This window comes from Oncorhynchus tshawytscha, linkage group LG01, assembly GCF_018296145.1.
Source record: "Oncorhynchus tshawytscha isolate Ot180627B linkage group LG01, Otsh_v2.0, whole genome shotgun sequence".
Classification (NCBI taxonomy): domain Eukaryota; kingdom Metazoa; phylum Chordata; class Actinopteri; order Salmoniformes; family Salmonidae; genus Oncorhynchus; species Oncorhynchus tshawytscha.
Genome location: NC_056429.1, coordinates 28,627,278 through 28,771,456, shown reverse-complemented (window position 1 = coordinate 28,771,456; position 144,179 = coordinate 28,627,278). Strand labels below are relative to the sequence as shown.

Below are 144,179 nucleotides of genomic sequence, written 5' to 3'. Positions count from 1 at the left end.
CCATCAGGAAGTCCAGGATCTAGTTGCAAAGGGAGGTGTTTAGTCCCACGGTCAACACTATGGTGTTGAACGCTGACCTGTAGTCAATGAACATCACTCTCACATAGGTGTTCCTTTTGTCCAGGTGGGAAAGGGCAGTGTGGAGTGTGATTGAGATTGCGTCATCTGTGGATCTGTTGGGGCCGTATGCGAATTGTAATGGGTATAGGGTTTCTGGCAAGATGGTGTTGATGTGAGCCATGACCAGCCTTTCAAAGCACATCATGGCTACCGACGTGAGTGCTACAGGGCGGTAGACATTTAGGCAGGTTACCTTAGTGTACTTGGGCACAGGGACTATGGTGGTCCGTTTGAAACATATTGGTATTGCAGACTCGGTCAGGGACAGGCTGAAAATGTCAGTGAAGACACTTGCAAGCTGGTCCGTGCATGCTTTGAGTACACGTGCTTTGAGTACACGTGATTTGAGTACACGTGCTTTGAGTACACGTGATTTGAGTACACGTGCTTTGAGTACACTTGCATTGAGTACACGTGATTTGAGTACACGTGCTTTGAGTACACGTGCTTTGAGTACACGTGCTTTGAGTACACGTGATTTGAGTACACGTGATTTGAGTACACGTGCTTTGAGTACACGTGCTTTGAGTACACGTGATTTGAGTACACGTGCTTTGAGTACACGTGCTTTGAGTACACGTGCTTTGAGTACACGTGATTTGAGTACACGTGATTTGAGTACACTTGCATTGAGTACACGTGATTTGAGTACACATGCTTTGAGTACACGTGCTTTGAGTACACGTGCTTTGAGTACACGTGATTTGAGTACACGTGATTTGAGTACACGTGATTTGAGTCCATTATTGATAGTCAGAAAATGTTTGCATGTCAGCAATCAAGTTTTCAATAATAATCACCAAAACAAATACAGAAATACAGGGTGGATATATGATGGCAAACGCAGCATCATATGATGCAGAATGCATCACATCGGCTGTATTTCTATATTTTGAAAGTTATATATCTTGGAAACTTGATTGCTGACATGCAAAACATTTTGGGACTATATCAACAATGGACTAATGATACTAGTCCCAAAATATTATTTTGGGGTGGAGTTTTCCTTTAAGCGTTGTGGTGACACTTTGCTAAAGCATTTAAATGAATCACCGTTGGAGCAGCACAGCAGTGTTCCTCAGCCTGACCTGGATGGCTTCTCCCTTCCTGGTCTTAATGCTGTGGTATTAGCTCAGTTGTGGCTGATTTACAGACTCTTCACAGCACAGCATATTAAAGCGGCACAGCCTGCTAATTTGCTGGGGTGTTGCAGGTGTCACTGGGAGAGTGTGAGGTGAGCCGGAGCAGTTCAATGGCCCCATTATGAACCTAACACATGAACTGGAGAAGCACAAATATCCTGCTGAAAAAGAGCCTCTCTCGCTCGCTCTCTCCAGAACGCATCTGTTCAGTTCATAACACACAAACACACACGTTGGAGACAAGTGGGAGGGGAGTTGCTGTGCAAGAGATAGAATGATGGTCAAAGATAAAAGTTTTAAAAAGTCTAAATAAAACATAATAAAAAGTCAGTTTGAATGACACTGAGGGGAAGTGTTTTTACAACTAATGCCGGTTTACCTGAGGCTGATGCCGTGCAGGTGTTTGTACACATGCATATACACACACTCTTATTCAAATAAACACAACGAGAACACACACATACATGTAATAGTGACAGACATGCACACAAACATATACAGTTGGCATTGCTGTTATGATTTTAGTTGTCCTTGATGTCCTTTGTTTTTATTTTATTTTGTGTTTGTTTATTTTTTAAATATATTTTATTTGCATTGTTGTTTGTTGTTTTCTTCTGTCTTTTTCTTTTTTCTCTTAAGTTCTTTCTCTTGGATGTTGGTGCATTGTGGGGTTCTTGGGGGTGGGGAATGGAATTCATTTTATTTATTTATTTATTATTCTTGGGGGGTTCTTGGGGGTGGGGTCTCAAATGGTTGAAGGACAGTTATTGGGAAACCGTGGGGGGGGATCTTGGAGGGTTCGGGTTCACGTTTTTTGGCCTAGTGGGAGATCTGTCAACGTGCCCTTGAGCAGGGCATTGACCCTGGATGCTTCTGTGTGTCGCTCTGAGTCTGTTGGATGACTGGTATGATGGAGTTGTTGAGCGGCTTTATTGCAAGTATATTGTATGTTTCGGATATTCAATTTAAAAAAAAGGTTTTTACAATAAATACAAATAAAAACACACACGTTCACATGGTACTCTAACCGCTGTATAGCCTCTGCCGAGACCCCGACAAACCAGATGTTCCGGTTTTCAGGGGAAATGGAAAGAGAACTTCCGCTTTTGGACGTTAACAAGACGACATTCCATCTTCACTCCATATTTACTGGATTGGTTGAACAGTGCAGAAGAGATCCTCCCCGACAGGTTTTTAAAATTCTCTTCAAGACCAGTATGTAAGGGATATAGTTTCAGGTGTTTCTTTTACACCTGCTATGTTAGGTTAACTGCTGCCTAAGAGACTGACAAATTGAAATCGGGCTCTTTTTAAATACTACAACACAAACGAACGTACTGGTAATGTACATACTGGGAGAATCTTTCCACAAATACACAATTGTCCTGCATACAGACAGGCACAGTTACGAAGCACCCACGCGCATACACACACACAGGCATGTACTCACGCACATACACAGATGGAGCAACAAAGTCACAGCTGGTGTATTAATACTGTTAAGGCAGCTGTCATTTAGGAAAGAACAGCAATCAGCCATTTTGTTTGAGGAGTCATTCTGGAAACATGTTTCAGACATCCATGCTGCTTTTACAGTATTCCCCAAATATTTACATTTAGCTTTAGATAGAAGCACCAAGGGAATTATGACAAGAAACACAGGCGGAGCTGAGCTGTGCTGCGCGGTGAGGTTTCAAGACACTTGACACACTGGAATTTGGCTAAATATAAACTGAATTCACAGAGGTTAAATAAGCATGTTTAAGTCCTTATCTTCCTCTTGGCCAATGTGTATACAGTCAAACAGAGGCAGAGATATAGTGCAAAAGAGTGCATGGTAAAGGTAAGGAGAAAAACAGAGAGGAAGGAGAGGCATGCTTTTGGACTGCTTCATTCTTATATCCACTGTCCTGTTCAAGGACTTCTGTCCTCCATAGGATGGAGAGAACTGGAGTTTCAGAGTAAAGGGAAGGGTGGATGGAGAGACCGATGGACGGAGAGACTGTCCATCACCTATACAATATGCAGCTTCTACATGGGTCTGACGTGGTAAACATGTGAGAAGAGTCATATATTACCAGCCAGTCATCAGCCACCAGACCACACCATCTGTGAATCATATCAATCGTGGATCACACAGCACCTCTACTGCTCTGGTTTGGTGTCACACTGTAGGACCATCAAGGCCACACACTGATACACTGTCACCTAGAAAAAGATCGATGCTCAACATCCCCACCATCAACTTCAACATGTCACATATTTCTTCCCTGCGTGTGAAATTCAAGGGTTTTTCTTTATTTTTACAATTTTCTACATTGTAGAATAATAGGGACGACATCAAAACTATGAAATAACGTATGGAATCATGTAGTAACCACAAAATTGTTAGACAAATCAAAATATATATTTTATTTTAGATTCTTCAGAGTAGCCACCCTTTGCCTTGATGACAGCTTTGCACACTCTTGGGCATTTTAAATTTTTTATTGAACCTTTATTTAACTAGGCAAGTCAGTTAAGAACAAATTCTTATTTACAATGACGGCCTACCAAAAGGCAAAAGGCCTCCTGCGGGGACAGGGGGCTGAGATTTAAAAACCTTTTTGTAAAATTAAAATATAGGACAAAACACATGTCACGACAAGAGAGACACCACAACACCACATAAAGAGAGACCTTAGACAACAACTTAGCATGGCAGGAAGATATGACAACACAGCATGGTAGCAACACACCATGACAACAATATGGTAGCAATAAAACATTGCAGCAGCACAACATGGTAGCAGCACAAAACATGGTACAAACATTATTGGGCACAGACAACAGCACAAAGGGGAAGAAGGTAGAGACAACAATACATCACACAAAACAGCCACAAATGTCAGTAAGAGTGTCCATGATTGAGTTTTTGAATTAAGAGATTGAGATAAAACTGTCCAGTTTGAGTGTTTGTTGTAGCTCGTTCCAGTTGCTAGCTGCAACGAACTGAATGTGACTGACAGAACGGGTGTTGTATGTGGAGGATGAGGGCTGCAGTAGATATCTCAGGTAGGGGGCAGTGAGGCCTAAGAGGGTTTTATGAATAAGCATCAACCAGTGGGTCTTGTGAAGGGTTTACAGAGATGACCAGTTTGCAGAGGAGTATAGAGTGCAGTGATGTGTCCTATAAGGAGCATTGGTGGCAAATCCGATGGCTGAATGGTAAAGAACATCTAGCCGCTCATTAGCACCCTTACCTGCCGATCTATAAATTACATTTCGGTAATCTAGCATGGGTAGGATTATCATCTGAATCAGGGTTAGTTTGGCAGCTGGGGTAAAAGAGGAGCGATTACGATAGAGGAAACCAAGTCTAGATTTATCTTTAGCCTGCAGCGTTGATATGTGCTGAGAGAAGGACAGTGTACCGTCTAGCCATACTCCCAAGTACTTGTATGAGGTGACTACCTCAAGCTCTAAACCCTCAGAGGTAGTAAACACACTGGTGGGGAGTGGGGCATTCTTCTTACCAAACCACATGACCTTAGATTTGGAGGTGTTCAGAACATGGTTAAGGGTAGATAAAGCTTGTTGGACACTAAGAAAGCTTTGTTGTAGAGCATTTAACACAAAATCCGGGGAGTGGCCAGCTGAGTATAAGACTGTATCATCTGCATATACAGTGCCTTGCGAAAGTATTCGGCCCCCTTGAACTTTGCGACCCTTTGCCATATTTCAGGCTTCAAACATAAAGATATAAAACTGTATTTTTTGTGAAGAATCAACAACAAGTGGGACACAATCATGAAGTGGAACGACATTTATTGGATATTTCAAACTTTTTTAACAAATCAAAAACTGAAAAATTGGGTGTGCAAAATTATTCAGCCCCATTAAGTTAATACTTTGTAGCGCCACCTTTTGCTGCGATTACAGCTGTAAGTCGCTTGGGGAATGTCTCTATCATGTCTCTGCCAAAAAGTTCAATTTTGGTTTCATCTGACCAGAGCACCTTCTTCCACATGTTTGGTGTGTCTCCCAGGTGGCTTGTGGCAAACTTTAAACAACACTTTTTATGGATATCTTTAAGAAATGGCTTTCTTCTTGCCACTCTTCCATAAAGGCCAGATTTGTGCAATATACGACTGATTGTTGTCCTATGGACAGAGTCTCCCACCTAAGCTGTAGATCTCTGCAGTTCATCCAGAGTGATCATGGGCCTCTTGGCTGCATCTCTGATCAGTCTTCTCCTTGTATGAGCTGAAAGTTTAGAGGGACGGCCAGGTCTTGGTAGATTTACAGTGGTCTGATACTCCTTCCATTTCAATATTATCGCTTGCACAGTGCTCCTTGGGATGTTTAAAGCTTGGGAAATCTTTTTGTATCCAAATCCGGCTTTAAACTTCTTCACAACAGTATCTCGGACCTGCCTGGTGTGTTCCTTGTTCTTCATGATGCTCTCTGCGCTTTTAACGGACCTCTGAGACTATCACAGTGCAGGTGCATTTATACGGAGACTTGATTACATACAGGTGGATTGTATTTATCATCATTAGTCATTTAGGTCAACATTGGATCATTCAGAGATCCTCACTGAACTTCTGGAGAGAGTTTGCTGCACTGAAAGTAAAGGGGCTGAATAATTTTGCACGCCCAATTTTTCAGTTTTTGATTTGTTAAAAAATGTTGAAATATCCAATAAATGTCGTTCCACTTCATGATTGTGTCCCACTTGTTGTTGATTCTTCACAAAAAAAATACAGTTTTATATCTTTATGTTTGAAGCCTGAAATGTGGCAAAAGGTCGCAAAGTTCAAGGGGGCCGAATACTTTCGCAAGGCACTGTAAATGGATAAGAGAGCTTCCTATTGCCTGAGATATGTTGTTGATGTAAATTGAGAAGAGTGTGGGGCCTAGGATCGAACCTTGGGGTACTCGCTTGGGGACAGACAGTGGCTGGGACAGCAGATGTTCTGACTTTATACACTGCACTCTTTGAGAGAGGTAGTTAGCAAACCAGGCCAAAGACCCCTCAGAGACACCCTTACTCTTTATCTGGCCCAAAAGAATGGAATGGTCTACCGTATCAACAGCTTTGGCCAAGTCAATAGAAATAGCAGCACAACATTGCTTAGAATCAAGGGCAATGGTGACATCATTGAGTTTAAGGAGCTTCTTTAGAACCTCGGACTCAGTGACCGCCTGCAGGGAGAAACTTTGTAGCGGGGCAGGGGAAAAATAGGGAGGCGGATCGGGGCTATTTGCTTTGGAAGGGGTGGGAGATGAGGAAACATTGGACGGGCAAGGAGGCATGGCTGACTCAAATAGGAATCCTGACTTAATGAAGTGGTGATTAAAGAGCTCAGCCATGTGCTTCTTGTCAGTAACAACCACATCATCAACATTAAGGGACATGGGAAGCTGTGAGGAGACGGTTTATTCTCTAGGTCTTTAACCATTTTCCAGAACTTCTTGGGATTAGACCCACAGAGAGAGAACTGCTCCAAAAAGTAACTAAATTTGGCCTTCCGGATAGCCTGAGTGCACTTATTTCTAATTTGCCTGAACGAGAGCGAGTCAGCCTGAGTATGCATTTGCTGAGCCTTTCGCCAAATGGAATTTCTTAGGTGGAGTAACTCTGCAAGATGACTGTCGAACCAGGGGCTGAACCTGATTTTAATTCTCATTTTCTTTATGGGGGCGTGTTTGTTAACAATACCACTGAAAATATCTAAATAAAAGGTCCAAGAGTCTTCGACAGAGGGGATCAAGCTGATTCTATACCAGTTTACAGAGGCCAGGTCATGAAGGTTGGCTTGTTAATTAAAATTTTTTAGCAAGCGTCTGTGATGATTCAGGACAGGTCGTTTCACTGAGCAGCCATTACGAACAAAGGTTGTAAAACAGTGATCACTAAGGTCATTACAGAAAACACCAGACTGATACCTATCAGGATTATTTGATAGGATAACATCAAGGAGGGTAGCCTTATCTGGGTGTTTGGAGTCATACCTTGTGGGATTGGTAATAATCTGAGATAGATTTAGGGAGTCCCATTGCTTTAGGACTTGGTCAGGTGGTTTAAGCATGTCCCACTTTAGGCCACCTAGCAAGACAAATTCAGATTTAGTGTAATGGGCCAGGAGAGAGCTTAGGGCAGGTAGGGTACAGGCCGGTGCTGATGGAGGACGATAACACCCAGCGACAGTCAACAAGAGCTATTTGAAAGTTTAATGCTTAAAACCAGAAATCTAATTGTTTGGGGACAGACTTGGTGGAGACAACCGAACACTGAAGGTGATCCTTGGTAAAGATTGCCCCTCCGCCGCCTTTGGAAGACCTGTCTTGCCGAAAAAGGTTATAACCAGAAAGGTTAACATCAGTGTTCAAAACACTCTTTCTTAACCACGTCTCAGTAATGACCAACACATCTGGATTGGAGCTGTGAACCCACACTTTCAACTGATCCATTTTAGGTAACAAGCTTCCAGTATAAACGTGCAGAAAACCCAGGCTTTTTCAAGAACAGAAATCGGTGAAGCAGATATCAGAGCACACATCAGAATTGGGGCTAGCAACAGTAGATGGGCCAGTAATACAATAAGGGCACGGCAGAGGACAGGGAGAGCTTTGCAGTAATAATGTATGACATTTGAATGTGCATTAGATGGCAGCGAGATCATGTTGTACAGACATTTCATCAGGTAACATGAATACAAAGCCAGCGATAGGTGGTTAGAATAGGATGGCCAAGAGGCCAAGCGGTCGAGAGTCCATGTAACCAGTAGAGAGTCAGAGTCCCGAGTGTGGTTACAAACATAGTCTGTCCCACAGTTAGGTAAATAAGAAAGTTTATAATCAACAAAGCATGCAGGAGTCATGAGGCAAATAACATAAAGCACAAGAAAAAAACATAACGACTTGGGGGTAGCCATTGTAAGTTCAGAGTCACTCGTCTCAACAGTGCGTGTGAGCTGGAGGCGAGCGAAAACTCGGGAAAGAGGGGGGAGTGTGGCGGTGGTACCTGTACCAGACAGGGGGAGACAGGCCAGGGCAGGAAGTGAACAAAAGCGCCAGGTGGAATCCAAGCAGCAGTGCAGCAGACAACGGGAGTAGGTGTCACACCCACTAGGGTGAAGATTTTTTCTGAAGGCAGATTTCGTATGACCACTCTGCAGATCTGCCTCCAGAACAAGAATCATGACAAAAAAACACTAACCAGCGCTGTTAATTACACTTCTCTCTCAACTTTTAGCAGAATCGAGCCAAATACTGATGTGTTTGTCACTAACTTGCAACTGCTCAGTCTTTATACAAAGGACTCTGTCATCTTGGTTAGATTGTGTTTGATTGGTTAGTATACGAGGGAATTTCTTCCTTCCACTCTCTCTGTCCCGGTAGGTAGAGCTGAAACACCTTCTGGCATCTCAGGGCCGGGGGCTAAACCCAGGTTTGATTTGCGAGTTAAAAGAGCAGAGATAATCACAGGGCTTCTGTCTTAAATGACCAAAGCACTTTGTATTTATGGGTTCATTTTGCAAGCCAGAGACCCAGACTAAACCGTTTTTTAATTTGTCCAACAAGGTTTTCGTTAAGGCTCCACAGAAGATAGGGGAGAGAGGAAAGAGAGGAGGGGGATAGACGGGGGAGAGGGGAGGGCAATTAATCAAACTGAAAAGTGTAGCCACAGGAGCCTCAAGGTGCCCAAATGGAGCCAGATATGAGTGAAAACACCCATTTCAGACCAGCCCAGTGGGGGACATTAACTGGGAAAGGTGCAGGGTGGAGTGGTTGTGTTGTCAGCCACAGGGGGGAACAAAAGAAAAGAGAGAGAGCACTTTGAATTTAAATGTAATTGAATTGAGAGAGGTGTATAGAAAGCCGAACTGTAGAGGTGAAGCTCCCACTTGTAGGCCCAGAGGGAGGGTGTGTTTATTTGGGTCTGTGTTTCCTTTCCTTCATGTATCCGTGCCAACTATCAAACGAGGGCATGATGGGTTTGTTATTTTCTTATATTTCTTGTTTACTTGGCTTGAAAGCCCATGACAGACAACATTTCCCCACTTTCTTTGTAGTCTTTTCTGCCTGCCTCCTGATGACCTCACCACAGAGCTGCAATCAGAACAAGACATAAGATAACAAAATATATTTCAGGGGGAAAAGGCATTGAGGCAAGATAAGGCAAGATAAGGCAATTAACCTGTGTTTGTTTTAGCTCTAGTGCAGATAGCTCTCCAGGTGTTTCTGAAATGATGGCTCATTGGGTTACGGTTTATACTCAATAGGGTAAGAAAATGTGGTATTACTGAATTTTACTCACTGTGACAAACTAGACAGATTCCCAAAAAGACAGCATTTATTATAATCCCCCTACAGCACAGTTCTAATGCGTGGCATTAGCACACGTGATCATTCCCTCTTTAAAACACTTTAAATTGTTCATTTGTAGGGTCAGTCAAGCACAATTGAGTTGGGATTTCCTGAAGTACACTCAGAAAAAAAGGGTTCCAAAAGTGTGTTCCCATAGGAGAACCCTTTTTGGTTCCAGGTAGAACCATTTTGGATTCCATGTAGCACCCTCTGTAGAAAGGGCACTTCATGGAACCCAAAAGGGTTCTACCTGGAACCAAAAAGGGTTCTTCAAATGGTTCTTCTATAGGGACAGCCGAATAACCCTTAGGTTCAAGATGGCACCTTTTTTTCTAAGAGTGTATTTCAGATCCACTCATTGATAAACTCAAGCCAACGTTGGTGGTAGTAATTAGAAATAATAAGTTCCATGTTTGGCAAGTGTAGTGTAGTGTAGTGTAGTGTAGTGTAGTGTAGTGTAGTGTAGTGTAGTGTAGTGTAGTGTAGTGTAGTGTAGTGTAGTGTAGTGTAGTGTAGTGGGCGTCAAGAGAAGAGGAGCCGGGACTGGAGTGGGCTCAGGTTGCACAGAACCAAACCTGACGGATCAATTCAGACTTTCCAAAACTCTGAGCTCTCGATAACCAGGAACAGGAGAGGGGGAGAGAAATAGAGCGAGAAGAGGGGGGGATTAAATGTTTTTTAAAAAATGTGATCGGAAAACTGTTGGCAAGCCTGACAGGTGTGATTCACAGAGCCTCAACTAGACATAACACTCTGACTGGAGCCGTCATGATGGTGCTGCCATCTTACTCTGCTTTTCCATCCACACAGACCCGTAGCCTGGTGGTGCTCATCAGAGAGCTACTGTAGACATACACAGATATAGACACAGACAAATGGAGGGGATGGTGGCAAAGCTACAAATTAATCAATTTGTCTCCATAAAAAAGGCAGGATGAAACACTTCATGGGAAATGGGGCTGATTGTGTTTATATCTGAAATATCTGCAGTAAGCTAAGGCTAAGGCATGGACGAAGATGGACGGTGATGGATTGATGTAAGGAGGAGAAGATGTTAAATGGAAAAAGTTGAATTCACCACTTTATTTAATTGAGTCATCCATCATGTTGAAATATATTCTGTGTACATTACAGCATACCTGAAACAGGACATTAAGGATACCAAGGATTTAGTTATAAACATGAATTTATGCCTATGAGTCATGATTAGAAGATATGGGCCCAAATCCTGTAAAATGTATCTTAAACACATAACCATGGTTGAATTTGTCCCTGTTGCCAAATATAATTACCAATCCTTCTTAAAGAAGAATTTGATGTATCACCCCTTTCCTCTCTGGGGCAAACGTCTGTTGTTTTACGCATTACTCAATGAGTTTATTCCCTATACCATGTTCTAGCATTACAATAATGACTGATATCCCTCATGTAAATAACAGGAAACAGGACATTCACCAGTTTATCTGATTTATGGATCAAAGCTGGCCATTTGAAATGTTTTCCCATGCAGTCTCTGGCCTCCTAACTGCATATTCCTGTCATATCTGAAAAACTTATCAGATATACTTGGTCAGTTGGCCTTACACTATGAAGGTTGAAGGCAGATCATTTATTTCTGTCTTAAATTACGAGTGGACATCGATCAGACAAGCTACTGCGGCTAGCCGGCTAACTGTTTCTCTCCTAGGACGCTTTGATTTACGAAGTATTTCTGAAGGTCGCCCTAATAAAGGAAAAAAATCTGAAGGTAATTTCAGCACTGCTACTTTCTGATGAAAGTCAGATGGAACTCTTGAGCAAATGTACAGTCTAATATATGGAGAATAGACAGGTAGCATGTCCCACACAGACACACACAGAGAGAGAGAGAGAGAGAGAGAGAGAGAGAGAGAGAGAGAGAGAGAGAGGCAGAAGGGAGCTATCATCAATCATAAGTCTGACAAATGTTTCCCTATTGTCTATACCTGCCTAATGTGCCTAACATTAACAGAACATGTACATTAGAAAATACACCTTTCTTATATCATATGTCTGCTCCATATATCGGTGAACAAAATATCTGACTTGGGGAATTATTATAACGCAGCGAGAAAACAAACAGAACCTTTTAGCTGTTCAGGCCAATATGGATTCGCTGTGCTTCTTTTAAAGGGGAAATGTATGGATGTGTGCTGTCCCCTCTAGAGAACACTGTTAATTCCCCTGAGGAAAATATACTGTCTGGGAGAGGTGTAAAGAGGTGGCTCCAGATTCACCGGGAGCCCGATAAGGTTGTTACACGATTGTTTCTCTTGTATTGTACTTGGTCAATGACAGTAAAGTACTCGGTATCTACAGTATATGCCAGTTACAGTGTATATATCCCTGTTACCAACCTCTGGTAAACTGTGTAAACATTTTGACAAGAGTTTGTCCCCCTCACATTAACCTCTCTCTGCTATGACCTGTCCCCCTAAATCCCTTTTTCCATTCTCCTTTGCCCTGTCAGCCTTTTCTGTTTGTAACTCCAGTACAGTACAGTACAGGTTAGAGCCAGGTGAGCATCTGGGGAACAGGAGGTTCTTCCCAGCTAATGTTGGCAACATGACACGATAAGTGCTCCACAGGCTGCCTGGGCTGGTCACAGTGTCTGGGGTTGAGCCTGGCAGTGACAAACAGACAGGACTATAAGAGCTCACTGCTGTGGGTCAGAGCTACACATTACTGACAGACTGCCACCATGCTGGAGAGACTGGTATTCCTGCTGCTGCTGGCAGCCTATGGTGAGTAACACACTTGCCTCTGAGCACTAAGGACGGCATAATGCTAACAACCACATCATCATCACTTCTGACATGGCCATTTATGCCCATTTACGTTTGTTTCACTGTAGGATAAAAGTCACAAAAACATCTGTGTGCAAATATATCATGCTGCTAACCATGGACTGCATGTTTCTCAGCATATGGTTGTGGTACTCCCACCTTCGAGCCCAACACCAACAGGATTGTGAATGGTGAGGATGCCCGCGCCCATAGCTGGCCATGGCAGGTGAAAACAGTGAATTACTTCCCTGTATAAGTCCATTGAACCATACATTCATCATGTTTGTCTTTAACTGTTTTACTGTCTGTGCATCTTTATCCTTAGATTTCAATGCAGGTGAAGCATGGCAGCCGTTGGCATCACACCTGTGGGGGCACTCTGATTGGCTCTCGCTGGGTCCTGACTGCTGGACACTGCGTATGGTGAGTGCCAGAATGGAAGAGTGAGGTATTACTAGAGAATGTGAGTAAAAAGAGGTCGTTGAGGTCACGAATGTGAAGCAGAATATTGGGAAAGTATAGATGTCATTAAAGAGAACTTAATGTTTCTCTGTGATGTATGGCGTGTTCTCCCCAGGCCTGGAGATGTGTACCGCGTGGTGATGGGAGAGCATGACCAGAGTGTGCAGGAGGGAACTGAGCAGATCAGAGACGTGCTGCGTATCCTGGTTCATCCCGACTGGGACATCAACATGGTCGCCGCTGGGTGAGTATGCATCTGATAGACCAAAACAATGCTGATGACACAGCAACAGCTAGCTCTTACTATTACCATCACTACCACAACTAAAACTAATGCCACTATTACCACAACCACCAATAGCAACATTATGTCTTCAAGAACAACATAGGATATCGCAACTGCAACCATAATATGCAAACTAGCATGAATGTGGATGACTACAACAACTTGTTTTGTTTTCTCTCAGAAATGATCTTGCCCTGCTGAAACTGGACAAGGCTCCCATCATGAATGAGAACGTTGGTCTGGCTTGCCTTCCTGAGGCAGGAGAGATCCCTGCTCATGGAGACGCATGCTTCATCTCTGGCTGGGGAAACCTCTACAGTAAGATATCACATACATCATTCTTCTCTGTGTTACACATGATGAGAGAGAGAGCGAGAGAGAGAGTCCTGTGTGGTAGAGCATGGTGCTCGCAACTCCAGGATCGTGGGTTTGATTGCTGCTGGGACCACCCATATGAAAAATATATGAATGCACTAGTGTAAGTTGCTTTGGATAAAAGGATCTGGTAAATGGCTTTTTTTTTTAAATATGTTTGGCTGTGTGGATACTGTGGGCTTGTGGCATGTGAAGTTTAATTTAAGGCTATATTTGCCTGTTTATGTTAAGCCACACAACAGTTTTAAAAGGATAGTGCAAGATTTTTGCGATCAAGCCCCTGTTCTAATTACCCAGATTCAGATGAATTTATGGATTCCGTTTTTAGATCTCATCATACAGCATGACGATAGTTAGCAATGGCTCACGAAAATACCTACAACTTCCTTCAAACTGCACGCAGAGATATCCATGAATTCGTCTGACTGAGTAAGTAGAAAAAGCGTTTAGTTGCCAAAATCTCACACTATCCCTTTAAGATATATGGGGTGTGGATATATACAATATAAGCCTGTTAGTGAATATGATACATCGACATAATGTACTGTATACAGATATACGTAGGGTCATAATTTGGGCCAGTTTGCTACAGCCGGAAAATAATCCTGCAGCAACAGTAAATGTGAATTCTTATGTGAATTATAACGATTGGACATATTTTTGTAGGTGTTGACATTTTAAAGTGGAATTTACAAACTTTAGAAGCCTTTTTAAACCTCGAATACACTACAAGTTTGGATTTTCTGATGTGCAGGAAAATAATTCTAAGCAACAAAAGAGTGATCAAGTTAAGATCCTACATCCGAGGCCTGTGTTTATGTTCCAGTGTATAGTGTCTAACTGTACCCTCCCTGTCCTGTTCTAGCCCATGGTCCCATGCCTGATAAGCTGCAGCAAGCTCTTCTGCCAGTGGTGGGGAACAGTGTGTGTAGGCAGAGTGACTGGTGGGGAATGGTGGTGAAGGACACCATGATCTGTGCTGGAGGGGGTGAAGTGTCAGGATGCAACGTGAGTGAGACAACAACACATCTTGAGATCATATTCTTTTGATAATACAGTAATATAACTGTCACCATAACCTGTATGATATAGTAACCAATGTTTGTAAAACACTTTCTGTCTCTCGCCTTATCCCCCTCTCTCTCTTCCCCTCCCCCTCTCTCATTCTCTCACCCCCCGCCCCCCCCCATGCCCTTATCTCTGTCTGCAGGGGGACTCTGGAGGTCCTCTGAACTGTAAGGGTGCTGATGGTAAGTGGTACGTCCAGGGCGTGACCAGCTTTGTGTCCTCTCGTGTCTGCAACGAGGTGAAGAAACCAACCGTCTTTACCCGCATCTCAGCCTTTACTGACTGGCTCAGCAATGTAAGTCATGTAACAATACAGTTCCCTCTCACCTCTGACCTATAACATGCTCACCCACTGTTCTCAGATCTGGGACCGGGCCTAAACATATTAACCTGTAAAAGAAAAGGGTTCATATTGAAACAAAAAGGATTGAAATCTTTGAATTAAGTTACAAAGTTACTCATGATTTATAACACACAAAACATGTTTTTCCTGTCTCCTCCTCAGACAATGCTTTACTATTAAGGATCCGACTGTATCTCGGAGGCTGGCAGATGACCATCTTGTAATAACGCCGTGAATACATTTTGCCCAATAAATCATATGCCCATGGTTCAGATTCTGTACCGCTTCTGTGTTCTTTATAAATTGGGGCAGGAGTCTGAGCCTGGTTGGTAGAGGAATAGTAGACTTTAGTGGCTACATCTGTGGTGAGGAATATTTTGGAGGGGGAAAATAGGTCATGTGAAAATAATGATGACCTTGTGGTCGGTCACATGCTGGGGTTAGTTAATATTTTGCTACCTTAGGCTTTTAGATATAGTAGTCTAAATTGCACATTTTCTTCCTCAATATTTGAGTGTAGCCTATCACGAAATCCTTCATCAGCAGGGCCATAACCAGGGTCTAAGTTTTATTTATTGAGGTCCATCTAATAAATGTTAAGGAAGTTGAAGCCCATTCACTGCACTTCTATACAACTCTAAAAAAAAATACATTATCACATTGGTTACTCTAGCTTCATTCACCTCAGTCAATCTACAAACACAACCTATTAGCTATACAATTAGCGGCTACACATGAACTCACATTAATCAGGATTAAAAACTATAATTTAATGCGTTCAAAGGGATTCAAGTATAGATCTGTTGGGAGAAAAAATATTTTACGATCAAAAAGTTAACAAATGAGTTTGTTTTACAGTGAATTTCCTATAATTGTACACATTTGCCATGGGGTGGGGAGAGATTTTTGCAGTTTAAAATACAGATGTCCTGCAATTCTACACATTTTGCCATGTTAATATGATATCTGAGTAAGAGTGGCTAACAAAATTAGGTCAGGGCTCCTGGGTGCATGCCCTGTGTGCCCTGTTGGTAACTTGGCCATGATTTGGCTACTACAAGTTTAGATAGCTGGCTAACTATTTACCCATCAAATTATTGTTTTACTGACATGGGCTAATTGAGTGACTGTCAGTGAGCGACATATGACAAGAGGAAAACTGCTGATGCACAACCAAGTTTCGAAACTGCACCTTGTGTTTTCTACTCTTCTATCTCTCAACAGTAATTTGAGACCCCACAATTACTGAGGTCTGGCCCTCGGTGTCCTCATATGCAGGCTTAGTTATGGCACTGTTCATCAGTAGGTTTACTGGAGATTAGCACATATTCACACTCCATGAACATTTGCAATCACACTTTTAATGTGAATGTATCGCATTAAAAGTGAGTTTTATTAGTGTTTTTTTGCATTCCTGGAGAAGAAGTGACCAGAGTGGGCTCCCGAGTGGCACAGCGGTCTAAGGCACTGCGTCTCAGTGCTACAGGTGTCACTACAGACCCTGGTTTGAGTCCAGGCTGTATCACACCTGGCCGTGATTGGGTGTCCCATAGGGAGGCGCACAATTGTCCCAGCGTCATCTGTGTTAGGGTTTGGTCAGGTTAGGCCATCATTATTGTAAATAAGAATTGGTTTTTAACTACTTGCCTAGTTAAATAAAGATTAAATGAAAAAGTGGAAGTGGTGAATGACTGGCCCCCCTTCTGGGGTCACAGCTTCATTCCTCATTTTCTGCGTGATCTGAGATTAACAAGCGGCCGTCCATATAGAGCACCTTCGCATTGCTGATAAATCACCGCCGAGGCCGGAGAAGTGGCAGCGTCGGCACCCTGCCATAGAGCGGACGGGAAAAGAGCGGAGTCGGGGAATATGGGAGGGGGCCAGTGGCGGGGGGAAGTGGATAAATTGGTGGTGATGGCTAACCTTGACTTTAAATTGCTACGACTCGCCACTGGTTGGATCAAACATGGGATGATGTGGAAAATATACACCCCCCCAGGTCCACCCCTTCCCGTTTATTTTTTCCTCTGCCATTATATCACATTTTTCTAAAGCGTTGCTGTGCAGGCCTATGTGAATTGTGTGAAACGATTATCGTCAAAAGGCCTTCTGTTTTCCAGTCAGCAGTTTTCTACTCAGGCAGAACCCTGTGATCAGGACCAAGCGTTAACCGCGATGTGGTGATGTCACTTTAATTAAACCTTTGCCTCTGTGCAACCTGCAGTGCTCCCAGCACTATTATGCTACATGGCCTGATCATATAGCTCCATGCAGGATTATATTTGGGATAACAATGGCCTATTACAGTAATTTATATTCCTAGTAGCTAGCCTATATATATTTTTTCTGTGGTAACCTAACTACCTTTTAGCATTACTTTCCTGGAGATAAACTCCAAAGTATAGGCTACATACATAACTACAACAGTATACAAGTACAGTACGCCCACATCCACATGGAAAACATTTTATCATTGGATGGAAAATTGAAACATGCCCTGAGGTGTCATGTGACAGCTGGTTGGGATATAGGTCTACACACAACGGGACTGACATAGAATTAATAGGATCTCTATGGGGATTGATCTGGGGAGAATTTCTGCTGGTTGAAGCAATGCCTAGAGTTTCTCATAGCCTTTGGTATGAGAGAAAGTAAAGTCACCTCTATCTACCAGATGTACCACATCTCGGAAATGTGAATATATAGTATGTTAACATTTTGCAGTGAGTCTGATTTGTGTTTTTACCAGTCATTCATCACCCTCTGCTGGTGATCACCAGCTGCTGCTATCACCAGCTCCAGCTCTAGTCAAAAAGTACAGACTAGAACGCCATGATGGCAGAAAGTTTCTGCCCTCATATATATATATATATATATATATATATACAGTGCCTTGCGAAAGTATTCGGCCCCCTTGAACTTTGCGACCTTTTGCCACATTTCAGGCTTCAAACATAAAGATATAAAACTGTATTTTTTTGTGAAGAATCAACAACAAGTGGGACACAATCATGAAGTGGAACGACATTTATTGGATATTTCAAACTTTTTTAACAAATCAAAAACTGAAAAAATGGGCGTGCAAAATTATTCAGCCCCTTTACTTTTAGTGCAGCAAACTCTCTCCAGAAGTTCAGTGAGGATCTCTGAATGATCCAATGTTGACCTAAATGAATAATGATGATAAATAAGGAGTATCAGACCACTGCAAATCTACCAAGACCTGGCCGTCCCTCTAAACTTTCAGCTCATACAAGGAGAAGACTGATCAGAGATGCAGCCAAGAGGCCCATGATCACTCTGGATGAACTGCAGAGATCTACAGCTGAGGTGGGAGACTCTGTCCATAGGACAACAATCAGTCGTATATTGCACAAATCTGGCCTTTATGGAAGAGTGTCAAGAAGAAAGCCATTTCTTAAAGATATCCATAAAAAGTGTCGTTTAAAGTTTGCCACAAGCCACCTGGGAGACACACCAAACATGTAGAAGAAGGTGCTCTGGTCAGATGAAACCAAAATTGAACTTTTTGGCAACAATGCAAAATGTTATGTTTGGCGTAAAAGCAACACAGCTCATCACCCTGAACACACCATCCCCACTGTCAAACATGGTGGTGGCAGCATCATGGTTTGGGCCTGCTTTTCTTCAGCAGGGACAGGGAAGATGGTTAAAATTGATGGGAAGATGGATGGAGCCAAATACAGGACCATTCTGGAAGAAAACCTGATGGAGTCTGCAAAAGACCTGAGACTGGGATGGAGATTTGTCTTCCAACAAGACAATGATCCAAAACATAAAGCAAAATCTACAATGGAATGGTTCAAAACTAAACATATCCAGGTGTTAGAATGGCCAAGTCAAAGTCCAGACCTGAATCCAATCGAGAATCTGTGGAAAGAACTGAAAACTGCTGTTCACAAATGCTCTCCATCCAACCTCACTGAGCTCGAGCTGTTTTGCAAGGAGGAATGGGAAAAAATTTCAGTCTCTCGATGTGCAAAACTGATAGAGACATACCCCAAGCGACTTACAGCTGTAATTGCAGCAAAAGGTGGCGCTACAAAGTATTAACTTAAGGGGGCTGAATAATTTTGCACGCCCAATTTTTCATTTTTTGATTTGTTAAAAAAGTTTGAAATATCCAATAAATGTCGTTCCACTTCATGATTGTGTCCCACTTGTTGTTGATTCTTCACAAAAAATACAGTTTTATATCTTTATGTTTGAAGCCTGAAATGTGGCAAAAGGTCGCAAAGTTCAAGGGGGCCGAATACTTTCGCAAGGCACTGTATATACACTACCGTTCAAAAGTTTAAGAACACCTACTCATTCAAAGATTTTTCTTTTTTTTTAGTGAAGACATCAAAACTATGAAATATGGAATCATGGAGTAACCCCAAAAAATTGTTAAACAAATCAAAATATATTTTATATTTGAGATTCTTCAAATACCCACCTTTTGCCTTGATGACAGCTTTGCACATTCTTGGCATTCTATCAACCAGCTTCAACTGGAATGCTTTTGCAAGGTTCCCACATATACTGAGCACTTGTTGGCTGCTTTTCCTTCACTCTGCGGTCCAACTCATCCCAAACCATCTCAGTTTGGTTGAGGTTGGGGGGTTGTGGAGGCCAGGTCATCTGATGCAGCACTCCATCACTCTCCTTCTTGGTAAAACACAAGAAACACAAGCAATGGAAATTAGACCGGCGGAAATTTCAACATCATACTTTCAAAATCTTAGCTAGCAGTCATCATCATGAATCAAGTCGACAATCTACTGGTAAATCCTTTTTTAATCCTTGTCATATGAAGATAAATAATGAAGAGAAATGATAAATAAAACGTGTCAGTCATCAGCCATTGGACATATACATTACACAACAGGTTGGAAATCGCAAATTCAACAATGAGTGGTTTGGAAGGCTAACTGCAAGCATTGAAAAGCAATCACTAGCCTGCTATTCAGTGGAGTGGCTGTGTGATCCCGAATCTGGGATTATAGGACTCTTTTCCAAATTTAAAATGATAAACATTCAACATTGGCCATGCTGTCAATGAAGCATGTTTTGCGCGGGGCTCTAAAACACCCTTTAACTCGGAACTTGACTTGAGTGAGTTCAAGACAACTGGGAATTCCGGAAAAAAATAGCTCCGACTGGGAAATACGTTTTGAATGGTCATCCAACTCGGAATTATAAATCGGGAACTTGAGCTTCTTTCTACAACCTGAAGATCAATGACGTCATCATGATTCAACCTTGTTTTTCCCCAGAGTTCCCAGTTGTCTTGAAAGCACCATAAATCCAAAGAATCCCAGACAAAATTTGCCCACAAAGGACCGCCGTGCAACCTTCCTGTTCAAGTGAGCACAACATGAGTCCAAAAATGTATTGTATGCTGCTGCATAAATGATTTGGTATGCCAGGGAGATATGTATACTGTATCTAAGAAAGTAATACTAAGTGTATTTTGTGTAGTAAGCTGTTAGTAGCCCATGTGCCTAACCCAAATAATTTGGTCTATCTACCCCTCTTAATTTCACTTACTGTTCTGACTTGGTGGTGCACATGTAGCCTATAACCTGTTTTGGAGAAATGTAATCATAACACTTTATAAGAGCTTTCATTGTCTGTTGATATGCCCCCTTTATTTATCAAACGGTTCTGACTTGGTGTACAGGGAGAACGCTGTAAGAATGGTCCATGTTCTGAATTCTGTCGCTGTACATTTCAAAAGTGCTAAAGAAATGCTACAATCTAAGCTAGATGCCCTCAATCTCACACAAATGATCAAGGAACCCACCAGGTACAACCCTAAATCCGTAAACATGGGCACCCTCATAGATACAGTACTATCCTGACCATCTTGCCCGCCAAATACACCTCTGCTGTTTTCAATCAGCATCTCAGCGATCATTGCCTCATCAGATATGGGTCCGCGGTCAAACGACCACCCCTCATCACTGTCAAACACTCCCTAAAACAGGCCTTTCTAATCGACCTGGCACGGGTAACCTGGAAGGATATTGACCTCATGCCATCAGTAGAGGATGCCTGGTTGTTCTTTAAAAATAATTTCCCCACCATCTTAAATAAGCATGCTGCTTTCAAAAAAATCTAGAACTAAGAACAGATATAGCCCTTGGTTCACTCCAGACCTGACTGCCCTCAACATGACAAAAACATTCTGTGGCGTACTGCACTAGCATCAAATAGTCCCCATGATATGCAACTTTCAGGCAAGTCAGGAACCAAAACACACAGTCAGTGAGGAAAGCAAAGGCTAGCTATTCAAACAGAATTTTTCATCCTGCAGCTCTAACTGCAAAATGTTCTGGGACACTGTAAAGTCCATGGAGAATAAGAGCACCTCCTCCCAGCTGCCCACTGCACTGAGGCTACGAAACACTGTCACCACTGATAAATCCACGATATCGAGATTTTCAATAAGCATTTCTCTATGGCTGCCCATGATTTCCTCCTGGCTACTCCAACCCCGGCCAACAGCTCGGCATCCCCTGCAGCTACTTGCCCAAGTCTCCCCAGCTTCTCCTTCACCCAAATCCAGATAGCAGATATTCTGGAAGAGCTGCAAAACCTGGACCCGTACAAATCAGCTGGGCTAGACAATTTGCATCCTCTCTTTCTAAAATTATCTGCCGCCGTTGTTGCAACCCTTATTACTAGTCTGTTCAACCTTTCTTTCATTTCGTCCGGGATTCCTTAAGATTGGAAAGCTGCCGCGGTCATCCCCATCTTCAAAGGGGTTGACACTCTAGACCCAAACTGTTACAGACCCATATCCATCCTGCCCTGCCTTCCCAAAGTCTTCGAAAGCCAAGTTAACAAACAGATCACTGACCATTTCGAATCCCACCGTACCTTCTCCGCTATGCAATCTGGTTTCCGAGCTGGTCACGGATGCACCTCAGCCACGCTCAAGGTACTAAGCAATATCATAACCGCCATCGATAAAAGACGCAGACATCTTCATCGACCTTGCCAAGGCTTTCGACTCTGTCAATCACCGTGATTCTTATCGGCAGACTCAACAGCCTTGGTTTCTCAAATGACTGCCTCGCCTGGTTCACCAACTACTTCTCAGATAGAGTTCAGTGTGTCAAATCGGAGGGCCTGTTGTCCAGACCTCTGGCAGTCTCTATGGGGGTACCACAGGGTTCAATTCTCAGGCCGACTCTTTTCTCTGTATATATCAACGATGTCGCTCTTGCTGTGGCTGATTCCTTGATTCACCTCTACGCAGATGACACCATTCTCTATACATCTGATCCTTCTTTGGACACTGTGTTAACAAACCTCCAAATGAACTTCAATGCCATACAACACTCCTTCCGTGGCCTCCAACTGCTCTTAAATGCTAGTAAAACTAAATGCATGCTCTTCAACCAATTGCTGCCCGCAGCCGCCCGCCCAACTAGCATCACTGCTCTGGACGGATCTGACTTAGAATATGTGGACAACTACAAATACCTAGGTGTCTGGCTAGACTGTAAACTCTCCTTCCTGACTCATATTAAGCATCTCAAATCCAAACTTAAATCTAGAATCGGCTTCCTATTTCGTAACAAAGCCTCCTTCACTCACGCTGCCAAACATACCCTCGTAAAACTGACTATCCTACCTGTCCTCGACTTCGGCGATGTCATTTACAAAATAGCGTCCAACACTCTACTCAGCAAACTGGATGCAGTCTATCAAAGTGCCATCAGTTTTGTCACCAAAGCCCCATATACCACCTACCACTGCGACCTGTATGCTCTCGTCGGCTGGCCCTCGCTACATATTCGTCGCCAGACCCACTGGCTCTAGGTCATCTCTAAGTCATAGCTAGGTAAAGCTCCACCTTATCTCAGCTCACTGGTCACCATAAAAACACTCACCCGAAGCATGCGTTCCAGCAGGTATATCTCACTGGTCATCCCCAAAGCCAACACCTCCTCCTCCTTTGGCCGCCTTATCTTCCAGTTTTCTGCTGCCAATGACTGGAACGAATTGCAAAAATCACTGAAGTTAGAGACTTAAATCTCCCTCACTAACTTTAAGCATCACCTATCTGAGCCCATCCAACTACCTACCTCATTCCCATATTGTTTTTATTTACATTTTTGCTCTTTTGCACACCAGTATGTCACTCCCTGACCATAGAAAGCTGTTTATTCTCTATGTTGGTTGGGGCGTGATAGTGACTAGGGTGGGACATCTCGGTGAATTATATTTCTATGGTGGCCTGATATGGTTCCCAATCAGAGACAGCTGTTTATCGTTGTCTCTGATTGGGGATCATATTTAGGTCGCCATTTTCCCCATTGTTAGTTGTGGGATCTTGTCTACAGATAGTTGCCTCTATGCACACCAGTAGCTTCACGTTTCGTTTGGTATTTTGTTGTTTTTGTTCGGTGTTCATTTAATAAAGGAAAATGTATGCATATCACGCTGCACCTTGGTCCACTCATTATAACGATCGTGACAGAAGATCCCACCTGAAACGGACCAAGCAGCGTGGCCAGGAGGAGTGGACATGGGAGGACATCCTGGATAGAGAAGGGCCCTGGACGCAGGCCGGAGAGTATCGCCGTCCAAGGGAGCATACGGAGGCAGCGAGAGAGGAACTGCGACGATACGAGGAGTTAAGTCAACGACGGAAGCCCGAGAGGCAGCTCCAAAAAAATGTTTTGGTAGGGGCACACGGGGAGATTGGCAGAGTGAGGGTTTAGACCTGAGCCAACTCCCCGTGCTTACCATGGGGAGCGTATGACCGGTCAGGCACCATGTTATGCAGTGATGCGCACTGTGTCTCCAGTGCACATTCACAGCCCGGTGCGTTCTATGCCAGCTCCTCGCACTTGCCGTGCGAAAGGGAGCATCCAGCCAGGACGGGTTGTGCCGGCTTGGCGCTCCTGGTCTCCAGTACGTCTCCTCGGTCCAGGATTTCCTGCGCCGGCTCTACGCACTGTATCACCCGTGCGCCTTCACAGCCCAGTGAGTCCTGTGCCAGCGCCCCGCACTTGCCGTGCTAAAGTGAGCATCCAGCCAGGACACGTTGTGCCAGCTCTACACATCAGGTCTCCAGTGCACCTCCACAGTCCAGTACGTCCTGTGCCTCGTCCCCGCACTCGCCCTGAGGTGCGTGTCATCAGCCTGGTGCCACCTGTACCGGTCCCACGCATCAAGTCTCCAGTGCTCCTCCACAGTCCAGAACTTCTGGCAACAGTTCCCAATCCAAAGCTTCCGGCGACAGTTCCCAGTCCAGAGCTTCCGGCGACAGTTCCCAGTCCAGAGCTTCCGACGACTGTTCCCAGACCGGAACCTCCATCGACGGTCCACGGTCCGGAACCTCCAACGACGGTCTATGGTCCGGAACCTCCCGAGACGGTCTACGGTCCGGAACGCCTAAGACGGTCTATGGTCCGGAACCGCCTAAGACGGTCTACGGTCTGGAACCGCCTGAGACGGTCTACGGTCCGGAACCGCCTGAGACAGTCTGCGGTCCGGAGCCTCCAGCAACGGTCGACTGTCCGGAGCTTCCAGCAACGGTCTACAGTCCAGAACCTTCAGTAGGGGTTCTCAGTCCAAAGCCTCCTGCGACGATCTACGTTCCGGTTCCTCCGGCGACGATCTACGGTCCAGAGCCTCTGGGGATGATCCACGGTCCGGTGCCTCCGGCGACGACCCACGGTCCGGAGCTTCTGGCGATGATCCCCGCACCAGAGTCGCCATGGAGGATGACGTATCTGCGAGCGGAGTGGGTACTTCACCCCGCACCGGAGCTGCCCTCGATGCCCTGTGTCATCCATCGTATTTCTATGGTGAATTATATTTCTATGGTGGCCTGATATGGTTCCCAATCAGAGGCAGCTGTTTATCGTTGTCTCTGATTGGGGATCATATTTAGGTAGCCATTTTCCCCATTGTTAGTTGTGGGATCCTGTCTACAGATAGTTGCCTGTATGCATACCAGTAGCCTCACGTTTCGTTTGGTATTTTGTTGTTTTTGTTCGGCGTTCATTTAATGAAATGTACGCCTATCACGCTGCACCTTGGTCCACTCATTATAACGATTGTGACACAGTATTTCTACTTGCACATTATCATCTGCACATCTATCACTCCAGTGTTAATTTGCTAAATTGTAATTACTTTGCTACTATGGCCTATTTATTGCCTTACCTTCTTACGCCATTTGCACACACTGTATATAGATTTTTCTATTGTTATTGACTGTACTTTTGTTTATCCCATGTGTAACTCTGTGTTATTGTTTTTTTGTCGCACTGCTTTGCTTTATCTTGGCCAGGTTGCAGTTGTAAATAATAACTTGTTCTCAACTGGCCTAACTGGTAAAATAAAGGTGAAATAACAAAATTAAAAATAGTTATATTGACTACGTCCGTCCTAGTTCACTCATTAATATCTTAATCGAAATTACAGATGGCCTCTTATCCGCTTGTCGTCCCCTTATGCCATAGTTTGTACATCTAAATTGTCATTAGAAACCACATTTGCTTCAGTAAGTCAACCATATCAGCTATGTTTTTTTTAAAGGCAGTAAATGAGACTGAATTAACTGTTTCGCTTCCAGACAAGCCTCCGCCGATAGTCAGGTGTAGCAGTGGTAAGATGTTGGGACTGCTGTTGGTACAGCTTTATGTATGCCCTGACAGTTTCTGGGCACCATTTGTCACCGTTATAGTGCAATTCATGTGTTGTTTAGTGTTGTGTTGTGTAGTGGCTTTGCTGGCATCCCACTTCTTATAATATCTTTGCCCCACCAAGATTTACATGCCAAAATCACCACTGCTCTCAGAATATTTTGATTCAAAAAAGTGTTGAGGACTGTAATCCGTATGAGACTGGCAAGTACAGTTATAGTGGTGTAAATAGTTAACCTAGTAAACTACTGTCACCGTGTGGGGACTCCCTACTGTTTAGGATGATGCTGTCAGTCCACAGTTTGAAATTGTCACAGCCCATCCAATAGAGTGCATGAATGAGAGTGCATGAACAACATGAATGTTAGCTCAACTTCACATTCAGTATATTAATATAGTTTGATATTATGGTACATAAGGCTTTTCATAAACCTTGAAGGGAGGATGCACTTCCTGATTTGGACAAGTTTTTAAGATTGCTCATTAAGAAATGCTAGTGGCCATGACAGAAATCAAACAAGAGTTGTCTTGGGGGTGTGGTATAATGTGGGAGTGTTATGTTGTTTGTCCCTCCTGAGTCACCATAGTAACAAAATAGCCACTTCCTTTAAAATAGTCAGAATTAATCTAAGATAAATCAAGAAATCTGTCCTTAATTTAGACGTTTTTGTTGCACAAACGTACATCTAGCTAAGGTGTTTGGTGCAGTATTTCTCAAGTAAAAACATGTGCATTAAAAACTAGTCAGTGCACTGAATACAGTCTATCGAGCCGGGAAAGTCTGGCTGCGCGTTCAGGACTGATTTCTGAGAATAATAACATGTCTACAACTTCGTCATCTGCAAACTGTCAAACTATCGTAAATTTACACACTGTTTATCAGTGCCCAAAATCACTTGCTAGCTAGGGAAGTTCCAACTCTGTGTTTGTCAATGAAGCTAGAAAGTAGTAGCTAGCAGGCACATTGCGCAGCCAAGCCACAATCAGCTCAGGAAGTGTCTGATGAGTGGCAACGTTTGTGCTTCGGTGATGTTTTTGTGCTTCGGTGACCTTTTTTACAGGTCGAGGGGGACACAAGATGCTTGTGAATGGGTTTGGAATATTGACAAGTTGCAGTTGGTATACAAGTGTGCTCTAATCCTCTCGATCCTCAATTTTCCCCAAAAAGTGTCAGACTCGAGTGATTGACACTATCAAGCACATCAGCAAGCTTCCACTCCATAGAGGGCTTAAAGCCAAGGGTTATTTCAATATAACATTAGCGACAAGTCTGAGGCACAGCATAATGTGAAGGTCTGTCTCACTGTCTGGAGGTTCTGGCTGCTATGATTGGATAGGGCGCAAGCAGCTGATGGAATGCAATCTGCACAGCTGCTTCTCTCCTGTTAGTGGGCAATGGGCAAGGAAGTGGGCATCATCTTAATCCATACCGAAACCTCCAGTAAGTCTTGAAGAACTCACAAAACTTTGTTTTGGACAAGACTGACCAAAATTATCCTATTTACACTTCGTAGTCAAATTTTGACACAATTTCTGACTCAAATCCATGCCACATAGGCCATTTCAAACCAGAGAAGTTGGTTCTAAGAGGCAGTTGACCTTTAATACCAAACCTGAAAAGGTAAATGAAGAGGGGGGAATTCTGTCGAGTTCACCGAGTGACTGTGCATGCTGATACGGCTAAATTGTTTTCCATCATTCCAAGGCAGCGTGGTAGGCCTTCATGGTGACCTTGACTGCAGATACCGCCTTTCTCTCCACAGCCTCTCAGGGTGAACTAGTTGAGACAAGTTCTAGCAGCTGAGAGTGTTTATGGCTTTATAGACAACTAATGGGGTACTATAGGTCTTGGTGGCCCCTGGTGATAAGGAGGCAAACTCTCTCACCCTGCCTGGACTACAGTGCCAGTGCAGCAGACATAACTACGCAGTGTCAACTCAAAGGCCCTCTGGGCAATCATTAACCACCATTCCATAATAGTACATTACCGGAGAAATTAAATAAGACCATTTCAGATAGAATGCTATTTTGAGTATATAATTTCATAAGACCATTACATGCCAAAAATGTTGAGCAAGGTAACGTTTCAGCACACTTTATTGTAAATGATCATATAGTAATCTCAGTTTTAATCCTTTCAAATAAAGATTTTATTAGAGCGTGGGTGGAGGGCCAATCCATGAAGGGTAAAGGTTATGCCACAGCTCAGCTGTACCTCCCACAGAATGTGGGACTCCTTAAGTCATATGGAAAAAAACTAATTGCATCAGTATCAATGGTTAATAAATGACTGGATGAATTGTAAAACACTCACATGAAAATGTTTCTGTAGTACTTGATGTTACCTGTTCGTCATTAACCCTGTGTAAAAGTGTGTGTATTATAGGGTAGCAGACACTCAACCTCCCTTCACCCTTCACATTGTGCAATATGTAGAGTGTGTAACATTCTTTTTAAAGTGGTCCTTGAAGTGGTCCTTGAAATTCTCAGAAGAGTGCAAGGACATTTATCGTGGGACAGTCTACAAACATTTGAATACTGTACATTGCCTGGAGGATTGACACTGAGAGGGCACCTCAAAATAATCACTCCCTAGGCATACAATTTTTTTTTTTTTTTTTTTTTTTTTTTAACCTTTATTTAACCAGGCAAGTCAGTTAAGAACAAATTCTTATTTTCAATGACGGCCTAGGAACAGTGGGTCAACTGCCTGTTCAGGGGCAGAACGACAGATTTGTACCTTGTCAGCTCAGGGATTTGAACTTTCAACCTTCCGGTTACTAGTCCAACGCTCTAACCACTAGGCTACCCTGCCGCCCAACTTGCCACTTGTGTCACGCCTGCTCCCGCTCTTCCCCCCTGGCGCTTGAGGGCGCCAGGCTCCCCAGCATTGCACACTCCTGCCATCGTCATCACACACTGCAACAGCGATTATTGGACTCACCTGGACTCAATCACCTCTGTCATTACCTCCCCTATATCTGTCTGGTTCCCCGCTCTGTTCCCTGCTGCAGCATTAATTGTCATATGTCCTTGGTTACCCGTAGGCTGACACTGTTCCTGTCTTGTTCTATGTCTGTTCCCTATTAAATGTTTGACTCCCCGTACCTGCTTCTTATCCCGGCATCGGTCCTTACAGAATGCAGAAGCCATCTTACGAAGCATCAGGGAGTGCTGACGTTAGGTCCTGGGCCCGACACCGATGGAACCGGGGGCGCCTAAGCCAGCTCACGCCTCTGCCGGTTAGTTGGAGATTCAGTCCCAGCCGGCTTGTCCAGCACCCGTGCCTCGGACGGCCCATCAGGCTCGCCCAGGTGGGATGCAGAGTGGTGCCCCTAGGGGGGGTTACATTACACGCCTGCTCCCGCTCTTCCCCCCTGGTGCTTGAGGGCTCCAGGCTCCCCAGCATTGCGCACTCTTACAATCATCATTACACACACCTGCCTTTCCCCGTCACGTGCATCAGCGATTATTGGACTCACCTGGACTCAATCACCTCTGTCATTACCTGCTTCTCATCTCCGTCGTCGTCGGTCCTTACAACTTGACTTTAAAGCTTTAATTGTGTCATAATCAAACTAAGAAGTGTATCCTTGACCTTGTATGTAGTCAAAAATACATTTGCAACCAATAAAGTTCAAACACTATCGTTTTTGAGACAGGATCTGGGGTGGGATAAGTCTGATGGTGCCAGACCTTAACATAGAAGGTACATTTAAAAAAGATACTGACAAAGTGAAAGTCTTACTGATTGAGTCATTTTAACCTCATTCGAATCAAGCTCAAAGGTAACTGTCACACTTACATTAGGCATATCTGGTCATTATTCCCCACATAGGAGCATATATAGGAGGTGAACACCGCAACACTAATCACCTGTAATGGAAGATAAACTATCAAACCTAACAGGGGCAATTATCATACCGGTATCTGTTTGTATTATTTGCGTTCTGTAGTAATAGTAATAATCTGTGAGATAGTGATTAAACTATTGTGATAAGCTGTATTTATTTAAGACATTCTCATCAGTGGGCAATGGGCATCACCATGACAGCATGATAAGATCATTAGTTACTGTCCTAGCCACTGTATGATGTCATCGGACTACAGATAAGAAAGTCTGAGGCAATATTTGTTGTGCTTCGTACCCGTAAATCTAAGATTTGGAGGTAAATGTTGCAGTTGCTTATGATACTGTACAGTCAAGCATTAAAATGTTAAAGTTACTTATCAAGCCAGAGCAATATTTTGGGGCAAGAGCATCAGCAAAAGCTTCAGCAGATTACCTTGTGTTTTGCTAATTCAATTTCAGATCAAAACAGATAACGGTATGCTGTCCAACCAAAAATGTTTGTAATTAGAGTCAAAATAGTTGTTAATACCATTATTTAAGACATTTTCAATTGTCTTTACTATTTAATACTGTATATAGAAATAAACATTATCAAAAGCAACAAAAGAAATCCTAAGCACAAGAAAAACTTTTTTCTTTTCTTCCGTAACTGGGAATAACCTTGATTGAGCATTTTCAATTGATTGGGAGTTGGCTGGTTGTGTGGCTAGGAACTACAATAGCCATTAATCACAAATCAGTCACCAATGAATTGTGTGGCATGTAGCATTGAACTGAACTATACTTGTATGGACTCTACAAAGCATGGACACTACAAAGTTTAGAAAGTGTTCCACAAGGATGCTGGCCCATGTTGGCTCCAATGCTTCCCACATTTGTGTCATGCTGGCTGAATGTCTTTTGGGTGGTGGACCATTCTTGATAATCACGGGGAACTGTGTAGCGTTAAAAACCCAGCAGCGTTGCAGTTCTTGACACAAACCTCTGCGCCTGGGACCTACTACCATAGCCCATTCAAAGACACTTAAATTATATTTTGTCTTGCCCATTCACACTCTGAATGGCACACATACACAATCCATGTCCTAATTGTCTCAAGGCTTAAAAATCCTTCTTTAACCTGTCCCCTCCCCTTCATCTACACTGATTGGAGTGGATTTAACAAGTGACATCAATAAGGGATCATAGCTTTCACCTGGAATGTCATGGAAAGAGCAGGTGTTAATGTTTTGTATACTAAGTGTATGATGGCACAAACAAGGACATGGATACCTACCTTATCATAAATACATTATAGGCTTCCTCTCTGCAACATGCAGTAATAAACAAATGTTTTTCCAATTTTTACTTAGATTTCATCAAAAATCAACAATTGATGCAAGGGACCAGCTTCTACTTAATGACATGTCAATCAAATAACCAATATTGAATGTTGATTTGATATGTGTTTGTTTATTTTAATTTAAATTTTACTGTACAACAGGCAGGAAAATGTAACTACAATTCTGTTTTCATATCCCTAGTCTTAAGTCCAATGTGGGTGGTTTTCGGTGATCAAAATGTAAATTCTTAGATGATAGTTTAGTGCCCTTTCCACAAACCCAATGAACCTGTTTACATGCTGGCACACAATTTTTATGGCATCATTTTATTGTTCTCTAAGAATAACAAAGAATTATGATGATATCTGTATAATTGTACATTTACCAAGACACAAAATAATATTTGTTCCTTTACTTTCAAAAGTAATATGCTGTGTTATCTGTATCATAAAGGTACAGTAGATTGGTCGAAGTGTGCGCATGTGAGAGTGGATGAGTACATGTGTGTATATGTATATATATGTGTGTGTGTGTGTGTGTGTGTGTGTGTGTGTGTGTGTGTGTGTGTGTGTGTGTGTGTGTGTGTGTGTGTGTGTGTGTGTGTGTGTGTGTGTGTGTGTGTGTGTGTGTGTGTGTGTGTGTGTGTGTGTGTTTTAGTTTTACTATCCTTGTGGGGACCAGAAGTCCTCACAAGGATGGTAAAACAATGGACATTAGACAAGTGGGAACACTTCACCGATCCCCACAAGGACTATTATAGGCTCAGAGGTTAGGGTTACAATTATGGTTAGAATAAGAGTTAGGGTTAGATTTAGGGTTAGGGGTTAAGGTTGGTTAAGGGCTAGGGGTTAGGGAAAATAGGATTTTGAATGGGAATCAATTATTTGGTCTCCACAAGTATAGGAAAACAAACGTTTGTGTGTGTAAGTGTAAGTGTGAGTGAGTGAGTGAGTGAGTGAGTGAGTGAGTGAGTGAGAGAGAGAGAGAGAGAGAGAGAGAGAGAGAGAGAGAGAGAGATTTGATTAGCCAACTTGTATTCATAGTCTATGGCATAATATATTCAATTTGTACATAAAGAGGTATTGTAAGACTATAATGTTTTAGATGCTCCTCTCCTCAGTTGTGTTAGACTGTTATAACCATGTGATAATGACAGTTAAACCGTTCACTCCTGTATGATTCAGGTTATTCAACTGTCAGATACTGTCAGAGCCATAATACAAGTGTCACCATGATAGTAGTGTCTATCTTATAGTCATGAACAAGCCAAGCCATAACAAAAGTTAATTAGATGACAGGCCTATCTATGATATATTAAAGTGTATTGCCTATGGACCTGTGGTTGAAAACATGATAAAGTAGGCCTATGTCGATCTTAGGCACAACACATTATACTGTTGTTCTTTTCTATAATAGTCGTTAATGATTTGGCTTAACCCACAGAGACTTCTTACTGGACACTAGGTAGCCTATAGACGTTCCACAAGCTACCACCAGAGAGCAGCTTTCCTCCATTCAGAAGAGAAATAGAGAACATTACGCACAAATGTGCCAACTGACCCACTCAACTGATTTAACAAAAAAAAAACATTCTGGATAGGCTACACCTGTATAAGGTTTGAATTAAATTTGCAAAGCATTTGTGAAAACTTCTACCATTTCCGTTATTTGAATAGGCCGACTCTAGTCTATTCTCAATCAAAGTGCAAATATTCTAATAGACTGGCCTTATTTATTCTAATAGACAGGCCAAAAACATTTTGAAATCATCAAGATTATTTGGTTAGGCCTAGTTCATTTGCCATTTTTCTTTTTGGCCTGTCCTGAGATTCACGGAGGCTACTCTCAACCAGCAAAAAAACAAAAACAGTTAATGACAGTCATTAGCCTACTTTTTACCTAGTGAAAACAACATTTTAAAAACCCATGCCAGAGTAGTAATATTCCGTCATACACTGATCATTTGATGTTGCCTGGCCTACATTCACTGTGGATGCTAAGGTAAGCTCACTTACTTACTGTCAGAGAGCACTTTTTGCTACGGACTTTGAACAGTCAGGTTGAAGCGGGTTTTCCCGCCCCAGCGCTATATAAGCAGCATGCAGGACCTCTCCAGGTAGCCAGGTAGCTCAGGTGAATTCCCCTTTTCATAAGGACTGCTGCAAAAGCCTACTCCTCCACTTCAGGTGCGTATTACTACCCTCGATACTCCACATTAGAAACAAGACAAATTCAAGTAGTAGAGCAACAAAACAAAATCACAACAAACAAAGATATGTTAGGAATTGTTACCTATAGCTGTATGTGCTCATAGCCTCAATGCGTATTATTTTGGTTGACACTCAGCTTCACACACAGTTTGGTGCCAATGACTGGCCGAGCTTGTTCTCAAGGGTGCTATTTTTGACCGTTTTACCTGCTTTCAAATGTTGCCCAGATAACGATGACAATAACTTGTTTTGTTATTATTAGAATAATTGGTATTCATTGTATTAGTTAGCCTAGTAGTATGCCACTATTGTAGCCTATTGTTGTTTGAGAGAACTCAATTTGATCCTTGGAAAAGGAGGACTTAGAGAGCTTTACTGATTACACTTCTCTTGTGGTTTTCTTGAGGATAGTAGGCCCCTAGCCGACAGTCATATCTGTATGTCTCTGTGGACGTAATCGATGTGGACGTGAAAAGCAACATCACGATGAGTTATTCCCATGGAATAATTGACCATAATTGAAAGGAGAAATTCTCCTATTTTGTAACATCTTGTGACAGGCACAAGATTGCTTGGCTATGCATTGGAGGATGAACAAATAAACATTTCAGGAACTATTTAATAGAGGATTCAATATAAAAGGACTGTGTTTTTGTTTCCTCTGGGAATAATAATACTTTTTTAATAACAATAGATTAATTCAAGTTAAAACTGTTTAGCCTTATTCCGATATACTTGTGATGGTTTGCCACAGTACATGTTCTTCATGGTTTACCTCAAAGTAAAGTACATCATATTTGCCGTAGGGCAATGGCTCCTCGTCCAGAAGTCAGAGATACCTTGTCTCCCACTCTTGGTATGTACAGTTGGCTACTCCTTACTATCTATGCCATCCACACCTCATCACCAGGCAGCACCACACACAGAGGCAACATCCACTCACAATTCTCCTAATCCCACAAATGATGCAGATACGGCACCCAAAGACTCAGTCGTCCTGCCAGCATATTCTACAGAGGACAAGTATGAGGATGACCCCTGGAATCTCCCTGAACTGCAGGACAATGGACTCAAGTGGTCAGGTGAGATAGATTATGGTTGTTTCTCAAATGGCACCCTATTCCTAACAAAGTGCACTTCTTTACCCTTCACTGAGATAAACATTTAGATGTTTTAAGTGAGAACCTGTGTGACTACACCAACCAAAATCTGGTTCCTCATCCAGTCTCATATCTCTCTCTTTGGAAACAGAGTTGGATACCAAAGGGAAGGTTTTGCGGGTTCTGACTGCCATTGTCAAGTTCATTCTGCTGGTTGGATTTCTCTACATGTTCGTTTGCTCTCTAGACGTCCTGAGTTCTGCTTTCCAGCTAGTTGGAGGTAACATTAAACCCTGCTCTCTCTCTCTCGGTCCGAGTTGACAAAATGAATAATATGGTTTCATATCTTACTGAATCTTTGTTGATGCACGTAATCCAATCCAATCATATGATATAATAAAGAGTCAAAATCAAATCAAAGTATAAAAGCGTATATGTTTGTTTTCAACCAGGTCCTGATAAGGACCGACTGTATTTGTCACTTCTTAGGTTTTAACTCTACTAATTTGATGATACTCTAATTATTATTCACAATTACAATTGTCCTGTCATTCCATAACAAAATATCTAAATATGGGATATGGATATGTTTATGGATATGAAAGTGTTTATGGAACGTTTTCATGATGAATTTGGCCTTACCTTTAAGCTGTGTCTGCATAGGTAAGGCAGCTGGGGACATCTTCCAGGACAATGCGGTGCTGTCCAACCCTGTGGCTGGCCTGGTGATTGGAGTGCTGGTCACATTGTTAGTCCAGAGTTCTAGCACGTCCTCCTCTATTGTGGTCAGCATGGTGTCTTCTGGGTGTGAGTATACACACACATACAAGAACACATGGGACACACACACACACACACACACACACACACACACACACACACACACACACACACACACACACACACACACACTCACTCACTCACTCACTCTGTATCTTTATCATAGTGCTGGAGGTCCAGTCTGCAGTGCCAGTCATTATGGGAGCCAACATTGGAACCTCAGTCACCAACACCATTGTGGCCATGATGCAGGCAGGGGACAGAAATGAGTTCCGCAGGTACATCTAACTGAATCACTTTCTAAAGATTCATAACACTACAGAGCTTGAATTCAGGCATTATATTTACTGGTAGTTACTGATCATATATTTAAATTATTTATTTAATTGGATTCTTATTGAGCAGCTATAAATATATACATTTTATTGCTGTACGATAAAGAATGTGACCTACACACGTCCTTAAACCTAAAATAAGTAAAGCAATTTTGTGTGGACGTTAAACACTCTTTTACGTCAGATACAGACACCAAGCACGTCAGTAGAACCAAGAAAAAGCACCCGTTTCACAGTGGATTGGACACAGGCTGTTTAAATGGACAAAATGTTGATTTATACATTCACAAATTTGACAAATTTTGACTATCACTAATGTCATGATATTTTGGGTAAAGTAATAAAGAAGGTCAATTCACTATGATATCATCAAATTTGTATATGGACATGACTACATTATTCAAAATATTGTCTTCTTGCTCGATTGATGAATATAGCCATAGCAAAACGTCTGTCAGTCAGCTCAAGACGTTTCTAATCAGCCTCAATTGATAGAAGTATACTTCACTATTTTGCACCATAAAAAAAACATTGTAATTTGCTGGTTGGTAATGAGCAACATTTCTGGGGAATAAAATATCAAGCTTCGTAAATTGTGAGCTGTGTAACCTAGTGTTATTTCCTCCAGGGCGTTTGCTGGTGCCACAGTGCATGACTTCTTCAACTGGCTGTCTGTGCTAATCCTGCTGCCTCTGGAGGCAGCTACTGGTGTCCTGTACAAACTCACCAAGATCATCATCGACTCCTTCAACATCCAGGGGGGAAACAACGCACCTGACCTGCTCAACGTCATCACCGACCCTCTCACCGATGCCATCATAGAGGTAGGATCAGTGTTTTACCATCGCAATTCATGTGATTAATCTAATTTCACCTTATAAAGCAAAATACGCAATATGAGAAGTGAAAGTTATTTGAATGTATTTATATAGCTAGCAAGATACAGTACCTGTACAACCCTGAAAGATGTCTGAAACATTTATGAAACATTGCTTAATATTACATTTGAGTTGATGAAGAAGTTTAGTAGGTTTTAAATCATCTTTAACTAGTCTGAAACCTTTATTTTCCTCTAGCTGGACAAAAATGTAATCAGTGACATTGCCACCGGTGACCCAGCAGCCAGAAACAAGAGTTTGATCAAAATCTGGTGCAAAACAGAGAAAATCACGGTAAGATGTTTAGATTAACATGACCCTGTCGCCAGTGTTGGGGAAGGTACTCTGAAAATATACTTTACCGAGATGCCAATTACTTCACACTGGAAGAAGTTACGCTACATTAAAGCTACCCTTATGAAAAATATAGTTTGCTGAAGTAAATGTACTTTGGAAATGACCTATTGACAAATTATTATATGTAAATCTCTACAAATTGCAGGACAGATCACTTTGGGGTCATAATAACAGAATGTGTCATTTAGCCTATTGAACACAAAGATATGTTTCATGTGAGAATTAAAGAGGTTTGATACCGAAAATGAAAGGAAATTATTGCGTACTTCACTTTATTTTCTTTTAGCAAAAAAAGTAGTGTGTAGTTCCAGTAGCTAGTTACACAGTTACACGGCAATAAAGTAATTATCTACAGAAAACACTACCTAGATTTGAATATAGTTCTACTACCGCCAAGCTACTGCAAAATGTAATTCAATTATTTGTTGAACTACATGTAGTTCACTACTCCCTAACACTGCCTGTCACACCAGCAACACAGGAGGTTGGTGGCACCTTAATTGGGGAGGACGGGCTCGTGGTAATGGCTGGAGTAGAATGGTATCAAATGCATGCCATTCCATTAGCCGGTTCCAGCCATTATTATGAGTCGTCCTCCCCTCAGCAGCCTCCAATGACCAGCAATTACTAATCAGACAAGTCAAACAATGGGCTATTTTTATAAGTTTGTGATGATTGATGATTTACGAGTTTTCCGACAGTAAAAACAAGATAATGTTGTAGTATACGTGAGAGTGCTATCTCTTAAGCTCTCTTCTCAGGGTTAATGTTTGATAGATCTTGTAGTTTGGCCAGAGTGATTCTACTTATAAGTTCCAGTGCCTTACTGATACTAAATCATGTCATCATGAAGGTGGTCTTTCCTTAATACAATTCTGCTTCTTTACTAGTCATAATGTCATTAAGGTCATTGTTTCCATAGGTTTTAATTACTTAGTGATAGCCATAATTACTGTGCCTTTTATCTGTATTGGCTTGTGTTTTATCAGAGAGGGAGAGGCGAAGCCTTACTCTGTCCAAAATTTGTCCATGAATATAAGGAATTTTTGTATGGAGATCAATGAGAGAGGGTTGAAAAAGTCATTGCTAATTTGCTACGTGAGGCTTATTTGATCAAATACACGTTTCGTAATGGTTAGGTTGTCACGAATACACTGATATAAGTGGACACCTGCGGCATTTCAGCAACCTTGAAAAAAACGACTTTATATCGGAGTTGTGTCTGTTGTTCACATGCGTAACTGCCCTCTCATAAGCTAGAATGGTCTCACAAGATCGCACCTGCTCCTGCCTGCCTTCCATCTCTGAGGAGGTGTATTTTCATTGTTAGAGCGGTCACTGGACCGTCATCTTTGTTTTTATTCTCTTCTGTTTTAGACTCTTGTGAATATAACAGTTCCCTCAGCTGCCAATTGCACGACCGGTGCCCTCTGTTGGGTGGAAGGCAACAAGACATTGACCCAGATAAATGTCACTGAAACAATCAATCTAGAGAGATGTAAGTACAGCACAATCACTGAACAGCCCATGACCCTACAAAGGTCTCGACAGAGCAATTTGAATTGCCTGATATGCTAAACCAAAATTCTGTGAAAGCTGAGAACCCCCACTGCCAGACAAGACCACATGATACAAGGACAATGACTTCCATTCAGTCTATAAAGTGACTCGGCACATATCCTCATCTCGCCCCCTCTGCCTGCTCAAATACCCCACCCTCTCCACCTGCTCAAAAGGCCCATTCATCCTGGCCAGCTGAAGCACCTGAGTGGCCCAAGGCCAAATGACGGGCCAGCGCTCCCAAGTCTAACACAGCCAATCAAAATGAATACCTATGTGCTTGGATCTGAAATCAGCCAATCAAAACAAGGGAAAGGGTCACTGCTCTCATTATGACTTGGACCAAATCCTGTTGTAATGTAACCCCCTACATTGGGTCACCACACGTCAGAGCTAAGTGTAGAAGCTATGGGGGAAAAACATGTTGACTAATCAAATCAAATCAAACTTTATTTTTCACATGCACCGAATACAACAACTGTAGACTTTACCGTGAAATGCTTACTTACAAGCCCTTAACCAACAGTGCAGTTGAAGAAGAAGAAATATTTACCAAGTAGACTAAAATAAAAAGTAATAATAAAAAGTAACAATATCAGTATAACAATAACGAGGCTATATACAGGGGGCACCGGTAACGAGTCAGTGTGCGGGAGTACAGGATAGTTGAGGTAATCTGTACATGTAGGTGGGGGCGAAATGACTATGCATAGGTAACAACCAAACAGTGAGTAGCAGCAGTGTACAAAAGGGAGGGGCTGGGGTGCCAATGTAAATTGTCCAGTGGCGATTTTATGAATTGTTCAGCAGTCTTATGGCTTGGGCGTAGAAGCTGTTGAGGAGCCTTTTGGTCCTAGACATGGTGCTCAGGTACTACTTGCCGTGCGTTAGCAGAGAAAACAGTCTATAACAATTTTATGGGCTTTCCTCTGAGACTGCCTATTATATAGGTTATGGATGGCAGGAAGCTTGGCCCCGGTGATGTATTGGGCCTTCACACTACCTTCTGTAGATGCAGAGCAGTTGCCATACCAGGCGGTGATACAACCGGTCAGGATGCAGAGTTGCAGAGGGAGGTGTTTAGTCCCAGAGTCCTTAGCTTAGTGATGAGCTTCGTGGGCACTGTGGTGTTGAACGCTGAGCTGTAGTCAATGAACAGCATTCTCCCATAGGTGTTCCTTTTGTCCAGGTGAGAAAGGGCAGTGTGGAGTGCAATTACCATTCTTCCTATCTAATCCATAAAAACTGTGGAAGTCATGTCAGGACCGAAAATTACCTTCTCACTAATCATATGACCTTCTCTCTAAAATCACTACATTTATTACCGTCTTTCTAATCTCACTAAAGTTTAATTACCTTCTCTCTAATCTTTAATTGTTATTGCCCCTTTGTCCCATTTAAATCTTCAATAATATTTGGCATCTTCCCATGCAGGCAACCATATCTTTGTTTATGCTAACCTGCCTGACCTGGCTGTGGGCCTCATTCTGCTGGCCCTATCCCTGCTTATCCTCTGTACCTGCCTCATCCTCATTGTCAAGCTGCTCAACTCCATGCTTAAGGGACAGGTGGCTGTGGTCATCAAGAAAGTGCTCAACACAGGTGAGCAGACATTTGGCTATCTTCTCAATCTACTCAGAATGCTGGTAGAACATACATCCTGTTTGATAGTCAGCAGTGGTACATCTTGATGTTTGATGAGCAACACTGGTACAGACACGCTGCAGCTTGAAGGTCACCTCAGGTGCTCTGGACCAAGATCAGGTACAACTATGCTGTGATCCAGACAGTCACTTTTATGTTGATGTTGAAAGTAATCCTGACGTTCACTGTGGTCACCAAGCAAATGCTTAACCTGCTGTGTCTTGTCTGTTCAGACTTCCCTTTCCCCTTTGGCTGGGTCACTGGTTACATTGCCATCATGGTCGGAGCAGGAATGACCTTCATTGTCCAGAGCAGCTCTGTCTTCACCTCTGCAATCACTCCCCTTGTTGGTGAGTAGTTTTGTAGCTTCTATCTATCCGCTTACCTTTAGCTGTCTCCAATTGCATCCAGACCTACTGACTAATGTAGAGAGCATATACTCAAGTATTATTTCAGTATTGTGGAATGGTTCTCTCAATTACCCAACAGGTATTGGTGTTATTAGCCTTGAGAGAGCTTATCCTCTGACATTGGGCTCAAATATCGGCACAACTACCACTGCTATTCTTGCTGCTATGGCTGCTCCTGGAGAAACACTGGCCAACTCACTGCAGGTTTGTTGTAGTAATTGTTTATTTTCATGTCAGTTTCATATTGCTCTCTGTCCACTCTCTCTATGCATCAGTGTTATTGAAGTCTTGCTCACCCTGTTTGCATCTCCTCCTCTCCAGGTTGCACTGTGCCATTTCTTCTTCAACATAGCGGGGATTCTGCTGTGGTACCCCATCCCCTTCACTCGGATCCCCATCCGCTTGGCCAGAGCCCTGGGGAACCGCACAGCCAAGTACCGTTGGTTCGCAGCGCTCTACCTCTTACTCTGCTTCCTCCTCATGCCCCTGACCATCCTGGGGCTCTCCCTGGCCGGCTGGCAAGTCCTGGTTGGGGTGGCCGTACCCATCGTTGTCCTCGCCATCTTCATCATCGTTGTTAACCTGATGCAGGCACGTTGTCCTCAGTACCTGCCCAGCGGGCTGCGTGACTGGGACTTCCTGCCCCGCCCCCTGCACTCCATGGCCCCCTGGGACCGTGTGGTGACGTCAGGCATGGCCTTCTGCGGCGCTCGCTGCTGCTGCAAGTGCTGCCAGAGTACTGACGATGAAGAGAAGGGTTTGCAGGAGAGGAAGAAGAGTCTGGAGATATATGATAACCCAGTCCTAACCAGAGACGATGAGCCGCAAGAGACCTCCAAGGAAACTATGAAAGCCACACAGCTCTAACACAGTTAACATATCTATCTGTAAGACATATATAACCTATTTGTAACATGTTTGTAATTCTCCAAGTTTGCTTTGGCTTTATGGAGTTAACCAGCCTCTGTTTCGGTGAAACTGTATCATGTGGTGTAAGCCTGCACATCTTGTAGGAAAACATCACCAAAACGTGACTGTCCACTATATATACACTGAGTATACTAAACAATAGGAACACCTCCCTAATATTGAATTGTACCCCCTACCCCCCTGATCTTTATGACATAGACTGACCAGGTGAATCCAGGTGTAAGTTATGATATCACTTGTTAAGTCCACTACAATCAGTGTAGATGAAGGGGAGGTCGACAGGTTAAAGAAGGATTTGAAGCCTTGAGACAATTGAGACATGGGTGAATGGGAAAGACAAAATATTCAAATGCCTTTGAATGGGGTATGCTAGTAGGTGCCAGGCACAATGGTTTGTGTCAAGAACTGCAACGCTACTATGTTAGTCACACTCAACAGTTTGCCGTGGGTAGCAAGAATGGTCCACCACCCAAAGGACACCCAGCGAACTTGGCACAACTGTGGGAAGCATTGGAGTCAACATGGGCCAGCATCCCTATGGAACGCTTTTGACACCTTGTAGAGTCCATGCCCCGACAAATTGAGGTTGCTCCGAGGGCAAAAGGGGTGGGGGGGATACAACTCAATACCTGGTCATTACGTTTAGCAGCTGCTCTTATCCAGAGCGACTTACAAGAGCAATTACTGTTAGGTACCTTACTCAAGGGCGCATCAACAGATGTTTCTATAGTTGGCTCGGGGATTCAAACCAGAGAACTTTCAGCGTCTGGCCCAACGCTCATAAGCACTAGGTTACCTGCCGCCCTGTGATTGATAACGCATAAATGTAAGCTAAAGGGTACAGTAGATTGGTCTCCCCTGGAGGGTTGTGCTCTTTTGCTGTAGCTAGTTTATGGGAGGTTGTATAAATATATACAGTACCAGTCAAATGTTTGGACACACCTACTCAATCAAAGGTTTTTCTTTATTTTTACTATTTTCCACATTGTAGAATCATAATGAAGACATCAAAACTATTAAATAACACATATGGAATCACATAGTAACCAAAAAAGTGTTAAACAAATCAAAATATAGTTAATATTTGAGATTCTTCAAAGTAGCCACCCTTTACCTTGACAACAGCTTTGCACACTTCTCTCAACCAGCTTCATGAGGTAGTCACCTGGAATGAATTTCAATTAACAGGTGTGCCTTGTTAAAAGTTATTTTGTGGAATTTATTTCCTTCTTAATGTGTTTGAGCCAATCGGTTGTGTTGTGACAAGGTGGGGTGGTGTACAGGAGATGGCCCTAATACTTTAAGACATGATTACTTTGAGACATGAAGGTCAATCAATAAGGATCATTTCAAGAACTTTTAACATTTCTTCAAGTGCGGTTGCATAAACCATCAAGCACTGTGATGAAACTGGCTCTCATGAGGACCGCCACAGGAAAAGAAAGACCCAGAGTTACCTCTGATGCAGAGGATAAGTTCATTAGTTACCAGCCTCTGAAATTGCAGCCCAAATAAATGCTTAATGGAGTTCAAGCAACAGACACATCTCAACATCAATTGTTCAGAGGAGACTGCATGAATCAGGGATTCATGGTCGAATTGCTGCAAAGAAACCACTACTAAAGGACACCAATAAGAAGAAGAGACTTGCTTGGGCCAAAAAACACAAGCAATGGACTTAGACCAGTGGAAATCTGTCCTTTGGTCTGATGAGTCCAAATTTGAGATTTTTGGTTCTTTGTGAGATGGATGATCTCCGCATGTGAGGTTCCCGCCGTGAAGCATGGAGGAGGAGGTGTGATGGTGTGGGGGGTGCTTTGCTGGTTACACTGTCTGTGATTTATTTAGAATTCAAGGCACACTCAACCAGCATGGCTACCACAACATTCTGCAGCAATACACCATCCCATCTGGTTTGGGCTTAATGGGACTATCATTTGTTTTTCAACAGGACAATGACCCAACACACCTACAGGCTGTGTAAGGGCTATTTGACCAAGAAGGAGTTACAGAGTGCTGCATCAGATGACCTGTCCTCCACAATCACCTGACAGCAGCCCAATTGAGAGGATTTGGGATGAGTTGGACTACAAAGTGAAAGAAAAGCAGCCAACAAGTGCTCATCATATGTGGGAACTCCTTCAAGACTGTTGGAACAGTATTCCAGGTGAAGCTGGTTGAGAGACTGCCAAGAGTGTGCAAAGCTGTCATCAAGGCAAAGGGTGGCTACTTTGAAGAAGGCTACTTTTAAGACTTGTTTTAGTTACTACATGATTCCATATGTGTTATTTCATAGTTTTGAGGTCTTCATTATTATTCTACAATGTAGAAAATAGTCATAATAAAGAAGAACCACTGAATGATTAGGTGTGTCCAAACTTTTGACTGGTGCTGTACTACTGATAGTAATATGTGAAATGAATCTGATGTGCTTTTGGACAGTAGCCACCTGGGCAGGACTTTGCCCTGCATCCTTTGACCCATAGATATTTCACCTGGGAGACCAGTCCTGATTATGGTGCTCAAGCCAAGGTGCACTTCATGAGTAACTCATGGCGATAGCACTTTATAGTTAACTACTAAATCAATTGCTACAAATGACAGCAGATCAGAAAACCAAATACAAGGTTATCATTGTTATGTTTTCTCAAATAGGCCATTTGCACGTTACCAATTCAATCTATAATTTCAGACTATGTGTTTATCGTTAAAAACAGGTCAGGTGGGCTTTTGCCTTCTAGTTTGGGGTAGATAATTCATACATAATAATCCATACTGGTCTCATAGACCAAAAAATGTATACGTACCATACGAAACATAACATATCATACTAAATGGAGTGTCTCGGATTTACTTACAGAATAATATAAAATGCTCTGAGACCACATTGCAGAATTGGAAAATTTTTATAATGGGTAGCTGATACTGTATCTAATGAGTTGATAACAGAGTAGAGCTGAATAGAGCTCTTTGACACTTTTATTTCTGAGAGTTCTGGCACTGGTGATAACATTGGATAAAGAGTTAAATACTCAGCTGTTTCAAATAATAGCAATAATCTTGAAATAATTTGGCAATCACATTTACTATTTTTTTTAATGAAAGGACAGTTTACAGACTATGGTTTAATGCATAGCTTAGACCACGCATTAACTCAATCTCTGGTTACAATGGTTGCACGTGGGAATATTAAGTTGACTAAACAAAAATATTATTACAAAGTGTAGGGTTGAGAGCAATTCAAAATGTCACATTTATTACTCTGGTCACAGTGCTTTTTGGCAATGAAGTACAAAGATTCAACGTCATATCCATCTTTATTTTGGGGGGAGGGGAGAAATACTAGAAATTATGCTGCTGTTTAGTTCCTATAAATTACCCAACATAGTACCAGCTCTAACGTCACCATAACACAATGTCCTTATCTGAAAATCAGAGAGCAACAGTGAAGTACTGCATCTACATGTTCATCACAGTATGGTGGGGCATTAGTTTGTTTCACAGAACACAATCATATCTGCCTCATTCACACACATACACTACATGACCAAAGGTATGTGGACACCTGCTATTTGATCATCTCATTCCAAAATCATGGGCATTAATATGGAGTAGGTCACCCCTTTGCTGCTATAACAGCCTCCACTTTTCTGGGAAGGCTTTCCACTAGATGTTGGAACATTGTTGGGTGGACTTGCTTCCATTCAGCCAGAAGAGCATTAGTGAAGTCGATCACTGATGTTGGGCGATTAGACCTGGCTCGCAGTCGGTGTTCCAATTCAATTCATCCCAAAGGTGTTCAATAGGGTTGAGGTCAGGGATCTGCGCAGACCAGTCAAGTTCTTCCACACCGATCTCAACAAACCATTTCTGTATGGACCTTGCTTTATGCACAGGGGCATAGTCATGCTGAAACAGGAAAAGGCCTTCCCCAAACTGTTGCCACAAAGTTGGAAGAACAGAATCGTCTAGTATGTCATTGTATGCTGTAGCTCTAATATTACCCATCATTGGAACAAAGGGGCCTAGTGCGAACCATGAAAAAAAGTTGCAGACCAATATTCATCATCCACCAAACTTTACAGTTGAAGTACTACTTATGTAGATTTTTGGGGTATCTGCACTTTACTTGACTATTTATATTTTTGACAACTTTTACTCCACTACATTCCTAAAGAAAATGTGTACTTTTTACTCTCATTCATTTTCCCTGACAGCCAAAAGTACTTGTTACATTTCGAATGCTCAGGCAGGACAGCAATATGGTCCTATTCACACACCTATTAATGTAACACATTGTCATCTCTACTGTCTCTGATCTGGTCGACTCAATAAACAGAAATACTGCATTTGTAAATTAAGTCTTGAGTGTTGGAGTGTGCCTTCTGGTTTGCTTAATTAATTTGATGTATAGCATTTACTTTTTACTTTTACTCAAGTATGACAATTGAGTATATTTTCCACCACCATAATGATCGGCCTTGGACAGACAGACGTTTAGGAGGGGCCCCCAAAGGAGAGAACTGTTCTAGTAGTAGCTCTCCTTTGGGGGACTCCCAAGTGGCACAGCTGTCTAAGGCACTACTTCGCAGTGCTAGAAGCGTCACTACAGACCCGGGTTCGATCCTGAGCTGTAAAACAACAGGCCGTCCAGGTTAGGGGAGGGTTTGGCTTGGGGTGCTTTATTTGTCTCAGTGTACTCTAGAGACTCCTTATGGCAGGCCAGGCAGCTGTTCATCAGGTGAACAGTGTTTCCTCCGACACATTGATGCAGCTGGCAGGCAGGCCAGTGTTAAGAAGCAAGCCACTCACAGCCAAGTTAAAAATCCACGATTCCAACATGGATTGTCTACTCAGGGAAAACAGGGTGATGAAGGAGTCGCTACTAGACATACAAAGTCGTAGCATGTGTGAAAATCACATTTTTTCTGCGATTCCTGAGGACGCATCCAATAATCCAGAGGGCGCGATCAGAGAATTCATGCAATCCACCTTCAAACTTCCTATAGAGACTGTAAACAAGGTGGCTTTCCACCGAGTACACAGACTTGGAGCTTAGCGCGACAAGACCAAGGGTCCCCGACCGATTATCGCAAAATTTGAACACTACCAACAAAAGGAGCTGATCAAAAGCAGGGGAAGGGAGCTTAAAGGGACCAAATTCGGGCTCAATTACAAATTTCCAAGGGAAATAAACGAACGGCGTAAGAGACTGTATCCGGTACAAAGGCAACAAAGGGTAAGCGTGCCTTTCTCATTCTGGGCAAACTCTTTATAGATGAACAGCTATTCCGAGACAGCTCCATAACACCATGGCTGTACTAAATTCTACAGGGACTTCAGGTTACGAAAAAAAGAAAGTATGGGAACTGTAAAAACATCTGAACATTATGAAGTGGATATGAACACACACGTACTCAATTACATGCTCGCTTACACATACGGACATATACATACATACATACACACACACACACACACACACACACACACACACACACACACACACACACACACACACACACACACACACACACACACACACACACACACACACACACACACACCTGATCTCGCTCTCTTCTCTCTCTCTCTCTCTCTTTCTCTCTTTTCTCTTCTCTTCTCTCCCTCTCTCTCTATTGTCGAGAACTGTTTTATAATTTAATATGTTTATTGTTTGTCTATCTTTTTTATGTATTTGTCTACAAGTTGATATATGTTTACAACAAGCAAGAGAAAGATATCAGAATAGGGGCATTGGGGAATAATAACATATTGTATGGAATACATTTGTACTGTGGTGAAGCCGTCTCTAAGTAATGCAAGGTCTCTTTCATGATCATGTGAAACGTCAATTGCTATGGAAATGCTGGGATGTGTTTTTCAATGATGTTAAAGGTAATTATAATGCAACTATGACGGTGATACGACATGGATTACAATTATCATCATGAAAATTAAGGCTATACGTACTACATGTTACACACATAGACACTCAACCATGCAAATTGGTGGAGTTATTATTTATTTCGACATCACACATTATAGTCTTACTCTTTATACAGACATCGTACACACTCTCACTAAATCACATACAATATCATACACATCAGCCTACTCAGATTTACTACACACATAATATCTTGTCTCAATTTTGTAACATCTGTGGCATTGGCGAACAGGCGAACAGGCAAGGGAATAAAACAAATATAGCTAGAACCTATTTCTTGAATTTCATGAAGACCTTTGAAAGCTCTAATTTTGACCGTCATAATACCTCTGATGGCAGTAACTTTACAAGAACGAATTATGGTCAATTTAGACTGAGAATAGCATCTAGTTATGGTAAGGGGTGAAATAAGTATAGCCAGTTATAATTGTAACGATTTAGCAGATTATTAAAAAAGAAGATCAGTCTTTACATGGCTAAAAGAAAAGGAATATAACATATACTGTTGACAGGAAACTCACTCTACATCCTTAGATGAAGTTACGTGGGAAAAGGAATGGGGTGGTGAAATAATTTTCTGTCATGGATAAAGGAACTCAAAAGGTGTGATATTAATTAACCAATATGTTGATCTGAATGTGTAAATAGTCAGGAATGATTCGCAAGGAACGTAGATTCTTTTGAATATGAAAGTGGACGAAAAAGAGATTTGGCTCATTAATCTATATGGTCGAAATCAGGATGATACATACGTCTTCGAAAACATTTATACCAATTTATTGAACTTACAGGCAACAAGTTATCAAATCATTATGGTAGGAGACTATACCACAGTGTTAAGTACCTCAATGGACCGTAAAGGAAATCACTCTACAAACTATCATCACCGTGGCCTTAAGGAAATCACAAATATTATGAACACATTAGAAATAGTAGATATTTGGAGACTAATAAAAAACCTTGACTTAGTGAGATATACATGGGTGAGACTTAATTAAGCTAGTTTTCTTGACTAATTTCTTGTCTCTTTCTCACTTGCATCAAAGGTTAAAATAGTTTTAATAGGAGACAGAATGCGATTGGATCATCATCTAATTGACATTCACATAGCTCTTATAGATTTTCCACATGGACGGGGATATTGGAAATTTTATCAAAGTTTACTGGAGGACAACTTATTTTTAACTAAGACAAAATCATTTATAACTGCATTTTTCCAGTATAATATAGGTCCAGCAAATCGCCTCATTGTTTGGGATACCTTTAAATGTACCTTCAGAGGTCATTCAATTCAATATTCATCAATAATTTTTTAAAAAGCAGTTTCTGGCTAAAGAGACAAGACTAACAATGGAAATCCATGAACTAATAGTACAGGTAGATATCAATAAAAACAATACTACAGAGATACAAAAATGGTAACAAAAATTATTTGCAGAAACTCGTTACTGAAGATGGAGTCACCTATGATTCTCCGAATGATATTTTAAAAGAGGAAGCTAATTATTTTTCCTCTCATCCTCTCCCACTGAATGAAGATTACGGTAAGGAATTCTTTCCAAATAATATACAAAATGGAAAATTAACAAATGTACAGAAAGATCAGTACGAAGGCCAAATTACAGAGGAAGAACTTTTGAGGCTATTAAATCCTATCAGTCTGGAAGAACCCCCGGTAGAGGTATATCAAGCCTTATTTGATATACTAAAAGCTCCATTGTTAGATTGTTTTAACTACTCCTATAGAAATGGTAGTCTGTCAGGTACTCAGCAGGAAGGTTTGATTTATCTATTATTTAAACAACCCAGATGGCAAATATAAAGACCCAGTCTATCTAAAAAACTGGAGGCCCCTTACCCCTTGCAAAAATACAAGCGAAATGCATAGCACTCAGAATTAAAATGGTTTTACCAGGTATTGTTCATCCTGATCAGACAGGTTTTTTACATGGACAATACATTGGAGATAATATACGACAACTACTAGAAATAATAGAACATCATGAAACATCTAAGAAGCCAGGCCTGGTATTTATAATGGATTTTGAAAAGACATTTGATAAAGTAAGACTGCATTTTATTTATAAATGCCTGGATTTTTTTCATTTTCGGTCATTCCTTAATGAAATGGGTAAAAAAGAATGTATAGCAACCCCAGGTGTAAAATTGTAAATAATGGCTACTTCTCATAGAGTTTTGAATTGTCAAGAGGAGTTAAACAAGGGTGTCCACTGTCACCATATCTATTTCGTTATGGCCAACAAAATGCTAGCTATTAAAATCAGATCTAATAACAACATTAGAGGATTAGGAATCCAAGGCCTAAAAACAAAGGTGTCCGTGTATGCCGATGACTCAAGTTTTATATTAAGTCCATAAGCTAGATCCTTGCAATGTCTCATTGAAGATATACAGTGAGGGGAAAAAATTTGATCCCCTGCTGATTTTGTACATTTGCCCACTAACAAAGAAATTATCAGTCTATAATTTTAAATGGTAGGTTTATTTGAACAGTGAGAGACAGAATAACAACAAATAAATCCAGAAAAACGCATGTCCAAAGTGTTATAAATTGATTTGCATTTTAATGACGGAAATAAGTATTCATGTCAGTTTTTGATCACTCAGAGTATCTCTACCGCTCCTGCTGTCTCTAGAGAGTTGAAAACAGCAGGTCTGGGACAGGTAGCACATCCGGTGAACAGGTCAGGGTTCCATAGTCGCAGGCAGAACAGTTGAAACTGGAGCAGGGGACTGGGGAAAGCTAGGAGTCATCGGGCCAGGTCCTAGGGCTCAGGTCCTCCGAGAGACAGAACGAAATAAAGAACGAAAGAGAGAAATCAAATCAAATCAAAGTTTATTTGTCACGTGCGCTAAATACAACAGGTGTAGACCTTACAGTGAAATGCTTACTTACCGGCTCTAATCAATAGTGCAAAAAGATATTAGGTGAACAAAGTTAGGTAAAGAAATAAAACAACAGTAAAAAGACAGGCTATATACAGTAGCGAGGCTACATATACACACCGGTTAGTCAGGCTCATTGAGGTAGTATGTACATGTATATATGGTTAAAGTGACTATGCGTATGTGATGAACAGAGAGTAGCAGTGGCGTAAAAGAGGGGTTGGCGGGTGGTGGGTGGGACACAATGCAGATAGCCCGGTTAGCCAAACATTTTTTTTTCATCTTTATTTAACCAGGCAGGCTAGTTGAGAACAAGTTTTCATTTACAACTGGGACCTGTCCAAAATAAAGCTTATCAGTGTGAACAGACAACAACACAGAGTTACACATGGAGTAAATAACAAACAAGTCAATAACACAGTAGAAAAAAAGGAAAAAAAGAGTCTATATACATTGTGTGCAAAAGGCATGAGGAGGTAGGCGAATAATTACAATTTAGCAACCGTCCAATGTACGGGAGCACTGGTTGGTCAGCCCAATTGAAGTAGTATGTACATGAATGTATAGTTAAAGTGACTATGCATATATGATAAACAGAGAGCAGCAGCAGCATAAAAAGAGGGGTTGGGGACACACACAATGCAAATAGTCTGGGTAGCCATTTTGATTACCTGTTCAAGAGTCTTATGGCTTGGGGGTAAAAACTGTTGAGAAGCCTTTTTGTCCTAGACTTGGCACTCTGGTACCGCTTGCCATGCAATAGTAGAGAGAACAGTCTATGACTGGGGTGGCTGGGGTCTTTGACAATTTTTAGGGCCTTCCTTCTACACCGCCTGGTGTAGAGGTCCTGTCGCTTAGCACCAGTGATGTACTGGGCCGTACGCACTACCCTCTGTAGTGCCTTGAAGTCAGAGGCCGAGCAATTGCCGTACCAGGCAGTGATGCAACCAGTCAGGATGCTCTCGATGTTGCAGCTGTAGAACCTTCTGAGGATCTGAGGACCCATGCCAAATCTTTTTAGTTTCCTGAGGGGGAATAGGCTTTGTCGTGCCCTCTTCACGACTGTCTTGGTGTGTTTGGACCATTCTAGTTTGTTGTTGATGTGGACACCAAGGAACTTGAAGCTCTGACCTGCTCCACTACAGCCCCGTCGATGAGAATGGGGGCGTGCTCGGTCCTCCTTTTCCTGTAGTCCACAATAATCTCCTTAGCCTTGTTTACGTTGAAGGATAGGTTGTTATTCTGGCACCACCCGGCCAGGTCTATGACTTCCTCCCTATAGAGAAAGAAAGAGAGAAAGAGAGAGAGAATTAGAGAGAACATACTTAAATGCACACAGGACACCGGATAAGACAGGAGAAATACTCCATATATAACAGATTGACCCTAGCCCCCCGACACATAAACAACTGCAGCATAAATACTGGAGGCTGAGACAGGAGAAATACTCCAGACATAACAGACTGACCCTAGCCCCCCGACACATAGACTACTGCAGCATAAATACTGGAGGCTGAGACAGGAGAAATACTCCAGATATAACAGACTGAACCTAGCCCCCAGACACATAAACTACTGCAGCATAAATACTGGAGGCTGAGACAGGAGAAATACTCCAGATATAACAGACTGACCCTAGCCCCCCGACACATAAACTACTGCAGCATAAATAATGGAGGCTGAGACAGGAGGGGTCGGGAGACACTATGGCCCCACCCGACGATACCCCTGGACAGGGCCAAACAGGCAGGATATAACCCCACCCACTTTGCCAAAGCACAGCCCCCACACCACTAGAGGAATATCTTCAACCACCAATTTACCATCCTGAGACAAGGCCGAGTATAGCCCACAAAAGATCTCCGCCACGGCACAACCCAAGGGGGGGCACCAACCCAGACAGGAAGATCACGTCAGTGACTCAACCCACTCAAGTGACGCACCCATCCTAGGGACGGCATGGAAGAACACCAGTAAGCCAGTGACTCAGCCCCTGTAATAGGGTTAGAGGCAGAGAATCCCAGTGGAGAGAGGGGAACCGGCCAGGCAGAGACAGCAAGGGCGGTCCGTTCACCTTCACACTCCTGGGCCAGACTACACTCAATCATACGACCTACTGAAGAGATGAGTCTTCAATAAAGACTTAAAGGTTGAGACTGAGTCTGTGTCTCTGTTGATTGTATTTGATTGGATAGATTGAAATTGTACGTTAAACATCACAGCATAGTTGAAAGATATGTGTTGCTTAGAAATCCAAAGTGGGTGGCCAGCAGAGATAAATGGGATGGGCTGAGGGAAGCTAAGGGTTGGGATGTGGAATTGGAGACAAGTGGGAGTGGAGTTGCCGTGCGAGAGATAGAATGATGGTCAAAGATTTTTTTTTAAGTCTAAATAAAACATAATAAATCATATGTTTGAATGACACTGAGGGGAAGTGTTTTTACAACTAATGCCGGTTTACCTGAGGCTGATGCCGTGCAGGTGTTTGTACACATGCATATACACACACTCTCATTCAAATAAACACAACAAGAACACACACATACATGTAATAGTGACAGACATGCACACAAACATATACAGTTGGCATTGCTGTTATGATTTTAGTTGTCCTTGATGTCCTTTCTTTAAAAAAATATATATATATATTTAGCATTGTTGTTTACTGTTTTCTTCTGTCTTTTTCTTTTTTCTCTTTAGTTCTTTCTCTTGGATGTTGGTGCATTGTGGGGTTCTTGGGGGTGGGGAATGGAATTCATTGTATTTATTTATTTATTATTCTTGGGGGGGACTGTGGGAGGGGTCTCGAATGGTTGAGGGACAGCTATTGGAGAACTGTGGGGGGATCTTGGAGGGTTCGGGTTCACGTTTTTTGGCCTAGTGGGAGATCTGTCAACGTGCCCTTGAGCAGGGCATTGACCCTGGATGCTTCTGTGTGTCGCTCTGAGTCTGTTGGATGACTGGTATGATGCAGTTGTTGAGCAGCATCACTGCAAGTATATTGTATGTTTCGGATATTCAATAAAATAATTGTAAAAAATTAAATACCCGCTGTTTGGCAGGTCATGTTTCGGAGGACGCATGACCCGACTTTCGCCTCCTGAGCCCGTTGGGGAGTTGCAGCGATGAGACAGGATCGAAATTGGGGAGAAAAAGGGGGTAAATATATATATTTTTAAACAGAGCTCTCCCTTTCTTACCAACCCGCTGAGGCTTTCACTTCAGGTCCTGTGGTTGTATCCACCAAGCCAATTGGTTATCTACTGATGTTTTTAATTACAGGGTCATTACTGTTGATATTAGAGCCTTACTGGACTGTTATGGAACATTCCAACCAATAAATTAATTAATTTGAATTATCTATTTTTAAGCATCTTTTTTTGAAAAACAAGTGCATCACATTATTTTTCTGCGGTAACCTAAGCTCCACTTTCCTGTCGAGAAATATGTTGCAGAGCATCAGAAAAAGTACAAGTCTGTCGTTCTTTCCTGAGCAAGATAGTTAACCCACTGATCCCTGGGCGCCAATGACGTGGATGTCGATTAAGGCTGCCTCCCACACCTCTCTGATTCAGAGGGTTTGGGTTAAATACAGAAGACACATTTCAGTTGTATAATGTGCAGAGAGCACTGAGACAGCCAGGTCAGCTGTCCCCTGCACTCTCTGTCCAACACTCTGTGTTTATTTAACTAGGCAAGTCAGTTAAGAACAAATTCTTATTTACAGTTATGGCCTACCCTGGCACTGGGACAATTGTGCACTCGAACCAGGGACTGTAGTGACGTCTCTTGCACTAAGATGCAGTGCCTTACACTGCTGCGCCGCTCGGGAGCCATGGAGCATACGTAAAATGAATCATACATTCTTAGAAAAAAAGGTGCTATCTAGAACCTAAAACGGTTCTTCGGCTGTCCCATAGGAGAACCAGTGTTGGTTCCATGTATAATCCTTTCCACAGAGGGTTCTACATGTAACTCAAAAGAGTTCAACCTGGAACCAAAAATGGTTCCACCTGAAACTAAAAAGGATTCTCTTATTCTTCTAAGAGTGTAGACCCTGGGCCATTCTAACAGTTCTAGACATGTCTTCTCTTCTAATGGGATCATTCTGATCCTGCCGTCCACTTAACTTCTGCTTGAATGACAGGGGATGTCCCTGTCCTGTCCTTTACTGAACGGTCAGCAGTATGTCTACGTTGTCTAGGTGGGATGTCCACTTGGCGACACAGAATCAATTCACCAGTCATGAATAACAATAAATAAATATGTCAGGAGCAGAACGGCACAGTATTCCAGTGGTGGCTAGTGTCTTTTTAAATCGGAGGACAGGCTCATTTTAATGTCTGGAATGAAATAAATGGGACTTTATCAAACATATCAAACACATGGTTTCCAAGTCATTGATACGGTTCCATTGATTCCATTCCAGCCATTAATATGAGTCGTCCTCCCTTCACTAGCCTCCTCTGATGTATTCACCTTAAGGCTTTAGCTATAACACAACTAGTTTGTGACAGATAATCAAGTTAGCCAATAGTACCACCTTGTGGCATAAATATGTACATAACTCATACATACAGGGTCATAAGAACTGGAGATGTGATCATTTCACGTGGACATCAAGACGATTCACTATTACATTGATATGTAAGGGATAATCAACGAGGGACTATGCGTTCTATGGAAAATAATGAATGACGTGGAAGGTGTTTCATGACGCGCTAGTGGAGTGGAACTGTCCTTCCAGGAGTGCGTGCTTAGTCCCCTCCTGTACTCCCTGTTCACCCATGACTGCATGGCCAAACACATCTCCAACACCATCATTAAGTTTGCTGACGACACGACAGTGGTAGGCTTGATCACTGACAACGATGAGACAGCCTAAAGGGAGGAGGTCAGAGACCTGGCAGTGTGGTGCCAGGACAACAACCTCTCCCTCAATGTGAGCAAGACAAAGGAGCTGATCGTGGACTACAGGAAAGGCGGGCCGAACACACCATGACAGTCGTGAAGAGGGCACGACCAAACCTTTCCCCTTCAAGAGACTGAAAATATTTGGCATGTGTCCCCAGATCCTCAAAACGTTCTAAGCTGCACCTCCGAGAGCATCCTGACCGGTTTCATCACTGCCTGGTATGACAACCGCTCGACATTTGACTGTAAGGCGCAACAGAGGGTAATGCGTATGGCCCAGTATATCACTGGGGCCAAGCTTCCTGCCATCCAGGACCTATATACTAGGCGGTGTCAGAGGAAGGCCCAAAAAATTGCCAAAGACTCCAGTCACCCAAGTCATAGACTGTTCTCTCTACTACTGCATGGCAAATGGTACTGGAGCGCCAAGTCCAGGACCAAAAGGCTCCTTAACAGCTTCTGCCCCCAAGCCATAAGACTGCTGAACAATTCATCAAATGGCCACCCGGACTATTTACATTGACAACCCCCCGTACTGAAGAGCTCAGTGACTTTCAGCATCGCACCGTCATAGGATGCCACCTTTCCAACAAGTCAGTTCATCAAATTTCTGCCCTGCTAGAGCTTACACAGTCAACTGTAAGTGCTGTTATTGTGAAGTCTGAACGTCTAGGAGCAACAACGGCTTAGCTGCGAAATGGTAAGCGACACTAGCTCACAGAATGGGACCGCCAAGTGCTGAAGTGCGTAGCGCTTACAAATCGCCTTTTCCTTGGTTGCAACACCCACTACCGAGTTCCAAACTGCCTCTAGAAGCAACGTCAGAACAAGAACTGTTTGTCAGAGCTTTATGAAAAGGTTTTTATGGCCGAGCAGCCGCACACAAGTCTAAGATCACCATGTGCAATGCCTAGCGTCGCATAGAGTGGTGTAAAGCTCGCCGCTATTGGACTCTGGAGCAGTGGAAACGTGCTCGCTGGAGAACACTACCTGCCTGAATGCATAGCGCCAACTGTAAAGTTTGGTGGAGAAGGAATAATCGTCTGGGTTCGTTTTTCATGGTTTGAGCTAGGGAAATCTTAAAGCTACAGCATAAAATTACATTCTAGAAGATTCTGTGCTTCCAATTTTATGGCAAAGGTTTGCAGAATGCCCTTTCCTGTTTCAGCATGACAATGCCCCCATGCACAAAGCGAGGTCCATACAGATCAGTGTGGATGAACTCTCCTGGCCTGTACAAAGCCCTGACCTCAACTCCATCGAACACCTTTGGGATTAATTAGAATGTCAACTGCAAACCAGGTCTAATCCCACAACATCAGTTTTTGATCTCACTAATATTTTTGATCTTACTATATATATTTGACCTTTATTTAACTAGGCAAGTCAGTTAAGAACAAATTCTTATTTAGAAAGACGGCAGAGGAACAGTGGGTGCCTTGTTCAGGTGCAGAATGCCAGATTTCTACCTCGTCAGCTCGGGGATTTGTTCTAGCAACCTTTCGGTTACTGTCCCAACACTCTAACCATTAGGCTACCTGCCGCCCCAATGGAATGGAACCAAGTCCCGCAGCAATGTTCCAACATCTAGTGGAAAGCCTTCCCAGAAGAGTGGAGGCTGTCATAGGAGCAAAAGGGGGACCAACACCATATTTATGGTCATGATTCTGGAATGAGATGTTCGACTTTTGGCCATGTAGTGTACGTTTAATCGGTTTCTGATGATCAATGGGAAATCATATCCCTCCTCTGCCAAAACCACCTATTTATATATTCCCTGGGGATTCATGAGGAAAATAATGAGTATTGATCTGTACAACTTCTGATGGTTACTTTTACATAAGAGTAATTCTGAATTCTAGAGGCTTGATCATAGCATACAGGAAATGACAGTCACCTGGGAACTGCCTGCAAGGGCTGATCTGTTGTACACTGATATGGCCTGATCAACAGTTCCAAGCATGCTGCTAGATTAGTAGTAGTCTACCATCTTCAGGAAACCTGGAAACAGAGAGATAGCCTGAGTGCCAGTCTGTGCCAACTCCTTGTCACCCCTGGTCATGCCAATGACATCAATGGAGTTTGCAGGAGCCCAAACAGATATGGGACCAGACTAACGGAGAGACAGGTGCTTTATGTAAACTAGCTTTTCCACTAGTGGCTCGAGGCTTTGTGATGACATTGTAGTCTGTAAGACAGAAACTCACCAGAGTCATGTGGGGCATAGTTCATTGTGGAATGGTTGTAATACATCCATTGACAGTCATAGCTCTCCTTCATTTCCTGCAATTAAAAAAGAGTGGTAACTCCGGTGTAAGTGAAGGTATCATAATGGCTTATGGTCATTCACGTCCCTTTCTGTTAAGGCCTTGTATGTCTCAAATGAATGCGTCTCTACATCTGAACTAAATTATTTTAGAATAATATGAGAGATGATACTATGAGAGATGTAACTTTGCATAAGAAAATTGGATTTAAAATGCCAGACTCCTTACCTCACATAGGTAGGCAACATCATTCTGTGCCACAACCCGACCTGTTGCTGCTGCCAGAGCATGCACTAGAGCCTCAACCCTTTAGGAAGAATAATCACACACACACATGCACATACACATACTCACACACAAACACACGCACACACCGTAACATCGGTGATTTGATTTGCCAAATCAAATGAATGTGGGTCAAATTGGACAGATGTTCTAGAGTCTATTTTGCTTCTCTCACCAGGGAGCACTGGAGGTAGGCTTGGAGAGCCTCCTTGACCACGTATCCCAGGTAACCATTCTGCTCGCAGATCTGTTTTAGCGTGCTGGAGGACAGAACAGATAATAAATGATACATGAAAAACCTAATTGAACCACTAAGGAGGTTCATCACATATCGAAATCAGCTAAGTATTGTTATTACATTATCATTACATCATTATTACCATGACCTACAATAACCTCAGTGATTAAAGGTTTACTCTGGCATCAACTAACTCGTTACTCATTAGACTCTAAGAAAATGTGAGGGACACTAACTGCTTCATCTGGTGATTCATAAGACATGTGTGCCTCAACAATAAGCAGGGTCATTCTCTCTCTATGCCACACTGTGACATGGCATTTATTCTTAGATATGCAAATACCCAAGACCTGTCCTTGAATTAGCTCGGTGCAGTGGGAGGAGCTCTCTTCACTCACTGAGAGGATAAAATACTAATATCACAGCCCTCTTTGTGTCCTGGGAGACCCTGTCCAGGTTTCCTGTGGACAGGTACCAGGCTGCCTCCACCGCCCCGACCAAGTGGCCATACAGGGAGGAGTACAGGGAGTACAGGAAACACACTGATTATTAGACCTTTCATAAATCTGTCAAAGGTTTTCAAATTAAAACTCAAGTAGATTTTTAAAATGAGCTGGGGTCCTACCTCATTCTTCTCTGAGTGGTTTGGGTTCTTTCCATTTGAAGTCCCCTACTTGCATAGGACATGATGCTTACCTAAAGTAATAAGATAGAGTAGTCATAAATGGTTGAAGAATCCTCCAGCTCCATGGCACTCTTAGCGTACCACTTAACTGCATTCCTTCCCATCCTTAGAGACACCCGTTTCACCCCAGAACAGAAGCTTTGCTAGATGTTTCTGCATAAAGGAAGAGTTATGTCATTTCCAAATGTATTCCCTTGGATCTTTCCTAACTTGACGTAGAAGACATTTCTAGCTACTGTAGTCTAGAACTAAAGCTAAATTATGTATAAGTCTTTTGATATACCTGTGATTCAACGTCTCCGCTGTCAGCTTGAAGTTCGAGAAACTGAAAGGCGTCACCTGTCTCATGAGTCAGGCTGTTCAGATGGTCCTCGTTGCTTATACGAATGTGCTGAGTTATAGATTGCTAGGAATGAGAAGAAATGTGTGGTTAACGTTATACTCATCAAACACAGTATAACTAAAATCCCTAATTTCTCTCTATAAACTCACCTGTTGTTCCAATACCATCCCTTGGTCAATAGTGGTCTGTGCCCCAACATTGGAGTAGTAACCATACCCCATGTCAGTCTTTGTCAATTCCATGTGTGTGTTTGTAGCCCAAATGCATGAGGCCTTAATGGTTGTCTCCCAGTGCACCAATCAGACTGTAAATATGACCCTGAAATACACAGAGGTCATAAAAAGGTCATTCATGGGTCAGGGGTCACACATACAGCTGAGGATAGACGTGCCATTAGTAGCAATAACAGCAGGTGACTGTTGTGCAGTCCTTACCTGCCTAGTAGCCTAGTGGTTAGAGAGTTGGACTAGTAACCGTAAAGGTTGCAAGTTCAAATCCCTGAGCTGACAAATCTGTCGTTCTGCTCCTGAACAGGCAGTTAACCCGCTGTTCCTAGGCCGTCATTGAAAATAAGAATTTGTTTGTAACTGACTTGCCTAGTTAAATAAAGGTAAAAAAAGTGGTGGTGGCCAAAACAGGAGGACGTCTAGCTCAAATAACTTAATTATTTGTCTGTTGAGACAGTAGGCTATTGCAAACCTAAGCACAACACAAACAGGTGGTCTAGCAATTTCATGTCATTTGTTCAGGAGGGGAGTTACATACAGCTATTTAGGCAAGCTATACAGTATGTAGCCTACACAGCATAACAAACAAGCAAGACACGGATAGGCAAACAATAGCGATTGAATGTTCTTTTTTCAATATCATTGCAACATTGGCTTAAACAGGAGGCAGACTCTTGGCTATATGACAGCATAACTATAAAGATGACATCATCACACAAAACACACTTTTTTTTGCCCCAATGCAATGTGTAGACTTCATTTTTTTGTGTGTGCTACGTTATCCGTTACAACAGACAGAGAAGGTTGAAGCCTTCATATATATTTTTGGAAGGTTCTTTCAAATCGCATCATATCAATGAAATTGGTTGAGGGTTCAGAAGATGGTGAGTAAAGAGAGAAACGTGAATGTGTGTAAATAACACAGAACGTGATTTGGATCCTTAGATTAGAGAAAGTATCCAAAGGGGTGTGGCGGGGTGAAAACTCTGTTTTCGTAACCTCAGCCTAATTCATTATAAGTGGCAGCAGTAACTGTATGGTGTAGATACTGTACATGAAACCCCAAAAATTGGAGATGCAGTCAAACTACCTGCAGGTTATGTAGGTTTGAGTAAGGCACCTGCATGAAATGGGCAACCTATAGGGAATATACCTGTGGTGAAGTGATCTTGCTAGGTTAAATCAAATCACATTTTATTGTCACATGCGCTGAATACAACAGGGGACGACGACAATGCAAATAGTCTGGGTAGCCATTTGATTAGCTGTTCAGGTTAGAGAGTGGCTTGGGGGTACAAGCTGTTAAGAAGCCTTTTGGACCTAGACTTGGCATTCCGGCACTGCTTGCCGTGCGGTAGCAGAGAGAACAGTCTATGTCTAGGGTGGCTGGAGTCTTTGACAATTTTTAGGGCCTTCCTCTGACACCGCCTGGTATAGAGGTACTGGATGGCAGGAAATTTGGTCCCAGTGATGTACTGGGCTGTACTCACTATCCTCTGTAGTGCCTTGTGGTTGGAGGCCGAGCAGTTGCAGTACCAGGCAGTGATGCAACCAGTCAGGATGGTCTCGATGTTGCAGCTGTAGAAACTTTTGAGGATCTGAGGACCCGTGCCAAATCTCTTCAGTCTCCTGAGGGGGAATAGGCTTTGTCGTGCCCTCTTCACGACTGTCTTGGTGTGTTTGGACCATGATAGTTCATTGGTGATGTGGACACTAAGGATCTTGATGCTCTCAACCTGCTCAACTACAGCCCCGTCGATTAAAATGGGGGCGTGCTCAGTCCTCCTTTTCGTGTAGTCCACAAAAGTCTCCTTTGTCTTGATCACATTGAGGGAGAGGTTGTTATCCTGGCACCACATAACCAGGTCTCTGACCTCCTCCCTATAGGCTGTCTCATCATTGTCAGTGATCAGGCCTACCACTGTTGTGTCGTCGGCAAACTTAGTGATGGTGTTTGAGTCGTGCCTGGCCATGCAGTCATGGGTGAACAGGGAGCACAGAAGGGGAGTGAGCACGCACCCCTGAGGGGCCCTCGTGTTGAGGATCAAGCTGGCAGATGTGTTGTTACCTACCCTTACCACCTGGGGGTGGCCCGCCAGGAAGTCCAGGATCCAGTTGCAGAGGGAGATGTTTAGTCCCAGGGTCCTTAGCTTAGTGATGAGCTTTGAGGGCACTATGGTGCTGAACGCTGAGCTGTAGTCAATGAACAGCATTCTCACGTAGGTGTTCCTTTTGTCCAGGTGGGAAAGGGCAGTGTGGAGTGCAAAAGAGATTGCATCATCTGTGGATCTGTTGGGGTGGTATGCAAATTGGAGTGGGTCTAGCGTATCTGGGTGGATGTTGTTGATGTGAGCCATGGCCAGCCTTTCAAAGCACTTCATGGCTACCGACGCAGGTTACCTTCACTCCTTGGGCACAGGGACTATGGTGGTCTTCTTGAAACATTTAGGTATTACAGACTCAGTCAGGTAGAGGTTGAAAATGTCAGTGAAGACACTTGCCAGCGGCTTTGTGAACGTTGACCTGTTTAAATCAAATCAAATAAATTTGATTTGATTTGATTTAAACAGGTCAACATTCACAAAGTCGCGGGGCCAGATGGATTACCAGAACGTGTACTCAAAGCATGAGCGGACCAACTGGCAAGTGTCTTCACATCAGCTATCGAGAGAGTTATCACCCAGTCATCCAGAACAGCTGGTGCTCTCATGCATGCTTCAGTTTTGCTTACCTCGAAGCGAACATAAAAGGCATTTAGCTCGTCTGGTAGGCTCGCATCAGTGGGCAACTCGCGTTTGGGTTTCCCTTTGTAGTCTGTAATAGTTCAAGCCCTGTCACATCCGACGAGCATCAGAGCCGGTGTAGTAGGATTCAATCTTAATCCTGTATTTACGCTTTGCTTGTTTGATGGTTCGTCGGAGGGCATAGCAGGATTTCTTATAAGCATCCAGATTAGTGTCCCACGCCTTGAATGTGGAAGATCTAGCGTTTAGCTCGATGCGGATGTTGCCTGTAATCCTTGGATTCTGGTTGGGATATGTATGTATGGTCACTGTGGTGATGACGTCGTCGATGCACTTATTGAAGAAGCCGATGACTGAGGTGGTATACTCCTCAATGCCATTGGATGAATCCCAGAACATATTCCAGTCTGTGTTTGCAAAACAGTCCTGTAGCATGGCATCCGAGTCATCTGACCACTTCCGTATTGAGCGTGTCACTGGTACTTCCTGCTTCAGTTTTTGCTTGTAAGCAGGAATCAGGAGGATAAAATTATGGTGAGATTTGCCAAATGGAGGGCGGGGGAGTAAAGGTGGTCTAGAGTCTCTGAGTGTGGAGTAAAGGTGGTATCAATATTTTTTTCCCTCTGTTTGCACAAGTGACATGCTGGTAAAAATGTGGTAAAACTGATTTAAGTTTGCCTGCATTAAAGTCCCCGGCCACTAGGAGCGCCTCTTCTGGATGAGCATTTTCTTGTTTACTTATGGCCTTATAGAGTTGGTTGAGTGCGGTCTTAGTGCCAGCATCGGTCTGTGGTGGTAAATAGACGGCTACGAATAATTTAGATGAGAACTCTCTTGGTAGATAGTGTGGTCTACAGCTTATCATAAAGTACTCTACCTCATGCGAGCAATACCTCGAGACTTCTTTAATATTAGACATCACGCACCAGCTGTTATTGACAAAAAGACACACACACCCAGCCCTCATCTTACCAGACGTAGCTTCTTCTCTGTTCTGCCGGTGCATGGAAAATCCCGCCAGCGCTGTATTATCATTGTTGTCGTTCAGCCACGACTCGGTGAAACATAAGATATTACAGTTAATGTCCCGTTGGTAGGGTAATGGTAATCGTAGGTCATCAATTTTATTTTCCAATGATTGCATGTTAGCAAGTAGAACAGATGGCAGTGGGAGTTTACTCGCTCACCTACGGATTCTCAGAAGGCAGCCCAACCTGCGTCCTCTTTTCCTCCGTCTTTTCTTCACATAAATTACGGGGATCTGGGCCTGTTCCCGGGAAGCAGTATATCCTTCTCGTCAGACTTGTTAAAGGAAAAAGCTTCTTCCAGTTCGTGGTGAGTAATCGCTGTTCTGATGTCCAGAAGTATTTTCGGTCATAAGAGACAGTAGCAGCAACATTATGTACAAAATAAGTTCAAAAATAAGGTACAACAATGCAAAAAAACAAACAAAATAGCATAGTTGGTTAGGAGCACATACATCCTGTATGTTGTTGCTGTAGTGTCCCTTGTGGGATTAATAAAGTGTATTCAATTCAATTGTATGGTACCTTAGAGCCTTGTATGGAGAAGTCTAGTCAGATTCATGTCCAGAGAGTCAGAGATGTGTGGGCTCTGAATGCCTGATCTCCCCCCAGACACCACACACACCTGAATTAGGATCTCTCCTAAACAGCAGACATGATGACATGTCCTTTATTAAATCATAAGACATAATGTACATCTCCCATAATGCACGTTGATATCCAATCATACCACGACCTATCGCACAAGGACAGCTTCATCACATTCACAGCCTAGCATAGCATCACAAGTATCAGGTGAGAGCAAAACTCTGACAAATACACAGTGACATCCTATCTGGTGAATCCACAACAAGCTGTCATGCTATGCCTCGCCTGGTTAGTGAGCTGCATCAGAGGAGTGTCATATTCACTGTTCTGATCAACGTGATGGAGGATCTTCTTGTCACACCACTGCACCAGATAGACCCACATAGACACTGTTACCCTGGGGAAAAGGAGATTAATGAGATCTTTCACATTCCATTTCCTGTGTCACTGTCACTGTTCCATGGCTGCCTCAGGGAGGAGATTGAATGGATTTGTGTCATTGTAAACTGTGATTACATCTTGATTAGATCTTAGATTATGCATCCATCCTTAAGCGTCCATAAAACACACCCACCCACTGGTATCATCTTCTACATATGTTTTTTTTGCTGATCTTTCAAAGCGTTTTTTAAAGCATGTAGACAATAAAGTACATTTCAATGTGTACATTTTAGTCATTTAGCAGATGCTCTTATCCAGAGTGATTGGTAAAGAAGATGACTCTGACAGACATGACAGCTCTGCTTCTAGCAACTTTGCAGTATCCATTTTTTTGTGTGTAATTGTTTTTACACGCATTTCGCTACACCCTCAATAACATCTGCTAAATATGTGTATGCGACCAATTAATTATGATTTGATTTACAATTAGTCCATTCACCTTAAGTTAGCTAGGTGGGACAACCACATATCACAGTCATAGTAAGTAAATGTCTCCTAAAGAAAGTAGCTATCAGCAAAATAAGAGCTAGTAAGGGGAGAAAGGGTCAAATGAGTGTTAGTTTATGAAAGGCTTTTTTCTATTTTTAACTGTGTGAAAACTGATCTGTTAAGTGAAATCAAAAATGTAAGTGAAACGAGGTGTCAGCCTTGAAAAGAGACACAGATCTTAGCCTACTGTAACTGACCTAAGGAGGTTAATTGGAGTCAGAAACTTTGGATGGCAGATGCTATCATTTTCAAAGTGCTAGTTCATGGACTTTTTTAGTTGAACTTTAAATGAACCCACTGTGTAAGAGGCCACAAAACTGTATAATTAATTTGGCATTATACCGGTTATAACTATTCATGTTGTTGTGAGTCATTCTAGGTGACATTGTCATTACACAAGCAGAGAGCTTGTTGTCCACAAGATTATCCAAATGATCAGCTGCCATGACAATGTAAGGAAGTTTGTCATAAATGTAAATAAATTATACAATTTAAAGTGAAGTCAGATCCAAACCTGTGTCACGACTTTCGCCGAAGTCGGTCCCTCTCCTTGTTCGGGCGGCGTTCGGCGGTCGACATCACCGGCCTTCTAGCCATCACCGATCCACTTTTCAGTTTCCATTTGTTTTGTCTTTGTTTTCTACACACCTGGTTTCAATTCCCCCCATTACATGTTCATTATTTAACCCTCTGGTTTCCCCCATGTTTGTGTGCGTGTTTTTTTTATTGTTAGGCTGTATCTGACGGCTGGTATTATTGTTGCCGGGTTTTATTGTTACGCCCGTTTAATTTGTGGTACCGGTATTCTTCCAGCTCCATAGTATTGTGTTTGTACTGGTGTTTTCTTGAATGAAATACCTTGTCCATGCATCTCAGCTCTCCTGCGCCTGACTCCTTTCACCAGTTACCCACAGCCTTGACAACCTGGGCTGCTCCACAGTGAGGAGGCGGGTTCTCTCAAGATCTATGTTGATGAAAGGGTGGATCTTGTAAATCACTTCAAAACTCTCTCCAGTGTTAACCAGGGTACCGATGACGTGGATGTCGATTAAGACAGCCCCACGCACCTCTCTGATTCGGAGGGGTTGGGTTAAATATAGAAGACACATTTCAGTTGAATGCATTCAGTTATACAATAGACTAGGTATCCCCTTTTCCCTTTACCATTGGGAATGTAAACATATCTACAGTGTCCACAAATCAATGACAGTAAAATCAAAACATTAGTATACACTACAACTATAAGGTCTGAGGACACCATGTTTAACCAAATAATATGTCAGTGCTTTTTTCTTGTCTCAATTCATGGTGAAAGAGAGCATCTCTCTGTTTGGGTTGATCTGTGACCCACTAGAACCTTCTCCGGTAAGAGGGGAATAAGGCAACCTCAGAGTTACACACACAGATACTTTATTGACACACACACTGATAAATGAACATGGAAAGGTAGTGGCATGGTAGTGGTTCTGAAACAGGAGAAACAGGTAATGAATGCACTATATACAGTTTTTTTAACAAGGGAAGGACTGTATGAAAATGTACATACTACCGGCACATATTCCAACACAGCTATAAACAAAGGCAGCATACAACAATAGTAAGAACAAACTACGAAGAACAATATGCAAATGGCACACAAATCACTTTGTGCACGCACAAGTTCAGAGATACCAGTCCAGCTGTTGTTGTGCAGGATAGTGATGAGCTTGCTGCTCTCTCTGTGACTGCTTGAAGGAGAAAGATAACTGCCTTTGATTGGCTGATCCCACTGTGTGATAAGACCCCTGGCAACCATGACCTCCTAGCAAACAATCGGTTTGGTTAGGACCAGAGGTGTGAAGGGCCAGTTTACGACCTTTAGCCTAGCCTGCTTTGCTCCAGAGGGGGTGGGGAGCCTACTGCAGGAGTTAGAAAGTTGCAGAGTTTGTGTCCCTGAGAGTGGGCTGTGAGATGGTGTGCTGAGAGCCTCTGGTAGGAAATTCATAACACATGGGAACCTTAAACTGTTCAAAGTACAAGTGACAGCCAGGTGAGTTTAATTGAAACACACATATACAAAAACATGATTGGTTGATTTAGACATGACCGGACTCATGTGGGCAATGGCGGACTCTGCCTCTGGTCAGCTGCCACCTCAGATCAGCCATCCACGAGGGACACCCAGGGTAAGTCTGGCTGGACTCTTAGAGGGCGGTACTGCCTGGAGCACCTTGAATGACCTCACCAGGGCCCTATGGTATGTGTTGTTGGTCCCATTGCCTTTGTCTCTATTGCCTTGGTCAAGGTGGTCCAACCAGGCTCCTCAAACCATCACATTACGGATGTCCAATGTGTGCCTGATGAAGAAGTCCTCTCTGTAGGCCATGTCTGGAGGGAATGTGAGCTTCTGAATGTGTTCCATCTCCTCTTGAAGACCCGGACTCCTATCTTGGTTTGTGTGGAGACCACCACCTCCACTTCCACCTCATAGGCCCTGGAGCACTGGTACCTAACTCGGACCACTGAGCCATCTGTCATGTCTGGGGCCTAGTCAAACTGTATGGAATCATCATGTAGCACTGTACTCTCTCCAGCTGGGGGTGAGGACGTAGACGTGGTGTGGGATGAAGACTCACATAGTGACTGGGAAATATGTCCATCATATGCTCGCTTGGTGTTCAGAAGGCCTCTCCTTGAATGGTCTGTCATAACAAACTATAATACATGGGTATGATCCTTTATCAAATCAAGAGAAATAATGAGTAAAGCCTCAGGACTTTTCCTCACTTAGTATAACTTGTTTGTAAGATTCATTCTGAGATGCCTCTGGCACTGGTGACTAGCAGTGTGTGGCTGGAATATAATCTATTTTGTTAGAATTTTTAACACTGGTAAGACGTATATGCATTCAGATTTAAATTGATGAACAGTGCCAGAAGCATAGTGGGCCTAGTATGGTATCTTCATATTAAACATCATATGTTGAACAAATATCATATTTTAAATGAGTGACACTTAATAATCAGGAGCTTAATGTGACATTTGTGGATATACTGTAAGTTGTGAGGAAAATAAAGTGGTGTGTGGAGGTAGCCTGTAAGCATTATGATAGGAATAGCTGTAATACACACTAGCCAAATATTTACACATGTTTGCAACTAATTTAAATAGACTATCCAGAAATTGTTTGCATTCTTCAAGTCAATCATTTGTATTTCTTACCAGCAAGAACAAAATTACAACAGTGATAGCATATCCACAAGGGTTACAACTTTTAAAAATGTTCATTTTCAAGAGTGCACTTCATGCAATTCTTGACATTCTGTCTTCCCGAATTTGTTCCAGGACTGAATCGAATGTTATTAAATTCACAATCAATTCGGGGTTAGAATTCATTGAACTTAAAATAATGTGATATTTTTTTTGTCCAAATGCAGCTGTCTGTAGCCTTGTCTCTACTCATCAGTTCAGTGAGACAGGTGGAGTTATATGGTGCCACCTGTTCTGCAAGTCTATTGTAGTATATGCAGTGCCAGGTAGGCTACCTGACTTTTACTTTTGCAGAGAACACCTGGGCAGAGAGAAACATTTGCATATTTATAGAATTAATCATAGAAATAAAAATGAAAAGAATGGGCTTGGAAGCTCTAACCCTGGCAATTTGACTGGTACACTCATGGGCAAACTCACAATGTCTGCCTGGCATTGTGATGCAACAATACAATCAATTTTCTATCAACTAATGCTGGATTGCCATGGTAATGTAGAAAGTGAATTCAAATTATGCGAACTGATGGGGCTCATGCAATGGAATGTATTTTTTATAATGTCAGTTGACTTGACTCAAAAAAATCACAGCACAGATTGAAAGGTACACTTCCTGCTTTTACTTTTACTTTTATCTTCGTGGTCATTCTTCGTGTAAATAAATATATGTTTCGAAGTCAATCATGGTGCCAATAATTGTTTCAATTAGACCAGATGTATGTCCTTGGACTGGCTGCTTTAAAATCGCACACAGAAGAGGTTACAAGGATAATTTAGTTGCTAATGGCAGCCTGAAGAACAGTGTTGGCCTTCAACTTCAGCTACTCAATGAGAGAGGGCAGCACTGATCTAGCCTGCAACTAAATTTTCCTAATAACTTCTTCTGTGTGCCATTTTAAAATAATCAGTTCAAGGACATACATTTGCTGTAATATAAGCAATTATTTCTACCATGATTGTCTTAAAAAATATACAATTATTTACATGAAGATTGACCACAAATATTGCCATTTTCCCATTCACTATAACGGGGATCCTGTTTTCTGCAAACAATGCCTGCAGTACCGCGGTCATTCTTGAACTTCATGGCTTCAATGAGGGGGCAGTCATTCCCTGGAAGTCACCTCATTGAAGTTGAAATTTAAAATGGTTAAAGTAAGGGGGTTTGGTAAGGGTTAGGGTAAAGTTTAGGGTTTAGGCAAGGGAATTTCCCAAGGATTCCGGATAGCACTAACCCACCGATTTTAAATTCAGGATGAGTCATCAGGCAAATAGTCTGCCTCTGTACACAGGCCAATGTGCAGCCTACTTTTTAAACACAGGTGTGCATGTTTATGGCTCAACAATAGGGAGATAGACTGAACTACAGACACAATCTAATTTCATAAATCTATATCAACACAAGTACAATCAGCATACCAATATGATTTATGAGACAGGTATCATGTTCAGGCACAGTTTTTGATGACTGACGTGGTTTACTCCATATTTAATGCATCCCGGTAATGAGGTAACGTAATGCTATTGATGTCGCACTACTTGTTAAGACAGTACAACTGAGGGATCATTTATTATGTAAAAATTATACTTTTTATTACATTTATATCGGTGCATCCCCACTCTCAGAGACAAACAGACCTTGACTGACTCTCAAATACTAAAAACATTAGAATCAATAATTGACATTGGAGAGGAAATAAATCATCAATAAATAAGTTATTTTACATATTAACGGACCCATTTTTTCAATGTCATTACAGGATCTGTATCGTTTCAAGGACTCTTTTCTTGCCAGATGAACATTTTCAGCTTCACTTCGAATAGACCAGGAAAACACCTCCTTGCATTTTGGGAAGAGAACCAGAGATACAACAAGCAGTGACTTGTTGTGGAGCTACAGTTGAAGCCCACTGCATCTTTGTATTGATACCTCAGTGAAAGCCCCATACAGTTCGGCCAAATCAACCCAAACATTGCACCAAACCCCATCACGTCTGTCGACTGTGCCCTCTGGAGAAGGATTCTGACTCAGGAACTCTGGCTCTACCAGCTTCGCTATGCCAGGAGACTGTCCACAGCTGGTGCTGCCAAGCTGCTAACCCACATGATGCACCCGTTAAGGGCACTGAGCTGTGTGTGGTGGCCACTCTGTGTGGCTGTGATGGAAGAGAGGTGGATGGGTCAGGAGAAAAGATCAATGATGGGGAGTGAAACAGATGATCAGGCAAAGACAGCTGCAAGTGAACCAATCTCTCAAGCAGAGAGAGAGAATAAGAGGCAGTGCCTCTCACCAGCCATGAGTGGGCAGCACTGTTCAAGTTTCACATTGTTTATTTAAGTTAAGTGCACAAGTACAGTGAAATGTCTGCTGGAGGTAGAGGTAGGCAGGTGCTCTCTGGCCCAAGCCTGTAATATGTCTGCAGGGAAAGCTGTTCTCTGTGGGTTCTAGCTCACCCTATGCCTACTGTGTGCAGGATGGAGGGTTGCGGTGGAGGAACTCCTCTCACTGGCCAGGGAGGCTGCGTACATGGCCACACATAGAGACGTAAACTCTGGTAACTTTGTAGATGTGTACCATGTCACCTCACATGGGTGAACTTGCACGGATAGAGAGGAGCTCAGAGCGGAGTATTACAGAGAGAAGGAGAGAGAAAGAGGGAAGGTAAGGACAGAGGAGGGACAGAGAGGGGGAAAGGGGTGAGGAGATCGGTAGTTAGGGTAATGAAGAAGGCTAGTGTGAGGAGAGAGAATCTTAGCTGAAGAAAGAAAATAAGAAATGTATATGAGCCAATAATTGCAGCCTTTTAGAGTATTACTGAAATGAAATGTTAGACTACATTAATGTTCATCATTTTTATAAACATCAGAGGTCAAGATTTAATTTACTTTAAAAACCTTTTGGACCCACTTGAAAGTATAATAACAACATTATTCACCATATGTAACCTAGGAAATCACATTTTAGACTTAGATTAGCTAGAAGTACTTGATTTAGAGTACTTGATTTTATCAGTCTCAGACAACTGTGACAGAGTTAAGAAAATATTTTATTTCTGATAAGTAATTTTTCTGAGAAGTCATTGATGAATGCAAGATGTCCTTGGACTGCAGAAAGAAAGTTGGGCCACAAGCATCAACCTGGTCCTCAGATGTCCCTGGACTGCAGAAATCAAGTTGGGCCACAACCTGGTCCTCAGATGTCCCTGGACTGCAGAGCAGAAGTTGGGCCACATCCTGGTCCTAAACTTGTGTCTGCCCCCTTCCCCCTCATCAATGAGACAAACATGGGGAGTCTGTGGTAAAGCTGAAGGATTTCCCTTGGGGTCGGCTCAGGTTGCATGAGGATGAGCAGGCCTTCTCCATATCATAACACATGGTGGAGGCTTGGCACTTGTCCCTGGGCCCTGTCATAGAGGAAAACATGGGAAATCTGTGGTAAGGCTCATAGAGGTTCTCAAGGAAGCTCACCTCTGGGGTTGGCTCATCTCCCTTGTCCATATCTCTCCGCATGCTGGAGGCTCAGCGCTGGCGGTAGGGTGAAGGAGGCGCTATCTGCCAAGGGAAGTAAGTCCAGGACGTCTCTGCTGGGTACGCCGGCTCATCAAAGGACATCCATGGTTCCTTGGGGTAGTAGGGTTGAGACTTCCAAGACTCAACAGAGTCAGCAGCAGACAGGTAATCTCTGAAACTTTCCTGATATTTGTCTTTGACATCTTTGTTTGCTTTAGCAGTTCTCTGTATTTTACTGTATGTGCATGGACTCCATCTTGTCTGTGAAGTAACCACACATCAAAAAGCTGTATCACCACAAGAATGTTGCACTCACACCTTTCCTCTTCATAGTGAAAATTGGAAATGAAGTTCTTGGAATGACAAGTTTCTTGTCTTTAGAAAATTAGACCTTAGCAGCATAATTCCCATAAACCATCACTGCTTTTATGACATTATTATGACATTAGAATTGTGATGGCATTCATTGTTTAAGTATACTAAGGGAGGTGGTGGGGGGAATCCATTGAAGTGACTATGGGTAAATCTCACTGTGTCCAGACAGAGATCTTTAGTAATATAAAAACGACATGCATCTAACACTGCATCATTGTGAACCATCACATTTTTAAGGGTATTTCTTTATCATAGGTAAGCTAATGTTTACATAAGCCCATAGTGAACTTTTGTAATCGATATTGTGAAGTCGATAATGAACTATTGGAGGACCATCTCGAAGAAAACTGAACGAGGTGCAAAACTGCAAATCTGTGACGCATTTCCTTTACCGGCAAAACTGTTTTGATAACAACGGAAGTGATATTTTCATCATTCTTAGTTTAAAGATGGCTCTTGCTAATGTGTTGCAGAGTGAGTCAGTAGACTTTTCAAACTATGGTCGCAAGTGTCGTGGCTTCACCAGTAGTTTGTATGAAACAGAGTTGGGTTTGGAGTCTGTAGGGGGAGATAACCTCTCTTTCGCTGTGAGAACCGCCTGCTCTGACGGAGATGGGTCAGAAAGAAAGATACAATTCCTTCATGGCACAACCACATTAGCCTTCAAAGTAAGTGTACTCGCTACCAAATATGGTTGATAAATGAAGATGTCCCACTCGGGCCGTTTACCATTGGAAAAGAAAACATCAGTTCCGGTCTGCTTAATGGGTGGTTTTAGGCACCAAAGCATTAGCGGCTGGTCTGCTTATTTCAGTTCGTTTACTGTACATAAACCAGAAGGAATGAGGGAGTGGAAATGTCTCGCTTCGCCGTTTGCACGATATGCTAGCTAACAAACAAGTAACCATTGTTTGAGAGCAATTAATCGCGCGCTCACATAACGTTACAAATGGATTCCCCGTTGGCTAGCCATTTAGATATTTATATGGACCATTCATCCAGGCTGTATCACAACCGGCCGTGATTGGGAGTCCCATAAGGCGGCGCACAATTGGCCCAGCGGTGGCCGATGTAGGCCGTAATTGTAAATAAGAATTTGTTCTTATATGACTTGCCTAGTTAAATAAAGGTTGAATGTACATTTTTTTGCAGAATATTAAATACATAGTTCCAAAACAAAGCTTTGCCGTACCAACGTGATGTGCATTCCATAACAAGCGCATCTCACCTGTGCTAACTCTTACTGGTCAACTGTGTACGCAATCACATTACCAGTTACCTATAACCATGCGTAAGTGTCCTTAAGGCAACTGAAGATATAAACAACACATGAAACGAGCACATAAGCAGGCAAAAATGACTCCTTCATGCCAATGGTCATTTTAGCTAGTCATATAGGCTACTTCTTGTTTAAACTTAGCTAACATTTTTTTTTTAAATTTTCCTTTATTTAATAACTAGGCAAGTAAGTTAAGAACAAATTCTTATTTTCAATGATGGCCGCAGAACAGTGGGTTAACTGCCTGTTCAGGGGCAGAATGACAGATTTGTACCTTGTCAGCTCGGGGGTTTGAGCTTGCAACCTTCCGGTTACTAGTCCAACGCTCTAAACACTAGGCGACCCTGCCGCCCCAAGGGTTGCTAGTTATTCTGAAAATAACTTTAAACAATGACACCTGAAATAATCAAGTCTAGGGTTATATAGGCCTAGCTATTACCCCTTGGCTAGCCATTGTCTAACTTCTGCCTCCATGTCCTTTTCCCCACAGTTCCAGCATGGTGTGATCGTGGCGGTGGACTCCAGGGCTACAGCAGGCGCCTACATCGCCTCCCAGACAGTGAAGAAGGTGATAGAGATCAACCCCTACCTGTTGGGCACAATGGCTGGAGGGGCTGCTGACTGCAGCTTCTGGGAGCGCCTGCTGGCCCGCCAGTGCCGCGTCTACGAGCTCCGCAACAAGGAACGCATTTCTGTGGCAGCCGCCTCCAAGCTACTGGCCAACATGGTGTACCAGTACAAAGGCATGGGCCTCAGCATGGGAACCATGGTGTGTGGCTGGGACAAGACTGGACCAGGTATGGATGTGATATGATGCTGTATAACTGGTGTCAATGTGCTAGTTTAGCAGTAATGCTTCTTTCACTGTCCCTGGCCTCTTACTGGGCTCGAACTAGTGATTCTCTGCTTTGCAAACACGTGCTAGCCAGTTGCGTTGCCAAAAAGCTAGCAATTCAGCGACCCGAGTGAAGATATTTGAAGCTGTGGAGTGAGCTTATAGTACGCATATCCGCGGTAAGTAGTTTGGGGGTGGGGATGCTGGGATTTGTTGGTGGGGGGGTGTGTTGCAGAAATATTTTTTCTTTTCTTAACCTGCGCTGATGTCTTTATCATTCCGCTAATATAGGACTAGTAAAGGCCCAGTGCACTACGTTTGTGATCATTTTTATAACGGAATTGATTTGAATTTGAGTGTTAACCAGCATTTGTAACTTCAATCTGATCATTTCCTGTACAAAACAGTTAATCTGATAATACTTGTGATATATAAAAATACTTTGATATGTTTTCCAGTTTCTTGAAATACTTTGCAAATGCAACTTATTTCTATGTGTAAACTGAAATGGTCCATTCATTCCTTTTAACATTTTAGTAGATGTTCTTATCCAGAGCAACTTACAGTAGTGAGTGCATACATTCTCATACTTTTTTGCACTGGTCCCCCATGGGAATTGAACCCACAACCCTAGCGTTGCAAGCACCATGCTCTACCAACTGAGCCACATCATCACAAACCACTTAATAACTGCATTATTTCTCTTCATGGTAATGGAAAGTCTGCAGGTATCTAAACTAGATGACCAGCCTATGTACAATACAGTAATGTACATTTACATTAAGTGGTTTGTAAGGACGGTAAATGAATACTGCACAAAAAGTGTTGTTTTCCATGTTATTTGATCAATGTAGTTTTTTTTATTTGGTGTAGATGTTTTGTCTATGACCATAACTTTGCACCTTTTGATGTAAATGTTTGAGGACAAGGTTTTGTTCTTACTGTATACATTTAGAATGACAATCGCATGACAACATTTTTTCGGGGGGGTGCTGCAGCACCCCGACTTCCTGCTGCTATACTAGTACGGTGTTATCGCTGTTAAATCAGAGATTACCATAAACTATGTGATGAAATGTTTTCTTGAAGACTATGTTAATTTGTTTTGGCTCTAGTGTTCCATATTACATGTTTATTTGCAGGACAAAACAAAAATAAACCAAGCCAAGCATCACAAAGTTCTGCTCGCTAAATTCCTTTTCCACTGGCTCTCACTCAATTGCGTTCCGACCGCTCCCTCTACACATACGTGCTGTGTGCGCCTACAGAAATAAAGGCCTATAAAAAATGTATCTATCTGATGGGATACCCAAGCTACATTCCTTGCCAAAAGTTGGGGGCCCATCTCTGATCTAGGCTATTAACCCCCCCCAACATAGACAGTTTCCACACTGACAATATGCAATAACATTAGTTTGATAAAGACTGAGCATATTTTCATCAGAATCATTAAACCTAGGCCTACTCACCAAACCTATGTCATGGCCATAATTCAGTGTAGAATTGTTAATCCATTTAGAAAATTCCTACGACCAACATAATACAGTAAATCGAATGTCTGTATATCGAAAAGAAGACAGATTTTTAGTTTGCAACCCTGAAAAATGTCTTTCAATTTGCCAAATTGCGCCTCATTCCAAATTATCACTCTTTGAGAATAACTGTTCCCGACGCAATAAGCCAATCACTTCACACTCTTCTGTTCTATTCTGTTATATTACATAATATTTTCTTACCATAAAATAGGTGTTTTGACTGTGATAACGGCTCGGGAAATAAGAGCATCTTGTCTGCTAAATTAACAAGTCTATGTCATTGCACAGCCATAGGCTTCTAATCAAGTGCCACACTGCTGAGGTTACTACCTTTTTTGAAGATTGAAGATATAATATAACCCGTTGATATTACAGTTTCAATTAATTAATCTTAAATGGCACTTTTTTTTTTTTATTGACTGAAAATATATATATATATATATATATGATGCAATTACGATTTGTTATCTGTAATGGTTATAAATTAGACATTGTTGCACACTGTTGGCACATTAACTAACATATTCCTCTCAATTGTACATTTTTAGCTTGACTCATTTTGACATTATAACTACTTACATCTGCTCCCCCGTAATGTTTTGTCAGCCATCTTTGTTGAAGAAAGCCACCAGGGACGGGTGGCTCGCATCAAATTCATTATTGGAACCACTCAATATGATTGGTCATATAAAAACCTTGGGATCCAAATGCATAATGAGTGCTCTAACTCTCCCTTGTGGTGGTCTGGAGTAATGAAGCTGTGATGCTGGGTATCTCTAAGACCCGCGGTGTAAACTCGCAACTTTTAAAGGAGGAACCACTATAGATAAATGTGCCATTTTTTTTCTAGTATGGCCCTCATTCTAAAAGTAGCATTTTTTTTTCATTTGATGAGTACTCAACAAAAAAAATCATAGTACTCAAACAGTCAAAGGTCAAAAGCCCATCCTTACACACATGTGTAAGCTGGACAGGGACAACATATAATCCATTCTGTTACACACAGGGGACCAGCCCTAGTCTCTATCAGATCATGCTGTCCTAGACTGCAAAATTAGATAACTAGGGATCTGAACTTTGAATTGCACATGTGAGCCACATAAAGATTGCAGTAGCCTAAATGTCATATTTCCCATGAGTTATGAATGTATGGTACATCCTTCCCCTTAAAAAGGAGAGGTGCATTTCCTCCCTATCACGCTGCATATTAAAGTTGTTGTGACTAAGGAGTGCAGTATAGACTACAATAAGAGACGGGACACACCATAACGACCACAGAACATCAGCCGCATGTCTCTCTCGTCGCGATGTGTTTTGTCCTATATTTTTAACCCTCGCACGAGGTCTTTGGTAGGCCGTCATTGTAAATAAGAATTTGTTCTTAACTGACTTGCACAGTTAAATAAGTCTAAAAAATTGTCTTTTCATTTCCTGGTGATTCTACATGTTGAATTGCCACCGTTTATGGACGCTCAGCCGGTGATATAACACACACAGTCGTTGGAACCAAAATGCAAAGTGTGTGCAAAGCTGTCAAGGCAAAGGATGGCTATCTGAAGAATCTAAAATATATTTTGATTTGTTGAGCACTTTTTTTGGTTACTACATGATTCCAAGTAGAAACCAGGAACCAATACATCAAGTCAGTTAGGAATGCAACGGTTAGCTTTTTAAAACATAAATTTGCATCCTGTAACTCTAACTCCAAAAAGTTCTGGAACACTGTAAAGTCCATGGAGAATAAGAGCATCTCTTCCCAGCTCCCAGGCTGGCTACTATTACTAGTCTGTTCAACCTCTCTTTCGTATCGTCCGAGATTCCTAGAGATTGGAAAGCTGCCACGGTCATCCCCCTCTTCAAAGGGCGTGACACTCTAGACCGAAACTGTTACAGACCCATATCCATCCTGCCCTGCCTTTTCTAAAGTCTTCGAAAGCCAAGTTAACAAATGGATCATTTCGAATCCCACCGTACTGTCTCCACTGTGCAATCTCGTCTCTGAGCTGGTCATGGGTGCACCTCAGCCACGCTCAAGGTTCTAAACGATATCATAACCGCCATCGATAAAAGACAGTACTGTGCAGCCGTCTTCATAGACCTGGCCAAGGCTTTCGACTCTATCAATCACCGTATTCTTATCGGCAGACTCAACAGCCTTGGTTTCTCAAATGACTGCATCGCCTGGTTCACCAACTACTTCTCAGATAGAGTTCAGTGTGTCAAATCGGAGGGCCTGTTGTCTGGACCTCTGGCAGTCTTTATGGGGGTACCACAGGGTTCAATTATCGGCCGACTCTCTTCTCTGTATGTATCAATGATGTCGCTCTTGCTGTTGGTGATTCCTTGATCCACCTCTATGCAGACGACACCATTCTGTATACATCTTGCCCTTATTTGGATACTGTTAACAAACCTCCAAACAAGCTTCAATGCCATACAATTCTCCTTCCATGGCCTCCAACTCCTCTTAAACGCTAATAAAACTAAATGTATGCTCTTCAACCGATCGCTACCCGCACCCGCCCACCCGACTAGCATCACTACTGCAGTCTATCACAGTGCCATCCATTTTGTCACCCAAGCCCCATATATCACCCACCACTGCGACCTGTATGCTCTCGTCGGCTGGTCCTCGCTACATATTCGTCGCCAGACCTACTGGCTCCAGGTCATCTATAAGTCTTTGCTAGGTAAAGCCCCGCCTTTTCTCAGCTCACTGGTCACCATAACAACACCCACCCGTAGCACGCGCTCCAGCAGATATCTCACTAGTCATCCCCAAAGCCAACACCTCTTTTGGTCGCCTTTCCTTCCAGTTCTATGCTGCCAATGACTGGAACGAATTGCAAAAATCACTGAAGTTGGAGACTTATCTCCTTCACTAACTTTAAGCATCAGTTATCTGAGCAGCTAACAGATAGCCCATCCAACCAACTACCTACATCATCCCCATATTGTTTCTATTGACTTTTTTTCTCTTTAACACACCAGTATTTTTACTTGCATATCATCATCTGCACATCTATCACTCCAGTGTTAATTTGATAAATTGTAATTACTTCGCTACTATGGCCTATTTATTGCCTTACCTCCTTACTCCATTTGCACACACTGTGTATATGGATTTCTCTATTGTTATTGACTGTACTTTTGTTCATTCTATGTGTAACTCTGTGTTGTGTTTTTTTGTCGCACTGCTTTGCTTTATCTTGGCCAGGTCGCAGTTGTAAATGAGAACTTGTTCTCAATTGGCTTACCTAGTTAAAGGTGAAATATTTTTTTTTTGCTATTTCATAGTTTTGATGTCATTATTATTCTACAATATAGAAAATAGTAAAAATAAAGAAAAACCCTTGAATATGTGTTCTAAAACTTTTGACCGGTAGTGTATATAGGTTTTTAATATGTATAAAAACAAAATATGCTTCTTTAGGGGTTCATACACAATCATATTTTTTTATTGTCACGTCATACATTTAATTCTTTGCATGTATTTTACCTTGTGCTCACGTCGCTCTGCTTCCTAAAATAAGGTCGCTCCCCCAATTTATATCGTACCAACTTTTGCACCTGATTGGATTGGGTACAGACTAGAGGTCGACTGATTATGATTTTTGGACGACCAAAAAAAGCCGATGCCGATTAATCGGACGATTTTAAAATAAAACAAATGAAAATATGTATATATTTTTTGTAAATTTATTTATTTATTTGTAATAATGACAATTACAACAATACGGAATTACACTTTTATTTTACCTTAATACATCGATCAAATCAATTTAGTCTCAAATAAATAATGAAACATGTTCAATTTGTTTTATATAATGCAAAAACAAAGTGTTGGAGAAGAAAGTAAAAGTGCAATATGTGCCATGTAAAAAAGCTAACGTTTAAGTTCCTTGCTCAGAACATGATAACATTTGAAAGCTGATTTGATCCCACCGAGGGAACATCCTCCCTAAGAAGTGCAGGGGGACACGTCTGGCACTGCAGGATTTGAGTCCCTGGCGGCGTAGTGTGTTACTGATGGTAGGCTTTGTTACTTTGGTCCCAGCTCTCTGCAGGTCACTCACTAGGTCCCCCCGTGTGTGTCTGGGATTTTTGCTCACCGTTCTTGTGATCATTTTGACCCCACCAGATCTTGCGTGGAGCCCCAGATTGAGGGAGATTATCAGTGGTCTTGTATGTCTTCCATTTCCTAATAATTGCTCCCACAGTTGATTTCTTCAAACCAAGCTGCTTACCTATTGCAGATTCAGTCTTCCCAGCCTGGTGCAGGTCTACAATTGTGTTTCTGGTGTCCTTTGACAGCTCTTTGGTCTTGGCCATAGTGGAGTTTGGAGTCTGACTGTTTGAGGTTGTGGACAGGTGTCTTTTATACTGATAACAAGTTCAAACAGGTGCCATTAATACAGGTAACGAGTGGAGGACAGAGGAGCCTCTTAAGAAGTTACTGGTCTGTGAGAGCCAGAAATCTTGCTTGTTTGTAGGTGACCAAATACTTATTTTCCACCATAATTTGCAAATAAATTCATTAAAAATCCTACAATGTGATTTTCTGGATTTTTTTTCTCATTTTGTCTGTCATAGTTGAAGTGTACCTATGATGAAAATTACAGGCCTCTCTCATCTTTTTAAGTGGGAGAACTTGCACAATTGGTGGCTGACTAAATACATTTTTGCCCCACTGTACCCTGACTGCTTGCACGGAACGCAAGAGAAGTGACAATTTCCCCTAGTTATAAGAAATTCATGTTAGCAGGCAATATTAACTAATTATGCAGGTTTAAAAATAATACTTGTGTATTGATTTTTAAAAAAGGCATTGATGTTTATGGTTAGGTACATTGGTGCAACGATAGTGCTTTTTTCGCAAATGCACTTGTTAAATCATCACCCGTTTGTCGAAGAAGGCTGTGATTCAATGAGAAATTAACAGGCACTGCATCGATTATATGCAACGCAGGACACGCTAGATAAACTAGTAATATCATCAACCATGTGTAGTTAACTAGTGATTATGTTAAGATTGATTGTTTTTTTATAAGATAAGTTTAATGCTAGGTAGCAACTTACCTTGGCTTCTTGCTGCCCTCGCGTAACAGGTAGTCAGCATGCCATCCAGGCTCCTCGAGGAGTGCAATGTAAGGCAGGTGGTTAGAGCATTGGACTAGTAACCGGAAGGTTAAAAACGAAAAACGAATCCCCGAGCTGACAAGTTAAAAATCTGTCGTTCTGCCCCTGAACAAGGCAGTTAACCCACCGTTCCTAGGCCGTCATTGAAAATAAGAATGTGTTCTTAACTGACTTGCCTAGTTAAATAAAGGTGTAAAAAAAAAAATCGTCAAATGGGTGTCCAAAAATACAGATTACCGATTGTTATGAAATCTTGAAATCGGCCCTAATTAATCGGTCTACCTCTAGTACAGACATTATTGTCATGTGTAGGAATACAAACAAAAATATATGGAGGGGTGTGAGGGGCAAAATGTTTTTTTGTTGCCTGTGGGCACCGATGTAGTAGTAGAGGGTTAACATTTCACCTTCTAACGCCTTCCAGGCCTCTACTACGTGGACTCTGAGGGGAACCGTGTCTGCGGGGACCTGTTTGCTGTGGGCTCTGGCTCCATGTACGCGTATGGCATCGTGGACAGCGGTCTGAAGCAGAAGGACCTGACTGTGGAGGAGGCCTGTGATCTGGGTTGCAGGGCCATCTACCAGGCCACTTACCGTGACGCCTACAGTGGAGGACAGGTCAACCTGTACCACGTACACAGTGAGGGCTGGAACAGGGTGTCCCAGTCCGATGTCTTATTGCTGCACCAACAGTACCAGGCAGAGAAGGCATAGGAGGGGTAGGGGTAAAGAATGATAGCCAGAGGGACCATTCAGTTTTCAAAGTGTTTACACACATCCAAACTTGGCACAGTATCTGGTCTATTGAAAAATGACCTTTTATAGAATATAAGTAACCTTGCTGTCACTACACGTTCCTTACTGTGCCTGGGATAAAGAGGTGTTCCTTCTGTTAAACAGTGGCTTTGCTGACTTAACTCATATTTTTTCCCTTTTGATTGCTCTAAAGTTTTCAATAAATGTTCTCATTCATTCTCATCTTTCTAACGTGTGCTTTTTTATTGGTAGCAGAGAATTTAACAGACCAGTAATCATTTACAGATCCCATTATTGCCTTGAAGGATTAAGGCAAAGGAGATGCACTACATGACCAAAGGTATGTGGACACCTGCTCGTCGAACATCTCATTCCAATCATGGGCATTAATATGGAGTTGGTCCCCCTTTTGCTGCTATAACAGCCTCCAATCTTCTGGGAAGGCTTTCCACTAAATGCTGGAACATTGCTGCAGGGACTTGGTTCCATTCAGCCACATGCAATAGTGAGGTTGGGCACTGATGTTGGGCGATTAGGCCTGACTCGTAGTCGGTGTTCCAATTCATCCCAAAGGTCTTCGATGGAGTTGAGGTCAGGTCTCTGTGCAGGCCTGTCAAGTTCTTCCACACCGAACATCGACAAACCATTTCTGTATGGAGCTCACTTTATGCGCAGGGGCATTGTCATGCTGAAACAGGAAAGGGCCTTCCCCAAACTGTTGCCACAAGGTTGGAAGCACATAATTGTTTAGAATGTCATTGTATGCTGTAGTGTTAAGATTTCCCTTCACTGGAACTAAAAAGCCTATCACGAACCATGGAAAACAAGCCCAGACCAATATTCTTCCTCCACCAAAACTTTACAGTTGGCACTATGCATTGGGGCAGGTAGCGTTCTCCTGGCATCCGCCAAACCTAGTTTAGTCCGTCGGACTGCCAGATGGTGAAGCATCCCAGAGTCGCCTCTTCACTGTTGACGTTGAGACGGGTATTTTGCGGATACTATTTAATGAAGCTGCCAGTTGAGGACTTGTGAGGCTTCTGTTTCTCAAACTGGACACTAATGTACTTGTCCTCTTGCTCAGTTGTGCAACGGGGCCTCCCACTCTTTCTATTCTGGTTAGAACCAGTTTGCACTGTTCTGTGAAGGGAGTAGTACACAGCATTGTACGAGATCTTAAGTCTTTTGACAATTTCTCGCATGGAATAGCCTTCATTTCTGAGAACAAGAAAAGACTGATGAGTTTCAGAAGAAATTATTTGTTTCTGAACATTTTGAGCCTGTAATTGAACCCACAAATGCTGATGCTCCAGATACTCAACTAGTCTAAAGAAGGCCAGTTTTATTGCTTCTTTAATTAGAACAACAGTTTTCACCTGTGCTAACATAATTGCAAAAGGGGTTTCTAATGATCAATTAGCTAAATCAAGTTTATCATTTTAAAAGGCTAACACAACGTGCCATTGGAACACAGGAGTGATGGTTTCTGATAATGGGCCTCTGTACGCCTATGTAGGTATTCCATAGAAATCTGCTGTTTCCAGCTACAATAGTAATTTACAACGTTAATGTCTAAGCTGTATTTCTGATCCATTTTATGTTTATTTTTATTTATTTTTATTTCACCTTTATTTAACCAGGTAGGCTAGTTGAGAACAAGTTCTCATTTGCAACTGCGACCTGGCCAAGATAAAGCGTAGCAATTCGACACATACAACAACAGAGTTACACATGGAATAAACAAAACATAGTCAATAATACAGTAGAACAAAAGAAAACAAAGCCTATATACAGAGAGTGCAAATGAGGTAAGTTAAGGAAATTAAATAGGCCATGGTGGCGAAGTAATTACAATATAGCAATTAAACACTGGAATGGTAGATCGGCAGAAGATGAATGTGCAGGTAGAGAGACGGGTGCAAAGGAAAAAAAAAACAGTATGGGGATGAGGTAGGTAGATAGATGGGCTGTTTACAGATAGGCTAAGTACAGGTGCAGTGATCTGTAAACTGCTCTGACAGCTGGTGCTTAAAGCTAGTGAGGGAGATGTGAGTCTCCAGCTTCAGAGATTTTTGTAATTCGTTCCAGTCATGGGCAGCAGAGAACTGGAAGGAAAGACGACCAAAGGAGGAATTAGCTTTGGGGGTGACCATTGAGATATACCTGCTGGAGCGTGTGCTACGAGTGGGTGCTGCTATGGTGACCAGTGAGCTGAGATAAGGCGGGGCTTTACCTAACAGAGACTTGTAGATAACCTGTAGCCAGTGGGTTTGGCGACGAATATAAAGCGAGGGCCAACCAACGAGAGCTTACAGGTCGCAATGGTGGGTAGTGTATGGGGCTTTGGTGACAAAACGGATGGCACTGTAATAGACTGCATCCAGTTTGTTGAGTAGAGTGTTGGAAGCTATTTAATAGATGACATCACCGAAGTCGAGGATCGTTAGGATGGTCAGTTTTACGAGGGTATGTTTGGCAGCATGAGTGAAGGATGCTTTGTTGCGATATAGGAAGCCGATTCTAGATTTAATTTTGGATTGGAGATGCTTAATGTGAGTCTGGAAGGAGAGTTTACAGTCTAACCAGACACCCAGGTATTTATAGTTGTCCACGTATTCTAAGTCAGAGCCGTCCAGAGTAGTGATGCTGGACGGGCGAGCAGGTGCGGGCAGCGATCGATTGAAAAGCATGCATTTAGTTTTACTTGCATTTAAGAGCAATTGGAGGCCACGGAAGGAAAGTTGTATGGCATTGAAGCTCGTCTGGTTAACGCAGTGTCCAAGGAGGTGCAAGAAGTATAAAGAATGGTGTCGTCTGCGTAGAGGTGGATCAGAGAATCACCAGCAGCAAGAGCAACATCATTGATGTATACAGAAAAGAGATTCGGCCCGAGAATTGAACCCTGTGGCACACCCATAGACTGTCAGAGGTCCAGACAATAGGCCCTCCGATTTGACACACTGAACTCTATCAGATAAGTAGTTGGTAAACCAGGCGAGGCAATCATTTGAGAAACCAAGGCTGTCGAGTCTGCCAATAAGAATGTTGTGATTGACTGAGTCGAAAGCCTTGGCCAGGTCGATGAATACGGCTGCACAGTAATGTCTCTTATCGATGGCGGTTATGATGTCGTTTAGAACCTTGAGCGTGGCTGAGGTGCACCCATGACCAGCTCTGAAACCGGATTGCATAGCGGAGAAGGTATGGTGGGATTCGAAATGGTCAGTAATCTGTTTGTTAACTTGGCTTTCGAAGACCTTAGAAAGACAGGGTAGAATAGAGATAAGTCTGTAGCAGTTTGGGTCTAGAGTGTCATCCCCTTTTGAAGAGGGGGTTGACCGCAGCAGCTTTCCAATCTTTGGGAATCTCAGATGATACGAAAGAGAGGTTGAACAGGCTAGTAATAGGGGTTGCAACAATTTCAGCAGGTTATTTTAGAAAGAGAGGGTCCAAATTGTCTAGCCCGGCTGATTTGTAGGGGTCCAGATTTTGCAGCTCTTTCAGAACATCAGCCTTAGCTTTTCTAACTGCCTGTGTATATTTGTTCCTAACTTCCCTGAAATGTGCATATCACGGGGGCTATTCGATGCTAATGCAGAATGCCACAGGATGTTTTTGTGCTGGTCAAGGGCAGACGGGTCTGGCGTGAACCAAGGACTATATCTATTCCTAGTTCTACATTTTTTGAGAGGGGTATGCTTATTTAAGATGGTGAGGAAGGCACTTTTAAATAATAGCCAGGCATCATCTACTGATGGTATGAGGTCAATGTCATTCCAGGATACCCCGGCCAGGTCGATTAGAAAGGCCTGCTCGCAGAAGTGTTTCAGGGAGCGTTTGACAGTGATGAGGGGTGGTCGTTTGGTCGCAGACCCATTACGGATGCAGGCAATGAGGCAGTGATCGCAGAGATCTTGATTGAAAACAGCAGAGGTGTATTTGGAGGGCGAATTAGTTAGGATGACATCTATGAGGGTGCCCGTGTTTACTGATTTGGGATTGTACCTGGTAGGTTCATTGATAATTTGTGTGAGATTGAGGGCATCAAGCTTAGTTTGTAGGATGGCCGGGGTGTTAAGCATGTCCCAGTTTAGGTAACCTAGCAGCACGAGCTCAGAAGATAAATGGGGGGGCAATCAGTTCACATATAGTATCAAGGGCACAGCTGGGGGCAGAGGGAGGTCTATAGCAAGCGGCAACAGTGAGAGACTTGTTTCTGGAAAGGTGAATTTTTAGAAGTAGAAGCTCAAATTGTTTGGGTACAGACTTAGCCTGCAGAGTTCTGTATTACTTTCTATCTTTGCAGTAGATTGCAACACCACCCCCTTTGGCAGTTCTATCTTGGTGGAAAATGTTATAGTTAGCAAAGGAGATTTCAGGGTTTTTGGTGGTTTTCCTAAGCCAGGATTCAGACACGGCTAAGACATCTGGGTTGGCAGAGTGTGCCAAAGCAGTGAGTTAAACAAACTTGGGGAGTAGGCTTCTAATGTTAACATGCATGAAACCAAGGCTTTTACATTTACAGAAGTCAACAAATGAGAGCACCTGGGTTTGGGAGTGGAGCTTGGCACTGCAGGACCTGGATTAACCTCTACATCAACAGAGGAGAAGTAGGATAAGGGTACGGCTAAAGACTATACGAACTGGCCGTCTAGCACTTTCAGAACAGAGAGTAAAAGGACCAGGTTTCTGGGCACGATAGCATAGATTCAAGGCATAGTGTACAGACAAAGGTAAGGTAGGATGTGAGTACATTGGAGGTAAACATTGAGTAATGAAGAGAGAGATATAGTCTCTAGAGATGTTTAAACCAGGTGATGTCATCGCATATGTAGGAGGTGGAACAATATGGTTGGTTAAGGCATATTGAACAGGGCTAGAGGCTCTACAGTGAAATAAGACAGTTATCACTAACCAGGACAGTAATGGACAAGGCATATTGATATTAGAGAGAGGCATGCGTGGCCAAGTGAACACATGGGTCCAGTGAGTTGTTGGGCTGGCTGGGGACACGGCGATTCAAACAGTTAGCAGGCTAACAAGCTAACAGTTAGTAGGCCGGAGCTAAACAAGCTAGCAGCTAGTAGACCAGGGCAAGCTAGCAGTTAGCAGGCCGGGTTAGCAAGCAAGCAGTTAGCAGACCGGGCAGGCAAGCTAGCAGTTAGCAGACCGGGTTAGCAAGCAAGCAGTTAGCAGACCGGGCAGGCAAGCTAGCAGTTAGCATGTTATTTTAATGGACAAAAATGCTTCTTTTTTTTTTAAACAAGGACATTTCTAAGTGACGCCAAACTTTTGAACAGCAGTGTATATTTATTTTAATTCTGTGAAAACAGCCATAGTGCAACTCTCCCTTTTTCAAGGCTGAATTAATGTACCAGGAAAAGTAAGGTTCAGTACACAGACCAGACATAACAATTACAGCCACCAGGGGTTCCATGCACTTGGGAAATTGTGCAGTCTTGCTAAAACAGTTTTTCCCCCTGTGTACACATGTCATGGTTTACTACCACATTAGTATAGGCCTAATATATGTATTCAGTTTTACTCAACTCAGCATAATATTTTGTCCCTCTTTCAACAGCTATTGAAGAGACAATTGAAGAATAACTGATGGGGAGAGGACTACTGCTGAGCATTCTTATTTAAGAGTGCAATGCTGCAAGCTGACAGACTATTTTCCTGGCTCTAAAACTATTTAACTTTCCCATGACAAAAAAAAAGACCACATTGTTTACGTTTGGCTGATGCATGCAACCACTGGACTGCAGTGATGATATATACTGGATCACAGGCGTTAGGATGAGAAAGTACAAGAATAGGATACGCATTCACAGGATGCAAAGCAAACATGCCCACAATTACATTGTGGCATGAAGGCTGAAAAAAATAGTAGCCTACAATATCCCCAAAAACGAGAATCAAACTGTCAGCCGCGCGAGAAGGATAGGGGTCTGTGAGGATAGAGGGGGAGTGATATGACATTTACTGGAACAGTCTCACGAGCACCAGAGTGAGAGCGCGCGCTTAAAGGCACCCAGTGAAGAACACCGGCTTCCCCACTTTGGAATCTAGTTGTATTTCATTCAGCGCGTTTACTTAAATCGCCGGCAGACGAAGGAGCTACCCAATTATATCTGTATTAAAAGGTAAGATTGAAATTCGCATGAGAAAAATGCATCGGGACAAAACGTTTTCTTTTTCAATAATGGGATTCAGTTTTATTTGTAGCTTACTTTCACTGTAGCCGATGCATTTTACGGAATAAATGGGGTATCAGTTATTCAATTTATTATAGCTGCTGTTGACAGTCTTATGCATGCGAATAAATGTTTCTTCCAATGTCGATACATGTTCCATGGTGGTGAATCTGACAAAAAGCCAAAATTGTGTGGCGCGCGCGCCTATGTCAAATACAATGTGCATAAGAATGTTTGTCTTCAGATGTCAGCTGTTTTAGCAGACATAATAATGTAGACATAATACAGAGTTATCCAGGAGATCCGTTGGAAGGGACCAAACTGCGGATGTTCTGGTTGACTAAACTAAGCGCGGAGATTTGACATATGGTACCTATGGGTTTCCACAACCACAAATATCGTAAACATTAATGAAAAAAATAAAAAGCTTTTTGGTCCTAATTCAGCTTAGGGTTAGGCATAAGGTTAGCACTGTGGTTAGGTTTAAAACCAGATTTTAAGAAGACAAATTGTGGAAATAGGTGGGCTTTATGACTTTGTTGCTGTGGTAACTAGTAACGACTGTTTTAATCAGCTTCCCTTCCTACCCAGACAAGTCACTATTACGCTGAACAAAAAAATATAAACGCAACATGTTGGTCCCATTTATTTTACTACAGTTAAGAACAAATTCTTATTTTCAATGACGGCCTAGGAACAGTGGGTTAACTGCCTGTTCAGGGGCAGAACGAAAGATTTGTACATTGTCAGCTCGGGATATGAACTTGCAACCTTTCGGTTACTAGTCCAACGCTCTAACCACTAAGCTACCCTGCCGCCCCATGTTTCATGAGCTGAAATAAAAGATCCGAGAAATTTTCCATACACACAAAAAGCTTATTTCTCTCAAGTGTTGTGCACATATTTGTTTACATCCCTGTTCGTGAGCATTTTAGCCATTGTCAAGATAATCAATCCATCCATCTGACAGGTGTGGCATATCAATAAGTTGATTAAACAGCATGATCATTACACAGGTGCACCTTGTGCTGGAGACAATAAAAGGCCACTCAAATGTGCAGTTCTGTCACACAACACAATGCCACAGATGTCTCAAATTTTGTGCAATTGTCATGATGATTGCAAGAATGTCCACCAGAGCTTTTGCCAGAGAATTAAATGTTTATTTCTCTAACATAAGCCACCTCCAACAGCGTTTTAAAGAATTTGGCAGTACGTCCAACTGGCCTCACAACCGCAGACCACATATAACCAAGCCAGCCCAGGACCTCCACATCTGTCTTCTTCACCTGCGGGATTGTCTGAGGGGCGGGGTGCTGAGGAGTATTTCTGTCTGTAATGAAGCCCTTTTTATGGGGAAAACTCATTCTGATTGGATGGCCCTGGCTCCCCATTGGGTGGGCCTGGCTCCTAAGTGGTTGGGTTTATGCCCTCCCAGCCCCACCGATGGCTGCACCCCTGCCCAGTCATGTGAAATCCATAGATTAGGGCCTAATTAATTTATTTCAATTGACTGATTTCCTTATATGAACTGTAATTAGGGCTGTGGCGGTCATGACATTTTGTCATGCAAATAACTGCCGATCTCACGGTATTTGACTGTTAATTAACAAACACATTTAGCATCTCCGGCTTCCACGCATAGCCTATGGCGCACCTATGGAGTGTCTACATTATAAAAATGTCTAATAAATACTTTTAATATAGCCTACACCATCACAATACGTCAATGATTTATTTTAGGCTGGTCTAAAGAAACAATATGATATGAAGGAAATGTAGCCTATTTCAGAAGAACAGAATAGCATAATCTGAGTTGTCATTCTGTTAGGCCCTAATCTGGCAATGCCATATAGCTGTGGGCTATACTAGTTCATTTAGCAGGCAAGAATTGCTTATTCCCGTGGCATTATTTTATATTGTTTTACAGTGAGAACAATAAAATGGAACCTAGCTGAATAAAATAGAAAGGATATTTTCCCCAAAGGATTTGAAGGAGTGCACACATGCGGCTATTCTGTGTTGAGCAGTTAACAAAGAAACAGGTCCTCCTATATGCTTCATTTAGAGTTACTAATTCAACTTTAGTTGTGATACCAATGTTAGGCTATATGTTTTGATTTTCTAATACATAATAATAATTTGAAGAAAAGTTGCATAAAAGGCACGCGCTCTGCTCTGTTTCTTGCACAGGCTGCACATTCTGGGCATCATTCACAAGTGATAGTATTCTGACTCCAATCAGACTACATACACTAAATAATGTATGTGTGAAATTAGTTTGGATTTAGAATGGGCCATTATTATCTGTTGGAACAGGTGCAGGGGGAGGAAAGCATTGTAATCCGTATGCACTTGAATATCATGAATTTCCCATGGTTCATTTTCATGCCAGCCAGGCAGGCTACTCCGGTTGTAAAGAGAAACAATGTGCTTAATATTAGGAAAGACGAGAAATAAATATAATAGGCCTAGCATATAGAAATCTGATTGGATCCTCTTTTTAATAGAGGCCATCAAAACTCTGTTTTCTCATGCAATTGCATATAGCATAGCCTGTAGACATGTTGCGCAACATGGGCTTATAGGAACACTTATTTAATTCCATGCATCAACCAGCTATGAGGAGCTGTCTGTCACTGAGCAACAGGTGATCCTATTCCGCTCAAGCTCTGAATGCCAGGGCTCTCATGAAGTGTTTGATTTGATTTTTGATTGCATTTGCGTTGATATCATAGTGATTAGAGAGCGCTGAGTACAAGACCATTAGCGACTGTCCGTTAGCAAGTTTGGTAGGCTACTAATAATTACCAGTTACCGCCTAGTTACCGTGACTAAATGGTCACATGAAATTTGACTGTGGTCATGACTCGTGACTGCCAGTGTGGCAGTTATATGGTCACTGTAACATGGTTATATGGTCACTGGTCTAACTGTAACTTAGCAAAATCTTAGAAATTGTTGCATGTTGCGTTTTATATTTTTGCTTAGTATAGATGTCCATCCATGTCTGAGGACATCATCAGATGAAGTGGAAACCGGCCACTAAGGCCAACAGTGCCTTAGTGGCACTTGGAGATGGTGGATGGGCGTAAGCATCTGCCTCTGGTGCAAGATATTTTTCTTATAAGCCTATCCCAAACCTTAACCCTTACCTTAACCATTCAGAGTTAATGCCTAACCTTAAGATTTTGAAGTTAATGGCTAAACTTAACCTTAAATACTTGGAAATTTGAGGTTTGGAACAACTTCGAAATTAAACGTTTGAGAAACATGGATGAATGTCTAATTTTAACATGAGACTGTTTGAGCTTGTTGTCCTTCCTGGACTCGTGGGTTGTGGAGCGCGCGCAAAAAACGCTCACCTGCAGACCGCACTGGTTCCGCACGGATTTGCGCTCGCGTAATGAAAATGATGAGCTCGCTTCCGCGTCGCCAGTAGCTCGGAATTGTTAGCGTTGCATTCATTATTATAGTTAGACCAAGTGTGTAAATCACATTAACATGCGTCAGAGGGGTCACAGCTCCAGAATTCTCTAACAAGACAAGGTTGTGCTCCAGGCTGTTCAGTGTAGGCCTATCTACAGTATGCTAATGAACAGCTTTGAAGAGAGGGTGTGTGTGTGTATGTGTGTGTGTGTGTGTGTGGCACAAGAGGAGAGGAAGTAGGGAGAGAAATAACAGACCCTTAGAGTAAGACACCATGTACCACATTTGCACGTCAACAACACTTTCACTTTGGACATCAAAAAGGAGAAGAGAAGATCATTATCAGTCATTTCCACTCAGCACATAATACACACACACACACACACACGGCCAGTATAGCTATCCCCCAGTCCCCATTCACCAGAGTCTTTGTTGAACTCATTAATTTGTCAAGTGAATGTACAGCTGAGTCATAAACACTAACACATTGTTAGAGCAAGCACACGTCTGCCACAACACAGCACTTTGATTGGGAGGTTGTCATACCACTTAAGCTTTGACTGACTGTCTGAATGTCAGATGTTGACAATAGCAAGATGAGTGATGTGCTGAGTACAGTCACAGTGAGGCCTCATCAGTTTGGTTTGGACAGAATGGGAGGACTGTCTACACACTGAGAGAGAACGAGAGAAGGTGGTAGAGAGAGAGAGAGAGGCAGAGCAGTCTTAAAACATTAAGATGAATGGAAGGAAGAAGAGAATGTCAGGGAGACGCACGGGTGGAGCAGAATCTCTTTGCCTGTCTTCGTTGCTTAAGCCAGCCAAGCTCTCCCTTCATCAAATACCCCCTCTTCTCTTCTTCCTCTCTCCCCCTCGCTCCCTCTCTCTTTCCCCCTCCCTCCCACTCCTCCCCCTCTCTCTGTTTCTCTCTTTCTCTATCTGTATCTCTCTCTCTACCCCCCCCTCTCCTCTCTCTCTATATATGTAAAGGCTTGACATGCACAGTCTATTTTTAATAAAATGAAACAGCTTTCTTGCAGTGAAGCGAGACACAGAGTGAAGTGAGACTGAAACAGCGATTTGCAATTTAGGCCTGTGTGACACTCATCATCCCCCTCCGAGCCAGCAACAGTAAATTCGCCCTCAGTCTTTCATTGCCTATCTATCTCTATCGCTCTATATCTCTTTCCAGCGATCCCCTCACACACTTTTCTAACTAACACTTACATCTCAAATGCTGAAAAATAATATTAAATGACATGTTTTTTTCTGTAATTGTGGAGCAGTAGACATGAGAGCAATATGAACAACACTAAAGCTAACTGTTTTAAAATGGGCCAGGAAGTACTATTAATGGATTCAAAGATGCAGCATTATACAGAAGAAAGGGAATGGCTGTAAAAGCTTTAGTGGAGATACAGTATATGGGATGGTTTAAAGATGAGGGAACAGACACATCGGCTCAGAGAGACTGAGTGCACATCTGGCATTAATATTGATGAAGTGGCATTAATGTGTGCAAAATACAAAAAAAGAGCATTATTCCTTTTAAACAGTTAATTTTTCTCTTCGGCGAAAGAATTCATGTGGAAGGGAGGGGTAGAACAAAGTCGAATATATAGCTCAAATTAGTTATTTGTTATCAAGCGTTAAGAAACTAGAGCAATTGCTGAATGAGAATGAATGAGGATTCTGTTCCTGTCGTAAACATAAAAACATTTAATAAATTAAACATTCTGATAAATATTACACAGTCATTTTGGGTTAATAGTGTTTTAACTTAGGCCCTCATGTGCATCTAAATGAATGGTTTTGTAATACAATTGCAGATGTTTTAATTACACAGTAAAATGGAGCTCAGATAAGGCTATTCAATATAAACATAGGATTTGGGCATGCCAAGTCAGGGATTGTAGGTTGGCAGCCATTCTGTTCTTACAGACAGAAATAAATATGTACGGTTGTATATGAGTGTGTGTTAAATGAGAGAGAGGGAAATGTAAGAGTGACAGTGACGAATTCATACACACACACAGAGAGAGTGAGTGAGAGAGAGAGTGAGAGAGAGAGTGAGAGAGAGTGAGAGAGAGAGTGAGAGAGAGAGAGAGATATTTATTACACATTTTCAGTCTTAAGTTGGTGACAGCCTTCATTGCACAAAGCCTGCAAGATCGATGGCCGGGGTCTGACTCTAATACTAACGAAACTCAGATCGTTAAACTTTTGGGAAATGATGACAGAAATTGATTAAAATATGTATGAGTCCAATTAATCTTTGAAGGGGGACTTCTTCCAGTACTTGGCATTGAGGCATGAGGAGGCCATCTTTAGGACGACATCAATCATCTGATGGAGTGGCAATTGTGTCTGACACAGTAAAGTAGTGGAGCTGTGCCCCACCCTCTGCCCTTCAGGCCCAAACTCAGCCTCCAGAGACAAATCTCCTTTACATGCATTATAATGAGCTCATAACCTAACACAATAGTATCATGTGCCCCATTCTGTCAATGAGTATTCAGTGACGCTTTAAACCATAAGATGTAATGCTTTGTTACTAGTTACGAGAATCTATGAGCCCATGTAATGTTTTATTATGTTATAAATAGATAATAGGTATTTGTATGCTGCAATTTTACAACAGACTGAACATAGCCTCTTGTTTTCTATAAGCTGATGACTGTGGTGTCTAATCCTTCAAATTCACTAAACACTAAAAGATGGACAAATCTCCACATAGACTGTATGCAAAAACACAGTGCAGACTATTGCAATATATTCCCCACAAAGTGTAGTTGTAAAATGGCAGCCAGTTCTCCTCAGGTCTTGAGGAGTTAATGAGAATAGTGTCAACATCTCTGCATGTCTTCATGCCTCCTGCACCTCGGAGCTGTTTGCTCTCCTTTTAATTAAAACAGCTAAGATTACTCTAATTATCTCTCTACTCAGGTAATCCAGCTCCGCTCTGCTGCGGCCGTGGGAGGGAGTCCTGCATCATGTGTACAGCAGAACGGGAATGAGTTAGTGTGAGAGTGAAAAGTAAACCAGAATAAAGACTGACCCTGCAGATAGCAAAGGAAATCACAATGTGGGGAGAAGACAAACAGAATCCAAGGAGAGGATCAAAAAATCTCTGAATAGAGTTGACTAACACACCACCTGCACTATGACCACCCCAACGGTGCTTCTTCTTGTTTTGGTTTGTATGTGGGAGGAGCAGCGAGGATGTAGTTCACTAACTGTTAGGTTACCGATTACAGCTCAGAACAGCCAGGAAGACCTAATTGAACTGAGGGCTGCAGAAAACTCTCTGGTGAATCATGGTCAGAATGCTGAGGTTCTTATGACAACCCACATCCCACTGACTCCTGGATTAACAGACAAAGAAAAGAATGGCGTGGATGAAATAGTACAGATATCAACTCAAACTCCAGACTTTACCCTTCAAACAACTTTGACTCCTGGAAAGATATGGAATGTAATTACATCCAAGAGTGACCATGTGGATAATGGGGATGTTCACACTCAGTCACTTGAGGCCCAGGATTCCATGGAGGCAGAGGCCAATGGAGACCCCAAGCATCATGTGAAACTCCAGACTGTCTCGCATCCAGAGTTCAGAGTTCTCCCAGAGAGTATCTCTGGGCGGGGCTTAGTCTCTCGGGGGGAGGGGTTAACTCTAACAGGGGTGGGGTCTCGCTCTCGTCGTAAGCGGAGCTGGCAGTGGAACCAGTTCTTTGTCATTGAGGAGTACAGAGGACCAGAGCCAGTGCTCATCGGACGGGTAAGACCTATTCACAACCAATGTCATGATTTCAGTGTTATCAGAAATATCCATAAATGTATATTTGGTAAATTCCTAGAACAACAGCCTGAGGATATAGCACACCAGGGGTTCCCAAACTTTTTCACTCAAGCCCCCCTTCTAGCATTCATGGTGAACATCCGGCACCCCCACATCTATTTCTATAGGCACAAGCACTGTTTGACACACAATGTTCACACCCCTCTTGTTGGCAGAGAGACAATTTTGCAGATTTAAAGCTTATTTCCTACAATTCTACACATTTTGCCATGTCTTAAATTAATGTATGTGTGTTCATGTGATGTTTGATTGACCCAAACATTACAACATGGGCTAAAAAAACGAGCTAAAAAGTATTAGCTGACACGGGCTAGTTGATCTGGAAATGATCTCTCTAAGGCCTGCAATGACTGACATGACGAGGAAAACTGCTGATGCACTACCCAATTCCCAAATAGCACCTTGTGCATTCTACTACTACAATTTCCAGGAGTAAGTAGGGCGGGGTGGTCCTTCGCACACCCCACAGTTTGGGAACCACTTCAGTACACTACTAGTCAGTTGACATACTTTACTTCGTTAAGGTTAGCCAATAAGTATGGTAGGTTGCACCACACCAACAACACCACAGAACTGACAGGAAGTCAGTGTTCAGCCAGTGTGATGATGAGATGATTGGAGGTTTTAAATCAGGGAACACCTGAACCATCTAGATCTGTGGAAGTTACTTGTAGCACTTCACAGGCAAAGTGTTGGGCTGCTAATGCATCTGTTGGCAGCTTTAGTGTGTGTGTGGATTATATTAGCTGTGACGCTTACAGGGAACTCTGCCAACTCACAGTAGCAGGCAGCGTACTTTATTGTGACACCACAGTTTGGAGCCTCCCCAACCAACACTGTGTTCACATCGTAAATGTTTCATCTTCCTCTCTGCCTGTTATTGATACAGCCAGGGAGGGATGTCAGTGCGGTCGGTGGAGACACTCTTTCTTGTTGTTGTAGTAAGTGCGCAAGTCTGATTCAGGGCTTGAGATGGCTAGGATGTTGCTTGGATGTTATGTCAAACATGTTCCAGCTTGTTAGGGCTATGAGTTTGATAAGAACATACATACATACATCAATGCCCAGATTCACATACATGTGTAGAGTGTGTGCTATGCCGTTTGAAAGGCATTGCTAGAAACGGTGAGCTAAGAAGATACATCATGGCAATGAATGAGAATTTTACTGGGAGAGAAAAGCAGCAAGGTGAAGATGGACTGAAGATCCCTGCCACACTGTAAGAGCAAGGAGAAGAGAACATTGAGATCAAAGAGAGTGGGGGAGAGGGACAACGGCTTGGGGAAAGTAGCCGTCTGGGAATTCTATCAGAGATCATTTCAACAACAAAAAAGACATGTTTTTATGGATTGGTTAAGTTTTAACCCCACAGAGGAACATTGTTTTGCCATGGCGACTGATGCACAGCAGGACTGAGCTAGCAATTAGATTGAGACTAGGAGGGTAGGGGTTGGTGAGAGACTGTGTGGGGGCTAGGAGGGAAGGGTGTTAGGAGAGTAAGATAGGGAAGGAGACTGACAAAGATGTCTCTGGTGGTGATGTATGGGATCCGAATCAAAGCAGATTTAAGGAGGAAGAATATATAGCATTTCTTACTGTCTGTTATCGTGTGTTTCTTTAATCCCTAACTGCACGCTCAACTACACACATACACACACTGACTCGCTCTCTCTAATACACATACACACACTGACTCGCTCTTTCTAACACACATACACACACTGACTCGCTCTCTCTAACACACATATCACAGTTGCACACAGACACACTTGGCTGTATACACCCAGGGTTTATGAATTACAGTTGACATGTATACCAATGTTTTTATGCACCATTTTGGTATTCTTGTCTAGAATAAATGCACAGCTATGTGATTAAAGGCCTAGGGGCCATAATACTTTCTTATGCTTGCTCTCTCCAGGCTTATGTCACATAATAATATTAACAATTTTCCTTGCCCATGGCTTGGCTTGTGCGTAATTCTCATGTGAAAAATGTAATAACCACAGAGACCACAAAGCTGTTTCCATATGAAAGAACCTACAGTATATATAAAGACCTTAATTGATGTGAAAACCTGCAGTAATATTGCTCAGCAAATATCAAACAACCCATGCTACTTACTATAGTTAAAATAATCAGTTGTGGTTCATTAGACAGAGGTTGTGTTGGTCTAAGATGGAGGGTCTGCAGTGGAGGGGAGGAAAGGATGGGATGTGAGTAAGCCTAGTGGATTATGAGCATGTGCAGAAGTGCCTTAAGTGGAGCAAGATGTGAAGGTTCCTGGTCAGAAAGCCTTCCTTGTGTGATGAAGGCTGAGTAATCTCTTTAGCTTTCTATTTCTGTGTGTCTGGCCTTTTACCCACCAAGCTCCCTGTAATATCCCCCTACTGCTATTAAATACTGAACAAGCTAGCACTCTTCACTGCAAAGTAAAATGGGCAGACACACAGAGACAGGTAGACAGACAGAAAGAGAGAAACAGATGGGCAGATGGACTGTCAGAGCTGCGTTCTCAGAAAGAGAGACAAATTTCACCCCAATAACTACTGTGGGATATCAAATCAAATGTTATTTATCACATGCGCCGAATACAACAGGTGTAGACCTTACAGTGAAATGCTTACTTACAAGCCCTTAACCAACAATGTAGTTTTAAGAAAAATGCCCCACCCCCAAAAAAACGAAGAGATAAGAATAAGAATAATATGCGTCAACAGCAACCTTGTGTTATCATTAACAGCAGACTTGTGCATTTCCACAGTGAAAACAATGTACTGAGCAAATGTAATGGCTTTTTACCAAAATACCTTATGACAGACCACGTATTCACCCTGCACGCCCTAATTGACAAACAAACCAAAACAAAGGCAAAGTCTTCTCATGCTTTTTGATTTCAAAAAAGTTTTGACACAAAATTATGGAAAGCGGTTTTGGGGGAAAAACATACGGCATTATAAAATCCATGTACACAAGCAATAAGTGTGCGGTTAAAATGATCAAAAAACACACATTTCTTTCCACAAGGCCTTGGGGTGAGATAGGGAAGCAGCTTAAGCCCCACCTTCTTCCACATATATATCAACAAATTGGCGAGGACACCCGGCCTCGCCCATCTAGAATATGAAGTCAAAGGTCTACTATTTGCTGATGATCTGGTGCTTCTGTCCCCAACCAAGGAGGGCCTACAGCAGCACTTAGATCTTCTGCACCTAGATCTTCAGCGATGACAAAAATGATGGTGTTCCAAAAAAGGTCCAGTCGCCAGGAACACAAAAACAAACTCCATCTAGACACCGTTGCCCTAGAGCACACAAAAAACTATACATACCTTGGCCTTAACATCAGCACCATAGGTAACTTCCACAAATCTGTGAACGATCTGAGAGACAAGGCAAGAAGGGCCTTCTATGCCATCAAAAGGAACATAATATTTGATATACCAATTAGGATCTGGCAAAAAATACTTGAATCAGTTATAGAACTCATTGTCCTTTATGGTTGTGAGGTCTGGGGTCCGCTCACCAACCAAGAATTCACTAAATGGGACAAACATCAAAATGAGACCATGCAGAGCAGAATTAATCCGATACCGCTAATTATCAAAATCCAGAAAAGAGCCGTTCAATTCTACAACAACCTAAAAGGAAGTGATTCCCAAACCTTCCATAACAAAGCCGTCACCTACAGAGAGATGAACGTGGAGAAGAGTCCCCTAAGCAAGCTGGTCCTGGGGCTCTGTTCACAAACACAAATAGACACAGAGCCCCAGGATAGCAACACAATTAGACTCAAACAAATCATGAGAAAACAAAAAGATAAATACTTGACACATTGGAAAGAATTTACAAAAAAACAGAGCAAACTATAATGGTATTTGGCCCTAAACAGAGAGTACACAGTGGCAGAATACCTGACCACTGTGACTGACACAAACTTAAGGAAAGCTTTGACTATGTACAGACTCAGTGATGTCGTGACGTTGCTCATCGAATGATTAAAGGATTCTAATTGCGTGATTAGCTGAATCAACCAATTATTAACTCATTAACCTGGGGCACCATGGGAAAATGTGTTTTATTGAGTTTCTATTTCCCAAATTAACTCGATTAACTCGATCGATTTTACAACAGCCGCTAATTAATCAGTTACCTCTACAGTCTCGTTCTGAACAACGCATAATCTGGGAATCTGCACGGACCCGGGTCTCACCAATGAGTTCCTACCACACCAATTTTAGTTGAGTATTTATTTACTAGAAAGCTAAAATGATGATAAAAGATACATACACAAAAACACATTCTAGGCTATTGTTTAGAACTTAGTATAACGGGCCAACACACTATGGCGCGTGTTACCCAAAATGGGGATTTAAAAGAGAGAGAAAATTACAAAAAGTACACAAGAGAAATATACATTTGGGTGAATTTGTCAGCTATGCTTATTCTAACCCTAGCCTTGCCCCAAACTGCCGCTCTTATGGGTCAGCATATAATGATGTAATTACGTGGGGAAGGTCTCCGTGGATTCTCCGCGTGGACCATTCAGGCTGCTCAATGACGCACTTCTCCGATGCAACTCTCTGGTCGTCCTCACGATGTCAGTGTCCTTTTGGCTTAGGAGTCTCTTCCCTCGCCCTCGCTCTGGAAGGGCTCTTCTGAGGACAGACAGCTCTGTAGCTCAGAGCTCACAGCGTAGGGATAAAACATTGTAGATACCACGATTCGATGGGGAGTGGGGGCTAGGTGGTTCGACTTGAATTCACCCGCTTAGACACAGCTGCTCATCTGTAGCTTGGGTAGAAAAAGATGTCTTTGTCTTCAAACTTGGGTTGCATTTTGGGTTTGTTGACTTTTTAGACCTCGACTGCAGCTTGGGTCACTTAGTCTCATCTGTTAATTCTTCACTCACAGGTTTTATAACCTCGGGTCAGACGTGGGCGTAACCGCCTTTAGGGCAATTCTCTGGGCGTACCAAGTTAAGGGCAAGGTCTAGATTTTTCTCAAATCCAATTTTAGACAACTAACTTTCCATTTCATCTTTACCAAAACATTCTCTTTGATTTGGACATTTTCCACACAACATACAATGGCAGTATAAACATCAAACATATACTAGGAAAACTCTTAACGTTACAATGTTTTCGTAATAACATCATCTATTAACCTTTAATAACAAAACAAAAATGACATACATTTTCATATTCCATCTATCGTCATGACCACCATTGTGGCTGACGGAAACCATTGTTCCAAAGTCCCTTTATTGCATGTTCAATATTCTGTGGTTGGTTCTCCATATTGAGGGGACACAGGAATGTTGTGTGGCCTAAGATTTACCAGGGGCGTGAGGGGTCATAAAAACCCCACATCTTCAGACCCCTAGATCTCTCCTCCTCTGTTGGGGTTGAGAGATAATCTGTAGGGTTGTGGTCTCCTGTAACCTGACCTGGTCAGGATAGTCATGACAGTGAGCATAGCCTTGCTATTGAGAAAGGCCGCCATATGCAGACCTGGCTCTCAAGAGAAGACAGGCTATGTGCATACTGCCCACAAAAGTGTAAATGAGTTGCACTTCCTAACCTCCTGCCAAATGTATATTATATTGCAAATTATGGTGGAAAATAAGTATTTGGTCACCTACAAACGATCAAGATTTCTGGCTCTCACAGACCTGTAACTTCTTCTTTAAGAGGCTCCTCTGTCCTCCACTCGTTACCTGTATTAATGGCACCTGTTTGAACTTGTTATCAGTATAAAAGACACCTGTCCACAACCTCAAACAGTCACACTCCAAACTCCACTATGGCCAAGACCAAAGAGCTGTCAAAGGACACCAGAAACAAAATTGTAGACCTGCACCAGGCTGGGAAGACTGAATCTGCAATAGGTAAGCAGCTTGGTTTGAAGAAATCAACTGTGGGAGCAATTATTAGGAAATCAAATCAAATCAAATTTTATTTGTCACATACACATGGTTAGCAGATGTTAATGCGAGTGTAGCGAAATGCTTGTGCTTCTAGTTCCGACAATGCAGTAATAACCAACAAGTAATCTAACTAACAATTCCAAAACTACTGTCTTATACACAGTGTAAGGGGATAAAGAATATGTACATAAAGATATATGAATGAGTGATGGTACAGAGCAGTATAGGCAAGATACAGTAGATGGTATCGAGTACAGTATATACATATGAGATGAGTATGTAAACAAAGTGGCATAGTTAAAGTGGCTAGTGATACATGTATTACATAAGGATGCAGTAGATGATATAGAGTACAGTATATACATATGCATATGAGATGAATAATGTAGGGTATGTAACATTATATTAGGTAGCATTGTTTAAAGTGGCTAGTGATATATTTTACATCATTTCCCATCAATTCCTATTATTAAAGTGGCTGGAGTTGAGTCAGTGTCAGTGTGTTGGCAGCAACCACTCAATGTTAGTGGTGGCTGTTTAACAGTCTGATGGCCTTGAGATAGAAGCTGTTTTTCAGTCTCTCGGTCCCAGCTTTGATGCACCTGTACTGACCTCGCCTTCTGGATGATAGCGGGGTGAACAGGCAGTGGCTCGGGTGGTTGTTGTCCTTGATGATCTTTATGGCCTTCCTGTAACATCGGGTGGTGTAGGTGTCCTGGAGGGCAGGTAGTTTGCCCCGGTGATGCGTTGTGCAGACCTCACTACCCTCTGGAGAGCCTTACGGTTGTGGGCGGAGCAGTTGCCGTACCAGGCGGTGATGCAGCCCGCCAGGATGCTCTCGATTGTGCATCTGTAGAAGTTTGTGAGTGCTTTTGGTGACAAGCCGAATTTCTTCAGCCTCCTGAGGTTGAAGAGGCGCTGCTGCGCCTTCTTCACAATGCTGTCTGTGTGAGTGGACCAATTCAGTTTGTCTGTGATGTGTATGCCGAGGAACTTAAAACTTGCTACCCTCTCCACTACTGTTCCATCGATGTGGATAGGGGGTGTTCCCTCTGCTGTTTCCTGAAGTCCACAATCATCTCCTTAGTTTTGTTGACGTTGAGTGTGAGGTTATTTTCCTGACACCACACTCCGAGGGCCCTCACCTCCTCCCTGTAGGCCGTCTCGTCGTTGTTGGTAATCAAGCCTACCACTGTTGTGTCGTCCGCAAACTTGATGATTGAGTTGGAGGCGTGCGTGGCCACGCAGTCGTGGGTGAACAGGGAGTACAGGAGAGGGCTCAGAACGCACCCTTGTGGGGCCCCAGTGTTGAGGATCAGCGGGGTGGAGATGTTGTTGCCTACCCTCACCACCTGGGGCGGCCCGTCAGGAAGTCCAGTACCCAGTTGCACAGGGGGGGTCGAGACCCAGGGTCTCGAGCTTGATGACGAGCTTGGAGGGTACTATGGTGTTGAATGCCAAGCTGTAGTCGATGAACAGCATTCTCACATAGGTATTCCTCTTGTCCAGATGGGTTAGGGCAGTGTGGTTGAGATTGCATCATCTGTGGACCTATTTGGGCGGTAAGCAAATTGGAGTGGGTCTAGGGTGTCAGGTAGGGTGGAGGTGATATGGTCCTTGACTAGTCATTCAAAGCACTTCATGATGACGGAAGTGAGTGCTACGGGGCGGTAGTCGTTTAGCTCAGTTACCTTAGCTTTCTTGGGAACAGGAACAATGGTGGCCCTCTTGAAGCATGTGGGAACAGCAGACTGGGATAAGGATTGATTGAATATGTCCGTAAGCACACCAGCCAGCTGGTCTGGGCATGCTCTGAGGACGCGGCTGGGGATGCCGTCTGGGCCTGCAGCCTTGCGAGGGTTAACACGTTTAAATGTCTTACTCACCTCGGCTGCAGTGAAGGAGAGTCCGCATGTTTTCGTTGCAGGCCGTGTCAGTGGCACTGTATTGTCCTCAAAGCGGGCAAAAAAGTTATTTAGTCTGCCTGGGAGCAAGACATCCTGGTCCGTGACTGGGCTGGTTTTCTTCTTGTAGTCCGTGATTGACTGTAGACCCTGCCACATGCCTCTTGCGTCTGAGCCGTTGAATTGAGATTCTACTTTGTCTCTGTACTGACGCTTAGCTTGTTTGATAGCCTTGCGGAGGGAATAGCTGCACTGTTTGTATTCGGTCATGTTACCTATTGTGAAGCATGGGGGTGGAAACATCATGCTTTGGGGCTGTTTTTCTGCAAAGGGACCAGGACGACTGATCCGTGTAAAGGAAAGAATGAATGGGGCCATGTATCGTGAGATTTTGAGTGAAAACCTCCTTCCATCAGCAACGGCATTGAAGATGAAACGTGGCTGGGTCTTTCAGCATAACAATGATCCCAAACACACTGCCCCGGCAACGAAGGAGTGGCTTCGTAAGAAGCATTTCAAGGTCCTGGAGTGGCCTGGCCAGTCTTAGCCAACCCCATAGAAAATCTTTGGAGGGAGTTGAAAGTCCGTGTTGCCCAGCAACAGCCCCAAAACATTACTGCTCTAGAGGAGATCTGCATGGAGGAATGGGCCAAAATACCAGCAACAGTGTGTGAAAACCTTGTGAAGACTTACATAAAACGTTTGACCTCTGTCATTGCCAACAAAAGGTATATAACAAAGTATTGAGATAAACTTTTGTTTTTCACCAAATACTTATTTTCCACCATAATTTGCAAATAAATTCATTAAAAATCCTACAATGTGATTTTCTGGATTTTATTTTCGCATTTTGTCTGTCATAGTTGAAGTGTACCTATGATGAAAATTACAGGCCTGTCTCATCTTTTTAAGTGGGAGAACTTGCACAATTGGTGGCTGACTAAATACTTTTTTTGCCCCACTGTAATATGACATTTTGAAATGTTAATTTTTAATTTCACTTTTGTTTTATTTTCTATTGCCACTTGCTTTGGCAATGTAAACACGTTTCCCATGCCAATAATGCCCCTTGAATTGAATTGAGAGAGAGAGGGTGACAGAAAGACAAAGGTAGAGATACATAGACAGGCAAACAGATGGATTCAGAGAGGGAACGAAAACAGACAGATGGACAGAACAGAAGACAGACAGAGCGACATTTGGGGGCCACTGTCCACAGTCATGTGCTCTCACCCCCTAACAATCCCCCGGTGGCCTATTTGGTCCAATGAGTTAATTAGCTGTACGCATCAGTACACATTCTGGCCCCCTCTGTCCCCTTCACACCTGGTGCCATTCAATTCACACTGACTGAACACCACATCTTGGACTTGATTCAACCGCTGATTTCACAAACTATTGTTTAGGTAGATGAACATTTACGCAAATGAGGGATGCATTTTCTGAGTCAGTGGTGGCTTGGACACAATATGTCAAACAACAAAGCATAAGTTCAACTGTAAACCCTCTTTTTAGAGAAAGGATCATAGAGAACTGAAGCTACTCATTAGGCAAGGCTCAATGCAGAATCCATAGATATTTTATGACTTTATACTTCTCTCTCTATACACATATATCTCCTGCAGCTGCACACAGATATGGACCGAGGTGATGGGCGTACCAAGTACATCTTAGAAGGAGAGGGGGTGGGGTCTGTGTTTGTCATCGATGGGAACACGGGCAACATCCACGTCACCAAGTCCCTGGACCGAGAAGAGAAGGACCAGTACCGCCTCATCGCCACGGTAACCGACCGCCAGACGGGCCACGCCCTCGAACCCTCGTCCATGTTCATCATCAGAGTGCAGGACATCAATGACAACCCTCCTGTTTTCCAGAACGAGCCATACAGCACCACCGTGCCCGAGATGACCAATATAGGTATTACATGTGACAGACAGAGCTTCAGTCTTGATCTGTGATTTACATTACAGTCTAGACAAGCTGCCTCAAGGGCTTATTAGTCATTCCTGAAGTCTCACCAATCCATCTCTCTCTAACAGGTACATCCATAATCCAGGTGACAGCCACGGATGCAGACGACCCTACGTATGGTAACAGTGCCAGGCTGGTGTATGCTGTGACCCAGGGCCAGCAGTATTTCTCTGTGGATCCTGAGACAGGTCTGGTGGGCCTGCAATGCAGACTCTTATCAAGCTACATGTTAACCATATGGTAGCCATGCTGATGAACTGACACTACAGTATGCCCCTTTGATTTGTAAAAATATCACATGGTGTAACTTCTGTGGTCTGTATGTATTCTGTGTACTCTACATAAAGCAGTGGTCAGCAACAGGTAGCCTGCGGTCCAAAATTTGTTCTAATAAAAAAAGAGATATGTAATCATGTCTTAATGTAAATACAATCTCCTTTTGGGCTTAGTTGTGTTCAATTTGTAGTCTAAAAATATTATAATTATGTTCTGGCTCCCCCGAACATCCGCTCCGACAAAAACAGCCCGGGGTTGAATCTTGTCGCCTACCCCTGACATAAAGGCTTGTGACATGGCTATATGTGACATTAAAGCAGGTGACTCATCCCTCTACAGCATTTAGGTCTGCTTGTCCCTTCAGCTGTGATGTAATGTAATGCATCATGTGCTTATGTACTGTCCTCTCATCGTCCTCTCTGCCAGGTGTCCTACGTACTGCTGTAACTGACATGGACAGGGAGAGTCAGGACACCTATCTGGTCGTCCTTGAGGCCAAAGACATGGGGGGGCACCTGGGGGGGATGTCAGGGACGACCACAGTAACTGTGAGGCTGAGTGACGTCAACGACAACCCCCCTCACTTCAGAAAGAGTGAGAACATTACAGTTATGGTTTTGTTATTGGCCATTGTCATGCTATTGCGGTTATGGCTTTCAACTTCTATAACTCCAGCTGAAACATTCTTAGGACATATTTCTGTATTCTCTCTCTCTCTGTGTGCGTGTTTCTGTGTGTGTCTGCGTGTGATTTTGCGTGTGCGTGTGTGTGATCTTGTGTGTTTGATTTTGCATGTGTGCTTGTCTGATTTTGTGTGTGTGTGTATGTGTATGATTAGAGTGATGAAATGCCTTGCAATGTGGCACTTGTGATGGTGCACTGATCTCTCGCTGCTGCTAACAGCACCTTTAGGATCTTCTCTGCCAGGATTGTCACACAGCAGCGCTGTGCTTATAGTGGATTTTGAAGCCATTTTATGGAGTGTTCCTTGATGTGTGCATATGGCTCGTGTTTCCTCATTGCAAACTAAGGATTCAATTCCATGAATGAGCTGCTTATCTCTTCTTCCTCCTCCTCACCGTCATCTTCATCACCATCTGAGTTGATAACATATTATGAGATTTCTCAACACGAAGCTCTTCCTGAAAAACAGTGAGGGATCATGAAGTCTTTTCTTATCCAAGAGCTTCTGCATTCTACTCTATTCATATTTTATCTGCCAGCCAGTTGTTTCTGCTCCAACAGACAGTACAATCACTACAGAATGTAACATTCTCAGTCATACAATACAATACATTCCTCTGTAATATATGTCCTTCTCTCTCTGTCACACTCTCCCCTTCCTCTCTTTCTTGACCTCATCCCCCCCCTGCTCGCTCTCTCTCGCAAGCAATTTCATAATTCCAAATGCACAGTATTTATTAGGCACTATAGCTGTCCTACTGTAGCTCACTGTGGGCATGTTCATGATTCTCTATCTGACACTAATGCAGAGTGAGTCTAAACAAACGTATTTGTTTCATCTGTGGAGATGGAGACGTGTGTGTTGAATCCGCAAAGCTTTGAATTATTAACAAGTGTCATAAGATGAAGGCGTGTCCTTTCCATACTGTTTAGAGGGAGACCATGGTAGGAATACTACAGTTAGTCACTTACTGTGTAGAATCAAAGAGAGACAGGCAGGCTCATCACTGAGAGCCAGGCAACTGCCAAACCCTGTCACAGACTACTGCACTTTGGCTGCCGTTTCCTTGGATACAGGACACTCGGAGAGAAGTTTGGCTTTTGGTTTTCATCATTACTGTAAGGACTACTGAGGACTACTGGAATGACTACTCTCATTTTAGGATCTAAATGGTTTGTCTATGCCCTGTGACTCATCTGTGTGGTCTCTCTCTTTTGCTCTCTCTCTCGTTCTCTCTCTCTTTCTCTCTCTCGCTCTCTCTCTCTTTTGCTCTCTCTTTCTCTCGTTCTCTCTCCCTCGCTGTAGGTGCCTGGTCGTTCTCTATCTCTGAGCTGGCAGCACCAGGGGTGGAGGTGGGTCGCCTCTCGGCCACAGATGCTGATCTGGGAGAGAACGCCATGCTGGAATATACCATCCTGGACGGAGAGGAGGGGGACACATTTAACATCACCGGAAGAGACCAAGAGGCTGTCATTGTGTTAAACAAGGTGAGCAATAAGTTATATAGCTCTTAATCAGACTCAAGTCAAAAAACATCCACAATGGTGTAAAATGAGAGGCTAAACTAAGCATTGCTCCTCCAAGCTACTGTAACCAGGAAGTTAATTCAGTGAAAGACATAGAAAACAGCAGGACAGTGTTGCCTGCAGAGACTTCAGTCAGCAACAATCAGGTCTGATAATAGGATGCTTTGAATAAAGAAATATTTGGTCTGGAAACAGTATTTTAATGTTTTTTTCCTCAGTCATTCTTCATAGCAATCCTGTTGTGTGATTGCAGGCAATGTCACAAACTTAATTAACTTAAACAAAACATATCTCACCTTGGTTTGCTTGGAAATAGACAAAAAAAAGAGATCCAAATACCCTGGAATTTATGCACAGCTATTTGAAAAATGGAAGATTCCATCTAGCAGTTGAATTGGAAATCGCCAACCAGAAAATAGGTTGTGAGCCTGTGTTTTCCTCTGTGTGGTGTCGAGCACATGGGGCATCGCAAGCTCCATTTAACAAAGTGTGTGAGATGAGGGTGAGAGTATGAGATAGAATGTGGGAATGATGAATCAACATGGGAGCAAATGAATTATGGAACAAGGGTAGGGGAAGGGGCACGATGAAAAGAAGAAGAGAGTGTTCGAGCAAAGGAGAAAGAGAGAATTAGTAGACAAAACTGGTTATAGGGAAGGACATAAGCCAAATCTAATTGGTTGTACTGTATTTCTCTCCTCAGCTGCTCGACTATGAGAGGTGCGGTTCCTACTCGTTCTCAGTGGAGGTTATGAATCCCATAGTGGACGCACGGTTCCTACGGAAGGGTCCCTTTAAGGACCGGGCGAACGTACGGGTCATGGTCCTCAATGCAGATGAGCCCCCACGCTTCTCCCGGTCACGTTACCGTCTAGATGTGCCTGAGAACTGTCCTCCTGTCTGCAGCGTGGGTCGGGTATCTGCTGTGGACCCAGACACGGGACAAAGCTCCAACATCAGGTAGCCTACACTCAGCCAGTCAGTCCGTCCGTCAGTCAGTCAATCTGTCCTTCACTTACTCACATTTTCTCCCCCCACCCCCGTCACTCTCTCAGGTACTCTATTGACCCTCAGTCTGACCCTGAGGCTCTGTTCCGTATAGCATCTGACAGCGGCCTTATCACCACGGTGATGGAGTTGGACCGGGAGCGCGAGCAGTGGCATAATATCACTGTCATCGCCACACAGAGAGGTATGAGGCTCCCCCCTTCTCCTCTCAGCTTCAGCCGCCCCCAGGAAATACACACACTCTGACTTAGTACAGTCATGTTTTCCCCCCCATATCACTCATTGTAGCCCTTGGGTGAGAGCTGTGAAAAGCTGTAATGAAGTTGATGTTGAACTCACCAGGCACTCCTTCCCTGTTCCAGACAATCCTAACCTTGTGACCAGAGTTGTGGTTGCCATAGAGACACTGGACCAGAATGATAATGCACCAGAGTTGGACAGGCAGTACACAACGTCTGTGTGTGACTCCAGTACCCCTGGACAGGTCAGTGCTGCTGCTAACACTTACCTACATTACGTAACTCTGACACTGCACGTTATCAGTCTATCTATCTATAGCCCCGCATGCTGATAACCATAATGCAATTTTTTTACTCCACTCTTTAGAGGACAATTCTCTTTAGAAGTCTTTGAAGATTTCCTATTCCTTTTAATGTCTAATTCTTATTAAATTGGAACTGATGTCAGATCACTGTGTCCTGTTTCTCTAGCCTGCCATTGGATGAGTTCTTTTTCTCTAATGCCATTTGCTGACTTCTTTTTCTCCAATGCCATTGGCTCAGCTCTGTGACTGTGAGGTCCAATAGAAGTCCTTCTCTCTCTGCTCTGTCTCCCAGGTTGTTCAGGTACTGCGGGCGGTGGATAGGGACCAGGGAGGACAGGACGCCACAGTCCACTTCAGCATCCCTCCAGAGTCCAGTTCGGCTCTAAACCTCACCATCAGGGAGATTGGAGGTGCCCTCTAGCAATATTCAACCTCCGTGTCAAACTGTCACCCTACTCAGCCCTCTGCCAAATGCATGTCAAATCAGAAATTCTGCAACAGGATTCTTTTTTTGACATGCTTGATGACAGTGTGCCTACATCTCATAGTATAGCCTGTCAAACTTCTAATATTAATTGCAACTGGAGAATGGCATTCCTGTACCAGTGACCTGACGACTGGCTTGTGTTTCTGGTGTTACTGTCTCATTTAACCCCAGGTGCCACAGCGAGACTGGTGCTCCAGTCGGCCCTGCAGCCCCTCGCTGGCTTCTCCTCCTCCCTCCTCACCCTGTACGTGCCCATCGTGCTGCGGGATGGGGCGTCCGGCCTCACCAACACCGGGACGGTCACCGTGACCGTGTGTCCATGTCTGAGAGGAGGCATGCAGGCCGAGGAGAGGGGCAGGCAGAGGGACAGGGGCTGGGAGAGACAGACAGTATGTCTGCCCCTGCCCTCCGCCTCTCCATCACTCATCTTCAGTATGGTCACCTTGCTGACCCTGCTGGCCTGTGTCACCACCCTGCTGGGTAAGACTCTCTATGTAGTAGACCTACTGTCAAATCAATGTATAGTACATGCCTGTTTGTACTGTTTGCACTATACAGTATGTCTGTCTGTCTATTCGTTGTCTGTCCTTCTATCTGAAGATCTGTATCCCATGAAATGGACAGCAGTATGTGGTATTTACGATCATGTACCTCTCTCTCTCTCTCTCTCTCCTCATCTCTCCCTCTCTCCCTCCCTGCCTCCCTAGTGGTGTGTACTCTGTCTCTGTCTCTGCGGCATCAGAAGCGAGACTCCCACTCCCCATTTGAGGAGGATGATGTGAGGGAGAACATCATTACCTACGATGACGAAGGGGGAGGGGAGGCAGACACTGCTGCCTTTGACATCACCGCGCTCCAGAGCATGCACAGAGTACAGCGCATGCAGGACAGCAGGAACATGTGAGCTGTGACGTTGGTTTGTGTAGTGTGTGTGAGGGCATGTGTCTGTGTGTGTACTTGCGTGCATGTGTGTTCCTCTGCCTTATGCTCATCTCTTCGCCCAGATGGTACACCCAGCAGAATCAGGCCAGGGCTAGGACATACAGCTGGAGCCGGACCCCACACTCTGCTTTGGACCCCAGGCATCCAGGCTCAACCCCTGTGTACGGACACCTCTGCTACAGCATCCACACCCTGCCTGTCCTCAGAGACCTTCCCGAGGGGCCCACTCCATTCCAGTCGGGTCTGCAGCTGGCCAAACTGATGGAAACCTATGGGCTTCCTGGCCATCAGATGGGTAACGTTAATAATTCCCTAGTCATCCAGAACCAGGGCACATTTGATCTGCTAGAGCCTGGAACGGTTCATCTCAATCCTGCTGAGCCACGGTTCCCCAGCAGAGAAGGACCAGAGAGCATGATGGCTGACATCAGACCCACAGAGAGAGAGGGAGGCAGGGAGACCAACACTGACAACCAGCAACAGCAGCTGCATCCGGACCAGGGACCAATCAGGGTCAGATATTGACTCATATATAATGGGTGTAATAATGTTGTTATTATCTCCCTCAGAAGTATTTATAATTCCTCATAAAATCATTGTGTATTTCCTCCCCAGACACAGCCTGAGTCTGTACTGACAGATGAAGCACTGGTTCTGACCTACTCTGTCCCAAATGGCTCATGCTCTCAGAGTCACAGCAGTAGCATCTCTTCCTCAGAGCAGCAGGAGAACAAGACAGAGTCCTCTCCCTCACAGACCACCACCACCACTGGAGCTTCCAGCTCTGCAGTAGATGACACAGACACAGATTCCTCTACTCTCCCCAGCTCAGAGAAGAATGAAGACACTGTTGGTGTTGGCCAAGTAAATAGCAGTCACACCCACACTAACACACTGGGGGAGTCAACATACAGCATTGTGGGTTCACTAAACCAGGGCAATGGAGGGATACCTGTGACCGGGACTACTTTGTATCCAGGCAGTGCAGAATTCCTGAACATGTACGTGCTTGGTAGGAGCCTCTCTGGAGGCATGCTGGGATACGGCAGGGGGTGGGGCTGTGCCCGGGGACTGGTGTCTAACAGGGCAGGGGCAAAGGGTGGGGCTAACTGTAACCCCTCCCTGCCTTTGAGGATGGAGGACTTCCTGAAGCACCGTTTGGACCAGGTGACTGACCTATCCCAGCCACCCTACGACTCACTGCAAACCTATGAGTTTGAGGGGGGGGACTCCCGGGCCGGGTCACTGAGCTCACTGGAAAGCGAGGGCGAGAGGGAGGAGGAGAGAGGGAGGGAAGCGGTAGATGAGTTGGACCAGAAGTTTCATAGGCTAGTGAAGATAATCGAAGAGAGGGAACAAGAAAAGGAGTGTGAGAGAAGTTCAGTGGAGGAGACGACACGGGCAGAAGATAGAAGCCAGAGTTTCGATGTCAACGAGATGAGCAAAACAGAGAGTGTTGATGAAGAGAAAGAGGTCTCAAGGTGGGATTTTTAGAGAACCTGCTAATGAAAGAGACTGAATATGAGTTTGAGAGGAGAGGAGAGGAGAGAGAGGAGAGGGAGGAGAGAGGAGAGGAGAGGAGAGGAGAGGAGGAGAGGAGAGGGGAGAGGGAGAGAGGAGAGGAGAGGAGAGGAGAGGAGAGGAGAGGAGAGGAGAGGAGAGGAGAGAGAGGAGAGGAAACACTCCAACAGATGCAATTTAAAAGCAATACGGGGGTGTTATGCACGACTTCAGAGAGACAATTGTTCTGTTCTGTTCAATGACTAAACTTCCTGCTTGTTGGCTATGCAGCATAGCTGAGACATGTTGGAGGATCCATCAGCACATCTCATAAACTCACCCTTGTGTTTATTAAACAGTATATCAAAAATGTCACTTTTAGACTTTCCTTGTAACTGATATGAATAATGCACCTAGGCTTTCTACACTGAAGTTATGAAAAATGCACATTCTGAAATATTGATTCCCAGCCCTGAAAGCTGCATTGTTGGAAAATAGGCCTCATGAAAAATTTAAGGGAATTGTGATATTTAATGTTGATAGTTAATTAGGTGCACTCTCACTCAGAACACTGTTGTTCCCAAAGGCGACATTTAAACATGGATAACTGAATTGAACTAATTCTAAAAAGCATACCAATTCCACACTTCTACACTTGCATACACACAGACACACACTTATAGAGCTAATGTGAATATATAAGAGTGAATCTGTGCACATTACATCCAGTCAAAGGAAAGCTGTTCAGGTGATGATATTATGTCACAATCAGGAGGGAGCTCTTCAGAATTGCATAGACTTTGACACCCAGGCTATGTATTGTCCCAGTAATTATAATCACAGTAATAGGTTCTATGAAACACTATGCAATTTGCACACTGACTAGACATAATACGTCTTTGAAGAAAGAAGCCTTGTAGAAAGTTGAATATGTTTCCTACTATAGCGACATGATTATGTGCACACTGTAAATATCATCCTCTGCAATGTGGTGATTATTGGGTGGAGGATTTCACACAGACCACGAAAGTGTCCCTTTATGAGAAACACTGTCATTATTTCATCATTTGTAGTGATTAAATGGTTGGTGTTAAAGAAGATGTCTGTTGTGCCACGTTATTTCCCATGTGATAGTTTTCCTAGATAGTTCAGCTATAAACCTATTCATTGACTGATCTATTACTCATTTCATCTTTGCAATCCATGGAACTGCACAATCTTGCTCTGTCTTTAAACACTGACATGGAATTGTGTAAGCTTACTGTTTTACTATACTATTCAGAATTTAACTAAAGAATGATTCATATGACCACCAGTCAATATTTACCCAAAAGATATTGAGATTGAGAACACTGTACGGCTCATTTCTACTACAATTGCAAAAACGAATTGCTTTTAGAATTTTTCGATTAATGTGTGATGACTAAATTTAGCAGAGACCTGGGGCCTTGGCCAAACTGCTGTTTGTTCGTCCCACCAGGCTAACCAAGGGAAATGAAATCTTAATCAACCAACTATCTTAATGAGAATTCGATTTGAACTTGAGAAATTTGACAAACAATCTATAGCTCTTTGGGGTGAAAAATGAGGTGTGGAGATTGACCCAGGGCTTACAAGAAGAACAGAGATGGCAACGAGAAAGGGGAATAAAAGAAAACTGTGAATGAAAAGTCTAGGGCCCAATTAGAGAATGGTCCTAACATTAAATGAAAGAAAGGACGAGTTGAGTATCAATACCAAACTAATGACAAAGAGATGACAAAATATGAGGGAAGTGATTACCATGACTGTACAGTTGTGTTTTATACAGTATAAAACACATATATTGCATGGCTCTGGCCAAACTGATCCAACATTATGTTGGTTATACACATAAAATGTGTAGTAATGTTGAAAAAAGTGCTGATATTTAGGTTTGTGGCAGTGCAACACTGCCCACAGAGGTCAAGTCTATGTATTGCATCAATGCATCAACTCTGTCCTCAAGTACTCATTTTGCACCCTGGGAGAAGTGTAGAATCTCTTCAACCACTAGTCTCATAGTCACTCTTTAAGGAACCAGAACACACTGCACACCTGAGGGTAAAGTAAAGTTACTCGTCTTGTTGTTATCTCCTTTGGGAGTGAACGGTTTATGTAACATACTTGTGTGACGACCCTCCCAATCTGTCTGCCAAATTATTTCTCTTTGTTCTTGTTGGTGGGCGGAGCCGGGAGGGTTGTCAGCGAAATGGGACACACCTCTCCCCCATACATTGAGGAGACTCTCTTCATGCAGACACACTGTTATTTTTGGTTGTGGCATTTTGAGGCTTCTTTATGTTCATTTGTTTTGGCATCTCTCAACACGCCTCATTATCACCATCTGTGCATGCATCCACTCACACTACTGACTACACATTCCATTATTACTTGGATATAGTTTACTTTATTTAATGAAAATGTTTTTCTCCCTCTTTGTTATGGGCTTCGAGCCGGTGTGTAACAAGTGGGGGCTCGTCCGGGATCATAAGGTTGGATGCTAAACATTTTGGCGTTTAGTATTTTGTTGCATTATGGGTTAATGCTAATTGGGATGCGCTTTGGTTGATATTCACTGCCTAGTCTTATAAGTGTTCGGCATAGTGCCTTCGAGGCGTATCCATGATTTTGGTTGTCCGATGATGTCATCAAACAGGCTTGGAAAGTATGTAAGTAGGATTACTACTCGTGTCGTTAGGCTAACTGATATGAGTATTTTGTTGGGGAGAAAACGTGAAGTCACTGTTTGATAAACACTGGAGGTGCGTTGTTTGCATCTCTTGTTACAACTTTCTTTGAGTTGCGCTGTTTGGTAGGCCCAGGGTTGGTTGCCTTTTTGTTTGGTAAACTTGCCACTGCGGTGGTTAGTTGGTTGTATGCTGCGTTGGAGAGAGTAACATTGGTTAGTTTCCAGGCGCCTGCCCAGGCTGGAGGCTCTTGCTCTACTCGCTGTTGGGACATCGGTCCGAGAAGGTCAGTTCAATCCCCTGTGTACCTCAGTGGTAGATTTGGGTAGGGTAGTGCTATTTGCGACCCAGAGATATAGCCTGTCTTTTCCCCTGTTAGGCGACATGTTCCACTTTGGAATACGTTGGGCATCGCAAATCCGCACCAAGACTAGGGTTGCGTTATTGTAGGATTTGGAGAAGCTCCTGATATATCTCGTCTCTCTCCTGTGGTGCCCAGTTTGATTGGTGCTTCTCTTGTTGTGGTTTGGTCTGGTGTGCTCAGCAGAGGGGCAGAGCAACAAAAATAATTTGCAGTTACTTGTGACTATGGCGTCTAATGTAGACAAGTTCATTTGCGTTCCATCAGAGGAACTGTTAGAATTATGTACTAAAGAACAGCTGTTGAATATCGCTGAACACTACTAGGTTGAAATTAGTGATATACATCAAAAAAATGATGTTAGATTGATATTGAAGGCCTATCTGATGGAGATTGGCATACTCGTAGGTATCACTGGGGCAGACTCTGCTGAGGAATTGCCACCTCCCCATTTCGTTACATTGGCCGCTCCATCTGTTAGCCTAGTAGTCTTTTTCAGCTGTTACAGCTAGAGCATGATCGTGTTAAGCATGGAAAGGAATTGGAACTTAAACAGGATTTGGAGCATGCTGATTGTGTTAAGCATGAAAAGGAATTTAAACAGGATTTGGAGCGTGCTAAAATCAAGCTGCAACAAGAGTGGCTAGAATTGGTTAGAGAAGGAAAGCTCTTGGGGGAGAGTTTGCTTAGGGAAGGTGACCCTGATTTAGCTAGGGGTCGCTTGTTCGTGCCCCAGACACATACGATATTGTTGGAAACTTACAGCTGTTGACAAAATTTAATGAGGAGGACACTAAGACTTATTTTCGTTGTTTGAGTGTGTTGCTTACTCTAGGAGTTGGCCTAATTCTGATCTCACTTTAATGTTGCAGTGTGTGTTGACTGGTAAAGCGCAGGAAGCATATTCAGCTCTTGGTGTAGCCGACAGTCTCAGCTATGCTAAGGTTAAAATGGCTGTGCTACAGATTTACGAATTGGTTCCTGAGGCTACCGTCAATGATTTAGAACTTTAAAAGGGGCTGATAAACAGACTCATATTGAGTTTGTGCAATAGTTATCTTCACAGATTAATCGCTGGTGTTCTGCCTCTGCGGTTACGACTTTCCAGGGGCTGTGTGATCTGATTATGCTAGAGCAATTTAAGGACACAATCCCTGATCGAATAGCCACGTACATTAGCGACCGAAAAGTGAAGACTGTCTCTGAAGCTGCGATTTTGGTAGATGAGTTTGTTTTGACTCACAAAAGTGGCTTTGCAGAACCAAGTAGATGTGGTCAGGGCAATAAATTGCAATGTCCGTACTGTGAGACGCCTAAGACAGAGCTACAGGGAGACAGGATGGACAGCTGATCATCCTTGCAGTGGCAGACCACGTGTAACAACACCTGCACAGGATCGGTACATCAAACCTGCGGGACAGGTACAGGACGGCAACAACAGCTGCCCGAGTTACACCAGGAACGCACAATCCCTCCATCAGTGCTCAGACTGTCCACAATAGGCTGTGAGAGGCTGGACTGAGGGCTTGTAGGCCTGTTGTAAGGCAGGTCCTCACCAGACATCACCGGCAACAACGTTGTCTATGGGCACAAACCCACCGTCACTGGACCAAACAGGACTGGCAAAAAGTGTCTCACCAGGGGTGATGGTCGGATTCTCGTTAATCGTCGAAGGAATGAACGTTAGACCGAGGCCTGTACTCTGGAGCGGGATCGAGGTGGAGGGTCCGTCATGGTCTGGGGCGGTGTGTCACAGCATCATCGGACTGAGCTTGTTGTCATTGCAGGCAATCTCAATGCTGTGTGTTACAGGGAAGAAATCCTCCTCCCTCATGTGGTTCTCTTCCTGCAGGATCATCCTGACATTACCCTCAAGCATGGCAATGCCATCAGCCATTCTGCTTGTTCTGTGCATGATTTCCTGCAAGACAGGAATGTCAGTGTTCTACCTTGGCCAGAGAAGAGCCCAGATCTCAATTCCATTGAGCACGTCTGGGACATGTTGTATCGGAGGGTGAGGGCTAGGGCCATTCCCCCCAGAAATGTACGGGAACTTGCAGGTGCCTTGGTGGAAGAGTGGGGTAATATCGCACAGCAAGAACTGGCAAATCTGGTGCAGTCCATGAGGAGGAGATGTACTGCAGTACATAATGCAGCTGGTGGCCACACCAGACACTAACTGTTACTTTTGATTTTGACCTCCCACTTTGTTCAGGGACACATTATTCCATTTCTGTTAGTCACATGTTTGTGGAACTTGTTCAGTTTATGTCTCATTTGTTGAATCTTGTTATGTTCATACAAATATTTACACATGTTAAGTTTACTGAAAATAAACACAGTTGACAGTGAGAGGACATTTTTTTTTGCTGAGTTTTGTTGACTTTATTTAATAAAAATATATCTCCACGTTGTCTCCCTTTTTGTTAAAAGCTACGAGCCAGTTCGAAACAGTTGCTAAGTTGCTATACTCAAACAGATGTCATGACACTCTCATGGTATAAAACAGGTTAAACGTCATTAAGGACTACCTATTTATTCAGCTACAGCACATGGAGAATGATTAAAGGCAAAGGGGGATACCTCGTCCGTTGTGAAACGGAATGCCTTTCTCTCAATCAGAGAGGTGCTGGGGGCTGCCATAAATCGACATCCACGTCTTCGGTGCCCGGGGAACAGTGGGTTAACTGCCTTGCTCAGTGGCAGAACGACAGATTTTTACCTTGTCATGGACACACGATGGAACACAGAAACACATTCAGTCAGTGGCTGCAATTACACATGCATATGTGGTAGATGAGGTGTCAAATGTAACACGATTTGAATTTTACACGCTGTTCTAAACCAGTTCCTCAGCAATAATTAAATGGCTAAATGGGTGGCTCTTATCTACCTTAATTAAATATCTCTGATGGGTAGGTCTTCTACCAGTTCCAGCTCTGGGTCCTTTTATTTATTTTGATCAAATGTAGCATCAACATCAGCAACTCTAATGCAGCTGGCAACAAACTCAAGTGTGCTGTACAAGTACCTTTGATCCCTCACCAGAAAGGACAACATGTTATAAAGGGAAAGCTTCTGTGATTGATTTGAGAACACCAAAACACCAAAACACCATTTGAGAACACCAAAACAACCACATTGGAAAGTGACAGTGTAAGCTAGCTAGTCCAACAATTTTGATGATTCAATACATTTGAGGATCGTTATTAGTGTTTCACTAATATATAATTGAAAATGTAACTTCCTAACTCAGGAAATAGCTAACAATAGCTTTGTTGTTTTTGACCTGGGTAAATTGAAAAGCTAGCTAACTAGATATATACTGTATCTAACTGTAGCTAGCTAGCTAACATTAGATAGCCACGTAGCTAACTAGCTATGTTCAATAAAGTTAAAGAGAAAGAACACTGACAAATATCATACCTAGCTAAAACCAGAGCAGAAAAAGAAGACTGCATGCTATTTTATTTTATAATCTGATTAAATATCTATGTAAAACTTGTTGAGACAATGGCAATTTCTGTTATTAGCCTCTAGATGGGTAATTCTTTGAAATAACATGCCAGCAATGTAAATTATTGAAATGTTCCTTCTATTCCCCAGCACAGGGGAGGTGGATGGAGCCAATCAGCTGTTGTCTCTCTTCAATTTCAACCAATACATATCCTTCAAGGAAATATACCCATGGTCAAAGGTCCCTTACTTCAAAAAGTAAGCGTCTAAATTTGATATTATACGACCACTGCCACCGGTCCTGAACGATTCTTCTGTCTTCAACACAAATACTGTTAGTTGGAGAATGGAAGTGTGTGTTTGTGTGTTTCAAATCAAATCACATTTTATTAGGCACATGCTTCATAATCAACAGGTGTAGACTAACAGTGAAATCCTTACTTACGGGCCCTTCCCAACAATGCAGAGAGAGAGAAAATAGAGAAAAGTCATAACACGTCATAATAAAAGTAATAATAAATACCCAATGAGTAACAATAACGTGGCCATATAGACACAGGGTACTAGTACCGGGTCGATATGCAGGGGTACATGGTAACTGAGGTAGATATGTACATAGAACTATGAATAAAGGCAACAGGATAGATAATAAACAGTAGTAGCAGGGTATGTGATGAGTCAAGATTTATTGCAGAAAGGGTCAATGCAGATAGTCCGGTTAGCTATTTGGTTAACTATTTACCTAAATATTTAGCAGTCTTATGGCTTGGGGGTAGAAGCTGCTCAAGGTCTTGTTGGTTCCAGACTTGGTGCATCGGTACTGCCTGCCGTGCGGTAGCAGAGAGAACCGCCTATGACTTGGGTGGCTGGAGACTTTGACCATTTTTAAGGCCTTCCTCTGACACTGCCTAGCATACAGGTCCTGGGTGGCAGGGAGCTCAACTCCAGTGATGTACGCATTACCCTCCATAGGGCCTTGAGGTCAGATGCCAAGCAGTTGCCATACCAAGCGGTGATGCAGCCAGACAAGATGCTCTCAATGGTGCAGCTGTAAAACGTTTTGAGGATCTGAGGACCCAATGCCAATTACTTTCAGCTTCCTGAGGGGGAAGAGGCATTGTCATGCCCTCTTCACGACTGTGTTGGTGTGTGTGGACCATGATAAATCCTTAGTGATGTGAACCCCCGAAGAACTTGAAGCTCTCGACCCGCTCCACTACCGCCCTGTCAATGTGAATGGGCTGTGCTTTGCCCTCTGTTTCCTGTAGTCCACGATCAGCTCCTTTGTCTTGCTGACGTTGAGGGAGAGGTTGTTGTCCTGGCACCACACTACCAGGTCTCTGACCTCCTCCCTATAGGCTGTCTTATCATCATCGGTGATCAGGCCAACCACCGCCGTGTCGTCAGCAAACTTGATGTTGTTGGAGTCGTGGGGGCAACGCAGTCGTGGGTGAACAGGGAGTACAGGAAGGGACTAAGCACGCACCCCTGAGGGGTCCCTGTGTTGAGGGTCAGTGTGGCTGATATGTTGTTGCCTACCCTCACCACTTGGAGGCGGCTCGTCAGGAAGTCCAGGATCCAGTTGCAGAGGGAGATGTTCAGTCCCAGGATCCTTAGGTTAGTGATGAGCTTGGATGGTACTAGGGTGTTGAATGCTGAGCTGTCGTCAATGAACAACATTCTCATATATGTGTTCCTCTTGTCCAGGTGGGAGAGGGCAGTGTGGAGTGCAATTCAAATTGCGTTATCTGTGGATCCGTTCGGGGCGGTGTGTGAATTGGGGTGGGTCCAGGGTATCTGGGATAATGGTGTTGATGTGAGACATGACCAGCCTTTCAAAGTGTTTCATGGCTACCAATGTGAGCGCTACAGGGCGATAGTAATTTAGACATGTTACCTTGGTGTTCTTGGGCACAGGGACTATAGTGGTCTGCTTAAAACATGTAGGTATAACAGACTGGGTCAGGGAGAGATTGAAAATGGCAGTGTAGACACTTGCCATTGGTCAGTGCATGCTCTGACTATGCGTCCTGGTAATCCGTCTGTTCTTGTGAATGTTGACCTATTTAAAAGGTCTTACTGACATCGGCTCTTATATCATGCTTGCTTCAAAGCTGCCATACAAAGCATTTAGCTCGTCTGGTAGGCTCAGGTTACTGGTAAGCTCACAGCTGGGGTTCCCTTTGTAATCTGTGATAGTTTGCAAGCCCTGCCACATCCGAGGAGCATCAGAGCCAGGGTAGTAGGATTCGTTTTTAGTCCTGTATTTTTTGCTTTGCCTGTTTGATGGCTCGTCGGAGGTCGTAGTGGGAGGATAGAGTTACGGTCAGATTTGCCAAATGGAGGGCGAAAGAGCTTTGTAACCGTTTGTGTGTGTGGAGTAAATGTGATCTAGAGTTTAGTCTCCTCTAGTTGCACATGTGACATGCTTGCAGAAATGAGGTAAAAACCTATTTCAGTTTCCTTGCAGTAAAATCTCCTCTGGATGAGCATGTTATTGTTTTGTTTGTGTCCTTATGTGTCCTTATGTCCTATACAGTTTGTTGAGTGCTGTCTTAGTGCCAGCAGCAATTTGTGGTGATAAATAGATATATAATATAGATGAAAACTCTCTTGTGAAATACAATGAACAAAAATATAAAGGCAAAATGTAAAGTGTTGGTCCCATGTTTCAGCTAAAATAAAATATCCCAGAAATTGTCCATACTGCACAAAAAGCATATTTCTCAAATTTTGTGCACACATTTGTTTACATCCCTGTTAGTGAGCATTTCTCATTCACTAAGATAATCCACCTGACAGGTGTGGCATATCAAGAAGCTAATTAAACAGTATGATTATTACACAGGTGCACTTTGAGCTGGGGACAATAAAACACCACTAAAATGTGCAGTTTTGTCACACAACACAATGTCACAGATGTCTCAAGTTGAGGTAGCATGCAATTGGCATGTTGACTGCAGGAATGTCCACCAGAGCTGTTGCCAGATAATTTAATGTTCATTTCTCTACTATAAGCTGCCTCCAACATAATTTAAAATAATTTGGCAGTATGTCCAACTGGCAGACCACATGTATGATGTCATGTGGGCGAGCGGTTTGCTAATGTCAATGTTGTGAACAGAGTGCCACATGGTGGCGGTGGGGTTATGGTATGGGCAGGCATAAGCTACAGACAACGAACACAATTGCATTTTATCTATGGCAATTTGAATTCACAGAGATACCGTGATGAGATCCTGAGGCCCATTGTTGTGCCTGTCATCTGCCGCGATCAACTCATGTTTCAGCATGATAATGCACTGCCCCATGTCGCAAGGATCTATACACAATTTCTGGAAGCTAAAAATGTCCCAGTTCTTCCATGGCCTGCATACTCACCAAACATGTCACCCATTGAGCATGTTTGGGATGTTCTGGATCAATGTTTATGACAGCCTGTTCCAGTTTCAACCGATACCCAACAACTTTATACAGCCATTGAAGAGGAGTGGGACAACATTCCATAGCCCACAATCAACAGCCTGATCCACACTTTGCGAAGGAGATGTTGGGTGGTCACATCAGATACTGACTGGTTTTCTGATCCACGCCCCTACATTTTTTTAAAGGTATCTGTGACCAATAGATGCATATCTCCATTCCCAGTCATGTGAAATCCAAAGATTAGGGCCTAATTCATTTATTTCAATTGACTGATTTCCCTATATGAACTGTAACTCACTAAAATCTTTAACATTTTGCCATTTATATTTTTGTCCAGTATATTATGGTCTACAGCTTATCGTGACAGAATCTAACTCATGCGAGCAGAACCATGGGACTTCCTTATTAGATATCGAGCACCAGCTGAAAGACATACCCCTCCCCTCCTAACCTTACCCGACGCTGCCGTACGGTCTTGGCGATGCATAGAAACAGGATCAGAGAAACAGGATATTACAGTTCAGGTTCCATTGATAGAACAGTCTCAAACAGAGCTTGTCCAATTTGTTCTCCAGTGATTATACTGTACGTTCGCCAATAGAACAGAGGATAGAGGCAGATTATTTATACGCCAACATAGTTTCGATAGGGTGCCCACACACTGGCCTCTCTTACGCCGCCTTTTCCGAGTCTCGAGGTTTAGTTCCTGGTCCGGGGTGTGCAGTATTTCCTGCGTCACCGACTCAAGAAGAAGTCTTCATTCAAATCGAGGTTAGTGACAACTGTCCAGTAGCGGTTTTGGGTCATAGGAAACGATGGCAGAAACTTTATGTACAAAAAAAGTTAGGATCAGCGCAAATAAAAACCACACACAATACCAGAAACGGCAGCTACCCTTTTCGGCGACATTCTTTCATGTTTGTGTTTATGCTTGGGTAACTGGTCGTCAAAGTGTGTTTGTAGTGGAACTCACTGTCATTGTGTCTTTGTTCAGGCTCCAGGCAGACAGTGGATTCAAGTTTCAGTGAGATGACTTTCTTTGATGCTGAACATAGGAACATCAAAGACGTCATTCGACTAGGTACTTTACACCTCCATAAAGTATGTAATCTCAAACCAATTTATAACTTCATGAAGTCCACTCTGACTTCCAAAGTCATTCAAATACATACAACAGAGAAAAGATATCGATGATTTCAAAATGAATCTCAACAGACTAGAGAGGTTGAAAGAGAGATTCCGCAATAGCCAAGGAAGAGACATATCTAAATGACAGTTTATTTGTATTTCCTCTGATTCACACAATAGATTTTCATAACAAACAATATCAAATCAAAATGGGTGCTCTTTAAAACAATGACTGGAAATGTACATATTCGACATTTAAACCCATCTGTTCTGGTGTTCTTCTTCATTTGATCACATTGTGCAAAACAAAGCAGTAAACAACTTTAATAGGTGGTTAACGCTTTACTAGATGCTGGAGCTAGCGAAGACAGTACATCAATCATTTCTTAGTTACATGTAAATCAATTATCAAGGTGGTTCTCCTCCCTCTCGGATATATTTGTGCCTCTGTAGCTACGTTTTCATTATTTTCAGATTTATGATTGATAAGAAGTACTCGTGATTTCTAAATGAACAAGATCACTGTTTATTAAGGGATTCTATTATTTCACCATTATTTTGAAATATACATTACAATTGTTGACCAGATGCCACCTACTCGGTTTGCAGAAATGCTTAATGGCTTAAAGCCATGGATAAAACAGAACTGAAAGGTGTTGTGTTCGCTATAGCCTATCTCAAAAGCAGTTTTTTTTTTACTTACAGAGAGCTCCAAAGGTATTGGGACAGTGACTCATTTGTGGTTGTTTTGGCTCTTTACTCCAGCACTTTGGATTTGAAATGATACAATGACTATGAGGTTAAAGTGCAGAATGTCAGCTTTAATTTGTGGGTATTTACATCACTTTTGGGTGATCCGTTTAGAAATTACAGCACTTTTTTTACATAGTCGCCCCCATTTTAGGGGACCAAAAGTATTGGGACAAATTCACCTATACGTATGTGTATTATTAAAAATAGTCCAAAGTTTAGTTTTTGGTAACATATTCCAAGCTTGCAATGATTACATCAAGCTTGTGACTTTACAAACTTGTTGAATGCATTTGCTGTTTGTTTTGGTTGTCTTTCATATTATTTTGTGCCCAATATAAATGGTCGCATCCACATTAATGTAGAAGTGTTTAAAAATATATTCTATTCTTATTTACAATAAAAGTGTCTCCAAAATGACACAATACATTATTTATCATTTATTTCTATTGGGCACAAAATCGTTTTAAACACAACCAAAATAAACAGCAAATGCAGTTTTAAACTGTAGACACAGTGCATAAGTCTATTTGTAATGGTTTTTAGTGTCTCTTGGCCCATCCTGTGCTTTTGCTTGGTAGCATTTTACAGGGGAAGCCTTTACAGCTTTGTGAAGCGATCGTCATCTGTGAATCCTCTGTTGTAGATGCCGTCCAGGTTGATGCCATTCTCCACTCCTTTCATCTGCCTGTCCTCTTCATCCTGTCCATCCTCCATCATCCCTTTCTCTTTCCTGGGTTAGAATAAGCCATAGTTCAATAACAAAACACAGCATTATCAACAGAGAGACAGAAGTATTGTCAAAGGGTGGACTCACCGTCTCTTTTGAAGCAGAGAGGATACGAGCAGGGCGATGATTCCAGCAAACACAGCCCCTATGACCACTCCAAACACGATGAGCCAGGGAGGGGTGTCAGGGTTGACTGGCTCTGCCAGTGTGGGGTGGATGCCCAGAAACTCCAGAGTCCTATCTGTCAGGAGGAAGGCGTTGTTGATGCGATGCCTTGACATGCTATTAGACATGGGACGGCAGGGTAGCCTAGTGGTTAGAGCACTGGGATAGTAACAGAAAGGTTGCAAGTTCAAATCCCCGACTTGACAAGGTACAAATCTGTTGTTCTGCCCTTGAACAGGCAGTTAACCCACTGTTCCTAGGCTGTCATTGAAAATAACAATTTGTTCTGAACTGACTTGCCTGGTAAAATTTTAAAAAACATGGAATGGGTTACTTTAAGTCCAATTGGTAAATCTCACCTTTTACAGGTCCCTGAATCTGTGTAAATACCACTTGCCTTGTGGTTCAGATTGTAAGCATAATATCTATTTTCTGTTTTATCTATCAGATACTCAGGTGGCTGTTTACGTTCACCTTTTTACTTCAGAGTTCAGTTCATCTACAGGTGTATACCAGGATATTTTACTTTTAAAGTAGACCAAGAAATTACCTCACAGCTTTCTCCACATCTGCCTTAGGAATAAGCATGGTGGGGTTTTCTGGTGATATCACCACAAACCAGAAGGACACCCTCCGAGTCTGATTACACACGATAATGTTGTCGACACTGGAAAAGTCCCACAAACATCATAATGCCATGTTGTCAGCATTACACCAACACACCAGGAATACATTTTTATTGACTTGAACAGAAGTCATAAAATATGCACACAGGAATGCTGGAAATTCATCTTTGCAGGAAGTGGAAAAAACATTATGCTGTACAACACTGTGCTTTGATTTCAGTTCAAATATATGGCACAAGTTTAGGGAACTGTAGATGTTCTTACTTGTAAGTCTCTGTTTTGTAGTACCTCCTCATGGCAAAGGCCATAGTTGCTTGGAAAAGGAACATTTCATTCTCATTCCATTCATACTGCAGACAAAAAAAGGACATTTCATCACCCAGCACAATGTAGTTCTAAATGTTGTATTTAAAACTTTTCATATCGGACCCATGATGTGAGAGAACACTTGTAAGTATAGTACATACGGCCTGATTTCCCAAAGCAGTTTTGATGCTGATTCGCACTCTGTAGCCATTTGATGCATCTACAGACAGAATAAGACTTATCTTGATGAGTGATTCTCACCCCCATCTTAAACACATTTGAATCATCTTTGGATTCACCATGAGTGTACAAGAACACACTTTCTTTTAGAGGACACAAACCTGTGGGCTTGAATCACATGGGTTGATAGGTCAAAAATAGTCCAACAAAAAAAGAAACAGGACAATGAAACCAACAGTAAATAGGATATCCCTCACAAAGTGTTCCTCAAACCGTCCTGATAAAGAACTATCTGTACAACCATACAGGATTTACTGTGTGTCCACTCAAACATTCACTGTTGAACTAGAAACCTCTACGTAGTACATGACAATGCATAAACAACAGAACAGCATCAAACACCATTTAAATCATGAAAATACTAATTATAACCCATCCTCATTCACGTGAACTTCTTCCTCGAGAAAACTCTGATCAGCTGACAAGTATTGCACAGTCTCTCTCTCCCTACATTAAACTATAGATATTTGGCGAACTAGATAAAAGAAACATTCAGGGACACAATAAGAGGTTGTAAACATAACATTTTGTAACACTAATATAAACTAAAGAATGACAACCAACCAAACACAAAAGCACTAAAACAAATAGAAATTGTGAGGACATAAGCGTCTTCTTTAGATCAATCTGAGTAACTTACTAGGCTGGCAGAGGGTTTGTGCTAGTGCTGGTGCCCCCACCAGGTAGAGCAGAACCAGGATCCTCACCAACATCCTCTATGGATAAGAACACAACTAAGACAGAATCTCCTGTGCTGCTGGTTCAGTCAAAGTCCCAGTGGTCAGACATTAATGAGAAGAACAAAGTCAACGATGGAATTGGAATCAAACAGGGGGTGGCCACTATGGTTTAATGGTTAAACGATAACACAGCTGCAAGCTACAACTCTCCCTGCCCAACTTTTTTTAAAAGTGAACAGCCCTATAATAGTCATCCCCAGCAGTACAGTTAGCTTGCCCAGAGAGAAGAGTAATACAGCAACAGTAATGTGTGGGCAGCTGTGTGGGCAGCAATGAAAGCACTAGCTACTGTTTGTCCAAGCCTCAGAGAAGTGGAAGAGGTTTGAGAGAGTGAGAGGGAGGCAGATGTCATGAATATAAACACACAGACCCAGTCTGCTTCTGTTTACCCAGTGGGCCTGCTGTACACCACTGTACACCACCACTGTACATACACCACCTTTCTGTTTGCCTTGCTTGTAGCTTTTCAGTTCCAGTAGCAACCCCTTCCTATCATTTCCTTCTATTGTTTTAAATTTGTGTCCATGTTGGGGTTTAAGGGGTATTTGGCCAGACGCAGGAATATATTTGACATTAATTAAACAATATATCCTAGTTAACAAACCACGAGTAGGAAGTTTGTAGAAACGATTAACATATTTGTACTACCTTTTCTAACCAGGGGAGCTAACACCTTCAGACTTACTCTCCATCACAGGTCACAGAGAGGTCAAGAAAGATAGCGCCTCTCTTCTGGGTGTTAATAGTTAATAACTTTCATAGTGTCAGTCAGTGTATGTCCCAAATTGCATTCTATTCCCTACATAGTGCACTGCTTTTGATCAGAGCCCTATAGGGCATAGGGTACCATTTAGGAAACACCCTCAGTATCTGTCTTAGGAATTCTTCTTCAGTGCCATGAAGGTAAACCTAGTGTAACATGACACTTTTACGATTCCGGCAATATGTCTTGATTAAGCATTCACACTTCCCTGGATACATTACCTATAAATGTAGTACATTTTTCACCAGTGAAGGTTTTTGTCAACACCATTTTTAGTTTAATAATTGATTGTTCAAGAGAAACATGGGTTTACACATTACACTTGGTCTTCTTGTTGAGGATCTACTGATTGCCGGCTACAAACAACACATTTGCTTTAAACTGGGGTACTGCAGGGGGCCTGCAATTTATTTATTTAGTTAAATATTTTGCAGGATTTTTTGAGAAAAATTATTTTATTAACATCGCTAGCTGCAACAGAATATTATTGTGGATACCGTTTTTATGTCTCTGCATCCAGTATGAAGGAAGTTATAGATAGTTTCATGAGCCAGTGCTAACAAGCGTCCACAGAAGTCTAAACTAGAAGTCTATAGGAACAGTAAGCATGCTTGTGTCTTGAAGTCGTCTAGGCTAGCTAGTGCTAGCCAACTTCTTTCGCCAATTAGCTTCCGTCGGCTGGTGTGCATCTGTGACAAAGTTTTATCTCTGGTGCTAATTAGAGATTGTCAATAAATTACGCAATGTAAATTCGACAATATTTTCATGGTGGACATCTTTTAGTTGAATCATGAAATGCTGTAATTATTTTTACATTCATTTCTATATATCTCATGACTAAGCAATTAGCCTACTAAAATGTTCATCTGCCTCCATAAAGATAATTCAAATACACAAGCAAGCAATAGGCAATGAGTTGACGTTGTCTAGCAAGAATTGGTCTGAGAATTGTCTATATCAAAGGCAGATATTTAATTAATATTGTATAATGAATGAATTCACATACAAGGCATAAAGCTTAAGTTACAAGCATTAACAAGCATTACAAGGCATTATTCAAAGCATATAGTCTAAAGTTAACTTACAAGACAACGCATGAACAAAGAGATGCCTAGGCCTCTGGCCTAGGAAATGAGAATTGATCATACAACCTTCCTCCATGGATGGGATACAGGATAAGAGAGACAACAAATGCATTTAATTCCATTTATAACATCTGAAGGTGTAACTCTTCAACCCAAAACCAACCACCATTGACCAATCACACAATAACAAGTTTACAGCGTAACCAGGCCCAATCTCCACAGGGTGTAACAACATCTAAAGGCTTGTGTGGGGGGAGAGACCAGGGTAAATAAGACAGAATTCCTGAGAGGAACTTAAAACCCCTTTGCAGTCAAAAGTTTGAAAACACCTACTCATTCAAGGGTTTTTCTTTATTTTTACTATTTTCTATATTGTAGAATAATACTGAAGACATCAAAACTATAAAATAACACAAATGGAATCATGTAGTAACCAAAAAAGTGTTAAACATATCAAAATATATTTTATATTTGAGATTCTTCAAAGTATCCACCCTTTGCCTTGATGACAGCTTTGCACACTCTTGGCATTCTCTCAACCAACTTCACCTGGAATGCTTTTCCAACAATCTTGAAGGAATTCCCACATATGCTGAGCACTTGTTGGCTGCTTTTCCTTCACTCTGCGGTCCAACTCATCCCAAATCATCTCAATTGGGATGAGGTCGGTTGATTGTGGAGGCCAAGTCATCTGATTCCACACTCCACTCTCCTTCTTGGTCAACTAGCCCTTACACAGCCTGGAGGGGTGTTGGATCATTGTCCTGTTGAAAAACAAATGATAGTCTCACTAAGCAAAACCAGATGGGATGGTGTATTGCTGCAGAATTCTGTGGTAGCCATGCTGGTTAAGTGTGCCTTGAATTCTAAATAAATCACTGACAGTGTCACAAGCAAAGCACCCCCACACCATCACACCTCCTCCTCCATGCTTCATGGTGTAAACCACACATGCGGAGATCATCCGTTCACCTACTCTACATCTCACAAAGACATAGGTTGGAACGATTGGAGCGGTTGGAACGATTGGAGCGGTTGGAACGAAAAATCTAAAATTTGGACTCATCAGACCAAAGGACAGATTTCCACCGGTCTAATGTTCATTACTGGTGTTTCCTGGCCCAAGCAAGCCTCTTATTTGTATTGGTGTCCTTTAATAGTGGTTTATTTGCAGCAATTTGGCCACGAAGGCCTGATTCATGCAGTCTATTCTGAACAGTTGAGGTTGAGATGTGTCTGTTTCTTGAACTCTGGCAAGCATATATTTGGGCTGCAATTCCTGAGGCTGGTAACTCTAATGAACTTATCCTCTGCAGCAGAGGTAACTCAGAGGTCTTCCTTTCCTGTGGCAGTCCTCATGAGAGCCAGTTTCATCATAGCCCTTGAGGGTTTTTGCGGCTGCACTTGAAGAAACTTTCAAAGTTCTTGAAATGTTCCCAAATTGACTGACCTTAATTAAAAATATATACATATTTTTTTATTTAAACTTTATTTAACTAGGCAAGTCAGTTAAGAACAAATTCCTATTTACAATGACGGCCTAGGAACAGTGGTTAACTGCCTTGTTTTTTTTTACCTTGTCAGCTCGGGGATTCGATCTAGCAATCTTTCGCTTACTGGCCCAACGCTCTAACCACAAGGCTTCCTGCCACCCCTTCATGTCTTAAAGTAATGTAGAAAATAGAAAAATAACGAAAAGCCCTGGAATGAGTCGGTGTCCAAACTTTTGACTGGTACTGTACACATAGATAGTTTCCGAGTCCTGTTTAGGGGAGTTTCAGATATATACCAGACATGGATACTAGCATTATTCTATCACACATTCAATAGTCAGTCCTCTGGATACTGTAACAGAGAAACATTTTGGGCCCTCGGAGGGGGAAGAGCTGACTAGGCCTTAGGGATTGTCCTTTGTGCTTTTGTTGTGTTCTTGGACTATTTGCCATGCAGCTTCAGGTGACAGAAAACGCATAAATTAGGGCCTAGCCTACAAATCCCCCTGGATCTAAGATGTACATGGACAGCCTGTGTCCAACTCAGAAAGAAATGCACCACATGCCTGTTCCTTCTTGAGTCTTCAGTCCAATTTATGGAACCCAACTTCTAGTTTTGGGCCCATGACATCAGAAGTGTCATCGTGGGGATCGTTGACAATGCACTTTAGACATGCAACTGTCCCTAGGTACATACCAAGCTCAATAAAACGTCATTCTTTGTTAACGGCAGAAAGATTACAACGGTTCAATCAGTTCTCAACATTTGATGAAGCAGTCAAGTCTTACTAGTCAATGTTTGGCTTTGTGTGTTGGTCAGATTGGTTGCCTTGGTCAATGGTATTCTCAAAGTTTATTAAGTATGAATCAGATGGATATAAAATTGAAGGAATGGCCATTAAATGCATAATTAAAGTAGCACTATCACAAGTGTTAAATTGTACCTTCTTTTTTGAAAAACAGAAAGTTAAATTGAAAAAGCCTCTCCCCTCTGGGAGGAAGTTTGCCTTGAAAATATGAAAAACATATTTATGAAAACAAATCACCACAAGATCAATTCTTAAGCTTATATTATTAGAAACAGAACATGATATTAACACTTCATGTTAAGCCACAATGTAATAACATTTTCTGTAAGACAATTGAATAACAACATTAAAGGTAGTGACACATAAGCCTATGTGTAATAAGAATTAGCATCAATCAATATTAGCATTAAAAAACATATATTTGGTTGCTAAATGATCTCCATGTTCTCGGCTGACATGTCATATTTTCTGCCAATAGTTCATAAAAGCAATTGCAATTTCGAACTGGTTTCTAAACCAGCATAGTAAATGTGTTGAAATGCTTTTAGACCCAATCAGGAAGTAGAGATTTAACTGAATCTTTAAACATGGATTAAATGGAATGTGACTAGTCACTGTTCTGTCTCTGGAGACAGAGCTGTCATATAACTAAATGTATTTCAAACATGACAAAATCACATTCAAAGATGAATTAAAAAACAATGCTATCTTTAGCAAGTCACCTATCAGATGAGGAAAATAAAACTTGGGAGTGAGATCCAAAACTCACCCAGTGCTTGTGCAATTCAAATATGAATAATTCAGTAGTTTGTAAACTGAATCTGTGCCCCCCCGCCCCCCATTGAACACACACACACACACACACACACACACACACATCCATAGTTGGGTGTCATCAACAGGAAGAGTTAACTTTATTTGCCCCATCAACATTAGTCTGATCCTTTGCACAACCACATAAACCAATTTGTCTAGCATTGTGTGTGACAACAAAGTGAGAACAGTAACATTTAATGTGGCCACCTCACAAGGGTTGAAATTGTTTCGGGCAAAACCTAAAACAAGGCATGTTAGCTGTGTGTTAGTAAACTCGTCAGTGTAAATCTTGAGCAAAACATTGGGTTATTCTCAATACAGGAGAGAAACAGTCAACAAGTAAGACGTGGAGCATGTAACGATCATGGAACACATATCCTAGACAAACGTAGGGCAATATGGGACAAAGTGGAGGAGTTGCCTTGGCCAAGGACTTCTATCAGAGTCAGTTCAAAAGTGGGATAATCATAATCTCTGATTAAAAACGCATTCAAATCTACTGCTTCATATTGAGAGCTGAGTTTGGTATGGAAAACCTGCAAGGCCAATGTGATTCTCTTTTATCTTACACATAAAAGGGGAGTCGAGCAGAAACTAAGAAATTAATCCAAGGAATCAGTTTTCTATAGTGTCAGTGATTAGCTAAAATGCTGGAAAAATTATCCACATCCAGAGGTTGAATAATAAAAAGTTTAAATCTGGAATCGAATCAGTCTGACATGTCAAATTTTCTGTGTAAGGAAAAATAGTAAATCATCATTATAACAAGAAAATAAATGTAAACATATGAAATGCCTATCAATACCTTAGATCATCCTGTGTAGCCTATCAATAAACAGCCCCCCAGCCATCCACATGCCATCCAATAGCAGAGGGATGAGGGAAAATTCATAACTCACCCACACATCTTCACATATCAGATGGATTTGGCCGTATGCACAATACGCATAAGAAAATAAATAACACTCAGAAATCTAACACAACTGATTACCATGCACAAGATTATGAGGGTCAAATGTTACAAACATATGTTTGAGACTACGTTGTGGCAGCCTACCCGGCTATGTTAGAATTACAGTTATTCAGAGCGTCTGAGCTCCAGGCAACTGCATTTTGAGTTTCAAACATTGGGATAGAGTCTGCACCGTTTCTCAAACAAGACAGGATATTTATCATAGGGTTTCTATAATTTGATCTATGATTATCCGCTCACGCCACGCATTGAGAGAATATCTATTCATTGTAATGCTAAATTTGAAACCTGTTTTATGCGCAACCAAGACAACGTCAGCATAATAAACGCAGATGTTTCCCAGAAACACTGCGGTCTGTCCAATGATCCCGTTGTTGGTTAAAACTTGCTATTCATGTAAAAAAAAAAAAAAATGAACGCTTCACGAATTAGAGTTTATATGAATATAAAAAATGGCTGAGCTCTGTAACTTTCCCTGTCTGGTTAACTTGGCCTGTCTGGTTGCTGGAGAGAGGCACAGATGCGGCCACCACCAGGTAGGCTACAGAGAAAGTTTCCGGTTGGATATTCGATGGATATTCACCTGTAGTTTTCCTTACATCCACCAACAACAGTTAGGGACGGTCAACATAGTGACGCTGACTACCCTTCTATATTGCACACTCTTGTTTGTGTACTGTAAAGTCACGCGGTGTAACGTACATTTTAGTTAGTTTCACATTTGCAATACCTCCTTGGTCATGTCAATTACACACCTAAGAAGCATGCAGTGGATGTACACCCATATTGCATAACCATAACATATCTTCTATATTGTTGTCATTAATATTAGTTTGACAATTAGGGGGTTCAGTCCAGTGTTGTGTTTACCCTTTTCTTTAATATTTATCTACAATAATTGGTAGTTCTAAGTACTTATTTTCCCTGTTTTTTTTTCTCCACAGTATTTAACAGTGGTACACAATAGGAGAGAGACAGATAATATCTCCTTTCGTCGTTAATATCAACCATAAAGGAAAAGGGCAAAGTACTAGAGTCATGTTATGAATTGTCCAAGGGCAGGGATGGAGAGTGAGCTAGTGAGCTAGTGAGGTAGGCTGCAGTGGGTTTGCTGGTCAATACATATACAGAACAGGGATGGAGAGTGAGATGGTGAGGTAGGCTGCAGTGGGTTTGCTGGTCAATACATATACTGAACAGGGATGGAGAGTGAGATGGTGAGGTAGGCTGCAGTGGGTTTGCTGGTCAATACATATACTGAACAGGGATGGAGAGTGAGCTAGTGAGGTAGGCTGCAGTGGGTTTGCTGGTCAATACATATACTGAACAGGGATGGAGAGTGAGCTAGTGAGGTTGGCTGCAGTGGGTTTGCTGGTCAATACATATACTGAACAGGGATGGAGAGTGAGCTAGTGAGGTTGGCTGCAGTGGGTTTGCTGGTCAATACATATACTGAACATGTAACCACAGTAATGGTGGCCAGTAAATCAACGAATAAACATTTACTATTGACAAATTTTACAGAAATTGTAGACATTTAATCTTTTCCAACATGTCAACAGACACAACTTCAATTAAGTATGAAACATTTCACAGTGTTATTAACCTTCTCTTTATCCCTGGTTGATGTACATTTCAGAGCCTCTTCAGTGTGGATGGGGAAAAGCATACATTTTCAACAACAAAGACAGCACTTCCAGTTTGTGTTCTTTACTCTGTTGAACTCTTTTGTCTTCATTCCTAGGCACAGCACATGGAACCACCGTTGGCATGCAAATCAAAACAAAGCGTAACACGTTATAAATAATATCAAATATCAATGCAGTATGATGAATGACGAATTAGCCATCCTGTCACACCCTGACCATAGTTTGCTTTGTATGTTTCTATGTTTTGTTTGGTCAGGGTGTGATCTGAGTGGGCATTCTATGTTGGATGTCTTGTTTGTCTATTTCTATGTCTGGCCTGATATGGTTCTCAATCAGAGGCAGGTGTTAGTCATTGTCTCTGATTGGGAACCATATTTAGGTAGCCTGTTTGGTGTTGGGTTTTGTGGGTGATTGTTCCTGTCTCTGTGTTTGTTTTCACCAGATAGGCTGTTTAGGTTTTCTCACATTTATTGTTTTGTTAGTTTGTTCATGTGTAGAGTCTTTATAAATTAAACATGAATAATCACCATGCTGCGTTTTGGTCCGCCTCTCCTTCACCACAAGAAAACCGTTACACATCCATTGTGTTATATCATAAATTGTCTTACATACCGTCACTGTTGTCAAAAGATTATAAACATGTTAAATAAAGTTACTAACCCAGACAATCTTTGGGCCACATTGGGCCAGGTTCTTTATCAGTGGCACACATGATGGCTGTCCCACACAACTACATACAAATAAAGAATGTTAATTTAGTTTGAATTAAATGTCGTTACATACCAGACATTTTTAGTATATCCTCAGCCATTTCTTTTCGCAGTTGCTCCATGTGTTTTTGAAGGTTCCGTAACATTTTGGGAGGGGATGTTGGGGAACTTCCATGGCCATCTTCACCAAAAAATTAAATAGAGTTTTTGACCTAATTGTCACAACATCAAACCTGCATTACAAAGACCCCACAGCTCAAGGTGTCCTGCTGCATGGTGTGAGTTATTTCCCCTCATTTCCACTTTATGTCCACCCAGTTGTCTTTTCCATGTAAAAAATTATGGAATTATGATTAGTTGTAGGCAAATGAATACACAAGCCAAATTTGTATGCTGTTTTCCTTATCACTGTAATCTAGTAGTAATTTATTAGAGGTATTTTCCTTTATGCCCCATTCTACACATTTACAGAACCATTTAAGGGACAATAAAAGTAGCATATAGGATCCAAACCTATCACAGAGTGAATAAATGTAGAGCATGTGTAGACTTTAAGAAAAAAATATTAAGTGACAATTTCATCAGTACGTGCTTAGAGAAAGTCATATGACAAAGATCACAGATGACAGTGCCCACCAAATCTATGACAATAGAGAATGAATTGTAAGCACCAAAGTGTGTTTGTCAAAATAATATCTGAAAATGTCAGTTGTTGAACATAAGACTTCTATTTGCAATAGCAATTTATGATAGATGCAGTTGAGGAATACTCCATGTACCAACACAACATGTAGGACGGACATAAGACATTCCCACATACAGTATTTAAAAAAAAATATTTCACCTTTATTCAACCAGGTAAGCCAGTTGAGAACAAGTTCTCATTTACAACTGCGACATGGCCATGATAAAGCAAAGTAGTGTGACACAAACAACAACACAGAGTTACATATAGAATAAACAAACGTACAGTTAATAACACAATACAAAAGTCTATATACAGTGTGTGCAAATGAAGTAAAATTAGGGAAGTAAGTCAATAAATAGGCCGTAGTGGAGAAATAATTACAATTTTGCAAATAAACACTGGAGTGAGATGTGCAGAAGATGAATGTGCAAGTAGAGATACTGTGGTACAAAGGAGCAAAAAAAACATTTATTTATATAAATAAAATAAATAACAATATGGGGATGAGGTAGTTGGATAGGCTATTTACAGATGGGCTACATACAGGTGCAATGATCTGTAAACTGCTCTGATAGCTGATGCTTAAAGATAGTGAGGGAGATATGAGTATCCAGCTTCAGTGATTTTTGCAATTCGTTCCAGTCATTGGCAGCAGAGAACTGGAAGGAAAGGCGGCCAAAGGGGGAATTGGCTTTGGGGGTGACCAGTGAAATATACCTGCTGGAGCGCGTGCTACGGGTGGGTGCTGCTATGGTGACCAGTGAGCTGAGATAAGGTGGGGCTTTACCTAGCAAGGACTTATAGATGACCTGGAGCCAGTGGGTTTGGCGACGAATCTGAAGCGAGGGCCAGCCTACGAGAGCATACAGGTCGCAGTGATGGGTAGTATATGGGGCTTTGGTGACAAAACAGATGGCACTATGATAGACTGCATCCAGTTTGCTGAGTAGAGTGTTGGAGGCTATTTTGTAAATTACATCGCCAAAGTCAAAAATCGGTAGGATAGTCAGTTTTACGAGGGTATGTTTGGAAGCATGAGTGAAGGATGCTTTGTTGCGAAATAGGAAGCCGAATCTAGATTTAATTTTGGATTGGAGATGCATAATATGAGTCTGGAAGGAGAATTTACAGTCTAACCAGACACCTAGGTATTTGTAGTTGTTCACATATTCTAAGTCAGAACCGTCCAGAGCAGTGATGCTAGACGGGTGGGCAGATGCGGGCAGCGATCGGTTGAAGAGCATGCATTTAGTTTTACTTGCATTTAAGAGCAGTTGGAGGCCACGGAAGGAGAGTTGTATGGCATTGAAGCTCGTCTGGAGGTTAGTTAACACAGTGTCCAAAGAAGGGCCAGAAGTACACAGAAAGGTGTCGTCTGCGTAGAGGTGGATCAGAGAATCACCAGCTGAAAGAGCGACATCATTGATGTGTACAGAGAAAAGAGTCGGCCCGAGAATTAAACCCTGTGGCACCCCCATAGAGACTGCAAGAGGTCCGGACAACAGGCCCTGCCATTTGACACACTGAACTCTATCTGAGAAGTAGTTGGTGAACCAGGCGAGGCAGTCATTTGAGAAACCAAGGTTGTTGAGTCTGCCGATAAGAATGCAGTGATTGACAGAGTCGAAAGCCTTGGCCAGGTCGATGGACACGGCTGCACAGTATTGTCTTTTATCAATGGCGATTATGATATTGTTTAGGACCTTGAGCATGGCGGAGGTGCACCCATGACCAGCTCGGAAATCAGATTGCATAGTGGAGAAGGTACGGTGGGATTCGAAATGGTCGGTGATCTGTTTGATAAATTGGCTTTCGAAGATCTTAGAAAGACAGGGTAGGATAGATATAGGTCTGTAGCAGTTTGGGTCTAAAGTGTCACCCCCTTTGAAGAGGGAGTTGACCGCAGCAGCTTTCCAATCTTTGGGGATCTCAGACGATACGAAAGAGAGGTTGAACAGGCTAGTAATAAGGGTTTTGAGGCAGATCGTTTTAGAAAGAGAGGGTCCAGATTGTCTAGCCCAGCTAATTTGTAGGGGTCCAGATTTTGCAGCTCTTTCAGAACATCAGCTATCTGGATTTGGTTGAAGGAGAAATGTTTTATTTTATTTATTTCACCTTTATTTAACCAGGTAGGCAAGTTGAGAACAAGTTCTCATTTACAATTGCGACCTGGCCAAGATAAAGCAAAGCAGTTCGACACATAAAAAAACACAGAGATACACATGGAGTAAAACAAACATACAGTCAATAATACAGTAGAAACAAGTCTATATACGATGTGAGCAAATGAGGTGAGATAAGGGAGGTAAAGGCAAAAAAAAGGCCATGGTGGCAAAGTAAATACAATATAGCAAGTAAAACACTGGAATGGTAGATTTGCAGTGGAAGAATGTGCAAAGTAGAAATAAAAATAATGGGGTGCAAAGGAGCAAAATAAATAAATAAAATAAAATAAATACAGTAGGGAAAGAGGTAGTTGTTTGGGCTAAATTATAGATGGGCTATGTACAGGTGCAAATGGGGAGGCTTGGGCAAGTTGCTGTGGGGGGTGCAGATCTATTGACAAGGGTAGAGGTAGCCAGGTGGAAAGCAAGGCCGGCCGTAGAAAAATGCTTATAGAAATTCTCGATAATCGTAGATTTATCGGTGATGACAGTGTTTCCTAGCCTCAGTGCAGTGGGCAGCTGGGAGGAGGTGCTCTTATTCTCCATGGGCTTTGCCAGTGTACTAGAACTTTTTAGAGTTTGTGCTACAGGATGCACATTTCTGTTGGAAGAAGCTAACCTCTGCTTTCCTAACTGCCTGTGTATATTGTTTCCTAATTTCCCTGAAAAGTTGCATATTGTTGCATAGGGTCTATTCAATGCTAATGCAGTACGCCACAGGATGTTTTTGTGCTGGTCAAGGGCAGTCAGGTCTGGAGTGAACCAAGGGCTATATCTGTTCCTGGTTCTACATTTTTTGAATGGGGCATGCTTATTTATGTTGGTGAGGAAAGCACTTTCAAAGAACAACCAGGCATCCTCTACTGATGGAATGAGGTCAATATCTTTCCAGGATACCCAGGCCAGGTCGATTAGAAAGGCCTGCTCGCTGAAGTGTTTCAGGGAGCGTTTGACTGTGATGAGGGGTGGTTGTTTGACCGCGGACCCATTACGGATGCAGGCAATGAGGCAGTGATCGTTGAGATCCTAGTTGAAGACAGCAGAGGTGTATTTAGAGGACAGGTTGGTCAGGATGATATCTATGAGGGTGCCCGAGTTTACGGATTTGGGGTTGTACCTGGTAGGTTCCATGATAATTTGGGTGAGATTGAGGGCATCTAGTTTAGATTGTAGGATGGCCGGGGTGTTAAGCATATCCCAGTTTAGGTCACCTAACAGTACAAACTCTGAAGATAAATGGGGGGCAATTAATTCACATGTGGTGTCAAGGGCGCAGCTGGGGGCTGAGGGGGGTCTGTAAACAAGCAACAACAGTAAGAGACATTTTTCTGGAACGGTGGATTTTTAAAAGTAGAAGCGCAAACTGTTTGGGCACAGACCTGGATAGCATGACAGAACTCTGCAGGCTGTGTCTGCAGTAGATTGCAACTCCAACCTCTTTGGCATTTCTGTCTTGGCGGAAAGTGTATACACATCCATACAGGCATTTTTCAGCTATGATTTTACCACTCAGAATCCAGAATGGATATGACAATGGGGCCAGCACAGGATGGAATACACCCTTACAACAGTCTACTTTTAAACTTGACTATGTGTCAAGAAAAGAGCCCCATTAGGGGTTAGTGTACTCCAGTAAAAAAAGGCTGGTTTAGATTAAAAACTATTGCCCTGTGTCCCCATTCATAGGGCATGAGAGACTAGTCAGTGGTAGAATTGAGTTGGCACTTTAATTGGCCCAAACACCCACAAGGTTGAGGTTAATCATGGACAGTAATAAGTAATATTTTTTTGTTGCATTCATGCATTGTGTCTTCTAACTGGCTGTTGTCATATCGATCCCGTTAGAGATAAAATGAATCACTAACCTTTGATGGTCTTCATCAGATGACACTCATAGGACTTCATATTACACAATACATGTATGTTTTGTTTGATGAAGTACATATTTATATAAAAAAATGGCGCGTTACATTCACTAGTTCCAAAAACATCCAGTGATTTTGCATAGCCACATCAATTTGACAGAAATACTCATCATAAATGTTGATGATAATACAAGTGTTGCACATGGAATTATAGATATACCTCTCCTTAATGCAACCGCTGTATCAGATTTCAAAAAAACTTTACGGAAAAAGCAAACTATGCAATAATCTGAGAAAGGCGCTCAGAAATGTTTACATTTTTATCTGCCATGTTGGAGTCAACAGAAATCAGAAATAACATTATAAATCTTCTCTTACCTTTGATGATCTTCATCAGAATGCACTCCCAGGAATCCTAGTTACACAGTAAGTGTTTTATTTGTTCGATAATGTCCATTATTTATGTCCAAGTAGATACTTTTGTTAGGGTGTTAGGTACACAAATCCAAACGCTCGTGCAGGTCCAGCCGAACGTCGGACGAAAAGTTCAACAAGTTATATTACAGGTCATAGAAACATTTCAAACTAAGTATAGAATTTAAAAAAAACGTTTATCATAAATCTTCAATAACGTTCCAACCGGAGAATTCCATTGTCTGTAGAAAAGCCATGGAACGCAGGTCGCTCTCATGTGTAATGCGCGTGACCAGGACCTGGCCAGACCACTGACTCAAAGAGCTCTCATCTGGCCCCACATCACAGTAGGAGCCTCATTCAAGTTTCTAAAGACGGTTGACATCTAGTGGAAGCCTTAGGAAGTGCAACATAACCAATATCCCACTGTGTATTCAATAGGGGCTGGGTTGAAAATCGACCAACCTCAGATTTCCCACTTCTTGTTTGGATTTCTTCTCAGGATTTTGCCTGTCATATGAGTTCTGTTATACTCACAGACATAATTCAAACAGTTTTAGAAACTTCTGGGTGTTTTCTAACCAATACTAATAATAATATGCATATATTAGCAATTGGGACTGAGGAGCAGGCCGTTTACTCTGGGCACCTTTCATCCAAGCTACTCAATACTGCCCCTGCAGCCATAAGAAGTTCAATTATTTCACTATTAAATGACCCATATCACAACCCTCATACCTCTTCACAAAAATGTACCTAAATCAATTTTTTGAAAAAGGATTTTACTCACAAAAGACGTAGGAATTTATTTTCCCAGTTAGAAATGGTAGGCCATGCATCAAATAACTATTTTCATCAGAAAAACTAACCCTCAAATGCAATATTGCATTTTGTAAGTTGTCTGCAGGTGGCTTGTTGTGAATGCACTCAAATATCAAGTCATTATCAGGTTATGTATAAACTGTGTTCTAATACTCAACATAGAAGGATTTGTCTTAATGTACAGTATATGAAAGTGATGCTTTGAAAATGATTTTTCACGTTATCAAGATCACTGTGACTGACAAAATCACTGCCTATTACTGTGATTAAAAAGAGCATATGAAACATTGTTTTCATGAGGCCTACCTGTGCGCCTTCCTTTAAGCACCTCTGTTCGAATACCTCTCCTTTCCTTGATCCATACCACATAGAGCCATTTGTGGATCTCAGTGTCCATGTGAAAGATAGTTATTGCGAGGATGGAACATTTGTTGCCTTAAAACATTTTTTTAAACACCCATGTAAAATGAAGGCCTACAAAGCTTACAGATTTAAGTCTAATAGCATAGGATGAAAGTAGACAAACATCAGAGTGTGAGATATGAAGGTATAGTCCGTGGACATTCTGAATCTTGTTTAAAGTCAGTACATTTTTTAAAAGTTACATTTTGAAAAATTCATGTAAAACCTTGTGAGATGAAAATGGACAAACTAAAGGGTGTGCAATATAGAGGGGTAGTTAGTGGACATTCTGAACCTTGTTTAAAGTCAGTAGGTCACATGACCAAGGAGCTATTGAAATGTGAATGTAAAAAAAGTTTGTACTTTGTTTACACTCCCTAACTAATTCAACATGGAATACGAAATGCTGCTCACATTTCCACATGTTTATAAGCTTTGGAAAGCGAATTAATGTCCAAATCGTGAAATAAGACCTGTGCAATGTTGTGCGCAATTGTCACGAACCTTGCCGAAGACGGTGCCTCTTCCTGTTCGGGCGGTGCTCGGCGGTCGTCGTCGCCGGCCTATTAGCTGCCATCGATTTCCTTTCCGTTTGTTTTTGGTTATTGGGTAATTGGGTACACCTGTTTTGTATTAGGGTTTGTTTGTAGGGTATTTAAGGGCACTAGGCCCGCTGGGTATTTGTGCGGGCTTGTTTGTGTTACTCTGTGTTTTGATGGTTTGAGTTATTCGTACATTTATTCTCCGGACTATTTTGTCCTGTTGTTTGGACCGGCAACTTATTATACGCCCTGTGTATTGGCGTGACTGTTTTTGTTGCACTGGGGAATAAATTTGAAGGAAAGACTGAACCCTGCTCTCTGCGCCTGATTCCACCCACCACCACTCCACTCCCGCACCACTGAAATGGAATCAGCAGGAGCAGCGACCACCCCTCTCCCCACTATGGAGGAGCGCGTTCACCACCACACAGCGGTCCTCCATCGGATTGGTACCGCGATGGACCAGATGATGGAGAGGATGGAACGATGGGAGAGGAGTGGCCTACCGACGTCTACCCCAGCTCCCCCACTGCCGACATCACCTCCTCCACCTACGTCATCCTCTGGGTCCGGCGCACTGCGTCTCTCCCCCCCGGGGGAGTACGAGGGAGCGGCGGCTGGGTGCCAGGGGTTTTTGCTCCAGCTAGAGCTCTACCTGGCTACCGTGCGTCCGGCTCCCTCGGGTGGGGAGAGTGTGAGCCTCCTCATCTCCTGTTTAACGGGCAGGGCCCTGGACTGGGCTAATGCGGTCTGGAACAGTCCAGACTCGGCTCGGGACAACTACCTGGAGTTCACCCACCGTTTCCGAGCTGTGTTCGATCATCCACCAGAGGGTAAAGCGGCGGGTGAGCGACTGTTCCACCTCAGACAGGAGACGAGGAGCGCACAGGACTTCGCGTTGGAGTTTAGGACCCTAGCTGCTGGTGCTGGGTGGAATGACAGGGCCCTGATGGACCATTACCGGGTTAGTCTCCGGGAGGACGTCCGCTGGGAGCTAGCTTGCAGGGACACAACTCTCTCCCTGGATGAACTAATAGACTTGTCTATTCGATTGGACAACCTGCTAGCTGCCCGCGGGCGTTCAGAAGGGGTCCTGTTAATTCCACCTTCCAGCTCTCCCACTCCCACTCCGATGGAGTTGGGAGGAGCTGCATCTAGGGGATCAGAGGGGCTCCTCCTGCTCCTATTGTGGACGGAGAGGACACACTTCGGACCGGTGTTGGAGGAGTCCCTCTGGGAGTCGAGAGGGTCGGCGGAACACTCCTCGGCCACCCCAGGTGAGTAAGCACCAAACTCACCCAGAGCTCCCTGTTGGTCACATGTTTTTGTTAATTTTTTTTCCTGCGTTTTCCCCTCTCTTCAGCATAAGGCGCTAGTCGATTCAGGCGCAGCTGGGAGTTTTATGGATCGTGGACTCGCCCGTAAATTGGGTATTCCGTTAGTACAGATAGACCCACCTGTCCCCGTGCACTCCTTAGATAGCCGACCGTTAGGGTCAGGGTTGGTCAGGAGGCCACGATTCCGCTGGACATGGTAACGCAGGGGAATCATAGGGAGAGGATCAGTTTCTACCTTATTGATTCACCTGGGTTTCCGGTGGTGTTGGGGGTTCCCTGGCTGGCTATTCACAATCCCCTTATTTCCTGGAAACAGGGGGCTCTTAAGGGGTGGTCAGACGAGTGTTCAGAGAGGTGTATAGGAGTTTCCATCGGTGCCACGACGGTGGAGAGTCCAGACCAGGTTTCCACCGTGCGCATTCCCCCAGAATATGCCGATTTGGCTATCGTTTTTAGTAAGAAGAGGGCGACCAAATTACCACCCCATCGACGGTGGGATTGCGTGATAAACCTCCAGGAGAACGCTGCACTTCCCGGAGTCATGTGTACCCGCTGTCACAGGAGGAGACGGTGGCTATGGAAACATATGTCACGGAAGCTCTGAGACAGGGGTACATTCGGCCCTCCATGTCACCCGTCTCCTCAAGTTTCTTTTTTGTGAGGAAAAAGGAGGGAGGTCTGCGTCCGTGCATTGATTATCGAGGTCTCAATTCGATCACAGTGGGTTTTAGTTATCCGCTACCTCTCATCGCTACGGCGGTGGAATCATTCCACGGAGCGCGTTTCTTCATAAAACTGGACCTCAGGAGCGCGTATAATCTGGTGCGTATTCGGGGAGGAGATGAGTGGAAAACAGCGTTTAGTACCACATCAGGCCACTATGAGTACCTCGTCATGCCGTATGGGTTGATGAATGCTCCAGCCGTCTTCCAATCCTTTGTAGATGAGATTCTCAGGGACTTGCACGGGCAGGGTGTGGTAGTGTATATTGATGACATCTTGATTTATTCTGCCACACGCGCCGTGCATGTTTCCCTGGTGCGCAGGGTTCTTGGGCGACTGCTCGAGCATGACCTATACGTCAAGGCTGAGAAATGTGTGTTCTCCAAACCAGCCGTTTCCTTCCTGGGTTATCGCATTTCCAGCTCGGGGATGATGATGGAGTGTGACCGCGTTAACGCCGTGCGTAATTGGCCGACTCCGACCACGGTAAAGGAGGTGCAGCGATTTTTAGGGATTGCCAATTACTACCGGAGGTTTATCCGGGGTTTTGGCCAAGTAGCGGCGCCCATTACCTCACTGCTGAAGGGGGCCGGTGCGTCTGCAGTGGTCAGCAGAGGCTGATGGAGCCTTCAACCAGTTGAAGGCACTGTTCACTGGGGCTCCCGTGTTGGCGCATCCGGACCCTTCGTTAGCATTCATAGTGGAGGTGGATGCGTCCGAGGCTGGGGTTGGAGCCGTGCTGTCTCAGCGCTCGGGTACGCCACTGAAGCTCCGTCCCTGCGCTTTCTTTTCTAAGAAGCTGGGTCCGGCGGAGCGGAACTATGATGTGGGGGACCGGGAGTTACTAGCTATGGTAAAAGCCCTGAAGGTGTGGAGACACTGGCTAGAGGGGGCTAAACACCCTTTTCTCATCTGGACTGACCACCGTTATCTGGAGTATATTCGAGCAGCGAGGAGACTGAATCCGCGTCAGGCTAGGTGGGCCATGTTTTTTACACGTTTTAGATTTACGATCTCTTACAGACCAGGTTCCCTCAACACTAAGGCCGACACGCTGTCCCGTCTCTATGACACCGAGGACCGGTCCATCGAACCCACTCCCATCCTTCCAGCCTCTCGGCTGGTGGCCCCAGTGGTATGGGAGGTGGACGCGGACATCGAGCGAGCGTTGAGGGTTGAACCTGCGCCTACACAGTGTCCGACTGGTAGAAGTTACGTACCGCTTGGTGTCCGTGATA

The 144,179-nt window shown here is 42.8% G+C and overlaps 5 protein-coding genes and 1 pseudogene across 6 annotated transcripts; 5 read left to right on the top strand and 1 right to left on the bottom strand.

Moving 5' to 3' along the window:
• Positions 1–12,268: 12,268 nt before the first annotated feature.
• Positions 12,269–15,227, top strand: LOC112248933 (proproteinase E-like). The gene is made up of 8 exons (XM_024418399.2): positions 12,269–12,379; positions 12,559–12,647; positions 12,747–12,844; positions 12,999–13,127; positions 13,351–13,487; positions 14,410–14,552; positions 14,755–14,907; positions 15,118–15,227. Exons 1-8 carry the CDS (start codon positions 12,337–12,339, stop codon positions 15,133–15,135), a joined length of 810 nt encoding a protein of 269 aa, XP_024274167.1. The 5' UTR covers positions 12,269–12,336; the 3' UTR covers positions 15,136–15,227.
• Positions 15,228–32,927: 17,700 nt separating this feature from the next.
• Positions 32,928–43,002, top strand: LOC112232598 (sodium-dependent phosphate transport protein 2B-like). Of its 2 annotated transcripts, XM_024400872.2 has the most exons (14): positions 32,928–32,992; positions 33,823–33,872; positions 33,988–34,098; positions 34,268–34,396; positions 34,780–34,923; positions 35,063–35,174; positions 35,860–36,055; positions 36,308–36,403; positions 37,844–37,964; positions 39,461–39,628; positions 39,904–40,020; positions 40,160–40,284; positions 40,402–40,967; positions 42,962–43,002. In XM_024400872.2, exons 2-13 carry the CDS (start codon positions 33,827–33,829, stop codon positions 40,945–40,947), a joined length of 1,911 nt encoding a protein of 636 aa, XP_024256640.2. In that variant the 5' UTR covers positions 32,928–32,992; positions 33,823–33,826; the 3' UTR covers positions 40,948–40,967; positions 42,962–43,002. The 2 variants fall into 2 exon arrangements, with proteins under 2 accessions (XP_024256640.2, XP_024255860.2); XM_024400092.2 differs by lacking the exon at positions 42,962–43,002 and having other exon boundaries at positions 40,402–41,274.
• Positions 43,003–66,215: 23,213 nt separating this feature from the next.
• On the top strand, positions 66,216–70,006 carry LOC112260377 (annotated as a pseudogene).
• Positions 70,007–71,640: 1,634 nt separating this feature from the next.
• LOC112248926 (proteasome subunit beta type-5) lies at positions 71,641–81,010 on the top strand. Its single transcript, XM_024418388.2, has 3 exons — positions 71,641–71,912; positions 73,014–73,320; positions 80,457–81,010. The coding sequence occupies exons 1-3, from the start codon at positions 71,694–71,696 to the stop codon at positions 80,744–80,746; spliced, it is 816 nt and encodes a 271-aa protein (XP_024274156.1). The 5' UTR covers positions 71,641–71,693; the 3' UTR covers positions 80,747–81,010.
• Positions 81,011–86,278: 5,268 nt separating this feature from the next.
• On the top strand, positions 86,279–111,124 carry LOC112248920 (cadherin-24). Its single transcript, XM_024418375.2, has 14 exons — positions 86,279–86,934; positions 93,360–94,194; positions 103,733–104,027; positions 104,150–104,269; positions 104,784–104,951; positions 106,348–106,529; positions 107,272–107,528; positions 107,624–107,760; positions 107,939–108,060; positions 108,413–108,530; positions 108,779–109,087; positions 109,315–109,507; positions 109,612–110,062; positions 110,165–111,124. The coding sequence occupies exons 2-14, from the start codon at positions 93,577–93,579 to the stop codon at positions 111,041–111,043; spliced, it is 3,849 nt and encodes a 1,282-aa protein (XP_024274143.1). The 5' UTR covers positions 86,279–86,934; positions 93,360–93,576; the 3' UTR covers positions 111,044–111,124.
• A 12,164-nt stretch (positions 111,125–123,288) lies between these two features.
• On the bottom strand, positions 123,289–125,952 carry LOC112248915 (collectrin). Its single transcript, XM_024418361.2, has 6 exons — positions 125,586–125,952; positions 124,867–124,925; positions 124,664–124,749; positions 124,324–124,440; positions 123,696–123,890; positions 123,289–123,611 (listed from the first exon to the last, which is right to left on the bottom strand). Exons 1-6 carry the CDS (start codon positions 125,656–125,658, stop codon positions 123,479–123,481), a joined length of 663 nt encoding a protein of 220 aa, XP_024274129.1. The 5' UTR covers positions 125,659–125,952; the 3' UTR covers positions 123,289–123,478.
• Positions 125,953–144,179: the final 18,227 nt, after the last annotated feature.

Coding starts and splice junctions, on each gene's coding strand:
- LOC112248915 (XM_024418361.2), bottom strand. CDS start 125,658: ATGTTGGTGAGGATCCTGGTTCTGCTCTACCTGGTGGGGGCACCAGCA. Junction 124,926..125,585: donor ACAAACCCTCTGCCAGCCTA/GTAAGTTACTCA, acceptor TTCTGTCTGTAG/ATGCATCAAATGGCTACAGA. Junction 124,441..124,663: donor TACAAAACAGAGACTTACAA/GTAAGAACATCT, acceptor GGACTTTTCCAG/TGTCGACAACATTATCGTGT.
- LOC112248920 (XM_024418375.2), top strand. CDS start 93,577: ATGACCACCCCAACGGTGCTTCTTCTTGTTTTGGTTTGTATGTGGGAG. Junction 94,195..103,732: donor AGCCAGTGCTCATCGGACGG/GTAAGACCTATT, acceptor TATCTCCTGCAG/CTGCACACAGATATGGACCG. Junction 109,508..109,611: donor ATGCAGGACAGCAGGAACAT/GTGAGCTGTGAC, acceptor CTCTTCGCCCAG/ATGGTACACCCAGCAGAATC.
- LOC112232598 (XM_024400872.2), top strand. CDS start 33,827: ATGGCTCCTCGTCCAGAAGTCAGAGATACCTTGTCTCCCACTCTTG. Junction 36,056..36,307: donor TCACCGATGCCATCATAGAG/GTAGGATCAGTG, acceptor ATTTTCCTCTAG/CTGGACAAAAATGTAATCAG. Junction 37,965..39,460: donor AACAATCAATCTAGAGAGAT/GTAAGTACAGCA, acceptor CTTCCCATGCAG/GCAACCATATCTTTGTTTAT.
- LOC112248933 (XM_024418399.2), top strand. CDS start 12,337: ATGCTGGAGAGACTGGTATTCCTGCTGCTGCTGGCAGCCTATG. Junction 12,380..12,558: donor GCTGCTGCTGGCAGCCTATG/GTGAGTAACACA, acceptor CATGTTTCTCAG/CATATGGTTGTGGTACTCCC. Junction 13,488..14,409: donor TGGCTGGGGAAACCTCTACA/GTAAGATATCAC, acceptor GTCCTGTTCTAG/CCCATGGTCCCATGCCTGAT.
- LOC112248926 (XM_024418388.2), top strand. CDS start 71,694: ATGGCTCTTGCTAATGTGTTGCAGAGTGAGTCAGTAGACTTTTCAAAC. Junction 71,913..73,013: donor CAACCACATTAGCCTTCAAA/GTAAGTGTACTC, acceptor TTTTCCCCACAG/TTCCAGCATGGTGTGATCGT. Junction 73,321..80,456: donor CTGGGACAAGACTGGACCAG/GTATGGATGTGA, acceptor AACGCCTTCCAG/GCCTCTACTACGTGGACTCT.